The sequence below is a fragment of the Dysidea avara genome, chromosome 7, assembly GCF_963678975.1.
Source record: "Dysidea avara chromosome 7, odDysAvar1.4, whole genome shotgun sequence".
NCBI classification, from domain to species: domain Eukaryota; kingdom Metazoa; phylum Porifera; class Demospongiae; order Dictyoceratida; family Dysideidae; genus Dysidea; species Dysidea avara.
Genome location: NC_089278.1, coordinates 5,748,352 through 5,870,247, shown reverse-complemented (window position 1 = coordinate 5,870,247; position 121,896 = coordinate 5,748,352). Strand labels below are relative to the sequence as shown.

Below are 121,896 nucleotides of genomic sequence, written 5' to 3'. Positions count from 1 at the left end.
CTGTATGAGTGCATGCATGGAACAGATGGCAAAGCATATTAAAACAAATATAGATGTGTCACCAGATGTAATGACAAATTGCACAATATGCAAACACCATTGAATAGCTATACTATGCATGGTTTTAAGCATGAGGCTGGATATGAGAGCCACCAGTTTTGGGTGCTATGACAAGTTTTTAAAGAAATTATTATTTATTGAGACTTTACAGCACAAGTGCTGAAGGTCTGTAGGATTCCTAGTCCTACAGCCTGTTTAAAGAAAGTATGTTTGAAAAGGTGGAGAAAATTTAAATGGCAATTTCTGGCCTTCTTTTAAAATTGTGTTTAACTTTAGTCCAAGGTAGAGTTAATGAATAGAAAGCTATTACCTGTTATTGGTGAGTGGTCGATAATTAATAATACAGAAATGTATATGTGTGGTGGATTACACATGTTGGTGGTCAATAATCCGTGCTGTATGTGATCTCAGTCTAACACGCATAGCTTATGAACACAGTGGGTTACAAACTTCATGTGTAACATCACTTATTGGTTAGCCTAAAGCCAGGCATAGGCAATGGTGAAAATTGGGAGTTACTACAAGGTTCCCATAGAGACTTATTACTCTGAGAACGAAACCTCGTTGATAATTCATTGCTCTACTGGTTTCCCACCACATTAGGTTCAAATTGTGATTGTCAGGGTCATTTTAGCCAAGTTTAGTGTGATAACAAGTGAATCTAGCCTTTTCCTGTGTCAACAAAGCTGTTATTTCACTGACCAAGTAGTTGTTTGTAGAGAGCAGAAAGGGTGGTGATTAAGTTCACACGTGATCGCATCTTCACAAAAGTCCAGTTCACAACCATAAACATTTGATTACAGATCTGTAAGGCTAGTAGTAGTATTCTCCTTCTTCACAGTCACAAAAATACACTGCACTTCGCCTTGCAACAGACAAGTGTGTGTTATCATGGATCTATTCATGTCCACTCTTTCAACAACAGAGTGCCTACAGAAGTGCAACATTATGCCTAGAACAGCCCAATGAACAGTTATGCATTTTGAGAAAATCACAAATACTTACCGTACATTATATGGTCGATAATACATGCTGACGGCTCATGCTACAAGGATGGGTATGGTTGACCACAAAATGTTTTGTGAGTTGATTTTGCTACATTAAATATAGCAGCCAATAATAAGGAGTCCACATAAGGGGTGCATGGAGGTGACAGGATTGGCACCACCTAGGCATCAAAATGAATGGGGACAATGATTGAAGACTGGCGAAATTATAGTGTGCACCCATGATACCTGGCTACTTGGCTCCTTCTTATTTGTTGGGAAATGGCTACTACACTGGTGTGCTATGGTAGCACCTAAAAGTACCTGCTCCAGTAAGTAGCACCTTTACGTGCTACCGTTGTTAACAGTGTAGTACAGCAGGGAATGCTCTGAATTGATGCATATTTATAGTGATGAAAGTTTCATAATCATGGTCAATACCTTGGCAGGTTATAAACCATTTACAAAGTTGTTGTAGTGTGATTAGGATTGCAATTGGTTTTCCGAAATTCAGTTACAGTGATGATATATAGAAGATTGTATTGTTACTTAGCCTGATATATAGTTGATTGAAAGTTTATTTAAGTGTCGATTCAAGTTTAAGGTTATGTTATGAAAAAAGTGTCTCATGGTAAAAGGTTTTCAATCTTGTTGCTATAGTGGCCCAATAAAGGTCCATGGGAAGGTGGAGATAAATAATAACTAAAACTGCTACTAAACTATGAAAACTGGTCAAATACCATCAGTTAATAGCAATCATATTACTTGATCGTTGCGATACACTGATGTAGCTATGTGTTGTAGCGAGTCTTCTGTGTTGAAATGTTTCTGCTAATCCAAGTGATGTACTCAAACTATATAGCAGACTTCTAACTATGCAGTAATGTATTTCACTCTTTGTAAATAAACTTCTGTATGCAAAGAAATTGTGCAGTACTTATATATACTCTCATCATCTATATCAGGTTTGTTCGTAGATGGTCCAGCTAATGGACTTGCCCCACTACCATGGGATATTGTTGTTAATCCTCCTGAGATGTTCAAGGATGATAGTTGTTCTATAATTGTACCTCATACTGCTTCTGTAAAGGTACAGACAGTAATCACAGGCTAATAATTTATGTGACATAATTTTGCAGGTTTGCCACAGTTGCTATGGTGTGTGTGCAGATACATGCACTCAGTGTTATGGACGGGGGAAAGTATGCTGAATTACTCATAAATAGATATGTGAGCCATGTATTCCTTAGAAACCATGTAATTATTATTATTGTGGTAACAATGGTTGTCTGATGTGTGGTGGCACAGGCAGAATAAGGTTTCGTGACTCTAGTGTATATGATGTAATTGTGACCCTAGTCTATACTAGGTGTGGTGAATGTGACGGAAAAGGAGTAATACCATGTGAAACCTGTACTGGTAGGGGTCACCTTAAATGGTACATCAAGCTGGAAATTAAATGGTGAGACAATACCATCATTTTCATTATTTTACTTTGTGTGCACTCCAGGAAAAACAGTATTTCTCACCATGTGATTAAACAAACCACCTTGCATGATCATTTGATAAAGAATGTCTCAGGAAGAATTGCGTTTGAAGCTGAACATTTACAGGTAGCTATGTTATGGCAGGTGTCATCAATCAAATTGCATGTATAATTATAATAGGTTGTTCCTTTAACATCCTTTGATGATGGAGTTAACAATGCCTCCCAGAGGCTACTTCAGCAACATGCAAACCAGTCCACTGAACAGAGAATTCTACAGCAGGTGAGGATGAGCAGTATACCAATTATATATATATGCTATAAATACAGTTTGGAAAAATATGGGATTTTTTCTGCATTTTTCATGTTTTCGTTAAATGTTTCTGACTCCCTGTATTCACAGGCTTTAAGCCTTCCCTAGTGGAATAGCATTCACAGAATAAAAGCGTCTTCAAATTATTGGATTCTTTTATTCTCTCATATTTGACCAGCACTGGTACCTCTCCTACATGCAGGACTCATATTGTGTGTTATATACACTCCTGAAGGGTTATTAATAATGGTGTAGATATTCCAGCACTATACATATAATCCAACTTTGGTATAAGGTAGGAGTCCGTAGTACTGTACTGTACTGTCAAGCATTTTAACATAATTTTTTATTCCCATTTGTGCCGGATTGAGAAAATTGTTTGAAAAAAACTACATAATAAAATTCCATGAACAAGTAAATATATGCAGAGCAAAAATGTTGCACACATTCATAAGGTACAAGAAGAATCAAACTCAGTATATATATATATATAGCAGTATTGCTCATCGTGAGTGCACAACTCATGAGTGACTGGTGTAGTAGATGTTCACACTTGTGTTGTTGTTAACAAGAAAAACAACAACAATACAATATACTTCATGTTCATGGTATAATTATCCCCCAGGCTTGGTAGTGGCAGGTAGTCCACATAAATTAGAGCAAAACCATAATATGCATGAGCCCTCAAAGTTTGTTTTAATTTCTTCATTTCAGTCCTTCTTACACACAAACTGCAAACGTGTTAGCTAAAGATTGTCACGTCTACAAGGAAGATTGAAAAAATTGGTCTGCATGTAGTAAGATATTGTAGAAGAATATAATATATATATACCACACCTGTGGTTGAGATCAAAAGCACCACGCTGTGGTATATAACTGATATACCAAGGCAAACTGTGGTATATAACATGCTTTATGGCTATGCTTACCATATACAGTACATTCCGCAAAATCCTAATCTAAACGGTAAACAAGTGTCTAATAACAAGCGCCTAAATCAACCAAGAATTATTCACCTGAGCACTGTGAGCAAGGAGAAGGATTTTTGATGAACTCTTGTCTTTTTACTAACTCTTGTCTCCTTCACTGAGTTGTGAGTAGATGAGCATGGTACTGCTAAAGAGTCTAAAACGTCAAGGATTTCTACTGATGTTGATCTTCAACAGGTGCTGTTTCACTATAAATTGCTATCTATAATCGTTTCATCTACTGGGGTGTAGAATATAAGTTATATCATGATTACTTGGGATATGACAAAAATATATATGTACTCGCACCCTGCGGGTGCTCATGCATATATTTTTGTCGTATCTCTTGTAACCGTGTTATAACTAAAATATATATACCTTTAATAGTTGCAAAGAATTCACAATAAAAGCCATGGAATACCAACACATTAAGCCAAACATGCATAATTGTGATACTCTATACATATACAGCATTGAGCATTCAGCAAATTGTGTAACAAAATATGATAAAGATTACAGAAAAAATGTAACATATGCTGTCTTGAATGACTTAATGCAAACTGCAAAGCCAGTTGTTAGTTTCAAAACACAAAAGAAGTAATCTATACTAAACTACAGCATGAAAAGTAGTACCTTAATAGGACGAAAGAGGTTGTAAAAAAGGAAGAACTAAGGAAGAACTACACTGATGTTAAGGTCAACCAATTTTAACAGTAACATCCCAATGTTGTCATTAGTAAAACTATTGGCGATTATTTAACAATATTATGGCCATTATCGGCTTGACCGCCACTTTTGATTCTACTTTTTAAACCTTTTTTGAAAGCTGTAGTTTTGTTCACTCCTCTGAAGCTAAGACACATAAAACATAATTATTTTGCTACTGTTGTGTTTTGTTTTTAATACAGCGTCACTTTGTGAAGATGGTGCCAGTGTCTGAAGTGGCCTATACCTACAACAATGACAGTTATACCTTTTGGGTGTATGGTGATGAAAATGAAGTGTATGAAGAGGATTATCCTCTCAGACGTTGTTGTGGACTGTGTACTATTTCATAAGTTTCAAACTAATCTGTATTATTGGCATGCATCATTCTGGGTATATACATAGACTAGACATTGTCAAGTGATTCACTTAAAAAATTTATTACTGTATATAATACATGTGACCACATTTGACAATGTTCCTGTTTTTTTTGTTTTGTTTTTTTTGGCAAGAGGATATGTGTAATTGAAACACCAACTATTATATTCAAGTTTGTGTAGTTCAACATACAATGTAATATTGTCTTAATTAAACTGTCTTTTCATGTGCTTGACTTTAACATGCACGGTACCCTAATATACATTGTATACAGATTCAAGCTACAGTATGCAGTATGTCACAATTTGTTCACAATAAATTTGCTGAGCACTCTACAGTTGCTAAGCTGAGCACCTTGGGCCAAAATTTCTTGGTCTTAATATATACACTGGTGGATTAGTGTATAAATGTTTCATTAGAGAGGTGGCTTGTGCAGGTGGCTACTAAGACAGGTTCCATTGCATGCGTACTTAATATATAAATACATTTTGTTGCAGAGTATCTTTTTCTGTACTATATTTGCCCCTTTGTAGACCATACAACTTCAGGCGTATCACAAAGTGCTGTTCTAGGTCCTCCTTTTTTATATTATAATGCTAAAGCTAGCATCATATATAGGTTCTCCACAGTCCACATGCAGTATGGGATCTATATATGCCAGTATCAATGACCAGAGTTTTTGCTGATGACTGCACATTGATCAATGCATTAGCCTGACCCTGAAATACTGCAACATCAACTGTGTGACCAACAGTAAAAAAACAAAAAAACACTAATGTGATGAAGTGGAGTACCAGCAATAATTGTTGCTAGTGTGAGTTATAGATAAGTTGCAAAACTCTTGGAAGTTACCGTATGCAAGTATGTAACATTTATGTGCCCATAATGTTACACTGTAGTTTATCCCCCTCTAATTATTGTAACTTATCCACTGGTAGCTGCATGGAGTATATATATACTTCATTATTTTAAAAACTTTAGCCTGACTCACTCTAATGTAAATTGTATGGCAGCTGCTGTGAATTTTACCCACAGACAACAATTAACACAACAAATGTTGAGGGATGATACTTCACTGTGGTGTATCACAGTTTCCCAAAGACTAATTTTACTGGGATTGGTAGAGTAATTCCCCTCCCCAGACTAATTTTTCTCATAATTAATGCATGCTTGTTTATTTTTGCACTCGTATCAACACTCCATTGTCATTCCCACACTGTGACAAGCTTAACTGTCACAGTTTAGTGTATGCATGGTAGCATGTGATTGCATGAGTACTCATCTAGCCATATGTAGTTTATCAATTCTCATTCACAAATCATGATGGTTTCAATCCTTTGTGGGGTGCTGTGGAATCCAGGGGCGGATACAGGGGGGGTCAAAGGGGGCTCTTGACTCCCCCTCCAAAAATTTTTAGTATACCGAGATCGAGATACTCTAATAGAGCAGTCACAGTAGTAGAACAGTGTGTAGTGAGCTATTTAAGGATTTTTATGTACTTTATCAGCTATAAATGTGTGTGGTTGGTGAGGTGGGCAGCTATTGTCAGCTGGCTGTGACCTTTTTTTTTTTTTTTTGGTCTCACCTTATCAAACCAGAGACAATGTAGTGCCTCAGTTCATTTTTGACCCCCCCTTTCTATAAGTCTGGATCCACCCCTGGTGGAATCCTCACTCTTTCATGGGTTTGAGAGTAGTATTATATCTTGAGTCATTTCTATCTACAGTCTTAACACTTATTACTATAATATACATAGCACAAAACATAATTTGAAATTTTAATTAAGTGTTGTGTCTTTGAAAATCTACAAAATAACAGCCGCTACTATATATGTTTTGTAAATGTATAGAAGATGAAAAAGTTTTCTGATGACTACAGGATAGCACAAAGTCCACAGCAACACTTCAGGGGATAATCCTCTTCATACACTCTGTTCTCATCACCATACACCCAGAATTTGTAGTTATTATTGTTGTAAGAATAAGCAATTTCAGATACTGGTACCATCCTCACAAAGTGACGCTATATAACAGTGCAATAAAAAGATGCAATTGCATGGCCACAGTGACACATGTGTGTACTTCATACTGTACAGGATGGTTTAGATTTACCTGTTGAAGAATTCTCTGATCACTAAATTGGTTAATATGCTGTTGAACTAGCCGCTGGGAAGCACTGTTCACTCCATCATCAAAGAAGGCTACAAGAGGGGCGACCTGTATACATACAACAATAATGATTAAGCTTGCATGTCAAACTGTTTCAGCGCTTTTATTGTAATGATTCTTGTTAGCTTAACCAATAAACTATATAGGAGTCAAATTAACATGTCAGATATTCGATGACATTTCTTGTTTCAGCACTTTGTAGTATAATGTAGTACAGGACATTCTATGACATATGTACACAGTATTGATGAAAAGTGTGGATTGTGTGTTGCCAGAGGGTACTCAGAGTTGGCTTTGTACTACCACATGGAATGGTTGGCAAGATATTATTGATTGTGAGATAACTAAGTCTTTGTAATCAATAAATTCTGTGCCATGGTCTATAAATTGGTAATACACAAGGCAAGTTTGATTGCACTCTGATTTGCTGTTGTGTTTGTTCTCTTGTAGTAATTACCATCATGGACGGTATAAAGCAATATACCACTGGTAATTCCAAATACTTATCAAGGAGCTGAGGGATGGGAATGGCTGGATGCAGCAGTTAAGACATAGACTCAGTCGGACTAAAAGGCATTTTAAAGTTTGGCAGAGGCATCACAAGCAGACTATGAGAGGGCCAAGGCCCAATTAGCAAAAGAACTTTTGAGCTACCGAAAAATGGGAAAATTTTGCATGGGAACTGCAACATCTCACCAAAAGATTTTCCCCAGGGTTGGATGCAAAGAGACTGGAACAGATGGCCCTAATCCACTACCTACCTCAAACAGCACTGTCCTGGAAGAAGCTGTGTATGTACCATACTGGAAGTGAAGCTAACTACTATATAGGGAGCATTATCAGTCCCAATTGTTAACAAATTCATTGTTGGAGGAATTGGCTCAAGTGCATGGTGGGGCTTTGGGATGCATGTCAAAATTGTCAAAGCAGACTTTGATGTGAGCAATTGATCAGCTAACCCAAAGAGTGTGTCTGCATGGTACTGAGCAAGTAATAGATGTTGTCAGCAGACTAGCAACGTCTCAGAGGAAAGATTTTGTAACAAGCAGTCGTCACTTCCACTTTGTATTGGAAAAGCAGTTTACAACTATATGGAAGTATTTAGTGGCTACACTCCGGATCCCTATCTAGAGTACCTGCAAAAATATGACTTTTACATTCAACATTAGAAGGGGAGCTGAAGCACTGCTCCAACACCCAGCCCACCAATTTCTTGAGGATTACATAAGAAATTCCACAGGCCACGGTTCAGGTCCTATACTATTGTGAAGTAACTCTCTGAATCTACTCACCAGATACCATATAGAGGGAAACTTTGGCAGGGGAAAACTTTGGTGAATTTGGCGATTTGCTACAAATTTGCCAAAGTTTAACCCGCCAATTACTCGTAGCGCCTGAGATTAGCATCTAATTTATAGCTACAGATTGAGCTTGAATTCGCCAAAGTTTATTTCGCCAAATGCGATTTAGCTTGCTATTCACCAAAGTTTACCTCCGCCAAAGTTTCCCTCTATATGGTATAGCACACTCACCATTGTTATAAGCAGAGTGCATGTTGTGCATTTTGATCGGCCTAAAAAGAGTTACATTAGTGAAGTTGCACAACTATGAACCATGCTGCACAATTAAGCCCACCAATGACCAACCCTGACTTACTATACTCCTTCAACATCATCACAATGTATGGAGCCCGCAGCTTTAAAGCTTTAAGATGATGGAGACAGTGAATGAAGTAGAATGACAAGCTAAGTGTCAGTGACTTCTACCATATCCACCTTGATCACTCTTCTCAAGTCAATAGCGTTGTTTTAGTACAGATTTTCATTTTAGTGTTAATGAATGGCATGGACCTGACGTTATCAGAGCTTGCTGAGCATACTTGGCATTGCTGGAGTGATCTCAACTAGCTAACTCATAAATTCCAATTACACTTGTCATCACAATTCGTCATTGACTAAAATAGTTTTTAGACAATATTCTGCCTGTTACATATGGAGAACAGCACACAAAGCATGTCTGCATTTAATCTACTGTAACAGGTGTGGGACCTGATTTTTTCATTGTTATGTAACAAAGTTGACCTGACTTTAGCAGCAGCACCTGATTTTACGTTATTATGCATGTAAAACATTAATTAATGTAGTCACCTGATGTTGTAATATAGCCACCTGATGTTGTAATATAGCCACCTGATGATGTAATATAGCCACCTGATGATGTAATATAGCCACCTGATGATGTAATATAGCCACCTGATGATGTAATGCTCTAACATAAAAATTTTAAATCATTGGAGTCTTTAATTTAATCATTGAGTCTTGAAGTAGTTCTGTCGCGATAAGCTCTGCAGGCAAGTTGTGAGGCTTACTGGGCAGGTGAAAACCTTTACAGTTAAATGTTTTGTCCCATTTCTTTTAACTTCTGGCACAGAAATGTTGATTCACAAGTAGTGCAGTGATGGTTATAAGGAGCTATTGACTCATTAATAATATTCACAAAATTAATTTTGTTAACCGCTATTTTGAGTAATACTAAAAGTTCACAATATATATACTGAGGAGAGTATCCTACTCTAATATACCCTTGTAGAAGGGCGTATCGTGAAGTTATGACATAACACCTCTGAGTTTGCCTATTTTTTCTTTGTATAATTAAGATGCCATCAGTTGAACATGAATGTGTGCCTAACAACATCACTAGCAACCAAATTAACTCTAGTTCTACTAAAGTGTTTCTCACCGAACTACAATCATTCCTTCATGGGTTAAGACCACTTTGTAGGCGTTTCTTGCTAGGCCATTCGTGAATATGGCTATCTTGAGCGTTGCGAGTATGAAATGGTAATAATGATTCTTGCACTTTTACGGCTGCTTGTACATCACAAACCACAACGTCTTGTTGTTACATCATAACTTCACGATACGCCCTTCTACAGGGGTATATGAGAGTAGGATACTCTCCTTAGTATATATATTATGAACTCTTGGTAACACTTGTTCAAAGGCAACAGTTAATAGTTATTATGACAGTAACATGGGGCTGGTTTCTGGCCGAGTTCTTTTTGATGGAAAAGTGCGAACCTTCACAATCCTTACTGTTATGTACTACTACACTAATGATACACATATATACCTGTCGATTTTCTGCATGAAACACAATCTTTCCTGAGACACCTTTTATTAGATGACCAGGCAAGGCAGTTCTTTCTATTATATGATCAGAAACATTGTTTGTCCTGTCATGTACTTGTGATAACAACACACAGAAAACGTTCCTTATCTTACCATGTGACCACCAACAAGATGTAACACTTAAGAGCACCTTTACCAGCACATGTTGGACATGAAACTGTTCCAGTCCCATTACATGTGAGGCATCTACACAGTAGCATATGTAACAATAAAGTTTTAATTCAAAGGTCACACAAAACCTCTTTCTTCCAGAGCCATTGCATTGATGACATTTTTCCCTGTGGCTTCCTCCATCTCGGTATACCGTACGGTAACCATTAGTACAACTACCACACAATACCTAAGAAAGAAAGAAGCACATGATTTGGTGTACGCACAGAACATATACCATACATCTCCTTTTCCATTGCATTTCCCACACCTCTTAGTGCGGCTGCCCAAACAACTGTGACAAGTCTGACAACAAGTACGTAGCACATTACAATATCCACACTAGCTGGTTGAGCAAGTGTTACCTTCACTGAAGCAGTATGGGGGACTTCCCTATAGTACTTATTATCCTTAAACATCTCAGGAGGACTGACAACTATGTCCCATGGTAGCGGAGCAGGCCCATTTTCTGGACCATCAATTGGCAAACCTGTTCAATTTACAATCAACAATGTACCATCAATATTAATAGTACCAGTCCATCATATATCAACTAACCATTATATGGTTCACTTGACCAGCCTGCCTTTCTTTGTTCTGTGAAGGTTTCCAGTTGATACTATAAACATTTTTTTTGACAAGGTTTACACTTACAGGATCACAAAATCTTACATGTATGGCTGCTGATGGTGAGATGTTGGTGAAGACAAGATCCCTAACAGCTCTGGAGCCATAGCAACAATTGCTAGAAACATACTGGGCTAATGCTTGTCTAGCTTGTTCCTCTGATACAGCAGGAACCCTGTGAGTTTAAAACAATGTAAGGAGGGTATAAGAGCTACAAGACATGTTGTAGTGAAGGAACAATGTAGCATGTTGCACTTTGCAGCGTTTAAGCACTCTAGTAAAAGAAATCTAATCCAAAACAGCTAAGCTGTAAAAAAACAGTGCGGCCCTCAAAAAGGCTATGGTGAAAAAAGATGTGAAATCCAAGGTGGCAGCCAAGAAATGGCTGTGATGGTAGGTTAATAGTAAAAATTTTAATAACGACAATTAAGGTGAATTTTTGTGCCACTTGGTCTTGGCAAAAAAATTCACCTAAATTGCCGTTATTAAAATTTTTACCATTAACCTACCACCACAGCCATTTCTTGGCCGCCACCTTGGATTTCACATCTTTTTTCACCATAGCCTTTTTGAGGGCCGCACTGTTTTTTTTACAGCTTGGCTGTTTTGGATTAGATTTCATTTCTTTTTGTATTTGTATACCCCAAAGCCGGCCTATGGCCAGCTTTGGGACTTTTTTAACCTGTCTTTTTTTCTTTACTACAGGAAGAAGAAAAGGTGAAGCAGATGTACTTTAAATATTTCTGATTTTATCAGTAAATGTACAAATTATATATATAATACATATATTTATCATAGAACTCTCCATGGTGGTTTCTTTGTAACTGAACACTCTACAAGGTGACTTCTTCTTGCTGCTCTCTCTACAGGGTGAATGTTTGTAGCTGAATAATCTACAAGGTAACTTCTTCTAGCTGATCTATCTACAGGGTGATTTGTTTGTAGCTGAACTCTCTACAAGGAAACTTCTTCTAGCTGATCTTTCTACAGGGTGATTTGTTTGTAGCTGAACTCTCTACAGGTGATTTGTTTGCAGCTGAACTCTCTACATGATGGTTTCTTTGTAGCTGAACTCTCTACAAGGTAACTGATGTCTCTACAAGGTCACTAGTTTGTAGCTGAACTCTCTACGTGGTGGTTTCTTTGTAACTGAACTCTCTACAAGGTGACTTCTTCTAGCTGATCTCTCTACAGGGAGATTTGTTTGTAGCTGAACTCTCTACATGATGCTTTCTTTGTAGCTGAACTCTCTACAAGGTGACTTCTTCTAGCTGATCTTTCTATAGGGAGATTTGTTTGTAGCTGAACTCTCTACATGATGGTTTCTTTGTAACTGAATTCTCTACAAGGTAATTTCTTTTAGCTGATCTCTCTACAGGGAGATTTGTTTGTAGCTGAACTCTCTACAGGTGATTTGTTTGCAGCTGAACTCTCTACATGATGGTTTCTTTGTAGCTGAACTCTCTACAAGGTAACTTCTTCTAGCTGATCTTTCTACAGGGTGATTTGTTTGTAGCTGAACTCTATACAAGGAAACTTCTTCTAGCTGATCTCTCTACAGGGAGATTTGTTTGTAGCTGAACTCTCTACATGATGCTTTCTTTGTAGCTGAACTCTCTACAAGGTGACTTCTTCTAGCTGATCTTTCTACAGGGAGATTTGTTTGTAGCTGAACTCTCTACATGATGGTTTCTTTGTAACTGACCTCTCTACAAGGTAATTTCTTTTAGCTGATCTCTCTACAGGGAGATTTGTTTGTAGCTGAACTCTCTACATGATGGTTTCTTTGTAGCTGAACTCTCTACAAGGTAACTTCTTCTAGCTGATCTATCTACAGGGTGATTTGTTTGTAGCTGAACTCTATACAAGGAAACTTCTTCTAGCTGATCTCTCTACAGGGAGATTTGGTTGTAGCTGAACTCTCTTCAGATGATTTCTTTGTAGCTGAACTCTCTACATGATGGTTCTTTGTAGCTTAACTCTCTACAAGGTGACTTCTTCTAGCTGATCTTTCTACAGGGTGATTTGTTTGTAGCTGAACTCTCTACAGGTGATTTGTTTGCAGCTGAACTCTCTACATGATGGTTTCTTTGTAGCTGAACTCTCTACAAGGTAACTGATGTCTCTACAAGGTCACTAGTTTGTAGCTGAACTCTCTACGTGGTGGTTTCTTTGTAACTGAACTCTCTACAAGGTGACTTCTTCTAGCTGATCTTTCTACAGGGTGATTTGTTTGTAGCTGAACTCTCTACAGGTGATTTGTTTGCAGCTGAACTCTCTACATGATGGTTTCTTTGTAGCTGAACTCTCTACAAGGTAACTGATGTCTCTACAAGGTCACTAGTTTGTAGCTGAACTCTCTACGTGGTGGTTTCTTTGTAACTGAACTCTCTACAAGGTGACTTCTTCTAGCTGATCTTTCTAGAGGGTGATTTGTTTGTAGCTGAACTCTCTACAAGGAAACTTCTTCTAGCTGATCTCTCTAGAGGGAGATTTGTTTGTAGCTGAACTCTCTACAGGTGATTTCTTTGCAGATGAACTCTCTACATGATGCTTTCTTTGTAGCTGAACTCTCTACAAGGTGACTTCTTCTAGCTGATCTTTCTACAGGGAGATTTGTTTGTAGCTGAACTCTCTACATGATGGTTTCTTTGTAACTGAACTCTCTACAAGGTAATTTCTTTTAGCTGATCTCTCTACAGGGAGATTTGTTTGTAGCTGAACTCTCTACAGGTGATTTGTTTGCAGCTGAACTCTCTACATGATGGTTTCTTTGTAGCTGAACTCTCTACAAGGTAACTTCTTCTAGCTGATCTTTCTACAGGGTGATTTGTTTGTAGCTGAACTCTATACAAGGAAACTTCTTCTAGCTGATCTCTCTACAGGGAGATTTGTTTGTAGCTGAACTCTCTACAGGTGATTTCTTTGCAGCTGAACTCTCTACATGATGGTTCTTTGTAGCTTAACTCTCTACAAGGTGACTTCTTCTAGCTGATCTTTCTACAGGGTGATTTGTTTGTAGCTGAACTCTCTACAGGTGATTTGTTTGCAGCTGAACTGTCTACATGATGGTTTTTTTGTAGCTTAACTCTCTACAAGGTAACTGATGTCTCTACAAGGTCACTAGTTTGTAGCTGAACTCTCTACGTGGTGGTTTCTTTGTAACTGAACTCTCTACAAGGTGACTTCTTCTAGCTGATCTTTCTACAGGTGATTTGCTTGCAGCTGAACTCTCTACATCATGGTTTCTTTGTAGCTGAACTCTCTACAAGGTAACTTCTTCTAGCTGATCTTTCTACAGGATGATTTGTTTGTAGCTGAACTCTCTACAAGGAAACTTCTTCAAGCTGATCTCCCTACAGGGAGATTTGTTTGCAGCTGAACTCTCTACATGATGGTTTCTTTGTAGCTGAACTCTCTACAAGGTAACTTCTTCTAGCTGATCTTTCTACAGGATGATTTGTTTGTAGCTGAACTCTCTACAAGGAAACTTCTTCTAGCTGATCTGTCTACAGGGAGATTTGTTTGCAGTTGAACTCTCTACATGATGGTTTCTTTGTAGCTGAACTCTCTACAAGGTAACTTCTTCTAGCTGATCTTTCTACAGGATGATTTGTTTGTAGCTGAACTCTCTACAAGGAAACTTCTTCTAGCTGATCTGTCTACAGGGAGATTTGTTTGCAGCTGAACTCTCTACATGATGGTTTCTTTGTAACTGAACTCTCTACAAGGTGACTCCTTCTAGCTGATCTTTCTACAGGGTGATTTGTTTGTAGATGAACTCTCTACAAGATAATTTCTTCTAGCTGATCTCTCTACTGGGAGATTTGTTTGTAATTGAACTCTCTACAGGTGATTTTTTTGCAGCTGATTTCTCTACATGAGCTGATCTCTTTACAGGGTGAATTGTTTGTAGCTGATCACTCTACAGGGTGAATTGTTTGTAGCTGATCTCTATACAGGTTACCTGTTTCTAGCTGATCTCTTGAATTCTCTTCAGGGTGACTGCTCTATTAGGATGACTGCTCTATTAGAGTATCTCGATCTCGCACTTGCTGCACCAAGTTGGATTTCGTGTTATAACTCCGTGGCTTTAAGTCTGATTCTTCTACACCATTGAAGAGCTTTTCTAAGATGATTACTCCATCTATACAGCGATTTTCAAAGCATTACCCCTAGCGGTTTATCTGGTAGGCGTGGCAAGTAATCGTTTTTTATTAGCTAATCTCGATTGTGTAATTGTTACACACTGTTGGTTTTTTCATTGTATCTTCCTGGTTTTTAGCTCGATTTCTTTCAAACCACAAAAGGTTTGAGGTTCAATAGTTAACCTATTCACCCACCGATTTTCAGCTTCTTCCCATACGCGGTTTACCCTGTAGGCGTGACAACATATTGGTGTTATTTTTCGTGAATAATCGATCATAACTCTTTTCCTGTTTATCGTATCCTAGCCAAAGTTGGTACAGAGATGCGCCTTTATACCCCGCTTCAGTGCGCAAAATTTCAAGGCAATCGGATATGGCGTTCGCGTTTTATAGCAGTTTTTGTAAGTGTGCGAAAAGAGGAAGAAAAATAAGAAGAAAAAAAAACGAAGAAACTAAGCCAATTTTTGAAGTCGCATATCTCGGGAACACTTGAAGCGATTTTGCTCAAATTTGGAATGTGGAGTGCTGAAGGTGGAGGGAGTGTCCACAGCAAAAATCGTCTTGTTTCATCAAGGCAACACAGAGCTATGGAGGTGCGAAAATTGCATTTTCTTCCTTCCTGTCAATATACTCACGGGTGTTGTGCGCCGGCTTCTTGGGCCGCACGACACACTACCGTGTGTCTTGATATTGGCTACCGTAAGACTACCATTGGTAAATTCTACACACATGACATTAGAGTAGAACCACTCTTGGACACTCATTCTTAGTATGTGAAGTTCCTACAGACATCTTCCAAAACAAGTATTTTTACCTTTGAAAAACCCACAATCCTCTGCCAAGCAAAGTGTCCGTTAACTTTAAAAACTTGGGATTCCATCTCAGTGAAAATGCAGTACTTACAGTACTGCTCAAATGCAACATCATCTTGCGAGTGCAAGCAATTAAATAACTTGCTAATTAAAGGGTGTGGCACCCATTTTGCTTGCAAGTATTTATCCCGTTTCATTTGGGATGAATATTTATGAGTGAAAGGGGTGCCACGACCTTTAATTAGCAAGCTTTTTAATCACTCACATTCTAGCAAGATGACATCGCATTTAAGCGGTACTGCAATACCATCTATGTAATGTTATGTTGGTAGTGTTTCCTAACAGGTTTAGAATGAGGATCACTACAGCTCAAAACTATTTGTGGGATTTTAAAATTGCTTCTTGGGATATTTGCTTAATCTTTGAACAAAACAAAATATCCAGAGCTTTTGAAAATAATTTACTGGACATCAAATTTAGGAGAGTAACTACCTAGTTGCAAGACAGATAGTATACTTTCTGTATGTATCTATCATTTTACCAAGTGGCAGAATTCATGTGAATGGCTGGTGGTGGTGAAATCTTGTACATATTGCACTGAAATATTAAAAGAGTTGAAATCTGAAATCTTATAATTTTTTGCAACATCATGTGATCCCAAATATCAAATTTTGTTTGCTTTGAAAATTTGTTGAATATTCGAAATTTTGTACAGAGTTGCGGACCTGTCACAGAAAAATTGGTCTGGGTAAAACTAATCTGCTGGACCAACTGTGTGATCGCTCAGCTGAAAGCGACTAGGTCAGTACACCCAAAATCGATCCCAGTGACCAGACCAATGTTGATTATGCCGGGTCAATTTTGGGATACTAAAAAAGATCCGGCTGGATCAAATTGTTTGTTACTGACAGACCCCTTTATAGTGGTGGGGTTGGCAACATGTCACATAAGACTGTACCACAGTACAAAATGTGTGAAGCCTTACACTGGCTGAGCGTCACCTTCTTGATGTGAGGAAGGCGTGGTGACTTGCCATACCGGAGGTGGAGGAAGTGCAGCTATATAAATGAGCATTCTGCATTCACCGTCAACCGACACATTACACAGTCCTTACCATTCATTTTATCGTACCCAGCCACAACGTCCATGTTGACTAACGGAGGTGCAGAGGGTTGCTGGTCGATGGGTTCCTCCATAGATGGTTCCTCATTTGGTAGGTTTGTGGCAAACTCCTGATTCATCCCGGATACTCGATATCGTACCTCGCTAGTTAAGATTCACGTATTGTTAATCCGCTAAAGTGACGCTTCTCGACCAGGTTAACGTTGTAGATACGACATGTTTGACACGCCTACTTAGTCTCGCGTGCCAGACGGTTTGTGTGGGGGCGGCAAATTTACCGCCCCCACACAAACCGTCTGGCTCGCGAGACTAACGCCTACTATACTTAATTTTCCCACGATTAGGTTATATTTCAAACCCACTATCGAAATTGTGTGCTGTTATATAATTTAATTTCAAGTCAATCGCTCATGCGCATGCGCAATACACATGTGTGGGGAGTGTGTGATTAATGGGTGATTCTGAGTGTCTACTGCACTTAGCCTATATTACTTATGTACAAAATTAGCCGTCTACAGCTACTTACTATGTAGCAATGTAAAAATAATAAATCACAACTAGCTAACCAGTGGCAGCTATAGATTGACAACTTTATGAAATATGCAGTGGAAATTAGTGTGCTAGGCCACTATTAGCCAAGAATTTCAAAAGTTTTTATCCTCTGTTACTACCAAATCTTTCATTCAACAGCCTCTTGATGATCGGATACAGCTAATTTATTTATTTATTTATTTATTTATTAATGCTTTATAGTACACACATACAAGCATGAGCTTAGGTACACACACAGATACAAGAATTGACAATATACATGGTGTACTAAAGGTCTGTAGACTTGTGCCTACAGCCAAAAGTAGTAAATAATAAAAGAACACATGATAAAACAGTGTGTAGTTAATTGAGAAATGATCAGTAACACACCGACTACAGGGACAGTGGTAGTGCAGTGTATGGGGATTGAGGGGGTCAAAGTTATGAATGAAATGATTCCAGAAGTGGGACTTGACTCTGTTCCTGATAGTGTCAATAGACAGATTAATGTCAATTAATGGAAGTGCATTCCATAAGCGACAGATCCTTACAAAGTAAAAGTGTCGTTGCTTGTTGGTGGAGGAGGGATTGTGATGTAATTTGAAGCCTCCTGATCTGGCACTGATAGAGAAGGAAATGAAATGGTGAATATTGAAACTACTGGTTGGACTTTTCAATAGATTTGATATGTCTGAAAGTTCAAAGGTGTACATTAATGGGAGAAGCTCTAGTTTGAGAAGTCTAGTTTTATAGTCGGAAATGTAATCGTTCAAAATATACTTTGTGGCTTGTCTCTGAAGATATTCTAGGTTACTGATGTCTTTCACTAAATATGGACGCCAGATAGGGGAGCAGTACATGAGCTGAGACCTGATTAGAGATACGTATAGATTAACTTTAGTCAGTGGTGGTATAGATGAACTGAAGGTTCTTCGTACAAGACCCAATGTCTTATAAGCTTTACTTAAAATAATGTCATGATGAGTTTTCCATTCAAGATTATCACTTAATGTAACTCCGAGATCTTCATGTTATTGTTTAGTAATGATTATGTTACCACTAATAGTATATGATGTAGGAGACTTCCGGTTAAAAGATAAATGGCAGCTTTTAGATGAGTTAAAATGTAAATTAGAGGATGTACTCCAGCTAAAAAGGTTGTCAATGTCACGTTGTAACAGTTGTTCGCCAGGAAGTGTCTTAATGTGCCTGAAACATTTGGTGTCATCTGCAAAGAGTAAAGCCTCACTGTCAGTAATAGAATTAGGTAGATCATTCATAAACATGATAAAGAGAAGTGGACCGAGAATACTGCCCTGGGGTACCCCAGATTCAACAGATAAAAGATCAGAATAACAGTTATTAATAGAAACAAACTGAAATCTGGTACTAAGGTAGGCTTGAAGCCAAAGCCACAAGCTGCCTGAAATTTTAAAGTTATGAAGTTTGGACAATAGATAAGAATGGGAAACCGAATCAAAAGCTCTACTGATATCTAAGTAGATGGCATCAAATTGGTCACGAGAAGAAAATGCATTGTGTAGAAATAGAAGTAGCTGTTGAGTAGTAGACCGATTGCGCATAAATCCAAACTGAGCAGGGTTGATGTAGGCCGAAATGTGATCAACCATTTTGTTGTAGATGATACGTTCTAGAACTTTAGATGTATTACTGAGTAGAGAAATTGGACGATAATTTTTCACTGAGGTGGGATCACCTGATTTAAAAATTGGAACAATCTTATGGACTTTCCAGTCTCTAGGCAAGTATGAAAACTGAAGAGTTAAATTAAATAAATAGCAGGGAGTTTGATAAAGGGCTGTGGCACACCTTTGTAAAACAATTGGTGGTATTCCATCAGGTCCCATGGCTTTGGTGGTATCTAAATTAAGAAGAACGTTAAGTACTTCACTATCAGATATATTGAACTCAGATAACATAGTATGATGATCAATGTCATCAGGGGGTACAGGATGGCTTGATGCTTTGGTGAATACTGAATAAAAATACTTGTTGAAAAGGGAGGCTTTAGCTAAGTCAGAGTTGGCAGAGATGGAGTCATAATAAACAGAGCATGGAAAACAAATGGAATTTGTTAAACTTCGAATGTACTTATAGATTTTAGAGTTGCTGTAGGAAAAGTTAGAGATCAAAGTAGATTCATAGTCAGCCTTAGCATTGCTTATTTCAGCTTGGAGTAGTGTTTCGTTATTTTCAAGTTTGAGTTTATTCTGTTCTAATACATGCATACTTGGCCTGGAACTGACTGCAGCTTGGACTGCAGTGAGTGGTCATTTAATAATTTTCTATTTTTGTAGTTTATGTTTTTTCTCTATCTTGCTGTGCCCACACAGATCTTCTTATGGAGTCAGGTTGTGGTTGCATGAGACCGAGGTCTCATCTCAAATATTGTAATGTAATAATGCTCATGTTTCCTCAGTCATGTCATAATGATGCATGCATGGTTCTAGCTAGCTGAGCTATGGGGTTGACGAGTCTTTGCACAATGCCAGGCAAAGGTAGTGCATGCCTCACTATCAAAATGTGTTAATAATGATTCCATAGATATGTTTATATAGACTCAAGTAGTCTATTATTGTATTGCTGTATTTACTGTGTACAGAAACTCAAAAATAGTATATGAACAGATAATTATACATAAATCAGTTAAGGGAAGAGGTGTATGCAAGGATAAGTCATCTTTAAAATTAATTAATATCGACTAGAGAATTGGGTAGAGAATTCCACAATTTGATGGTAGAAGGGAGGAAAGAAATTAAATATGTATCAGTTCTGGCCAACGGAATAGTGAAGTGCTGACTGTGTCCACGGGTAAATGATGTAAGGAGTGTTAGGGTAATTGTGATGTCAATAAAGCCATGTAATATTTTGTAGAACATTACCAGTTTTAAGAAACTTCTCTGGTGTTCAAGTAAAGTGTTCCAGCATGGTAGTCACACTACTGTGATAAGAAAAATTGTTTGTGGCACTGCATTGAACCTTTTCTATTTGATGTATTTGGTACAGAAGGTGTAGGGACCACACTGTAATAGCGTATTCTAATATAGGTTGCACTAAGAATGTGTAACAGTTGGATTTCACTGATGTAGACATCGTAAGAGATTATGTTGTAAAAAGGCTTTCGCTTTGATGGCTTTGCTACAAATATCATTGATGTGTTCCTATTGTAAGTCCATGCAAGCACAGCTTATTGTCAAAGGTTTTTCAAAAAAGCATGAGGGCAGGCAGTCATTTTTCGTTTTCATTCTCAGATGTGCTATGCTTCAGAATGTGCTATGCCAGTTAGCTGTACTTTTCAGTGCTCATTGTCATTCACCGGCATACATTAAGAATGCTATATAGCTAGCTAATTGTCTTACCAAGAGTTCATGAATTATTGGTCTTACAATGCATGCAGTCTGACTCAGTTGTGCCCGACTGGTTTATTAGAGCATTTGATTGCTGTACATGTATTATGCACCTATCATCGAGTCAATATTAATACCAACTACCCCCTCCCAGGGCTGGAATTAGTGGGAGATTTTGGCCTGATTTAATTCAAGATATCATGTGATAAAATAGTGAATAATGAAACAGTAAATTGGAGCAATGTTTTAATGCAACTGGAGCCAGATCCATGCAGTACAGTATACCATCAGTTTCACCAATATAGCTAAATCTTGTGCCAAAACACGCAAGCAGTGGTAAGTTGGCATGATGTACTGATACATGGTCAAATTTCCACAAACAGCTAGGTGCGGATCATGCACACACCCCAATTATGTAATGAAGTGCTGAGACAGCAAAGGACCCAAACTGCATGGTAGTTTAGCCAGGTGAAATAATACAAGGAAAGTCTTCCCTGGAAAAAAAAAAGACTCACGAGTCAACTACTAACAAACTAGTACTAGCTAGCTAGCTACAGTTAGCTTGTAGGGACCAAGGGCCGGCAGACAGACACACTGAAAGGTTGGAATATTTAGTTTGTGTGTGTGTGAGAATAAAAAAGGTCTACACTAGTACTACCTAGCAAAAAAAACCAGTGTTAAAACCAAGAGTGCATAATATTAAGAGGTGAAGAACTGATTTTTATTAATTTGTGAAAATTCACAGGGGAGAGTAAAAGGCTAAAGGGCCTATACCCCCAAATAAATAATAACATATACACCACAAACTACAAACATTTTACATATTAAACACATAACAGAAACACACAAGAAGTTGTATACATGCAAAATGATTAAGTACAACAGGATGAAAAACCTTACTGGACTTCATTCTGAGTTAACACCTGACATGATCTGAGTTTTAGTACAACGAATACAGGCATGTAAAGGCTTGACCTGATCAGCACCAATCAACAGTTCTCTATCACCAGTAGAGGCATTAATTTGATTAAGCAGAACTTAATTAACTCAGAGTGTTTGTACAGGTATAACAATGAGACTCCGCTATTTTACTCTATAGTATGTTCACATTGAGCTGAATCCTGAAAAACAGCTAAAAATTAAAAGTGGATTTTTCTCAACAGAGTTAGCATTTCAGCCAACCAGATGATTATTGGTAACAGCAAAAGTGTCAACAACAGACATGTACGGTTTGGCAAGTTCGGGAAAGGGCTGTAATGGACACTGTACTTATATGGCTTCCCCATAGGAAATGTATTGTGAAGCCGTAAAATTGTTTTAGCGGGTCAAGCAGTACTACAAATGAGCCAAATTTCAAGATCGTGTGTAATTGCATCCATGAGTTATTAAATGTTTTTGAGGATTCAGCTCAACGTGAACATACTATAGCCCATAATCGAAAGTTATAAGTGGGCGTGCGTAGGTGTGGTGGTTTCAGTCAGTAGAGACTAGAGAGTTACAATGTACGGGACGAATCAACAATTACCTGATATACCTAATGAGGACCTCCACGAGAATGCCAACCAGCAAGAACCAGTACCGACTGCACCTCCTATATCGAACATGGATGCGGTGGCTGGCTACGATAACATGCAGTTTACTAATTGTAAATGATGCAGTGTGTAATGATGGCTAAATGTATTTTTTTGTAGTTGCCCTGCCTCCCCCGCCAGCGTATCAGGACATCATAGGTGCACCTCCCCAGCAGGGCGACATGCAACCAGTGTAAGTAGTGTGGGGCTGTTGAATGCATATCTGAATGTTTGTGTGTGGGTGCGTGCGTGCGTGCGTGCGTGTGTGTGTGGTAGTCAGTTTTCACACTATCAGTTGGTACCTGGCAGCTGAGATCAATTATTTTGATTGGCAAGAATTTTCCTTGATCACTTGATGTCATCTATAAAATATCTTGATTGCCGATCATAAAAGCCTGTAAATTGTTTGATTGTCACTTTTCTTAATTCGCTGGGAAAAGCCCCATTGATTCCTTGACTGGACCTGGTCACAAGTGTTTCAACACAGTATAAAAATTAGGGCTGGATTTTTCTATGCCCAAAATGATAGTACAATACTGTTCACAATATCACCTATTTCATACTTATATCAGGGTATTTGCTTTTAGTGCATTTATGCAACTTGATTCAGTTTTCCTAAAAGTTGTTTTTAAAAGTGTTTATGTTTAGCTACATATTTTACATGTTAATCACTGTCCATCTGAATGCTTGTCCATTCAGATATGCATTCACTTTACATGTTAATCAATACTTTACATGTTATGAGTAATGTTTCAAATGATAGGTGATACCAATAGCTATACTATCTCAATAGTCTGACACCTTCATACTATCCCCCAGCCTGTAATATGTCCGTGTATTGTAAAATCTTACATGATCACTATTTTAGTAAGGTGTGTGTACAATAACTTTCTCTGCTTGTAGAAAAGTAGTCTCAGGCATACAAGACAATGTGTGCTATATTATTAGAAGTGATCCACTTGTCTTGTCACATTCATGCCTGCAGGGTTCCTGCTGTATCAGAGGAACAAGCTAGACAAGCATTAGCCCAGTATGTTTCTAGCAAGTGCTGCTATGGCTCCAGAGCTGTAAGGGATCTTGTCTTCACCAACATCTCACCGTCAACAGCTATACATGTAAGCCAGTAGTACTAGCCAATACCTGTCCATCATATGTAGGACATATTGTAGTACCAACTGGAGACCTTTACTGAGGGCAGACAAGCATCTTGGACATATGAACCATACAATGGTTTGTGTGTGTGTCATGCGTGTGTATGTGTGTCGTCTGTTAACGATGACACAGTAAGATTCACTCATTAGAACATAACAGATGAACTGAATATTTGTGTCAAAATTGGGCTGGGTAGACAAGTGATGTTCTTTCACTCTTCCTAGTATGGAAATATCTGGCCAATATACTCTGAGGTTATCACATTATACATGTGGTCAACCCAGCTGTAGAAAATATTGGTGAAATGAGAGTCAACAAGGTGTGGCTGTATGGAGAATTGATTCAGGTGTTTTGTTCTTAAAAATTGATTTTGTATTGCATGTTAGTAAAATGCAGTCAAGTAGAAAAGATGTAAAATGCAGTCATGTAGAAAAGATAAATGTTTTAGGATTGCCTATTGATGGTCCACAAAATGGGCCTGCACCACAGCCATGGGACATAGCCGTCAATCCTCCTGCAATGTTCAAGAACAGTAGTAGCCGTTTAGAGGTACCCCACACTGCTTCAGTAAAGGTAACACTGTATTGTAGTAATCACGACCTGTACAATATATTGTTTGTCAGACTTGTCACAGTTGTTTGGGAAGTTGTACTAAAAGGTGTTGGAAGTGTCATGGAAGAGGAAACGTATGGATGATGTATACATTATTAATAGTACTACAACTAACCATTACTCTTATATAGCTGCTGTGCGGCAGTTGTGTTAATGGCCACTGTAATGTGTATCGTGATGGACGTAATCACAGGGAGCGCTGTCATGCATGTTTTGGCTCTGGCAGAAAGAGGTTTGTGATTTACAAAAGACAGTTAATTCTATGCGTGTTTCTGTGTAGGTGCTACAAATGTAACGGGACTGGGTTATGTCCGTGTGAGACTTGTGCTGCTAGAGGTACTCTAAAGTGTTACATCTTGTTAGTAGTGACATGGTAAGAGTAGAGACTCTAGCTGTGCCATTTTTGTACCACAAGTACACAGGACAAACAATGTTTCTGATCATATAATGGAAAGAACTGCCTTGCCTGATCATTTGATAAAAGGCGTCTCAGGCAAGACTGTGTTCCAGGCAGAACATCAACAGGTGGGTACCATTGTTATTGTGTTGTATGTATACCACCCATGTATTGACCCTACAGGTTGCTCCTTTGGTAACGTTCTTTGAAGGTGAAATTAACACTGCCTCCCAGCGGCTGGTTCAACAACATGCTACCCAGTTTACTGGCCAAAGAATTCTTCGGCAGGTAAAAAGTATTGTGTAGTCAGGCTCACTATACTAAAACTACAACAGGATCAAAAGTACTAAATGTTGTGTTTACAATATTTCTTTTTGCACAGCGTCATGTTGTGAGGATGGTGCCAGTTTCCGAGGTGGCCTACACTTACAACAACAATAGCCATACCTTCTGGGTGTATGGTGATGAGAATAGAGTGTATGAAGAGGATTATCCCCTCAAGTGTTGCTGTGGATGTACTATCCTTTAGACAACAGTGAATTTTGCAATACTTATAAACTTGCGTTTGTTTTTAACTTTATCTTTAAACATTACAATAGAGGAGAGAGTTTTTGCAATTTTAAAACATGAATGTCCTCGCTACTGAAATCAGGGTCCAGTTTATCATTGGGAATTTCTTCGACACTGAAATATTTCTTGCTTAACTATAAATTGAAAAAAAGAAAAAAAAAACGTGAACAAATCTAGCACCTACTTCAAAGAATTTCTTTTCTATTTCAGGTTTGTTCCCAGTAGTTCTCTCCTCATACGACAACAGCAGTACAGTGTGATCATCTGAAAGAACTCTCATTGTGCTTATTAAATTGCTCAATGCCTATTCAGTAGGATTGGTATACAAGTGGGACTTACATATACATGCACACACATGCATACCTCTTCATAATATATTACATCAGCTAAGAGAATGATGTCTGGAGGTGGTAGAAAGTCTGACACATCTTCTCCCCTGGATAATTTAACTGGTAATGCTTTCACTCGGTGTTCACCTCACTTGCCAGGGCAATGGCTTTGCTGAAGCTCTGCCTTGTATAACAGCACCATTCTCCATTATGTTCATGTCCATTAAGGAGACTAAGTCTGGTAGATCAGTCACAATAACACTAGCACTGGAGTAAAAGTTCCCAATTTGCACATGATTTAATAAGAACTTTCACTCACCCAAGTGTTGCAGCCACAAGGCCTACTACTCCTGTACCAGCTCCTAGTTCAATTACTCTTCTACCAGACCAGAATGAGGCGGGAAAGTAATCCACTTGACTCAAGAAGGCAGACAACGCTAATGCTGCATCCCAAACTACACAGCCAACATCTCCCACGTACATTTGCTTGATACGAAGACATTTCTCATTATTGCAGCAGTACACCTCTCTGATGAAATAATCACCACTCGAACTATCTCTTTTAGACTTAGATGCCATCAAAATCATAACCCACAATCGAACCAGTCGCTGGAAAAATTAGATTATGTAGAGCGCCAAAGGGCAGGTGGTCGAAGTTCACGTGAGAAATATTATCTTGTCGGTTGTTGAAAGTAATGTCAGGTTTTGGACGAGGCGGCAGAGGAGCCGAATTGTTGAAGGTATTTTTCGCTATGTAGTGTAGTTGTTAGAGCGAACGTGTGTGCAATATGGATTCCACTTTTGTGACACGTGGGGAAGAACTTTGACGCAAAGTTTGCCTCGTATGACTTTATTAAACAAGATGGAAAAAAATTATTCCTTCTTTCAATAACTGTAGGCTCTACAAAATCCACCAAGGAAGCCAGGTGAAGCAGCGAAGAAACAAGAAGAAGTGAGTCAGCGAACTGTTAATGAACTGAACATCTTTAAAACCCTTTTGACTAATAATAGTCTTGACGAGAGTGTTCCTTGATTTAAGTCTGTATTTTGTAGGCACCCACAAATGGCCATGCTCCACAGCCAACTACAGTACCAGGTCAAAAGCCAGCTGCACAACCAGGTATAGTGTTTGTAGTACTTGTTTGTATGCTATTGGATAATGTGGGTGGAGTGTATGACTTGTTTTATTTTGTATTGCTATACTTGTGGGCTAAGTGTTTGTATTTGATTGTTGGCAGCATTTGGCGCTAATATTTAATATTGGCAGTTTTGGTATTGTTAATAGTAATCATATTTGGTGATATCATTTGTAATGGGTCAGGAAATGACGTTAATTGTCCTCTACGTCATGAATAAGATAGGAAACTGAATCACCTTTTCCATAAAAGGTTGTGATCATTATTGTTTTATCCTGTGTAGGGATGGGTCGTGCAGCATTGTTCATGCAGGCTAGTCACCAGGTCAGGCCACCACAACCAGCACAACAGCAGTCATCACCTCCTACAACAAGAACAGTGAGTATGATTTTGCATGACTTACACCACAGCTGCTTGCATACATTTACCACCTGCCTGGGGTTAGATGTCTGCTTATGGCAGACCTGTTGGTAAAGTGATGTATTTACACTAGTCCATGTGGTGGCTTCATGATTTGATATGCTAGGAATATTGTCTTCAGTAATATTTTATAGTGCTACTTCAACTTGTTTGTTGTTTTGTTTGGTAGGATGCACCTCCAGTTGCTGAGGTGCAGAAGTTAACCATTGAAGAGCCCAAATATGATGTCACTAAGACTATGGGCACGTCAGGCACCCCGTACGTTGTTAGATGTATTGTGACTATATGTGTGTATAAATGTGTTGCTCTTATAGTGTACCATTGAGAACTAACTACATAGCTCTTCAAACTAAAACTGAAGGGGTCTACCAGTATGCCGTGACATTTGAGTAAGTTAGCAGTGTGTCAGAATGGATTGTGTTACGTTGTTTGTGTAGGCCTAATGTGGACTCCAAGAACATGAGATTTAAAATGGTCACGGAACATAAAAATATCATAGGGGACAGTAGAGCCTTTGATGGTTCAATTCTTTATTTACCTATAAAAATTACAGATAAGGTTAGTGATGTATTGTACTCACAGTCTCACACACATGCATGCATGCAAACACACACACCCATGTGTACATAGACTTGTACCTACAGTGATATTTATGTTGTGTTTGTATTCATACAGAGAGTCACTTGTACCAGTGTTAGACCAACCGATGGTGCTTCCATTAATATTCACATCACTCTAGTGAAAGTGCTAAAACATCATGAGTGCATCCACCTGTTTAATGTAATCCTAAAAAGAATCATGAAAATACTTGAAATGAACCAGATTGGTCGTAACTACTATGATCCCCATCACCCTGTTCCAGTACCACAGCACAAGTAAGCAGTGACCGGCTCATCCAGGAAATTAGTTGTGAGCTGTTGATGTCTCATTCCAGGCTAGAGATATGGCCAGGATATGTTAATACTATTCAACATTATGATGGAGGCTTGATGCTCATGTTGGATGTGTCTCACAGAGTGCTACGTACTGACACAGTGTTGGATTTCTTGTTAGTGCCACCACCATTACTAATGGTGTCCTATATACCTCTTCTCTCCATCTAGTTATGAACTTTACTCTAAGAACAGGAACAAGTTTCAAGAGGAAGCCACCAGGCAGCTAGTTGGGACTATTGTGCTAACAAGGTCTGTTAAAGACCATTATGGTATCAGAGTGAACTGTTCTGTTGTAGGTACAACAATCGGACATACAGGGTTGATGATATTGCATGGGACAAGAACCCACAATCATCTTTTGTCAGCAGTAATGGTACTTCAGTCTCATTTGTAGACTATTACAGGTTAGTTGATACAATTCCACCAGCTACTGCTATTTGCTGGTTGTGTAGGCAAGCATACCAGTTGAATGTTGAGGATTCAGAGCAACCTCTGTTGATACACAGACCTAAGAAGAAGACTGGTGGAGACCAGAGACAGGTAGTTTACAGTTTTGTAGAGTGAATTGGGTGGGCTTTATAAAGAATGGGATAATTGATGGTGGTAGTATAGGAATGGGTGCAGCCACCTATGGTACCTCCTTTTGTGATGTTCCATTAACATTCTACTGATCAACAGTAGTCTTTCAGATCTGCATACTTTAAAATTAATGTTCCCTTGGTGGTACTACGATAGTACAGGTATATACAATATCAAACAAATTGTACTTCCAAGTTGAATGATCCATTGGTAGTTATATTGATGCTGTGTCCACAGGCTCAAGAACAAGACCAGGTGATCTGTTTGATTCCCGAGTTGTGTTGTATGACAGGACTAACTGATGTGGCGAGAGCTGACTTCAGAGTGATGAAGGTGTGTGGTTGTACTGGTGTCTTGAGGGTACATTTTGTGATGATGTTTATTGTGTAGGACATTGCTAGTCATACTCGTCTGTCTCCCATGGAAAGGGAAGCATGTTTCAAAAAGTTTGTAGAGAATGTTAACTCTACCCCAAAGGTGTGGACAGTGTAGTGTTTGTAGTGTTTCTTTGTGTGTGTTATATTTTGTGCTATATATTATGAATGATGTGTACTATACATGTGGTGATCATTTCAGGCACGTGAAGAGCTTAGTAATTGGGGGTTAAAGCTAGACATGAATGTGATGGAGGCAACAGGAAGATGTCTCAATCAGGAGAAAATCTTCTTTAGAGACACATCAGTTATGTCTGGTGGACGTGCTGACTGGGGACGAGACAGTGTCACTAATGTTTTAATATCAACAGTAAGTGTTGATACGATGACAGGTGTTAACAATTGATACCTTGTTTACTTAAACAACAGATATCTCTCCAATCTTGGCTGTTAGTTTTTACAAAGCGTGACCAGTCAAAGGCCTTAGACTTCCTTCATTCTCTAAAACGTATTACAAACTCTATGGGGATCAGGGTAAGCTAGTAGTTTTTAAATTATTTTTGTTTTGGTTATGGATGTAACAATCTCATGCTAGATGGTTGTGTTATTTTAGGTTTCTGATCCTAATGTAGTAGAGCTACCTGATGATCGAATTGATACGTACCTGCGTGCAATACGTGCAGAGATCAACCCTCAACTACAGGCAAGTAGCTGTAATGAACATAACGTATCATTTTGTAATTGTGCTATCTTATAAAACACTGATCAATAAATTGTCATTACTGCAATAGATTGTGGTGGCGATATTTCCAACATCTCGGGATGACCGCTATGCGGCATTCAAGAAGCTTTGCTGCATCGAGAAGCCCATCCCATCACAAGCTATTAATGCAAAAACAATATCCAACCAGCAGAGACTGAAGTCAGTGACACAGAAGATAGCCTTACAGGTTAGCTGGATGTCTTACATACAATCTACTAGTGTGATTGTTTGGTGCAGATGAACTGCAAGCTTGGTGGTGAGTTGTGGGCAGTTGAAATACCAATGAAGAATCTTATGGTGATTGGTATTGATGTGTATCATGATGCATCAAGAGGAAAGAAATCTATCGCTGGATTTGTTGCAAGCATTAGCCCGTAAGTGTGCCAGGATCTCTCAGTAACACTAAACTATTGTTTTGTTTGTGTAGTCATTTAACTAGGTGGTACTCCAGAGTTGTTCTGCAGTCAAGGGGTGAGGAGTTGGTACGAGGTTTGAAGTTGTGTCTACAAGCTGCCCTCAAGAAATTTCATGAGGTTAGCGGAGGTGAAAGAAGAGTTGTGTTACTATAAGGACTTCATTCTCAGGTGAATGGGTCACTGCCTGAGAAGATTATTGTGTTTCGTGATGGAGTTGGGGATGGTGACATGAAGTTAGTATCAGAGTTTGAAGTTCCGCAGTTCTTTGAAGGTTTCTCCATGTTTGGTAAGGAGCAGTTAGCTATTTCTTAACCTACCATATGTGCTAGCTTTGAATTGTGTGTCTACTATCTTTGTGTTTTGTTGTATTATATGTGCCTCTATGTGCAGGACCGGACTACAAGCCAAAGTTTTCTGTTGTGGTAGTTCAGAAGAGAGTGAATGCTCGTATCATGGGTATCCAGGTAATGTGTCTAATGTGTACTCACTAGGGATGGGCAGTTGATTATTTCATTTTTATATAGTAATTGTCCAATTAACACCATCCATTTATACTTAAACAGCTGGCTTGTTGATGTAAACTGTAGGCACAAAATGATTGTGTTGATAAAGGGATGGGCAATTGAATATTTGGTATTGTAGGTTAGTGGGAATAGCAACCATAGAATAGTGTGGCCTAGTATGGCAAAGCCTCTACTGTAAGCGTATTAAATTTTGTGGGTAAAATTTTTGTGGTTTGCCAAAAAGACAGGTTTGCAAGTGTATTGAATTTTGTGGGTATAATTTTCATGGTTTAATCTCGACAAACCAGTTTATTTTCTTGAGGAGCCGCGGTGAGCAAAATTCCTGCTTTAATGTCATGTTTAAGGTTTACAGCTTTGGCTACTCCATTTACGCTGGCGTACTTATCTGGCCCAGGGACTAAGCAAACCATTTTGTGGGTTGGGGTTGACTCACCACAAAAGAACCTTACCTGCTGCAATCAGATGAAACGGGTCTTAGATGCTTGAACAAGGCCACCAATATCTATTCACGTGGTGAACAGGTGCACATGTTGTCGTCAGGTCGTATGTAGTGCATTACATAGAATTAGTATATTATGTGCATTAATAGTATAAGGAAAGTGTATTGGTGGTAACAGCTGATAGGTCTGCTTGAGCTGAGACGTGAGTTTCTAAATGGATTAATTTTCGTGGATCAGCTGCAAACCATGAAATTCATTTAAAAAAAATTATGCTTACGGTATGTTGTGAAATACAGCAGAAATCTGCCACAGTCCTTTTAATGAAAACTGGTCATGAAGAATCTGTCAAGTATGGTTTTAACTGGATTGCTCATAACGTTTAATTATTGATGCGGGTTTGTTACATCTGTAGTGTACAATTGAAATTGAATTTGTTTTTGTATATTAGAATAGAAAACTTGAGAACCCATCACCAGGAACCATCCTAGACAATGCCATCACAAAGAGAGGATGGTGAGTTGTGATCACATCAGGAATACATCATGTCATTATGGTGGTACTAGGTATGACTTCTATTTAGTTAGTCAACATGTCACTCAAGGAACAGTCTCCCCAACTCACTACATGGTCGTACATGATGGTACAACGTTGAAACCAGATCACATGCAGAGGTGACCACCCATCCATTTTCACTGTATATATCACTATTTTCTTCCTTTAGGTTGACTTACAAACTAACTCATCTTTATTACAACTGGCCAGGGACTGTCCGTGTCCCTGCTCCTTGCCAGTATGCACACAAGTTGGCCTTTCTGGTTGGTCAGAGTCTTCACACTGATCCAAGCATACAGCTATCAGACAGGCTCTACTACTTATAGAACTAGTTCAGCAGGTTAAACTTGTTCAACAACTCACTTAAGTTAGCAGCATTTACAGGTATCACTTATACCTTACCCTTCAGTTTTTTTTCTTTTTTTTTTGTAATACCACTAAGCAATCTATGAGTGAATGATTGATTTAGACTCAGCTATAGTTATATTATGATTTTTAAACGTGTTTTATTTGGTACAGCAACTATACAGGATTTCATTTTACATGTATTGATATGTTGAAAAAATTATGAACATAATTATTATGAAAATCAATCACTGAAATTGCTTATACTATCAGTAGTAACAGACAGTTTTGTAAAGTCATCCGTCATCATCTCCAACGTCCAGTGCAGGTTTAAGGGATTCGCTCTATTTTTGCTACAAAGAATCCTGATGTGTGGTTGATTTCAGGACTTGCTCTCAAGCACAGCTCGGCTACAGATAGGTATAGACTATGAAGTTAAATGGTAACAACTAGGTAATCTTGACTTGAAACAGCCTGTGCAATTTTCTGCCATTTTGTACATGGGTGTGGCTATATCACAGGTGCTTTACAGCATTCATTATTTACTCTTGTTTACAGAGTGGTACAAAACAGATTTTAGAGAACTGTAGGGGCTCTCGTGTGAAAATTGCTAGTCAATTATCTTGTGCTGGTATTTTAAAATAGTTTGTGCCAAAATTAGTTTTCCAACATCATAAGAGTCCATTATTTACTGTTGATAATACCCTGTAATTTGTGTGTGTGTGTGTGTGTGTGTGTGTGTGTGTGTGTGTGTGTGTGTGTGTGTGTGTGTGTGTGTGTGTGTGTGTGTGTGTGTGTGTGTGTGTGTGTGTGTGTGTGTGTGTGTGTGTGTGTGTGTGTGTGTGTGTGTGTGTGTGTGTGTGTGTGTGTGTGTGTGTGTGTGTGTGTGTGTGTGTGTGTGTGTGTGTGTGTGTGTGTGTGTGTGTGTGTGTGTGTGTGTGTGTGTGTGTGTGTGTGTGTGTGTGTGTGTGTGTGTGTGTGTGTGTGTGTGTGTGTGTGTGTGTGTGTGTGTGTGTGTGTGTGTGTGTGTGTGTGTGTGTGTGTGTGTGTGTGTGTGTGTGTGTGTGTGTGTGTGTGTGTGTGTGTGTGTGTGTGTGTGTGTGTGTGTGTGTGTGTGTGTGTGTGTGTGTGTGTGTGTGTGTGTGTGTGTGTGTGTGTGTGTGTGTGTGTGTGTGTGTGTGTGTGTGTGTGTGTGTGTGTGTGTGTGTGTGTGTGTGTGTGTGTGTGTGTGTGTGTGTGTGTGTGTGTGTGTGTGTGTGTGTGTGTGTGTGTGTGTGTGTGTGTGTGTGTGTGTGTGTGTGTGTGTGTGTGTGTGTGTGTGTGTGTGTGTGTGTGTGTGTGTGTGTGTGTGTGTGTGTGTGTGTGTGTGTGTGTGTGTGTGTGTGTGTGTGTGTGTGTGTGTGTGTGTGTGTGTGTGTGTGTGTGTGTGTGTGTGTGTGTGTGTGTGTGTGTGTGTGTGTGTGTGTGTGTGTGTGTGTGTGTGTGTGTGTGTGTGTGTGTGTGTGTGTGTGTGTGTGTGTGTGTGTGTGTGTGTGTGTGTGTGTGTGTGTGTGTGTGTGTGTGTGTGTGTGTGTGTGTGTGTGTGTGTGTGTGTGTGTGTGTGTGTGTGTGTGTGTGTGTGTGTGTGTGTGTGTGTGTGTGTGTGTGTGTGTGTGTGTGTGTGTGTGTGTGTGTGTGTGTGTGTGTGTGTGTGTGTGTGTGTGTGTGTGTGTGTGTGTGTGTGTGTGTGTGTGTGTGTGTGTGTGTGTGTGTGTGTGTGTGTGTGTGTGTGTGTGTGTGTGTGTGTGTGTGTGTGTGTGTGTGTGTGTGTGTGTGTGTGTGTGTGTGTGTGTGTGTGTGTGTGTGTGTGTGTGTGTGTGTGTGTGTGTGTGTGTGTGTGTGTGTGTGTGTGTGTGTGTGTGTGTGTGTGTGTGTGTGTGTGTGTGTGTGTGTGTGTGTGTGTGTGTGTGTGTGTGTGTGTGTGTGTGTGTGTGTGTGTGTGTGTGTGTGTGTGTGTGTGTGTGTGTGTGTGTGTGTGTGTGTGTGTGTGTGTGTGTGTGTGTGTATGAAGTTACCTTCTTTAAAAATGGGTAGTCCTCGTTGCTTCCATTGTGGCATAAAACCAACTAGTTTGAAGTCTTTATTCTTCTTCAGTGCAGCTTGAATTACTAGCTCATTTTCCTTCAAATATAAATACACATGAACTCCAAAGCATGCATCACTATAATAGAGCATTCAGCTACGTTTATAACTTACTCCATTATAGTACATTACAAGTTATTCTATAGGTAATTCAGCTACAAACAGTTAATCTGATAGACAATTCAACTACAGGCAAGAGAGTTCACCTAGAAACAAGTCACCCTATAGAGAGCTACATGAAAAGGTATTAGGTCATCAAGTTATGGTTAAGAGCCAATATTATTTCATCCAGCAAGTAGAGCATGAATGAATATCTAGACATTCTCTTAATAGTTCCTTGTAGTTGACATGACAAACTTATTCACTAACAATACACACAAAAATGTCAATCACACAATCCATTATGCAACCACAGCACAAAGTTTGGGATCGCAATTATAATATTCAAGCTCGGTGTGATTCTATATTCTACACAACATTTCTCACTTCAGGATATATAGAGCAGGTGGAATACACCACTCTCCTGACATTGGGAAACTTCAGGGCATGACAGAGAATCTTGTACTGAAATGCTGATAGTGATCTGAGCCTTTTCTGCCGGGAATCCTGTGTAGTAAAGTGAAATCCACAACCAAATGATAACAAGCCTGTACACTAGGACAGACCTGGGTAGTGTGTGTGGTGAGGTGATCATCACGATTTGTGATGCCAGAGCCAGAACAAGATGGATCCAATAAAATGTACTCCACAGTCTTGTAGTCCATTGGGTTGATCTAAATGTGTCCTAAAATGTGGTCCATACAACAAACCCCTTGAATACCTTCAAGAAATCTGCCAGCTGTACTTTGACACATGTTGCCCCTGATTTGTGGACCATGTTCTTCAGTGCCTCAAGACGTTTAGCATCATGATCAAATGCAAATATCTGACTAAGGAAGACATGACTATTGGATGCGTCACACGCACACCCACCATGTCATACCCTTTGTCTCTCGTGATGGCCGAGAGGTGCGTGGTCTTGTTACCAGGTGCAGCACAAGCATCGATCACAATACTCCCTGGTGGAGGGTCCAGCACATAAGCAGGAATACAACTAGCCTGTAGAAAAGTAATATTCAAAATCACTGAGGAAAGGAAGGTACTAAAGGATTTTTTCTGTAAAGTTATAAAGGGCCTCAGTAATTCTTCTTTGCTATATTGTGACAGACCTCATTACTAACTTATGATTGAGGGGCATAACCAAGATTTTTTCAAAGAAATTTTCCTGGGTCACAAACAAGGGTATAGCTAGCTAGAAAATTTTAAAAGGCGAGGCAGACCTGATTATAAGAGTTAAAGATAGATGACTGCTCTATTAGAGTATTTTGATCTTTCGCCAATACTGCCTTGGTTGCTTCAATGGTAGCTATGCCATTGACAAACAGTTTGATCCATGAAGTTAATCTAGTAGCCCTAATTTGGATCATTTACAACTGTAGCTGTGCCTTCAGGCCTCATACTATGCATTTTAAAATCCCGTAATACTAGTTATTGGTCATGTGAGATTTAGGTACAGGTGTTAGTGAGATTATAGATACAAATGCATATACAAATTTCTGACTCAAAATCTGGCTACTAAAACTGTAGCCTGGTTCTGATTTATTTTTTAAATTTCTACATTAATTTTCTAAAGTTGTTCTATGGATTCCTATGACTGTTCTATTAGAGTAGTTTGGACTGTACACTTGACTGCTCTATTAGAATGAATCTTATCTAAACATGTTCTTCCTTATACATGTATACTCTAAGTTCTTACTTTAGGTATTCAATGCATGTTTTATACACTACACTGCTTGTGTGCTATGCTCATGTGGGGCTTCTGCCCACGTCCCTGATAATAATTGCAGTAAGAATAATCTAGCTACTTACTTTGTCTTGGAGAAATATGGTTCCTTTAGTGTACAAATCTGTCTTAGTGACATCAGTGCCAGGTGGAAATACTAATACATTTGGGAGGTCAAAGTCACTGTGAAATGTCATTGAAAGTGTTCCATCACATTTCCGTCTTCTCATCACTTTGTCACTGGGCTCTCTGTATGTATAGCCCAAATGAGTGAACCTCTCGATGGCCTCTTTGTCATTCATCTTCAGACTATTGATTCTTACATATCTGGGCAGTGTACTGGCTAGGATAAAATAAAGACAGTAATGATAAATAGACGAACACAAATGACTGCTGCATCATTACAAACTAGTGTATGTTCTATTAGAGTAATGTGAATATTAGTATATAACTGGGCATGTACCTCAACTGACAATTAAAACACTCTAATAAAGCAGTCGGTGTGCATTTTTACAAGGGGATGTCATGTGTAGGCATGTGCTGTTAAAGATTTGTGATCGTGTTTAACTGGCTAAATTTTACTGTAATCTGTGACTTGGGAGTATTTTCCAGTGTGTGGACCCATGAGTTATCGATGAATTATATAGTTTTAAATTTAGTCTTGACTATACATTTATAGGCGCAGGGGCTTATCGTTTTCAGTATAAGTGCCCATGCCTAAAAATTTTTTTAGGCACGGGCGCTTATACTAAAAACGAGTGCCTAAAAATATAATTATGGTCTGTGCCACATGAGACTATTTTCAACTGTAGATTTCAAATTTTTAACCTTGACTTGTGAATTAGAGTGGTTGCAGATCTATATACCTACAGTGTGTCATCACTTTATTGGTAAATACTCTAATAGAACACTCAGCACAAGAAATACCTGGTGTGATGGTTGCTACTGGAGCTGAAATCTCTCTTGAAGAAATCTCTAAAAATGTTTCCTTTAAATTTGTCTTGTGTTTATGAATCATTCTCTTAAGAGGGCCACCACAGCAAATCCCTTTGCCAAGTAAAAAGTCGTACAACAGGACCAATGCCAAACTCGGTGTAAGCTGGATAAATGCGAGTTACATACGCTCAAAAGCAGTAACTCACTTTGGGCTCCATGGAAGATAGTTTGCTATCATCTAAAACTTCCTGGAGGAGGCTTCGGTCTGAAATTATGAAGCAATCGTTATTATGCGCATGCTTGCATTGAATGCCTGAGTCTATGTTGTTGTGCTTACTTTTCAACGTCTCACATACTAAGGCGTATATCTTTTTCTTCTGGGCACAAGTACTGTTAAACACTAGACTCTTAATGGAGCCTCGTTTAGCATCAGACCTTCTGATCACACTGGCTGCAAACTTGTAAGTGTTACTTGACATGTTCTAGCATTCCAAATGACAATCTCCGTGCTAGCTTACGTACACTTAAAGCTAGTGCAGCTTGTAAAATTAAATCCCACAATTGGAACCAATACATTTCCTAAACGTGTAATATAAGACAATAGAGTAGAAGACAATTTTAAATTATTTTTTACAATTAAAATTATAAACACATTTTTTTCAGTCAATATCATCTTCCTCCAGGTCCCATTTGCTGCTGAAACTGCTTCATTAAACTTTGTAGTCCTCCCATACCACCTGCAAATAACATCAACACATCTTATAACATCATACACACATGTATGCCTCGCACACACAAAACAATATAATATAACACACAGGGTAAACTTACCCATTTGCTGGAGCACTCTGGGATCCATCACTTTAGCCACTTGTTGGTTGAGTTTAGCCATTTGTGCAGGATTGACATTCTTACCCATATCACCTCCTACAGAACAACCAAAATATTACTCATACAATCTAACACTGCAGGACTTAGGTAGGCATTTCAGGGGCGGACCCAAGAGCTGGCAAGGGGAGGGGCACAAACAGACTAGTAGTTGGGGACAGTAGATTCTCTTGTATATTTGAAGCAGCAAATAATCACCTCATAGTATTGTATCACTGCTTGTTTTTGCTTTTTTGGGCTTTGTGAAGTCTTACAGCTGTTTTAAAGGCAGCAACACGATAATTATGTTTAGAGACACTTAGTATGCGTGAAGGTGCTGGGTGACAGTTTGACAGCTGCTTAGACTATTTGTTTAGGTAAGTTTGCAATAAATGGTAGTAAAGTGTATATTTTATTTTATAAATTGATTACGGTTTAGTATTTCAATCAAAAGAAGCATATCTCCTCCACAAAGGGAGGAGGGGCATTTGCTCCAAATGCCCCATTCTGGATCCGCCATCACATTCATATAATTATTACCCTCTACCTTTAAAGAGGCCTTTTATTCCACCCATCTTCTTCACCATTTGTGCAAACTTCTGGTACTGGGTCAATAGCTCTTGTACTTCTCTAACAGATGTGCCTGAACCCCTAGCTACCCTCGCTGTTCTTGATGGTTGCTTAGTGAACAATTTAGCACCATTGGGATTATCCAGCTCTGTGTGAAATAAAACACAATGATACATGACAGCTGATATATTGGAAATCGCACAGGTTATATGGCAAAAAAAAAAAAATTTGAGCAAACTATACTGTAGTAGTAATGGAGACTGCAGTAAAATACAATACACAGAACATAACATCTTTAAACAGGCTGCAGGACCAGGTGTCCTACAGACCTTCAGCACTTGTGCTGCAAAGCCTTAATAAATAAATAAATAAATAAAATCACTGGGCACTCATTTTGACTAGGATCCTCAACCTCCTTAGAATATTTTGCCAAAACTAAATATGGTAGTTACAGCTAAGCAATCGTTAGTTAAGTACTAACAATATCTCATTAATCCAACTGACCCTGATCACTCATACTGTCCATTATTGTCATGAGCTTCTTAAGTCGTGACATGGACTCTCTCTCATTGCCTTTTGACAAGAAGTCAGATCCAAAACCAGGAATCATACCCTGTATAGTGTAACCAGTGGCAAATAATATATTATGAACTCTTGGTAAAAGATATGTGTATGTAGTGTGTGTGTGTGTATGTGACTCACAATTATCTGATTAAAAGGTCCCATCTTCATGATGTTCTGGAACTGTTCATACATATCCCTCAAAGTGAATTGTCCTATACATGCAACATAAATACACTATATACACAAGCACGTTAAATGATAGTGGTATGTATGTATGTATGTATGCGTGCTGTGTGCATGCTTGTTTGCGTGTGTGTGTGTGAGTGTGTGTGCAGCATGCGTACAGTAGTATATCCCAGGATAAAGCCACACATGGTTGTAGCAGTGTTGGATCAAGCAATGTGAGTGTTCCAGTTGTCTGTTCTCATTGTCAATGAACATTTTGAAGGCCCCAGGATATGGCAAGGTACAGCTTTAGAACCAGAAGGCTATGAAGATTCATTAACTCAGTCTGCCATGAGGCAGATGGACATCATCTTATGGTGGTCTGCTATCCAGGTGTGTGTGTGTGTGTGTGTGTGTGTGTGTGTGCATGTGCGTGTGTGTGTAATGCTTGTATTTCACATGTCTCACTTTATTTGTACCATGTAATATGGGTGCACAACATGACGGCTTAGCAAACAACACATTACCATGCTTCAGCTTATCAATCAGTCCCTCATTTTCATCTAACTTCAGTTCAGTTACTTTGTCCATCAATCCTTCAATGTCTCCCATTCCCAGTAATTTGCTGACAAATGGTTTAGTCTTGAACTGCTCCAGGTCATCAATGTGTTCACCAGTACCAATGAAGATGATTGGACTACATGTAGCTGCCACTCTATAGAGAATTGTAATTGAAATATTTTCAGCGTGGATGTTGTTATACTCAGAGGTAGTTTATAATTTGTTTACAAATTGTTAGTTGGTATATTTAATTATGCAATCAATTTATCAAGTGCTTTATTGATTAGCAAGGAGTTCACAATAAACGATGATTATAACACACAAATACCTGCAAAGAAGGCCTGTTGTAAAGTAGTTGTAGCTACATGTTAGTATATTGTGTTGCTACTACATAATAGATCACTTACGCACTAAGGGCTCCTCCTCCTTTAGCATGACCATCCAGTTTGGTCACTATCACTGAAGCAATGTCAACTTTTGATTTAAAGGCTTGTGCCTGTGACAAGGAAATAACATGTCTGTAATTCACTATTGTTTTGTTTGTGTATGATACTACATTGACATCATGTACTTATTGTTGCTGATTAATATTAGGAGTCACCTCTTTAAGCACATGATAAGGGTACACAGAGGAGGTCGTTTTTCCTAGCACACAGAATGGAGGGGGCTTACAAATCATAACTAATACTCACTAATGGTGGGTGCTATATACAGTAACTGACCTGTGATTCACATGCTTGACCAATTGATGCATCCATTACATAAATAATGTTATCAGGATCCTGAAAGGAAATGAACAGGGCATTTTCCAAAATTCATTATATAAACAAGGCACACGCACATACGCATGCATGCACACTTTGCTACACACATACACACACAAATAACTTACAACTGCATTAGACACTTGAAGCATTTCCTCAAACAATGACTCCTCTTGTTTATGACGACCACTACAACACCAGTCACCTACCACACTGAACTACAAAACATCAATACTATACCTTGTGTCAACTATTATTATTTCAAAGTTATCAGACTTGAATTTCTGCACACCATCCTGAGCAATGACTACTGGATCCATCTCAGTGTAACTGTGACAGCAAATCAGATAGGTACAAAAATCTAATTACACTAGTGAATGTAAACACACACCCTTTCGTTTACCTTCCATAAAATGGTATTCTTGCCTTAGTGGCATTTTGTTTCAGCTGATCAAAAGCCCCTATAAACCACACATAACATTGGTACAATGTTACACAGAACACAGTTAAGGCAAGAAACATAACATCAAGAGTTCATAATATATATACTAAGGAGAGTATCCTACTCTCATATACCCCTGTAGAAAGGCGTATTGTGAAGTTATGACGTAACGACAAGATGTTGTGGTTTGTGACGTACGGGAAGCCGTAAAAGTGCAAGAATAGTTAGCACCGTTTCACACTTGCGACGTTCAGGATAGCTGTATTCGCGAATGGCCTAGTAAGAAACGCCTACGAAGCGGTCTTTAACCCATGAAGGAACGATTGTAGTTGGGTGAGAAACGCTTAGAGCTGGAGTTAATTTGGTTGCTAGCGACGTTGGTAGGCACGCGTTCAATCGATACCATGTTCAACTAATGACATCATTAATTATACAAAGAAAAACGGGCGAACTCAGAAGTGTTACGTCATAACTTCACGATACGCCTTTCTACAGGGGTATATGAGAGTAGGATACTCTCCTTAGTATATATATATTATGAACTCTTGATAACATGGATACTGTAAATGAAACTTACCTGCTCTAAAAGTGTCTGCACACACCAAAGAGGTCTTCCAACCTTTCTTCTGATAGTAATAGGCCAACTACAGTACAACAGAATACAGGCGTATTTCCTTATTAACAAAGCTCATGAACAAGGTGTGTGTTCTATTAGAGTGTTTCCACTCACCTTAGTACATGTAGTAGTTTTTCCACTTCCTTGGAGGCCAACAAACATGATGACATTTGGTTTGCCCTTGCTGGGCTGCCAGGCTGGCACACCAGGATCTAACAACTGTTGTGGAAAGAAAATAACACTACTAGTAGGCACTGCATGTGATCTAAGCACATACCTTACACAACTCGTTGAAAACAGTTGATTGGATGATCCTACGTTTGTTGAGGCCAGTGGCCATTTCATCAAAGTCAATACATTTTCTATATGCACAAAGAAATGTAGTGAAGAGAACCTGACGTATATAATGGGGCATACATACTTGATGTTTTCTCTCAGTCTTTTTACAAGTTTGATGTTCACATCAGCTTCTAACAGTGCTTTGCATATCTCCTTCAGTAGCTCTTGTAGTACCTGTGACAATATATGTATAGCTAGCAGCAGTAACAACTACAGTGAAAGCATGAATGCCACTCATCTCCTAGCCAGTAAATGTTGTTCCTCAACCAGAACTTACTGCCTAAACACCACAAAAATACAGCGGAACGTCTCCATAACACACACCAAGAATATACCAGTAAAACGCAAGTGTGAGTTGACATATTCAAAATCTTTCACAACAAGCAATATTAGTGTCTATAGTGCAGTTATGTGTATGGCACGTTATACTCTTCCCAGTAAGATTAACAATGTGTAACTACACTTCCTGACCAGGTAAACAATAGTGCGAGTGTGGAAACGGACAACACGTTACACCCTCAATTATATCACCTCTTCATTTATTACTACTGCGTTACTGAGAGACCGTAGCGCTGAATTTATCTTCCTTCCCAAATCTGCCAAAACCATTTTCTATTGCCGATTCTATTTAAACCACAGTCGCATATTCCCATTTACTGCGCATTGCTTGTATACCCATATAAGTGTTCAGGGGATTAACGGACTGCACCTAACATACACCAGACAAAGTTACAATCATTGTAATGGCTGACATTTGATAAGATGCATAATGCTTGTGCAATTCACAAGTGTTTGATGAACGTCACAAGCTAAACTTCTTGGCACCTTCTGGGCTCTTCAGTTGCTCGGGAACAGGGGGTATCCACCTGTCTGCGTGGTAAACACTCTCTCCAACTTTCCACCCTGGAACATCCTTCATTATTTGTGCTTCCTCTTCTTCAAACAATTTCATTCCACGAAGAATTCTGTGAATTAACAAAACCAAGTAACAAAGCTAGCACAGTACAATGTTAGATAGTATAATATCTATGGCACAATAAAGGTTTGAAAATAATTACCCCTGGCCTGATAATAAAATGGCCCACAAAAATTCTGCACCAAATTTATATTAGTAAATGATACTTTCTTATTCTAATATTTTACCTTCTGTCTAGTTCTGCTTGCATCAATGGTAATAGGTCTAATCTTGCTTGGAATCTCTCTCTTTCCCATTGTCTACAAATTGACAATAATGTAATTACAGTTAAAAAGATTATTTTCATAATAGTGTAGTCTACTATTTGTCTCCTGCATCAAAGTTGGGTACAGCTGTTTTGTCCTCTACAAAGTCTTTGTCCATTGTATATATCCTAGACACACATTATATTGACTCCTCATATCCAGACAGTTGTGCTATGGTGAAATGTGGGAAAGTGTGATGCTGGGGTTGGCAGAATTCACATGTGTAAAAGCAAAACATCCATAGTACAGTGCCTTTCTTACACATACACAGCAGTTATAGGGAGGTGGAGGCATTCTGGACTCCCATGGAGACAACATAGTACAGCTATCTGAGCACTGGATGAGTCATTTTTTTTTTTTTTTTTTTTGATAGATGTGAAAACTTGACGCCCTATACAAGGCAAGGGGGTGTCATGTCGGCTCACGCTGTAGGTAGATCTGCGACCGCGGTCAAAGTCTTGACCGGGGAAAATTTCACCTTGACCCTTAACTTGCAGCATTTATCGTCTTTGACCTGTGACTTGAGCATTTCTTGTCGAACTTTTGACCTACACTTATTTCTCTATTTTCCTATACGCACCTGCGCTTGTAACCTAGTATAATATTTTCTTAGTGCGTGCTACCAGCAGCTGGGAGAGAAAAATAATTATAATTACGGTGAAATGCCTGTTGGAGCTTTAAAACATCTTCTTAGAGATCCTTAGTTACGTATAATCCCGTAAACTTGATAATAAAAATCACGGAAAAAAAAATTCTAACTAGCTTAACTACCAAACTAAGTACTTTAACTACAAAACTAGCTACCTTAACTACAAACTTGATAATAGCTATGTATAGTTTTCGATTGTGGGTTTCGAACCTTCCGTATCGTCTTGACCCTTGACCCACTGTAAGAGCTATTTAGTGGCCTTGACCGTTGACTTAGAGTTTGACCGCGGTCGCAGATCTACCTACAGCAAGAGCCTGAGTGACACCCCCTTGCAAGGGAGTTTTGACACCAAATATGCTACTATATTAAATAGATAGGCAAAATTTGTGTCGTGATACTAAAATTATAAAGTTTAAACATATGACAGCTTCATTTTTATAGCATCAGCCTAAAGATGCTGTTCTTTTAGCCTTGCCCTGTGACTTTTCAACACAAAATAGCACACCACATGCAAATAAAAATGCTAAACTACAGCAAAAGTAATACAAGCAATAAATTAAGTAATACAGTGCAGCTGACAGTCGGTTTGTGTATACTTATAAACGCAAATTTACAATTCTCGAACCTTTGTCTTCTAATATGTCGGATTAGGACCACAAATCCTCCTGTTATTATTCCAGTGGCTGCTACAAACAGTGTCATACCAGAGTAACCACGCTTGGGTAAATTTCGTTGCCAACTTATCCCAGGATAACCTCCTTTGGGGGGTAAGTCTTGTCTGTATCTCAGCTGCGCCATCTCCCAAATAAATAAATAAATAAAACAAGGCGCGTTTAGTTGACCTGGGTGGAGCCACACATTTTTGACCGTAAGTTCACCGGATTTGACAGGAAGGGTCGTATACGGACAGCTAGCTGCCATGGTTTGATAGCAGTCACTCAGGAGGACGTTTACACTTCGAATTTGGTTCGGTTGTGAGTTTAGTTATGAATTTGACTGAGTTAAACTAGCTACAGAGAAGACCACTGTTGTATAAATAAGTCAGTATACTATAAAACTACACTATTCGTTTGGGACCGCACCATCGAATGGCGTCTAATGGGAAGCGAAGAGACACTGACCAAAGTAAACGACACCCCAGAACTGGTAGGAATCCCGTTAGTAGTAATGTGAGAAGCTCAAACCCGTCGTCTTCATCGGGTGTTCTCATGGTTGGCCCGAATTTCAGGGTCGGAAAGAAGATAGGCTGTGGAAATTTCGGCGAATTAAGACTAGGTGAGTAGTCGGAGACGTGTGGATGGTAATTAAATGTGTTTACAACATATATTTGCGACTGGTCATTAATTGGAATAATGTAACATTAACCTTTTATTTTCGCTTATAGGGAAAAACTTGTACAACAACGACCACGTCGCTATTAAACTGGTGAGCTATTGTTTTATGGGATACTATTAGTGTATAGGTAGTGATGTATATTGTAATGATTATGTTCCAAATTAGAATAGTAATAAACTGTGATTGTATTTCTATTCTGATGTCACAAGTGTATGCTGTTACACTAAAAAGGAAATGAAATAGCATTTAGGATATTATAAAGTTGCTACTAAATATTGTAACTAGGAGAGTTGTGGAAGTTCTCACTTTTGTTACAAAATTAATTGCATTACACAATTGTTCCCTTGTCAAATTTTATTGAATTGCATTGGTGTAAGCGATGGACACCTTTTAGTGAACAAACATGTTTTAAGAGTACCTGCTGGTTATGAGAAACTGTTTAGCAGTAGGTGATGAAGTATGTGTTTTTTTCCTGAGCCATCTATTGTGCATCTCCACAGCTTTTCTCACTGATCTAGTCTGTTGTCTGGTTTCTGTTTACATGTGTTTGCATTTTAGTGTGAGATGCTAGTCTGGTTGCATCCTGCTTCATCTGCGATAATATCTACTTATAGTACAAATTTTCTTATGGCATAACGATGAGAAATTTGAGTATTGTAGTAGGGCTTGCCACAGTTTACTGATTTAAAGCCACAGCTTGAGTAAAAGCTGTTGTGTTGAAATGATAGTCACATGACGCAAACACATTCATCAGTGCGAAGCTACAATATGTAGACATAGTATAATGCATCATTACTTGTTATAGCATGTTATGATGAAGTCATAAGCCCAAAGTAGTGGTTTGTTAGCTTCGCTTATCAACTCTAGCACTATGAAACATCGAAGTGGCATTGCCTATGAGTCAATGATCTGAATATCTAGTGAACTCTACTATTTTCTAATTTGACATTGCAGACATGTGAATTGCCAAATAAATTATAGGTGGCACTCGTGCTCCTTTGGCCTTTTAATATAGCCACTGCCTTCAGATAGTAATCACTAGCTGTAGGCTTAATTTTCTCATTGAAAGGTATATGGGTGCTAGCATACCTTTAGTATGCAACTGACCAATTCACCAAGTAGACACTATAATGTATGCATACTCTATAAAGCTAATGAATGAACATACCTTGCATCAATGCTCACAACCTTCTTTAATGAATCATGCACACCACTGGGTTTTAATGCATATCAACAAAATAGATACTGCAAATACTCAAGTAATTATTGAGGATTTTAGTACCTGGATAGGTACTTGAGTGCTTGTTAAGATCACATGACCCAGCTCACATGGAGTATTTGTCAACACCATGAAGGCTGTGGAGTTTGATTAGTGTGATTTAATGTGTATTGTTTGTTGGGAACACTAACATCAGTACTTCAATGCAGTCTGTGTATCATTGCTGTTTCTTGAAAAATTGTAAACTGCTTAAGGTCCACCATAAAACATGTTGCATGGGTACGACTACAATTAGCTAGTTTTCATGAGTACTTGATCGTTAACTCTAGAGAGTACTTAAATACTAAAAATCCTTGATTGTTTTCAGCCCTAGTAATTCGTAAGAGCTGTCCCAAAGTGATCAGATGGATTAAGTTGCACATAATTAACATGTTGTACAGTCCAAAATATCTGGTGTGACAGATATTCATATAATAACCAGCAGTACCTGAGTGACTGATGTATTGTTGTGCCTATGTACCCATACATTCGATTTAAGCATCATATATACATCCTTGCTGAAAAACTGTCCATATCTGTGATCAGTCCTGCTAACTTACCAACTACCAAATGATATTGCAGTTTTGATATAGTCTACCTTACACATACATGCATCTATGCATAAAAAAAAAAAATAAAGCAATGTACATAGGCAGTTTTTGGCACTGCACAGCAAATGAAACATGTTAGAAATTTCTATTAATAAACTTGTTAGTGCTAGCTGGATGGTGATGAGTGTGCAGCAACTCTGTGCTATGGTTCGGGAGTTAGCGGGGCATTTTAGACAGATGTATAGCTTTATATAGTAGATAATGTATAATACCATGATATGTATGTGTGTACATACATGCGTGTGAAGAGAGGGCAAAGGCCTAGGTCTTGGCTCCACACTTTACCTCAGAGAGAAAAAAGATCTGAAACTTCTTGGCCCCAAAATTTTTCACTAAATAGAAATTATTATTAATCACTTAGTTTGTAAGCTACTCACTGTGATATTGTACTCGTGCATGCTGCTATTATTTGATAGAAACAGGATCAGGCTCTTAGCCTGAAATCCTGTTCCTATCACCACTGAATGCCTTTCAACTTATTGTTAGGGAAAATCAAATCAGTAGTTTGTACTATTACAGATATCAGTTAGCAAATAATTAACAGATATCAGTTAGCAAATAATTAACAGATATTTTCTTGTGTTTGTATATATGTAAATGTACGAGGATATGATGGATATTGTTACTTTATGTTTAGGAACCATTCAAGTCCAGAGCACCACAGCTACATTTAGAATATCGATTTTACAAGGCACTGGGCCATGAACGTAAGCACTGCACAATGCTAAAGTGTCTGCTAGTCTGTAATGATTGTATATCTTTGTCTGTATATTTGTGCTCAGGGGTGTTTTGTCTTTTTTTAAAGGCTAGGGCTAGAGAGTAGAATTGCAGTGTTTTTAACAGCCTCCAGCTTTCATACACTAATTGACATGTACAGCTGCTTGTTAACAAATTCATTTGAGATGTGGACAAACTATTGTTAACTATAATTAGAATTTCCTTAATAGGGTGATTTCTTTCAGAGCTGATTTTTCCATCATGTGTACATAGTGTCTGTATCTTCTTGTGTTTTAGCTGGTGTTCCACAAGTTTACTACTTTGGTCCTTGCGGAAAGTACAATGCTATGGTGCTAGAACTACTGGGGCCAAGCTTAGAAGATCTTTTTGACTTGTGTGATAGGAGATTTAGTCTCAAAACTGTACTAATGGTGGCAATACAATTGGTGAGTATTGTATAAAACTGTTTGACGTTTGTTAAATGAAAGTGTTTTATTGTTTGTGTAGTCCAAAATACTATGCTAACATTTACTGTAAATGCCAGTAATGGTAGCCTGTATTATTACTAACAGTTTTCTATAAATTTAAAAGTAGGTAGAAGCTAATATATTCTTATGATTAAATTATTGGGCCAGTTTGAAAACTCCATGCTAAAGATTGGTCACAGTTAAAAGGTGACATCCAGTAGTGTTTACTATATATGGCAAGTAATGGGGTGAAGCAAAAATAGCTACTCAAAGTTGTCTGTTTGTTACGGGTCATTTAACATAGACAGTTTGGTGTATTCTTTAATCTAAACACTATTCACTGTGACAACTGTTTTTTTGTTTGCTTCTGTAGCTTCATCGGATAGAGTATGTCCATTCAAAGCACTTAATCTACAGAGATGTAAAACCAGAAAATTTTCTTCTCGGAAGAATAAGTAGCAAAAATCAGAACAGTATACATATTATAGACTTTGGATTGGCAAAGGAGTACATAGATCCTGATACACAGAAACACATACCTTATCGGGAACATAAAAGTCTTACAGGAACAGCAAGATATATGAGTATCAACACACATTTGGGAAAAGGTGATTAAACACGTCTGTATTTTATGGTAGAGCTAGTGGCACCAGTTCTCATTACATACAGTGTAATGATGATGTTGTATTCACCAGAGAACAGCTGTGTATTTGTGTGCTAATTACACTGAAATTTTGTGTCAAGGGAAACTATGTATTGTGCTATGTGTGTAACTCTCAAAGATGTGGAAGTAGTGTGTGTTGCATTTGCATACGTTTGTGCATGTGTACGTTTGTTGCATTTGTGCATGCATGTGTGTGTGTATGTATATCCAATTGGTTAGAACACTGGCCTGGTAATCAAAAGGTTCGTGGTTTGATTCCAGGTTATTCTAGTTGAAGGACCAAGTGGTACTTTGGGTGCCCACACCTTCACTTGCGAGACACTAGCCCTGCCCCAGGATTATTGCCTATACTGATTCATAGCACCTTGAGTAGTGCACAGGTGGGTAGGTGTGATCATGCTATCATGGTAGCCAAAGCAAAGAGACTTTTTTTGCTTTATATGTCTTAACCCTTTGAATCCAGTAAGCCTATATTTAGGCTTTGACGCATGGCTCTATATAAACTAAAATAATTTCACAAGTATTAATGATAGAAAGATCCCATAGCCACTACATTACTCACCATGAGCTCCATGATAAAATGGCTCCAAGCATCGATGAATGAAGTTGGGTAAAACGCCTTTCATCACACCACATAGAAAACAGCCTTCTTCATCAAATGTCCGCCATGGCTGTACACTGCTTCATTAAACAAGGTATATATTCACCATACTTTGTGCTATGGTCTTGCATTAAGTGCCATTAAAATCCTCATGCGCTAAAGAATCTAGTGGTATACAATAGATCACGTGATATGTAATGGATGCTCGTATCAGAGAAAACACCGTCAAGTGGTGAAGACGACATTGCTTCGTACCAAAAATACTCTTTATTGTTGTATAAAACTGTTTACATGTTATTATAGTGCAGGAAATTAAGTTTCATTTCATGTACAAGAATATTCCAGTAACAGAAACCTGACACTCTGCCTATAAATACCGTAGAATCGGGTTGTTAAGTGCATGCGTCTATTAAGCACATTATTTGTTAAGCGCATACACATTCTTGTGATTAACCATGGCTAATAAGCGCACATGGTCACATGCAAGGCTCACAAACCCACACAGAGGAAGAAATGCTGGAATTATTGGAAAATGAATGTCTCCTCGATCTCCCTTGAGGTCTCCCTTCACTGTGTATACAGCAAATCAGATTGCAGTAGTCTTGTTCATTACACAGGATTTCACCCAGAAAAAATAGAGTCAAATATCCTTACACACTGGTGTGGTGACTGACATGAACTACTAACTCCTCTATTACAAAATAGCGATTCTGTGTTAAAACACCATAATTATTTATTAGGTGTATGCACCTAACAGATGGTATGACTTTTACAAAAGTTTTCACCAAAAATTATAACCACATGTGCTTAACAACCCGATTCTACGGTATGCACTAATTCATTATTTCATGTTCAAAATTAATTCTGGATTAAGATATTGACTAGTAAAGCAAATGCCCAACTTTTATTGTTTCACATAGAAGGTGTAGTCTCTTGACTTTGTTTGATGTTTATCAATAAGGCTTGGTACATGGTTATTAGGCCTGCCCTGGGGGGTGAGGATTTTTTTCACTGGTGTACAGGTATTCCATTGTTCTTTTAGCTGCGCTGCTATGAGGCTGAGGCTTTTTGTGTGTGGATGTGTGCATGTGTGTAGTCTGTAGTGCGTGTATAATGTATGAGTGTGTGCATGCGCATGCGTGCATGCATCAGTTCACTGTAGTACATAATATTATATGCTTTTGTGTAATGTGGTGTAGTGCTAATTACAAGATGCCTGTTATCCAAAGTTAGAATTGGAATAGCTTGTACCATACAAGCTATTCAAAGTAGAAACTTCCCTATTGCATTTTACATCTTGTGCGGAATAAATTCTTACCAATAATCATATTACATAGCAGTAGTCATCTTAATGAACTGTCAATTCACAAGTGATGCACAATTAAAGTGACAATTGGATGGGATTGATCACTATTGAGAGCTGCTCTCTAATGCACTCTGGACTCCATTGGTCTATTTCTGTGTACCAGTATATCATGCTATACAAAATGCTCATAGTGTTATCAAGAGTTAATAATATAGAGAGGAATAACTTATTATTAACTCTTGGTGTTATGGTATGATGCTATCACTACATCACTTACCACCACAAGTTTGGTGTGGCTTCTTTATAATGTTGCTGACAGGATGCTTGTTATGCACATCCATATTTGGTCATTTATATAAATAGTAACTTTAGTGGCTAGAATGATATTATTGTTTTGTGTTTGAATTATATCATGACACATTTGGTGTGTTGTGCAGAGCAAAGTCGAAGAGATGACTTGGAAGCATTAGGGCACATGTTCATGTACTTCTTGAGAGGCAGTCTACCGTGGCAAGGCCTAAAGGTAATTAGCTATCTTTTTATATTGGTTGTGTCATTCTATTTTGAGTGGTTTAGGGTACATGTGAGTGTATAGCTACTTCATTGTGATGGTTGGCATTTAAAGTTACAAGGGTCAAACATTAGCATTACAAGTTGCTGAGCATTTGTTGTTATAATCAACATATTGTAAAACCCCTACAGTACATACTTACCAGTTACTGTTTGTTAGTTACAAGAGTTGAAATAATTAGTGATGTATTTTTTTGTCATTTCCTGTTTGTGGAGAGAGGTTCATCACCAGTTGGCTCAGTAATTGATAAATATTCACCACATTTTATAGCAACAGTACACTTACAAAGCTAATTACCATCCACATGTATGTGTGCAGTGCGCACACACAACACACTACATATCAGGGATTTAATACTTCATATGAAACACTAATGTGCATAACCAATCACTCTGCCAATGAAAATCATCATGACTACTGCAGCCTGATCCAATAAATAGCTTGTACAAACACACACACACACACACATACACAACCACAGCATGCATTTTGTGCAAATTTGCAGGTGGTATTAAATTCCCTTTAACTTGTTCCCAGGTGTGTGATCTGTATACTGGTGACTGTACCTTGTACATAAGATATTGAGATTGGGAGAATGAGCTGTAGCGCTGTAGCCTTGATTAATACCTGACCCTTTAGTTGTCACATGAGATCACGTGATCATTCAAGACTGGGTCATGGTAAGTGTGCATCCCAACATTCATAAGGCTCTGGATGGTATATTTGGTGGTATGTCAACTTACCCTTACCAGATGCTCTAACAGTCCCTCCAAAGCTGATTTATAAAGATACTACAGTGCGACCCATGTCACACTAACTAGCCATAGTTCAGGGACTATGAGTTAGTGGAAAGAAATAGGGAGGAACCTTTGGGGGGGATAAAGTTCTCCAAGCACTGCACACAAGGTGTTTCTTAGCTGCCACAGCTATGCTGCTAATGCAAAGAATGATTTAGAACAGGTTTGGCAGGCAGGCGGGCAAACCTGTTGATGGTTGTTTACCTTGCATGTCCTGCATAGTGTGCAACATAACCCTATTCATAGTTGTTTATGACACCTTCTAGTGCATATTTGGTATCATAGGGCAACATTGCCATGGACATCTTCAAGTTAACCTTGACCCTTCAAGTGTGTGTTGTGTGTGTGTGTGTGTGTGTGTGTGTGTGTGTGTGTGTGTGTGTGTGTGTGTGTGTGTGTGTGTGTGTGTGTGTGTGTGTGTGTGTGTGTGTGTGTGTGTGTGTGTGTGTGTGTGTGTGTGTGTGTGTGTGTGTGTGTGTGTGTGTGTGTGTGTGTGTGTGTGTGTGTGTGTGTGTGTGTGTGTGTGTGTGTGTGTGTGTGTGTGTGTGTGTGTGTGTGTGTGTGTGTGTGTGTGTGTGTGTGTGTGTGTGTGTGTGTGTGTGTGTGTGTGTGTGTGTGTGTGTGTGTGTGTGTGTGTGTGTGTGTGTGTGTACAGGGAATTTAATACGACCTGCAAGTTTGCACAAAACACGCACAAAACACGCACAATACACAGTACTACTACATGTATCACATAATGCCAAGGTGTGCAAGTATTCTGTATGGAATATAAACTTATAAAGCATGGTTAATTAACAGTGCCTATGAAAATGAAGAACTGTTCACATTACAAAAACTAGCCAAATTAGAAATCTTAGCTGGTTGTTCTTCCAAATTGGTGATTATCTGGTGGCTGATGGTTTAGTCCAAGAGATAAAAATTGAAGAGAGGGTACTTCAAAATCTAGTCTTCATTGTAAAAATAAATCACTTATGGCAGAGGGCTTGAACTTGCTCATGGTTGTGTTAGATCAGTTTTAGCCAACATGTTATTTTCAGTTACCATACATACACATGTACACATGGTTGGTGTTTAACATGTTTTGTGTGACATTTTATTTCACAGGCTGATACTTTAAAAGAACGGTATCAAAAAATTGGTGATACTAAGAGATCAACACCTATTGAAGTTCTCTGTGAGAACTATCCAGGTAAGATGCACCTTATGCATATCTGGGTACGTGCATGCAGAATGGTGCATGTTTAATTGAACAGCTCATGTGATCTTTACTAATATTACCCTATTGAAGTCATTCTGTGCTGATGATCATAGTTATTGGTCTACTGATCTTGTCTAATTGTGTCTGTATAATTATTTGTTTATCGTTATTAGTATTTCTGTTTCCTTTGGTAGTAGATAATAGAAGCCACATACTTCCCACCTACATTTGGATTTGTTGACGTGATACAGTAGTTGTGATACAGTACAGAGAACAGTATGTCCCAGCTGATTATTCTATTTGTTGGTGACTTAATTTGTGAATTCTACCAGAATTCAAATTACTAATTAAAAATTGAACTCACTGCCAATTGTAAACTCTGGAAATCATGTTGCAGTGATCTTGTACCTGGCCAAGGACTGAAGCAATGTTTTTGTTATAGTTATAATTTGGATTATATTGTACCTTGCTTTTGAGGATCAAAGTGCAAAAGTGTGCTTTGCTTTCTATAAAGAAACAATTAACAGTTTTATAACAGTTATATGGGCACAATGTGGAGTCTATGAAATTTATATACCCGAAGGCCCGAGTCTAGTGCACAAGCGAAGCAAGGGCACAACTAAGGGCCTGAGGGTTTATAAATTCCATAGACTCCACATTGTGTCCATGTAACTGCTGTTTTACATTATACTCACCACTTCCATGGCTGTTTCTGCTGTAGCATTGGTAAAAGTGGCTGAATCTTTTGTGATAATACTAGCATCATGGCAATCATGCGTGCTCACATGACACAATTTAGCATCCCCTTACAACATTGCATGTTTGGAATGCGTACTCATTGGATAAACCTAGATTTTGAGCTTATGCCTGAAGGAGTGGGAGTATACGAGATTTATTGTCCACCCAAAGCAGCCTAAATAGAGTCTAAGTGTAAGATACAGAACTAGGAAAACAATACAGATGTGAAAAGTATATAAATTTTATAAAAGAAAACAGAGTATCTTAAAACTATCCACTAGCTGCTTGTGAGTACTTGAGGCTACCATCCCAGTGAAGTTGACTAATATAATCAAGGGCGTCAGAGTATACTGTAAAGTGAGACCAGAGCTTCACTATGGTCTTACCTGTCTTTCACCCAGAACAGCTTTTGTGTCAATGCTGTCTGTGTTAAGGGCCTCTAAAACTAAGTAGTGATTAACACAGCTTGGCTTTGTTTCTCTTTTTATAAACATTCTTTATACTTAATTGTGAACTCAAATGGCAAGATTTATAGTTAAGTGGTATTATAGGGGTACTTTGTGCTGCCACGTCTTATCCCTCCCTTTACAGTACTGAGCTACTAGAGCCCAATTTTGTCCCCAGATAGCATCTCAAAGTGTAAAATTCTGGGGCAACATGCCCCAGGGACTAACAGCGTTCTGTGCATCCTAAAAACTGAGGTGTTGTCTTAAACTCTGTTTTGCAAACTATGCGTTGAATCTACACCATAATGTATCATATATCAGATATAGAAATTTTATCACTACTATGACGATAAATTACACATCACTAATTGTTTTAATTAGGAGTTACCTGATACACGAAGGTCACTGAAATAATGCCACTGTTTGTTAGCTATCTATACATGATCAACCTGATTCCTTAATTACTTTACATGTTGGAGTTATCTATACAAGCTCTTCTTCATATTGAAACAGTGGTTTATTCAGAGTGTATTTACAACCCCCGTGGTCTGTAAAATGGCTGTAGTGAATCAGTACAATAGTTAATGTTAAGGGGAAAGATGCTTTAAGCAACTGAGATAATTAGGTGCTGTAGTACTAATTAGTACCATAGTGTAGCACAACTTGTACAGTGTACAAGCAACAGTACTGTCATCAATCTTGATTCTTGTCCCCTGCTCAGTTTCTGTTTCAGTTTCAAGCAGATGTCAACGGTTTGGGTTGTTGGTTTTGTTAATGGGGCTGTTTTGGAGTGAAATACAAATTTACCATAATAATTGTAAGTTACAAAATGGGGTTACTTGAACAAATACTCTAGCTCAGTCAGGTGAAGTTAGTTTAGGGAATATGTGAATTTTGCAATCATCATGTTGATTTGAAATATTAGTACATATGCACAAGCAGTAAAATAGGTTTAGCCCAACTGACTGTTGTATTAGAGTATTATGATGATTTGCAGCAATTAAGTTTCATGTATCACATGATGTTAATTTAATTAAATCTGTGCAAAATTGGGTCAGTTGGGTTCATTTTTCAAATAGCTTTACACAGATGTTTTGTAATACTGAACAAAAAAAAGATTTGAGTTTGGTATATGTAACCTACCTGCTACGAAGTATTCTTCCCATCATGCTAAAACTGTTGCTCTTCTGGTCAGCCATTTAAAGGATCACATGTATATCAGCCGAATTGCCAGTTTGCGACAAACAAGATAGCATCAGAAAATTTTAATAGGACAAAGTACAGCTGAGTTATGGCATTTTATTCATTGTTATGTGAGCAAGAAAGACAAAGAGATAGTTTTTTTATAGTTTCAAGGTGCAACATGAAGTTATAGGCTCATCAAATGTGATGAAGGTGGGACCATTTAAGCTGAAATTTACACCAACTGTTTGTAGTCAAGTGTTTGTTTGTAGTGTTTGCAGTAGTATGGGAGTTTGTTTAAGAGGCATACATAAAATCCGGTTTACTGGATAATGCTTTTCAGGGTTTGCATTTTTTAAAACAGCTGCAGGTTTAAGGGTTAAGATTTGTCACAGCTTAGAATTTAACCCAGTGAATAATACCAAGGTTTTGTTTATACCATTTGAGCTATTACGCAGGTGAACGTGGAAGTCCAACAAGTCAGTTAGCATGGATTTGTTTTAATGTTAGATATTCCAATATACTGTATATTTTATAATCTTTTAAAATTATAGCTTCAAAGGAAACATGAACCTACACAGATTCTGTTTCATATTCAGATCAGAACAAAATGATGTCAATCTACAGCTAATGTTTTTGTATTGCGTCCTTATGTGTCGGTTTGTAATTACATTTGGTGTGCTTCATTGCATTGAGTAATGGTCATGTATAGTAACAACCCTTAGTAACTGTACTGGCCCTTGTGGTCTTCGATAAGTGACTGTTTCAGTTAGCAACTGTATGTGCATTATAATTGAAATCTTGTGCTCAAAGAATTTCTTGCCATATATGTAATGCATATTATTATATCTGTTGTTGTAGATGAAATGGCAATGTATCTAAGATACGTGAGAACGTTGGATTTCTTTGCCACTCCTGATTACTCATATTTGAGGAAGCTATTTCAAGACCTTTTTGATAGAAAAGGATATTTTGATGATGGAGTCTTCGACTGGACAGGAAAAGAAATGGTATTTGTATAGATATAGCAACGACACCTTATTATATATTGTAGGAACTAAGTTACATGGCTTGCAATAATAAGACTATTGTATTGTATGTGAATTAGTTGCTATGCACTGCCACACAGCAGTAAAATTTAGTGGCACTATTGGGAAGCCCTAATGGGACTTTCAGTTGCTGACTGTAATGGAAACATTTATGGGATGTAGCTTGTGTCCATCAGTAAGTGGGACCCATTTAATATGATTAAATGGATGTACTTTTGTTGAACACAAGTGATTATTCTATCACAGAGTACTCCGTTGGGTAGCATCATACCTGAAGCAGTTGGTCCTATGTCACAAAATGCTAAACGGGAGACGAGAACTCCATCACATCCCAAGGTCAGCACCCTTTAGTAAGGCCTTTGTAACACTATTGTTCTTGTCCCCAACAGAGTCAACCTACCACAGAGAATGTCAATGCTACCGGCCGTACCGGTCATTTACACACCAGTAATCCTCCCCAACCTCATCATTCTGACCAACACCAGTCTGTACCCGGACCTGGTAATGGCAGCTTAGAGGGTACTCGTAATAAAACTGGAGACCATGGTAAAACATCTTCAAAGGAAAAGATGGAAGTAGTCGAAGTAACAAAGTAAGCAATTGTTTTTTTCCTAAATACATGTAAGTACCACTGTTTCATTCAGATGTTGCTGTTTTTTCAATTCAACTCGGAGAAAGAGTCAACCACCGACAACATAGTTCTAATATTATATATATATCTCAAGAATTACTATCAATTATAAAATATGTGGTGTGTACTGTCTGGCAATTATCACACTTTTGCTGGCAGTGGTCTCTAGTTCACTAAACTTACATCACAAATATATTTAATTCTTTTTCCACTAAATTGTACACACATCTTTTATTATGGTTGTTATATTGTATGTATAAGTAACAGTATGTGTTTGAATTGTAAAGAAATAAATAGTTTATAGTTTCTATTTAAGACTATACTGCACGATAGGGATTTATTGTTGGTGAAGGTTTTAATTCATGTGTTTCAAGCATCATATAATATACAAGGTTGTTACAATATATCCCACCACCACAATAAAGTACTTGTACATATTATCCCAGCACTTCCGGTCAATAGTATAATCCGCCTGAAAAAAATGACAACGGACTAAAGTTACACATTTCATAACGTTTGCTGCTCTTACCAAATCATTTCTTGTCCAGTAGATGAATCTCTCAGCCATGAGTAATACCGTCCATGTAGCACATCATGTGTGTATAACTTTTCCATCAATTCATCTGCCCTAATAGTATCTGTGTACATGTCATCTCTAATACAATCCCACTACTTTACTTCTTATGTGAAGACACAGCTACTATCAATTTGTGTGCTGAAATTCTTTGTACATCCATTGAGACATGTTCATCCATCTGCTTTGTTAACTGTAGGATGGTATAATTATCATGTAGTGTAATGGTGAGACTGACCGTGTCTATGTTTAATGGTGACCTGTCCTTTGTGGTGGCCACAATCCACTGTGGCCTTGAGGCAACTGGATCATCTCCACCAAAATCCTGTAGAGTAGTATACACTGCAGTACGTACATGTGTGTTTGCAGGTACTGTAGCATATGCATGTGTGTGTTGCGTGTATCTGTAATGTGTGTGCATGTGCAAACAACATGAAACTAACTATGTAATGGACAGGACCTCTGATGACATTGACTTTGTTCACAAAATGCTCAAGGAGCTTTAGGTAGTTAGAAAAATGCACGGGTCTTGCTTCACTTGACCTAAAGATGTGTACAGCACATGCAACTAAAGCAGCTGTTGCTATTACACACCTCACTCCATTCATAGCAACCAAGTGTGCCATTCTGAGAAACACTGAAGAATGAATGAAAAAATTGTGTATGTCTGCACACTGTATAAACAAAGCAATGGCTGCTGACCTACCGTAGCCAACGCAGTAAGCATCAAAAGATGCTTCATGGAAGTATTTACTCCCACTACTCTTGTACTTCATGCAGTCATCAGCATGGAGGACGTTAGGCATAAAAAGGACCACAGATTTTCCTTTTCGGCTGTCAAAAATAGCTCATTGTATACAAGTGTGTAATACTCTAATAGAGCAGTCAGTAATTTCAAAGGTATCCAAATACACATCACCGAAGTGCATACCTTGTAAATGCCTCATATAGTTCTGGTAGAGCATTAAAGTCTAACAAATTGTAACTCTCAAGTGGCTAACAAAAGACTGCATTACACCATGTACAAATAATAATATACTGACGTACTCTTTTCAGCTGAAAACTCAACTGCTTAGTATCAATTATAGTGGGAAACATTTGATGTATATTACACTTGAACTCTTCATAAGTTGCTATGCAGAAAACAATTCTCAAACACTACACCATTAATCTGTCATTCACCGGGTAAGTGTTGATGAAAATTTTTATAAATTAGACAGAGATCCACAAGCATATTGTGCCCTAAAAGAGGCTAAAGAACTGGATTAAAAGTAAAGGTTAAATTAAGAGTTAAGCAAACCTTTTTGCTTTTGACAAGATCACGAAACACAAGGGTGAATCCAAGGTCATCTACACTATGACCGTACATTTTCTCCTATAAGTCACTGGTCCTTACATGTGTAAAAATATAAAACTGTACCTGGTCGTTATTGAGGTATGGTATTCCATCATAAATAAACTAAGAAAAAAAAACACCTACTCTTGAGTATCACGTGTAAAAAAGTGCAAGCTATACCTTGTTAAAATCAAAATTGTGCTTCTTTAAAAATTCAGTGTTCGATGCCTAGAGGCATACAGCAACATTGATGTATGCCCATCTCTGTAGTGTTAATACCTGCATACTAAATCTCCTATCCAGTGATCCACATACAGAAGGAAAGAGGTAAAAATTGTAACTGTGGGCAGTGTAGCTGTTTGTCATCTGATCCTTGACAAAGGCAGATAATCCTATCAGAACCAAATAATAGGTGACTTAAAAAATCAAAACATTTAAACTACACCTATTTGGCAGATCAAAAAATTGTCAGCCAAACTTTTTAGCTTTTGAAATCTCCTTTCAGTTGTGTCAAATAAGCTAGTGATAACAGTATACAGTGTACAATAGCTTGGAAACTTCTGTACTTAAATGTGTTGTTGTCATCTATTGCAAGTCCTGTGAATTCTGTGTCCACACCTAAATGTAATAGTACCAGCAAATTCTAAAAAGTGCACACTCTACATTAAACTTACACACGAAGCAGCTGGCCTGTATGAGTTGCCTGATGGTTGGTAGTAATGTTCGAAAGTTGTGAATCGTGACTTCAACCATTTTGGGTTTATAGTCTTTGCGTAGTACACACAGAATCCAACGAAGGAGTTGGAATAAGCCCTGCGCGAAAACAGGGGTTTTCCCGCTGTTGCACGTGTTCGTCGGTACCTACTGTAAGAGTTCAAAACCTTGGTGGCAATGGCATCTGATGAAGGAACTAGGTCTCATTTAGAGCCGTAAGTATTTGAGCGAAACACTCTGATGTTGTAATTCTTTACAATGTATAGTCAACATATTCCTCTCAGCGATTTCCCAGAGTACGTGACAGAAATGTTAAAGGGACGTAAACTAAGGGAACAGTACGAAGTGTGTGTTGTGCGGTGTATGTGTAGACCACATGTGAACTAATCCCAGGTACCTGGTATTAGTATATCTATATGGCAACACCCCTGTCCCTGAAAACCATGCAGGTTCCGGTAATAATTAATACCCTGTGCATAGACTTCATAACAAGACAGAGCTACTCAACAGCACCTGGACCAAATTATCAGATCCAGGTCTCCACTACAAACTTGTCTCATTAGGCCTAAAATTTAATTGGTCAGTAAGTGGCCCTGGCCAAGTACATGGTTAGCTCTATGGGGGTCAACAGGCAATTCCACTGTGTGTGTGTGTGTTTTAAGACATGTTAGTGATATAATTACAATGTATTCATTTTCTATTTATGCTTGGTATTTCTATGATTGACAGTTGACACTATATCTTACAAGTTTTTTTTAGTCATTTACATTACTCTTTTGTGTATCTGTTTGTAGCATTTATGGCGAGTTGGGGTGGACCAGCCCATGATCGCTTCTACCTCAGAGGAGAATTGGCACAAGAACCGCTACATCAATGTGTTTGCTTGTATGCTGTTAATGATATAATAACTGTATTACAGTCTCTAACTACAGATGACCACTGTAGAGTAAAGTTGTCCCAAATTTCTGGTGTAGGTGGATCAGATTATATCAATGCCAACTATCTGCCTGTGAGGATACATGAGTTAGTAGACATGTCAATTACAACACCACCACACTACAGGGGTACAAGTCAAAACAGGAGTATATAGCAACTCAGGGACCACTTGATCGTACTGTTGATGACTTCTGGAGGATGATATGGGAACAGAATGTACACACTATTGTCATGGTGATACAGTTTATGGAACATGGAAGGGTAAAGTGGATTTGATGTCATTATAGTGATTTGTAATTGAAAGTGCTGACCTGTGCATACTAGGAAACAAGATTTTTCATGTTGTTGTGTAGGGTGTTAGCTTTTAGTTTGCAGGTGGTCCCAAGGCATGAAATACTTGGTGTACATATAATGGCCATTGGGTTGATGGCAATTGCATGCCTTGCCCTTCCCAGGACTTAAAAGGCAAATGGTTTATTATTTATTGAATGGTTGCTATGGGAAGTAGTCAGCACTTTCAGTAGTAAATATTTGCAGTTCCTTCAGTAATGATTAATGAATCAACCACAGATATGGAAATAATTTCTCTTTCAGGAGCTCTAATGATTGATGATTTCACAGACCTGAAGTTAGATCAGTGAGATGAACAAATGTAACACTGGTATTTATCTCTTACTACACATAAAAGTAGCTCCAATTACAAAACAACCAATAAAACAAATTGGAGTCCAATATCTGGTGGCGCATGCACCTTTCATCTTGCTTTAGGATTTTGCTGCCACCACAGCATGTCCTACAAGGCAAATGAACACTGGGAGGGTTAACCAACATTTACGGGATGGGCCAGAGTTACATTTGCTCATCTCACTCATATAATCTCGATTTAACTTCAAGCCCTCATTCAATCATCAATTATATTTTGTGAGATTCGCTGCATGTAACACCGGTAGAGTTCAAAGCATACAAGCAAACATTACTGCAGTGAAGAGCATGCATACACAAATAGGCAGTGGCCATATATCACTATCATCCCACTAAGGCTCTTTAGACCTTTAGTTAATAAATTATGACCTCCTTAAAGATAACTATCCACTTCCCTTTGTGGCCCCAGCCAACTGGCTAGTGTAAATTTGTTATTGTGGCACCAAGGCCAACTTCAAACAGTGACAAAGGCCAGTTAGAATATTACTATGGTACAAAGACCAGATGACCAGATTACTATACAACCCCACATCATCACCAAGGGTGTATATGAATCTGATACATGTAGACTTGCATTGCTCACCCTCCATCACTCTTGGTCAGAGGAGTGCCTGTGCATAACTGTTATCATGAGTGGGTCAATAATAAAACCTCCAAAAAGTTGAATTGGTGCTCCAATCTGCTGTGCGGAGGATTTCCTCTATCAAAACTCCCTTCTCTGAAGCTGCTGTGCTTGAAACACCCTGCACTGAGTATGCTTTGAACACCGCAGTATCCACTCCTGCACACTTTAGAATCTCCTTCAACCAGTGGGACAATTGTTGCGACGTGACTGGACCATGAGGTTGAATATAAGATAAAAACAGCGATTGTGGATCACCCCGTCCTTTCTTTTTATATTGGGAGGTAGCTGCCTCATATCGCCTTAAGCACTTGACTACACACAGACGCCCATCATCTGGAACTCCAAACATAACCTGCCTTGTTGGAGCACCCACCACTCTCTTCTTGCCTAAAGTAGGCAGCTGGAAAACAACTTCTTCAGGCTGATATGTCCTGTATCGTAGATCCAGAGCTTGCAATTCTGAAACTCTGCTGGCATCCACTAGGGCCATTAATAGTGTAAGTTTGAAGTTTCTGGCTCAATGTTTCAGAGATAAACTGTCATTCTCCCCATTGATTGCTAATACTTAATGATCATATCCACATCCTAAGTGGTTGCATATTGTGGTTAAGGCGGTCGTTTATTATGGATTCCCTTAAGAAGCCTAGAAATCAAGGGATGCTTCCCTATGGAGATCCCCTCAATATGATCATGTGTCATGGAAATGGCTGATCTAATAGTGTTAATTGAATAGTGTTTCTGTCCTTCCTTATAAAGGAAATCTAAAAATGGCTGGATGGGGCACGAAATTGGATCAATTTTCCATTGAGTACACCGGCTATTCCACCCTTTCCATGAACTTTGGTATGCAACGTTTGTGCCACTGCTCCATCCTGTTGCCAACAGCTGGGAATTTTCTACTGAAATCCCTGCTGCTAGCTGTCTACACCTGATAGCTTCTAGACGGCTAGTTGCAGCTGGCCTGCCATCACTAAGAGATGTGGGTTGCCGAACGGGTCTCTCAACAGCTCTGGAATCTCCAGAAAGACTATGGGAAAGTCAATCAACAGCTCCAATAGAGCTGGGTGCCATGGCTGGGACCTACATGTTGGGGCTACCAGCACTAGTGACACCTTCTCCTCCCTGACCTTCTTGAGGCATCTGCTGATTAGACAGAATGGAGGGGAGCATAGGTTGTCCCCTTGTCCCGTGGTAGCTGTAGGGCATCTGTTCCCATTGCACCCGGATCTGGTCTCCAGCTCACATAATTCTTCAGCTGAGCATTCAGCTGTGAGGCAGAGAGATCTATTGTACACTCCCCGGAATGTTGCTATTATCTACTGGAATGCTGTCCAGTGTAGCTGCTGATAACTGAATTAACTGGGGCTTCTCATTGGCTGTGCAGTTGTCCACCCCTGGCAGGTACTCCGCTGACAGGAAGAGGTTCTTCTCCAGACACCATTGCTAGAGCTGAATAGCCAACCTGCTCATTGTTGGGGAATGCGTTCCCCCCATGAGATTGACATAAAACACTGCCATCCTGTTGTCCATGTGTAGGTGAACATGGAGTTTCTCTTGGTCTTTTGTAAAGGCCTTCACAGCAAAGGTGGCTGCCAACAGCTAGATAATTGATGTGGTTGTCCCATTCCTTCTGTGACCACAGACTCCCAGTTTGTACATCCCTGCAGACTGCTCTCCAGCCCTGCAAGAATGCATCTGTCTCCAGGATCTGATCCGGGTCCTTGGTAAGAAAACTTCCCATTCATCAGGTTCATCCTGGATGACCACCACTCTAGCTCCAGCAGAGCTTCTTCGGTCATGACACTGACTTCTGGAGGGCCTGATTCTTCAGACGCTTCAGTTCTTGATACCACAGTGGGGCCTGGTAAATGGCTGGTAAGGTGGCTGTCATCTTCCCTGATATCATGGCTAGCTTCCGGATGGAGACTGTGCCTCTCTGCTGTACTGCCAAACACATAGCCATCAACTGTGTCACCTTTTCGTCTGTCAGTCTGATTTTTATCCCATCAGGAAGCCCAAATATTGGATCAACTGTGTTGGTACCAGCTGGGATTTCTCCTGATTGACTATGAATCCCAATAGTTTTAGCAGTGATATTATCTGCTGCAGCTGTGTCTCCAATACTTCTCTTGGCTGTGCCATCACCAGCAGGTCATCCAAGTACGAACCCCATGGTGATGAAGTCTTGCTAACACTTGTTTCAACAATTTGTGAAGACTCTGGGTGCACTGCACAGGCCTAATGGCAGGCACTGGAATTTGTACAGCACACCCATTCATGATAACCAGAGAAATTTCCGGTGTTCCTCCCAGAGTGAGACCGACAGATACGCGTATTTCAGGTCTATGGAGGCCATCCAGTCTCCTTCTTGTAGAAGGTCCTTTATCATCACAAGGCTCTCCATCTTGAAGTGGGCTGTTGACTTAAATTGATTTAGAGGCCTCAAATTCACCACTGGTCTGAAGGAGCCATCCTTGGGGACCAGAAAGATTCTGTTGACAAATTACTTGGGGGCAGGGGCTGACCCTCTTTATTGCTCCCTTGTCTTGCAGCTTTTACACCTCCTCCTCCTCCACTAGGCTCTGATTGGCCTGCATCATCACAGTAACCAGTTGGAATTTCTGAGTGGGAGGTAAGACCAATTCCAGTCTGTAGCCACTGACCACTTGCAGTACCCAGTTGTTGGCAGTTATAACCCGCCAGTTCTGGATGCAGTGTGGCAGGTGGGAGGCAGGATAATTGTATAATAGGGTAAAAGTATTCTAAATCTACATAAGTCTGCATATGAATTAGCTGTACTGCTTCTTGCACTTGCCCCTTGAGCCCTTCTGGCGGTATTGCTGGTTTGCGTACTGCTGATTAGTGTACGCAAACCAGCAATACGGCGTTGACGCTCCTGTGGTGGTGGTCTTGACCCTGTCAAGTACGGCAGCACTGGGGGTTCCTGCTGTGCCGTACTTCGCAGGGACGTCCCGGTCCAAAAAACATCTCAGGTCATTGGGTTGTTGTTCTGTGCGTTGACGCTTCTGTGGTGCTGGTCTTGACCCTGTCACCTTAGTTAGTGTCTTCTCTTCCATTTGTTTGGAGGCTCGTTCCAGAAACCACCACCGTTGTAATAGACTGACTGTAGCAGAATTCACACATGACCAGGCTACTCTCCAGTGTGATGGAGTGAGAGGCATAGAACCCTCTGGATCAGCAGGATGATTTCCTGAGGTTTTACTTCTACATTTCTGGCCCTCAAACCTGACTATAGACAGGTAAGGGGTCCTGCTATATCTAGTAGATGGCCTTGCAGCATGAACAAGGATCTCTCTGCTCCATAGCGTGGGTCTTTACCTACCTTCTTAATTTGTTTCTTCATATCCTTATCCAGTTTTGGCACTTGCAGTGCCTGGCAGGTAGGCTTGGAAAAGTCGTTCATTATCTTATCACGTGACGATGGTATAATGGTCTGATTATAGTTCTTTTGTAAAAAGGTGTTGATGTCTTCACCTGCATCCCATGTGTCATCATCAGAAACATCTGGGTCAAATTGTGGAAATTCCAAACTGAACAACATCTTCATCCTTGTTGTCCTCCTTTTCCTGGTCCCTCAAGATCAAGGAACCAGGTTGGCCCAGCGAACTTGTGGAACCATGGAGGGGTAGCCTTCCTGTTGGGGGAGTCACAGCCGGGAGGGGGGGGGGGGGGGGGGGGGCTGAGCAGCCCCAAAACAGCAGAAAAGGAGCGAAGAATGGGAACTGCATCAACATTGTTGGCCACGCTCCATTTTGTGCAGCAAAAGAAAAAAAGCAGGATGGAAGGCGCATGCGCCACCGGATATTTGACTCCATTTTGTTTTATTGATTGTGTTTTTGTAATTGGAGCTACTATTTGCTGTATTTTATGTGCAGTAAGAGATAAATACCAGTGTTACATGCAGTGAATCTCACAAAATATAATTTGTTGATATGTTGCATTAACCTAGGTTGATTGCTCCGTTAGAGTATATTTGTTTACTTTTAAGGTAATAGCTCCGTAGTCCATATGTGAATACTGATATGACAGGGCCTGAAAGTAATTTTCTAGTGTAATACAGTGTATGCCCTATGTTCAAGAGTTCATAATATTTATATGGGAATATTATGAACTCTTGGTTTCACTTCGTACTACAGTTCATTCATCCAAATCAGCTGGTGCTGACTAGTTTATTTCATTGTTCCTTGCAAAAGTGTAACAACTGAAGAAGCTGAGTGTGATCAGTTGTGTCTGTTGTGAAAGTATTAGTTGTAGTAAACGGTTGAGGGGATTTTACTATAGTTGATTTTAGTGGCAAAATGGAATTTTAATGATAACCTCCCTTTAGGTAAAATGTAGTCAGTACTGGAAGGAGGCAAAGCCAGCACAGTATGGTGGTGTATCCGTCAGGTTACAGTCTGCAGAGAAGGGCATCTACTGGACATACAGAGAATTTGTCATCACCAAGGTCAGTACAAATTCTCCAGACATGTTATCACAGTTATCCACAGGATAAAACAGATCGAGTTATAAAACACTACCAACTCACATCACAATGGCCAGACTATGATGTGCCTGATAGTACTGGACCTGTTTTAGAGTTTGTGAAATTTGTCCGCTCCAAGGAGGGTCCTTTTAAAGAAGAGAATGGACCAATACTGGTACATTGTGGGTAAGTTGAAAAAAAGAACTTTTAAGACCCCTCAGGCGAATTTTGTCGCAATTTTTTTCAGTCAAGTCATTTATTTACTCATGAACTGGTTGTTTTATTGCTTTGTCTAGTGGTGGTGTGGGTCGTACTGGAACATTCATTGCTCTGGACATCTTATTACAACACATAAAGGATCACGATTGGGTGGATGTGTTTGGTTTAGTGTGTGAAATGAGGAGACACAGGAACCGTATGGTGGAGACTGAGGTATTAAATACAACAATGACGGTGTAACTTCACTGCTTGTTGATGTAGAGCCAGTACATCTTCACCCATCAGGCACTTGTTGATGTGATCACTACTGTTAAATCATGACCAAGTTACTGGATATAAATCAAGAGCTCTTGCAATTGCCGAAATGAGATAATTTATTATTTATTTAAATAACAATTAACAATTTTTTAATCATCTGTGATTTCAACGCCCCTCTCCTAATAATAAGCTTCTGCGCGTAACCAGGTTATCCGACAAGAAAAATTGCACTATCATCTCGGTCGTGAGTTAGTAGATTGATTTTCTCATCGTGATTGCTATCATGTCATCTGGTGTACAGCCTACATTCAGTCGTTCTCCGTTAGAATCGTACGTAAGTGTCCTGATTAGTAGGACACTTGTAATTGTCGATGTTGTTTAAATAGTCAACAGATTCCTCTCAGCAAGTTTCCCGCTTACGTGAATGACATGATGAAGGGACGTAAGCTATTACAACAATATGAGGTGCGTGTAAGGGCTTGGGTTGGGGAGTGCTAGCTAGATATTCACCGTACATGTTGTTAACCTATCAGCGTCAAGCCCCACCCTGGGGGGGTTTTCTATAGTTATATCAACTGGGGATTTGATATCCTACCCCTGGAGCTGTTGATGCATGGTGGCAGTTTGTTGGACTGAAAATAATATGTTATTTCACTTGTAAATCAAATCCCCTGACAAGCTTCTTTGACTCACAAATGGGTGTTAAAATTTGTCCGTGTTGCCTCCCCTAGCCAGGAGTGGGGAGGATGTTGATGCATTGACATGCCACATAGATAGATCATATGTTTAACTACCTGTGTTGTAGATGTACTTATTAGATCACAATAATGTGTACATCACTTTGGATGCATTGTATTTCTGAAAATTCTCTATGTTATGCCTGATTCTTGTACAAGAGATATCACATAAAGTACAATAAGTTCTTTGTCCTTGCAAAATGGCATGCCTAACAGCCTAAAGATCTACCTGCATACCACAGCTTGTATGGGAGATAGGAGTTGATGAAACTGTCACTGCATCCACTGCAAAAGAGAACTATCACAAGAACCGTTATATTGATCTGTTTGCTTGTAAGCTGCTAATGTATAGTGCAACCATTGTAGCCTCTTCTACTACAACTATAGATGATCATGGTAGAGTGAAGTTGTCCCCAGTAGCTGGTGTAGCTGGATCAGATTATATCAATGCCAACTATCTGCCCGTGAGGTACATTAGTTAGTAGACATGTCATGTACAATGCCACCACACTACAGGGGTACAAGTCAAAACAGGAGTATATAGCAACTCAGGGACCACTTGATCGTACTGTTGATGACTTCTGGAGGATGATATGGGAACAGAATGTACACACCATTGTCATGGTGATTAACTTAGAACATGGTGGATGGGTGAGTCAGCAGTCTGAGTACTATTTATTAGTTAAAAACTTTACAGTGCTGTTACAGTGATGGTCCACTGGTATCCTGTACCAGTAGCCAGAAGTTACACTTATTAAAATAATTACTTAATTAGCTATACCCTACTAAGTACAAGTGAGAATTGCGAGTTGTAGCATTAGAATACATTGGAACATCTTTAATAGACTGTTTTGAGCTATCGTACTGTATATAGGCATTGGTAGAGGTCTGTGTATATGTATAGTTTGATTAGTTTCTTTTTCGTTCAGAGGGTTCTTTAAGAGAGGGGTTTCACTATTGTATTGTGCTGAACTTTGTGTCATCTCTTCTATGTATTCAGTATATACCCGTTCAATATTGGGATGATAAAACTCCAGTACAGTATGGTGGTGTGTCTATCACTGTGCGGTCTGCAGAAAAAGACATGTACTGGACATACAGAGAGTTTGTCATCACAAAGGTCAGTACAAATTCTCCAGACATGTTAATACAGTTATCCACAGGATAAAACAGATCGAGTTATAAAACACTACCAACTCACATCACAATGGCCAGACTATGATGTACCTGATAGTACTGGACCTGTTTTAGAGTTTGTGAAATTTGTCCGCTCCAAGGAGGGTCCTTTTAAAGAAGAGAACGGACCAACACTGGTACATTGTGGGTAAGTTAGCTTATCCAGCAGTGATATAGTGTGTGAGTCTACTTGTGTGTAGTGGTGGTGTGGGTCGTACTGGGTCATTCATTGCTCTGGACATCCTATTACAGCACATAAAGGATCACGATTGGGTGGATGTGTTTGGTTTAGTGTGTGAAATGAGGAGACATAGAATGAGAATGGTGGAGACAGAGGTATTACTATATGTAACTTGTTGTGTATATCAAATAATTATATATTATTCTAGGAGCAGTACTTCTTTGTCCACAAATTGCTTGTGGATGTGATTACAGCAAAGACTTAACATTACCAATGTTGTCATAGTTAACATATTTATATTTATTTTAATATTAATTTATTGACCTCATTGAAAGCATCAGTATACCTTTATATCAAGTACTTGCAGTGGTATCCACTCCACGGCAGCTGCATCGATCTCGTACTTCAGTTGCTATAGTTACTAGTCGATTTAATGCTCACCTGAGGGGAGGATAAACTCGAGAACATAACTCTGGTGTAAGTTGTTTATGTGACCGTTATCTACGTGAAGTACAATAAATAGTATTGTGATTATGTTGGGCAGCAGTTTATACTGATCACTCATTTCGATCCACGTACTTCGAGTTTATTTTTCAACTATGCTATCGTACTTCAGCGCAGGGAAATTAGTGAAACGATGGTGGCAGCGAAAATATTTATAACTGTTTTCATGTGTAATGGAATAGGAGCTACCAGCCTCCCCTTAATGGTTACTATGGGAGCTAGCTATCGTAAACTTACCGTGCAGGAAAGGTGATAATATTTAACATTTTGCACTTGTCATTTAGTAAGCGATAAACTTATAATCACAAGTGTTGTAAATGTGTTGATAGGTTCACAAGCACAAACAATTCTAATAAGGGGAAAGTTGCTTTAAAAACTGCAAAAGTATCTCAAAACTGTGGTGAATGCATGGATTTTGTATATGGGATGAGGTGGGGATTTGAATTTCTGGAAAGTCAAATCCCCACCTTATGGCCACTCCAAATAAATTCTGTTTCCCGTCCACCGCCCGCATCTGGTTACTGCCAGCTCTAAATATTCCATTATTCCGTATTCTTCCATTATTTTCCGGTTATTTTTGCATACTGATAGGCTCAGTAAAAGCTATCTTGAAACAGTGTCAGCAGTGCTATCAAGTCAGCACAAACTTGTTATTTTTGCAACTTACAAAGAAAGGAACAAGCTTATAAGCATGCTTTTATGCAGCCTTTTTGGCTGTGCCAGGCAAATAATGGCTTGAAAAGCTAGCCAATCTTATAATGAAATAATGGAAATGGACCACCTGCCTGCATGCAAATATGCCTGAGTCCAGGACGGGAAACAGAGAATTTATTTGGAGTGGCCTATTAACCCAGACCCTATATTATCGGGGCTGGTGCTTATTGATTAGAGATTATAAGCACCCTCTAATAGATAAGTGCCACCCCCGAGGAAATATGGTTTGGGTACACGTGACAAGACTGCCACCTTATGTCCCTACTAATCTCTCAGTAAAATCAAGAAATCTTCCTCATTGCTGTATATTCTTGCATGGGACACAAAAAGCAAACATTTATCGAGAAAGTCAAATCCTCACTACCTAGCTACAGTATCTTTCACCTCAGCATATATAGTAGTGCAGCTGGCAAAACATTAGGGACTCTTTATTTTACATAGTATGCACTTGTTTGTTTTTGCTGCAGCCGGAAAATATGTCCAGTGTGTCTGACCATTCTCTGTCAGACAGCAGTATATTGTCCACATCATTGCCAGCCATTAATCTAAGCAACTTCACTACAATTGAAAATGGTAACTCGGCACTGAATCTGTCTCAGTTGGCCACAACAAGTAAAGTGGTTAGTACAACAACTGTACTAGTTTACATGTACATTACTTGCTCTATGCAAGTATTGGTAGTTAGTTATCTTTATTGTTTAGCCATATCCCCCGAGTGGTACTAGGCCTTCCACTGCACCGAGGTCTCGGAGGGAAGGTCAGTTGATCAGTAGTAAATGTGGGTTGCTGGTTATATGGCCAACTCCTTAGATATGACTACATCACGGACATTACCGCTGACTCACTACGATAAGATGGAGTGGGAAATGAGAGAATATTTGCTTCAAAAGGTATGTGTACATGTGCATGCACACACACATACTACACACACGCATCTACACAGTGAAATACATCATGCTAGGATCAGCAACTACTGAAGATGAACAATGAAATTAACCGGATGGCTTACTATGAATCTGAATGCAAAAGAAAAGATGAGCTGATCAGTGCATTGAGGGAAGAACTTGGATTATACCAAAGAAGCTCAAGAGAAAAGGATTACAAGTTAGTTATTGTGTTACTGGAGGGAACTTGGTCCTGTGTACAATTGTGTGTATATGTATGTGCCTCTGTGTGTTTGTGTGTGTATGTTGTGTTGTGTGTGTGTGTGTTTGTATGTGTGCATAACATGGTGGGAGTTATAAACCACTTTATTAATATATATAGGTATGTTGAACTGGAAGAAATGTTGTCTCTTAAAGATAAAGAGATCGTTGAGAAAAGTCGCCAGTTGGAAGAGCTCACCATGCAGGTATTATCCTAATAGAACGTTCACTGCACATACACACTGGACCCCAATCTGCAGCTAAAACAAATTGAATCTAATGTGAAAATGTCATCAACGCACGGAGATTTTCTTCACAAAGAACTTACTCAAAAAGATACTGTCATTTCCAGTTTAAGAAACGAGCTTAAGTCCATGAGGCAGAACAATAAAGCAATTGTAGACCAACTGAATGCTGAAAATACTGAGAAACAGTGTACGATTGCTTCTCTTCAAGATAGGGTGAGCTTCTGTGTATGTGAGTTTATATAAGTGTAGTTAGTCCACACGAGAGCACATGTACACGTGTGTGTATGTGTGTGTGTTTGTTCAATACTACTGTGTGCTATTTGTGCTGTGCACTTTGCTAAGTACAAACAAGAGTGTATAATAACCAAGAGTATACAAGAGTATACAATGGTTACTTTATATACTCTTGGTATAAGTTTGGTGATTATTGATGTTGGCCTTTATTTTCCGTAGTTGAAGAACTTGAGGAATTCTCATCAGTCCTTACAAAAAGTAGGTATTGTATAATATATAGTAGAGCTTGATTTAAGATTTACAATGTGTTTGCAAGTGAACATCTGTGCTTTGTGTGTATGCAGTTTGTGAGTGTGTTTGTAGTATGTGTGTGGCACGTGTAGTCGATTGTCATCTCACTCATTCCAGCGTCATGAGACTGTGCAAAGAGAAAAAAACAATTGCTCAGCTAGTGAACAGGAACTAAGGAAGCAACTTTCAAAGCTAAGAAATCAACAACACAGCAGCAAAGAGGTACAACATAACACTAACGTGATGATACCAAGAACTCATAACTTATCACACAATGGGCCCTAGCGTCCCACCAGATGAAGTCAATGCATGTTGTAGATTAAAATCCATTATTCTGTTGATGACATTTGATAGAATCTGCCAACATATGTATTGTATACCAGTCCCCACTGTAATGATGCAGATTATGTTGTCCGTACAACACAGCTGAGGGACCAGTTACAAATGATACAAGAACAACATGTTGCTGCACAAGAGAGGGAATCAAAACTGCTCGGTGAACTGAAAAGCAGCCAAAAGCAGGTAGTTATTTCAGTTTGCAGTATGTAATTGAAGTGTGTACATGTCAAGACATACTACATTTTTATTGCAGGGACTTGACCTTTGTGTACAAATCACAAACATCACTGGAAAGTGGTGCCCACGTAGCAAAGGGTCCAGCATTCCTAATGGAAGTGAAGCTCTATTGGGAGTCTCCCAACTTTTGGCAGCGCATGATAAAGTCACTGCTGAGCTGGAAGAAGTCAGAGCTGAACTGCAAGAAGTAAGTACAACAGCGCGCACACGTGTGTGTGTGAGTAGCTATATCGATAAATATGATGGTGATTTATATTGCACCGCCACATTAGTGTCTATCTGTGTTTGTAGCATCAAGCAGTCAGCGATAGTGTACAAAATTTCCTTAACTCTCTGGACTCAGTAATTCCCAAAGTTAGCAGCTAATACAGTACTGAAAATGGTACACTTAGTAATTATATGAATACTACTGCAGGAGGTGAGCCCTGGTGAGCTACAAAACAGCATGGATTCCACTCTGCAACAGTTACACCAAATCTCTGCCTGTGATGATGTGGCTGAGTTAAAGGTACAGCTCACTGTATTGATGGCAATACCAAGACTACTGGAACTATAGTGCTTAATTTCAGGGGTTCACAACTAGCTATACAGCACTAATGGCATTTTTAGACACACTATATCATCCTAAGTGTCATTATTAGTGTGTGCATAGTCTACTGTAAATAAGACCAATTAAAAAATATGTGTAGGTGTCTTGGTGGCTATGATGTCCATCTGGGGAAAAACCCTACCAGATGGTAAAAATTAATTGTACTACTGTGAGCAAACAATGTACAGTTCACCATGTGCAATTTCACAGACACTCACTCACACACAAACAGACGCACACATAACATGCACATAATCACACGTGACTACTACACATTTCACATTCATTATCACTTCAAGTGTACACATATACACTACCTCATCACCAAGATCACCAGTTATTACACGTTAGGTTCACTTGTGTACTTATCTACAATCAATTAAAGTCTACACATCCAGTCTGAGGACAGAACTGCTGGAGCTACAGAATTCCCTTCAACTAGCCAGTCAAGAGGCTGGCATTGATACTGGTAGGTGCTTTGTAGTATCTCAAAGGAGGTTGATGTTTTACCTTGCCAGAGTTACAGTCTAAAAGTCAGGCAGTAGTCTTATTAGACAAATGGAAATCTGTACAACAAGAATTAAAAGATATGCAAAACAGGTACAAATAGCAAACACACTGTATACATAAGGTTCAGGCTAATGGTGGGTACTATGTTGTTGGTTGGCAGTGTGGGACTTGAATACTGGCCTAGAGAAAATGACTTTCCTTACACACATGTAGGTTTGAGAGAGCAGTTAAGTTGTAACATTTATACTTGATAACTTGCCAACCATGCAGCACTTGGCTGCTTTGTGTTAAGTACAGTGTTTGAACTTGTTAATGACACAAGTTTGATGTGGATACAGTGTAGTTGAGGAGTGATCTACAAAATTTACGAAAATGAATAGTTAAAAATGCTTAGTTACAAAATTCTCCTTTTAACTTCCCCATACTTGCCCACCTGCAGCTATACAATAAAACATGTGTCAAGCATGTGACTTTCTTTGTAGGATTACATCGTTACAATCAGAACACTCCTCTGCTATTAATGGTGTTATGTCAGCCATGAAGATGGAAAATGAACAAAAACTCACCACAACTGTGGAAGCTGTTAAACAAGATGAAAAAGAACAATTTCAGAAGGAACTGAATGAGTTAAAGCAGCACATGGAAGTGGACAAGACACAAGCTTTAGAGAGGGAACAACAAAAGACTTCCAGTGTTGAAGAGCAACTAAAGATACTGAGAGAAGTTAATTATTTCTAACATCATCATTGCATTGATACACAAACATCTATAGCAACATAACAGGAAGGAATTAGAGTGCCAATCCCAACTGGAAACTATTGTACAATTAAAGGACAAGGTGTCAGAGTTGGAAAATAAATTGGTGTGTTTAAGTGTGTTATCCATAGATGATTATGTGGTTGGTTTTGTGTTCCTGTAGTCTTCCTTGACAAGTGAGTGTACAGAACAGATTGTGAACAAGGATGCACTACTAGCTACTGCTAAGGAAGAACATGCAAAGCTAATACAGGTCATGCAGTTAGAAGTGAATGAATACAAGGTATGTCACAGTTTGTGTGCGTGTGCGTGTGGACTTATTTGTCACTGTAGTGACTGTACTGTAAATGTAATTTTTTCCATGTAGGAGCAGTCCAGGCAACACGCCATAACAATAGTAGCACTTGAGCAGAAGTTGTTGAGCCTTGTTGCAAGGAGTACTCCTACTCTCACCAGTACCAATACACATGTTGAGTATGAGTCACATATGACACAAACAGGTACACTACTGCTAGTTTGACTGTTGGTATGATCCTACTGTAGACTATGTTCAAGATGAAGAAGGCAGTAAACAAAAGGATCTGGTTGCTGTATTAAGGTATTTCTCAACTGTGTGTGTGCGTGCGTGCGTGTGTGCGTGCGTGCAGTCTTGTACATTGGTGTTATGACTGAGATATACACAATACCAGGCGCCAACTGGACTTCTGTCAACAAGAGATCACTACTCTTAATAGCAGCAATGGAGATCTTGAGAGACAGCTGAAGTCATCTTTTGACCAAACTGAAATGATAAAAGGTGACCAGAACTGCACCTGTACATGTAGTAACAGTTGCTGGTGTTAAATCCTCAAACAATAACTCTTGTAGTACCAGTACAAGATGGTTACCAATAAATTTTAGTCAGCTTGTAACAGGGGAAGAGTCAAGCTGTTGACTTTCCTGTGTCAGTTGTCCACAATTTGTTCACTACAAGTCAACAACCTTTTGTATATTCAAAATGGCTCAGTGTGTCAACAGTGTTTATGCCTCTAGCAGAGTAATGTACATGTGTCAGTGACATAGCAAAATCAGCATAATTGTTGTGTTCCACTATCATGTTTTATAATGGCTGTGTTCTATAAGTTGAACATGCCAGTATTTGTTTGATATATTTATAGATAAACTGCAGAACGAGAACAGTCAACAAGTTGGTGACCTACAAATCAAACTCGGCGAACAGGAGGATAAACTTCTGGCACAGAAAAATGAGATAAAGCGACTTCGGGAACAATTGGAGGAGAAAGAGGCACATATCACTGAACTAGTTGCCACTATTGAGACCAAAGAGTCTTTGCTGGCTGAGGCATTGAACACAACGACAGCTCAGGAAAACCATGACAATGACATGCAGGTGTTACATAGTCATCGTGATGACACTACTGAAACTAACACTGAAGTAGACACAAAGGCAACTTCAGTGAGTACTTCAAACCATATATGGTACACTGGAATCTACACAATATGTGCCAGACACAGAGTGCCCTTGTGTCCTACCTGAATTTTCTATTGGCCACTACTGGTTTATATGCTAATCCCAAAGGGCTACTTTTGGGACTGAATGTCCATTGTGTGTGCCTTTTTACTATAAAAACAGTTTAACTAGAATATGCTTCAATTTTAGCACACCAGTGATAGCTACTGTGGACATCAAATGTTGTGTTTTTACAGATTAATTTTAGCCGTATCGGTACACAATGCCTCGGTGAAGAACACCAAAGGGTTATCAAACAACAAAAAGAAGCTCTAGCTCAACTACGAGCAAAGTTAAAACAGCTGGAAGAGACAAAGCCACCAGGTTTGTCTGTGTAAAATTCAGCCATCTATTTGAGGTGGTGATATTCCACTCTAGTTCCCCAACATGAAGCAGCACTTAGGGAAATTGTTGAGCTAAGACGAAAACTGAACGAGTTTCAAGCTAATTCACTCAACCAAAACCATCTCCATACATTGTCTGCCTTAGATATGAAAGCAAAGGTTGGTAGCTAACCTTGTATAAATGTAGTAGTGGCACACATACAATTACAGTGTGGTAAGATCATTATCTATTTAGATTGTATCTGACTATTTAGGTCAACACTGTTTAGTGTTTGGTTAAATTATTTTACAGGTGGAGAGGGCAAAACAGAAGACAGTTTCAACACTGGCCCAAGTGTCTGCTGAACAAAGTGCCCTCAAAGACAGCACTCTTGCTTTGGATTTGAGTGAAAAATCAGTCAGTAATTAATATTTTCTTACAAAAACTGTGTATGTCTGTGTGATAAGGTGAAGTGAGCATTTTTTTTTGTTAAATGATAGTATTTTAATCTACTGAACTCAACCTGTAAGAGCCTCTCAATTGATGTGACCAAAGACAGTCTATCACTCATGCAAGTACCTCAAAACCTAAGACAGAAAGTGTTAACAGAAAGACGCAAGGTATGTGGCTATACAGCTATTTATGTTGTGTGTGGTAATGGACTGGTGTTCAGGTTGCTGAAGTTGTCAGTAGACAAATTAAGGAGCTAACTCAACATGTTAATGAAAAGGATCACTTGTTAGCTACCTACCAGTGTGACCTTCAAACTATCAAGTAGGATAATGGGCATACCACATGTCAGTATTGTTAGTGTGTCATCCTCAGAAAAACTAGTGAAGATACTAACTCCAAGTTGGCTGCCTTAGAGTCATTAATGGTGTGTAGTGTGTGTTTGTATGTGTGTGGGTGTGGTGTGTGCGTACATGCATGCGTGTACATATGCATCTGTGTGTGTATTTAAATATTCACTGAATATGTTGTTTGTGCCATGACACAACACAAAGTGTGTTTGATTATAGTACACAGTTAAAGTGAGAGAAGTGTCCCAACATTATCAAGTCAGGGTTCAACCCAGAATATAAACCTAGAGGGGGCGAAGTAAGTTGCTTCGGATTCTAGGGGGGTCTGGGGGCATGCTCCCCCAGGAAAATTTTGAAAATTTAGGTATAAATATACTCAATTTTGGTGAAATGTTACTGTGATGCCATTGAATATTGACCATTGGATTATACAACTTTAGGATCAATTAAACCTTTCCATTTCTCAAGGCTTTAAGTATAAACCTAAGGGGGGCAATAGCTAACCCAGGGGGGGGGGGGCTCCCCCCCCCCCCCCCAGATTAACCCCTGCAAGTTGTACAAAAATAACTACAACATTATATTTTTGGTGTTGTAGTATGTTATCGATAACATAGAAGTGTCAATAACGATGTTATCCTGTATGTGTTTTACACAGTCCGATGCACAATCCCACATTGAACAAAACTCAGTACTAAGGAATGACATGTCCTTACTTCAAGAAGAACTCGACCAACAGCAAAGATTAATACAGGCACTTCTAAGGAGAAAGGTTTGTAGTTCTGCACACTGTTATAGTGAATATAGTCTTATGAAATACTTTTTTTAGAATGTCACAAGAGAAAGAATTCCCGTTAAGTTGGACACATAACACATACAGCTAGCTAATCTAGTGTTTGTATGTTTAATAACAATGATTGTACCATTACATTTGCACACTACGTAATCATTTATTAATAGCTAAATTTTAACTGTGTATAACCAATATTATCTATGGTATAACCTTCAACTTTCACAGTATTGATAAATAAATAACACGTGATCGAAGTTCCATGACGTCACACGTAAAAGGCACTTCTGCGCATGACAATTTTGAGTTCTGCAAGATCGAGTGAGTGAAACGTCCCTTCGCGTTTTCTATGCTATCTACGCTGTTATGGAGAAAGAAAATGAAATACTGTCAGGCTTTGTGTATGTAAGGAAGGAACGCGTAAAGTGGCTACACAAGAAGCGTTACATTGTGGCTCACAGCAAGGGAGGCAGTAATCCCATTGAAGGGAATCAAGCTCGTCTCATCATATATAAATACAAATCTCAGTCTGACAACTTGGAGGTACTGCGGCAAATCAATTTTGGTGTGGTCCTTGGAATATACGGTGGACCTTCAGGAATAACGCTAAGGCTTCGTGATAAAGACTTCAAATTTCGGTCCAAGCGTTCCAGCGTAAATAAGCAATGGATGGAGGTGTGCTGGCTTCTCAACGCAATTCCTAATCACGCGATACCGAAGCCCCCTGATGCAGACAGAAGTCAACTGCGACCAGAGTTGGCTGAGCTTTCCAAACAGTACAGCGAGCTGTACAACGCTCACGATGCTTGGGCCGTACAGATCCTACAGAGCACAATTGCTGTTAGTCTCAAGGTGACTGGACTGCGTATCATTACCATAAGCAAGGAAGGAACCCTGAACATCATCTTTCCGTCAAACGATGGCACTCAAACGAAGTTCTCAAGTGATGAAATCCGGAGGTGTGGGTTATGGAAAAGCATGGTGTTTGTGGAGATTGGCAGTTTGAGTACAGGTGGAGCAAAGGGTATAATTTGGATGGATTGTTTTAAAGATCGTGTCAAGGAGATACGTGACAAGATCCATAATTTTCTGTTTTACGGACCAGAAGCTAGCCTGCCAGCTATGTACTGTCCCAACTTCTTAGCTGACATGCCATTCTCACCTTGGTGTTTGTGTGACCAACCTACACCTTACCGGAGCAGGTCTACATCAGTGTGCTCACAGAGCAGTGGAAATTCAGATATGCCCGTTCCATTGCCAGCTCCTAGACCTTTTGTTGACTTGTCAACTCATCCAGTAATCAAGAAGTCAGCAGGCACTAGTACTAGTAGTCCAAGAGGACATGCAGCTCAACGAGTGGAGAGACGTTCCTTATCATTGAAGGAAGAATATGACGATGACTATGAAATAGCCAGGAGGCGGAAGAGAAAGTCAATTCTTTTAGCAGAGGGATATTCCACTCCAGTATCACATACGTCTACTGCCAGGAGAGCTCCAGATGCAATTGCCAGAACTCCGAGCAAAGTCTGTTCCAATGGAGATGACAGGAGTATTTTACCAGACTATTTGAAACTGCACTCTTAACTGTGTTGGCTTTACTGTAGGTATATACTAGGCCAGGCAGGCCTGTTTTTCAGTAATCATAAAACTTTTCTATTTTGTTTGTATGGTGTACAATTTACCGTCTTAAAATCAAAAGTTAACCCAGACCTATTTGATATCATGTCTAGACAAGTAATGGGATATCATGGTGTAATATAGCTACACTATGCGCATTCCGTGTATGCCAAGGGACTGAGGTGGGGGCCTGTTGCTAACACCCACAGGTGTTGAAGTTGTAGCTGAGTTTGTACACCTATAATGATCAAAGACTACATCCCTTACCATTGTTATACTATCCCAAATACAGGGAGTTAACTATCTTAACATCAAAAGCTTCTAGTTGCTTTCCTTAGAGTGTGTGTATGTCACAAAATATTAGCACGAATAAACAAGCATAGCATAGATGGGTAAATTAAACACGTGGGATGGGGTAAAAGTAAAGGTCACTTACTATGATAGAACACAAATAAAACTAACATAAACTGTCTGCACACAAATAAACAGTATTTGCTGTCTATTATATTAACATTGTTAAGGTTCTCCACAAAACGACCATATTCCCATTGTTTCGATCATGAAAGCTTCAAAATTACACAATTCATGACAATGTGATGTCACGCAAACAGTTACATTAAGTATAAGAGTAATATACATGTTGATGTCAGGGGCTGTAAAGAGGCTGACATCCAAATGAATTCGAAAATGCAGCACTGACCTGCAGGGCTAAATTTAATGAATCACCGTCTGACCATCATAAATGAAGTTCTCACAATTTTGTCTAGTTTTTGAAAAACTTTGTACATTGTGTATTCCTGATAAACTAACAACTAAACTATGTGTTTGTTGGTGTTTGAATGTATTGAATGATAGGGTGATAGTGTGTCACAATCCTCTGGGTATACAAATGTTGCTCTAGACTATGTACATGTCTAACACAAGTTGATTGTGGCACTCCACCAGCTTCTGGTATTAGGCAAATTGCCTAACACCAGAAGCTGGTGGAGTAGTTTGGGACCTTCCTACTGGATTGTTAACTTGTGTATGTACAAACAGAAGGAAAAAAGCCAACAGGTCTCCTGAACCAACCTGTTCACTACATGTAATTTTGAAAATATACCCTAATAGAACATACAGCAAAATCACTCAATTCATACATGGTTATATCTCTGCAGTTAATATTGTTTTTCTTCCTCTAAGCATCTCAGGAAACTCCTTCTGTGTTCACCTTCCAGTATACCTAACTGGTAAAGGAGATAATTATAACATCGTGGGATAGCCCACCTGATCGTCACGTGATCATGGAAGTACTATACTCATTACAGACCAAGGAATTTATATTAAGCAGATCTAAGTTGTAACACCATCACATCGTATATATTATTACACTGGTCACTAGCTCTCCGCAGAATCTCTTGAATTTCCCGGGGGTGTTGAGATCCCTGGGGCGCGCACCACATCTTCATTGACGTAAGGGGAATCGTTACAAAAATCCCCCTGTTGTTCACGACCGTCGTTGGTGATGATCGGCGATTCTTTGTCGAAATATTAATAACGAGGACCAAATTAGAGCGGTAAAGTGTGTTTAGACTGTGCTCGTGGTGTCCTTGCATAATTTCTAATGTGTATCGTATCTTGAGAGGGCTTTTTTTAAAGGAGGGCTTTGAATTGGCTGAGCATTGTGTAGCTGCTTCTATTGCTAAGGTGGAATTGCTTTTACCTATAGTCAAAACATCATAGTTTCTGTGCGTCCATTTTGGCGTATGCGTATTAGGATTGTGGGAGCCATGGATGGTAGTGGAGATATAATAATGACCATTACAAAATAGACATCTTCACTCAGTCTTGCACAGTATCAGTTTCATTATCCAGTTTAAAATGCAGTATTGAAACATTTTCGTTAAGCCCTAAGGGAGGACTGAATACATTAGAATTAGAAGTTTTACATTTTGATACTTACTGTAATTGCTGGTACTTCACCTTTATGTGTCAACATATGCACAGGTTATTTATTAAGTTGATTGTCTAATTAGTAAATAACTACAGTTGCACTTTTTATAATTAATTTCACCATTGTTTCTTAGCTGCAAGCTGTGGCGATGTCCAAAAGGATTTACCCTGATGTACCATGGCAAGGATTACTGACTGATGAAAGACAACATGGTATGCTATGGTGATACTAAACACATGATTCCAACAGATAACTTATTATTGTTTTATTTTGTATGAACTCTAGATGATTTTCCGAGACCCCTAGTGTAATAACACTTACGCAGGTCAAAATAGATCATCTATTGACTGTAGCACAATAATTATAGCATTGCTGCCATTGCACAAGCTTGTTTTGGCTGTTTCGTCACTTTGTTGCTTTCCGTCACTTTGTTGCTTTCAGTCGCTTCATTGTTGAATTTGTTATACATAACTTACTCAGAATAGTTGTAGTTAATAACCTACCTGGGTAAATAAGAAGCTGGTATAGGGGTGTGTAAGACATATTGGTGTTACTTGTACACTAATCCTTTTTGCCAATCACAAAAATATATATATATTTTATCATATTAAAGAAAATTCTACTTGTTCGTTATGCATGTTATTTTGTGTTCTATAGATGACTCAGTGTTGTCTCAGAAACATCTTGATGAAGCTGCACTGGTCTGTAGTAGAATTAGCAAACATTCTGGTTAGTGTATTGAGTAGGTATACCATATACCTGGAAATGTTCGCAGTACGTAATTTTCATGGTCAGTAAAGCGCTACTGTGAAATTTTATCACGTGAAAATTTATGTGTGTCCTACAAATCACCTTACTAATACACTAATAAATCAGTGTGTCTCCTGGTGTGTGTGATAGTGTTGTAGGCATATGTGAACTCCACATATGCTTACAAACCATATCACACTTTCCTGATTTTAAAGTGGGCATGGCTCACGAACGAAGCTGGCCTACTGCAAGACTACCGGTATGCCTCGCACAGAGATTGCCGCTACTGTGCTACTTGGTTCAGATGTACTGTACGATGATTGGAGTAAATATCAATGCAGACCCTTTGTGGCTATGTGGTTGAGAACAAAAATTTCGAATCGAGCAACAGCAATCTGTGAAATTTAAAATGCAAAAACATAAAAATCATGACTATGGACAAAATCGTGAAATATACATACCGCGAAAATTTCCGGGTATACGGTAGATACTAAGTCTTTATAAAAAAAACATTCTGAATAGTTGTTTTCATTGTAGTTATTGACTGCAGATCCTAAAAGGGCAATCAGCATTCTCTTAAGCAATGAATTTAGCAATCCACTTGATAAATAAACTACAACTTGCCTTACTAAATATCAAGTTCAACTAGGCTATTATTTGAATTCCCATTTGTCAAACAGTACGGTAGTACTGGTTAAGTAGGGATCGTCCCAAAAGTGACAAGCGCTGCCTAATATGCCACCTTTAATAAAAATCATCCTAGAGACATCCTCTGCGATGAAAATCACCTTTATGAATAAATCTTAGTCTATCTAACAGAGCATGAAAAGCATCACTGAAACTCGAATTATCGTCTGCCCACCCGCCTGCCTGCCTGACCACAGTTGCACAGCTGGAGGCCAAATAAAGCAGCACATATCCACCATTTTACATCACAGTCACCAGTGAAATATGTTATTTGGGATTCCAACGAGTAGGGGTGTGCCCTCTGTGCCTTTTATCTTCCATCAAGCTGGTTGTCAGTCTTCTTCATGCAATGAAACCATATCGAGGCATTAATTTTCCGTATCAACACTTTCCTTGAGTAGCATATTTTTAGATGCCACAAAACCATTTAAAGTGCTTATGCTACACTGTAAGAAGTACTGGACACCTGTAACTTCACGTTGGGTTCGAGACCACACCCATTAACGATCTTGTTTGATTTATAACAATTGAGCACAGAGAAAACACCTCTTAACAATCTATTACTTGACCATGATGACCACGCCCTCTTATTATTTGTCTAGCTGTATTTATACAACGCAGTGAAAATTCAAAATTGTGACCAGCCTCTTGGTAGGGCTCGAACAGTCACATGTATATAGCTATATGCTATTAAAATGAAGTAGGGATCTAAGCAATAAAAAGTAGTGAAACAAGAGATGATTGATGATATTATAGCAAATATAACTCAGTGGGATAAATCCTAATGTGACATTGAACAAAATAACTGTTATAACATGCCAATGTAGGAATTTTCCCACTGAACTATGTTGTAATACCATCATTCTTCACTACTTTTTATAAATACACTAACTCTTGATTACAAGTGAGCATATGAAATTGTGCGAGGGTGTGTTGTATGTGTTATATAATTTTAATGGAGGGGTTATTCATATGACAGCTGTTTGGTTATGTTTTCTTTGCTATTTGTACTGCAGTCATCCATCATAACTTATATCAAATAGTGCTGTGCAATAATCGTGAATAATCGATTATCATGAAAAGTTATTATCGTAAAAACTATCATTATTGCATTATCGTGATACTAGTAAATTTCTGGATACTACTGTAAACTGCATGTGGCCAACCTGAAGTTGCAATATTTTTGTCATGATAGTGGTTTCCAATATAGCTATAAAGCAACCATAATGAGTGGTACAAGAATAAATTTATAGAGACATTTACAGTATCTAATTGGTATTTACATGTGTGGTCAAGTATCGTGATAATAGTGATAATGAGGTGCATTATCGCAATAGTAAAAAATTCATTATCGCACACACCTATTATCAAACACACTAGTTGTATTAGGGTAAACTGGTGGTGAACTCTAGGGTTGAAGGGCACGGAGCACCTGTCCCAGCAAAGTTGTGCTAACCCTAGCTTGCCTCGATCTCACCAAAAACTTACCTTCATACAGACAGTGAAAGACATGATCATGTTTAACAAGCAGTTAGAGTTAAGGTTGGGTTTTTGGGTGTATGTAACTAGTTCTTGGTTTATGTTTGTAAGGCAGAAACAGGATTCCTTTTCATTTAGGATCCTTTTAATCATTGTCATACGAATAACAGTGGCCTTTTCTATATGGTACAAATAGTTTCATTTTCCTTGTTGTACTAGGTTGATTTTGAGTACAATTATTTCTCTTTTTTGTAGGTTATGCCAGGCTTGCAAAATACTATAATATTTTCTATCAAAGCTTCATGCCAAATTGTAAACTGAGTGTTGAAGTACTGAGAAGACACTACCATATCTCCAGTGAAGTGATTTCATTCATTTGTAGTGGCAGAACTATACGGATTTGTAATCAAAGAGTTTTGACATTTTTATTAACTGAATTTGAGAAAGACTACAACATTTCAAAGTTTTTATCCATTGTGGAACAGTTAATACAGTTACCTGACCTTCGTAGGATGATTGATCGACTGAGAGATGGTTTGGCTATGTTAATCATTGCTTGCATGCTTATTAATGCTTACTAAATGTGTCTAGAATTTCTACCTGAAGATATTCAGGCTACAGTTGCTGTTGATGAAGATAATGAAGGTACTATTAGTTAGTTATGTTTATAATTGATGTTACGTATAGAAGAGTTTCAAGATGAGAAGATACAGTTTGAGGGCAGTGATCTTCCTTCATATTCTGCTGTTGGTAAGTAAATTAAGATTACTATCGAATGCCAGATTGTTTCTTTTTTTAACACATTCAACATGCGGTGGGTAGGAATAGCTGGGCTGTGCAGTTGAATAATTTCACCGAAAACCTGTTATTTTCTCAAGATTCTATTTTGCCACAAAATCCCAAGGATATTTACAGTACACGAAGGATTTAGTTTCATAAGCCTGACATTGTCAAGTATAAAGTATAGCTCACTAACAGAGTAACATTTTTACTATCTAGTATACTCATATGTACAGTAAAAATATGTGTACTGCATAAATTTTTGCATGTTTTCAATCACTTTGGTATGCAGTGGTGAAAGGAGGCTCAAATCAATAGAAACTAGGCACCGTCAGATTCAGCTGTTCATGGAGAGTATAAAAATCTTCGTTTTGTGTCGAATACAGTAAAGGGCATGTGAGTAATGGGTGCTAATTTATGATGCATTAAGTTTCCTATCATAATTTCTTTGTCGGATTGGACTTCTTTGTGCACATAGAGGAATATAGGGAAGGCGCTATACCTTGCCAGTTCATAATGAACTGATTGAGCCAATTCATGGCTTGATTCAGTCGTGAATTGTGTAATAATATAGCTCCTGACAAATTGATTTTTTTTTGCTGCTCCTACTGTCTAGTACTAAAAGCGGAAACATTAGCAGGCCACTCCTTTGTTGTTACACGTTACAGAGTAACAGCAAAATGGAATTCAAGGGACAAACAATGGATTGTTGCTCAGCCAGTCACATGCTAACTTATCAGAAGTGTAGTTACAAACATTTCCAAACATTTTCTCACACATGACATCATTTTTCAGATGAAGATGCTACAGTGATGGAGGTAACAGAAGTTCAGGCTGAGCTAGTGAAAGTTACAATTAGGAGGATTAGGATTCCAATAATTTCAGACGTTTTCACTTTGTCAGATTCAGACACGGCACCACAGCTACATAGATGTAATGCTCAATTACCTTATTATGCTGTAAATACTTCTCTTAATCCAGCTGAAGACTTGTACACGCCACCTATGACATCTTCATCAGTCGCATTAAATGCTGCAACTTGTGATACAGTGCCAAACTTGAAGGATGACACCAATCACACAGTCAATACTCCCTCTTACCAATCTGTGCTGCTGTCACCTCAGCTCTCTGGAGCAGAAGAAGCTGATGTATTCAGTGAAGAAGTGAAATCTAAGCCTCACACACTCTCTCATGATCATAATACCTCTTTTGAGAGATCTTTCTCTTCTGAAGCTTCAACTCCTGCCAAGTCACCACCACAATTTTCATCATCTCCATTTTCACCCAGTAGAGATCACTCATCACTCACATCGTATGGTGAAAGTCTTTATCCTGCCAGTCCACTGAGTGACAAGCCACTATTGCAAGCTACTACTACAACAGGTCAGTAAATCATTTTGTAAAACTGTTTACTGTGAAGAGGCACTGTGTACATTCAGTGCATGTGTATCAGTAATCCAAATACAAGTTATGCACTTAACGCTGAGAATTACTGCTCTATTAGAGTATTTCATTGTACTATTAGAGTATCTATACTTTATATTTCAAAACATTATGTTAATTATCTAAATACCAAATAAACCTTGAAAACTATATAGTTTATGTGATTGTGATTGTGCATTGTAGCAGCAGCATCAGTTGGTAGCAAAGTGTCAGCCAAACCCAGTGCTTCTGCAGCTTCAGTTGTGGGTTCTGCAGTAGACCCAGTTACATTACTGGAAGAGAAAGGTAATTTTTTGTTACATTGCATGTTAGTGTTTAACATGTGTGTTTATGTGACTATCTCAGCAAAACCCACATAGCTTGTACCAAGAGTTTATAATATACAATATATGCATTCTTCATGGCCTTACCGGTATCCTTCTTTGTGTCCCATTCATCTTTGCGGACAGCAAAAAGTGTTGATTTGGTGATAGCATGTGATGGCTTCCCTTCATATCAGAAATCGTCCGTATTTTTCATAGTAGCTGTTTTGGTTGCAGAGGTGCTTTTCGTACAGTTCTTGATTCGTACTGCTGTTTAACGGGTTGAACACAGCCGACAACAAAGTGTAATGAATACTTCACTTTTCAGATGATAATTGATATAACTGGGGTGCGCGGCACCATTTCTTTCGGTATGTATGGATTGCAGAGGTGTTTTTTTTAACAGTTCTAGATCCGAAATGCTGTGTAACGGGTTGAACATAGCTGACAATGAAGCGTAATGGATACTTCACTCTTCAGATGATAATTGATATAGCTGGGACGCACGGCGCCATTTCAGATGCGGTATGCGTGGGTTCACCAGTAATATTTACAAAAAAAGTTAACAAACTCAGGAGTATTTGGAATTTTCAACTAGAGTAGGGACCATAGCACATCAATAAAAGGTACTAAAACAAGCTGGAGTAGTGCACAATATTAAATCACAGTAAACAACAAGAAGTGTTATATTCCTACTGTGCTAAGATGCCATAATGGAAATGCACAGTAGGGATATAACACTTCTTATTGTTTTACTGTGATTTAATATCGTGCACTACTCCAGCTTGTTTCAGTACTTTTTATCGATGTGCTATTCTAGTTGAAAATTCCAAATTTTTCTGTGTACTTGTTGTAATACCATCATTCATATATACCACACCTGTGGTTGAGATCAAAAACACTGCTCTGTGGTATATAACTGATATACCACACTTTGTGGCTACGCTTACCATATATGGTACATTCCACGAAATCCTTATCTAAATGGTAAACAAGTCTTGAATAACAAGTGCCTAAATCAACCAAGGATTATTCACCTTAGCACTGTAAGCAAGAAGAAGGATTTTCGATAAACTCTTGTCTCCTTCACTAACTCTTGTCTCCTTCACTAACTCTTGTCTCCTTCACTAACTCTTGTCTCCTTCACTAACTCTTGTCTCCTTCACTAACTCTTGTCTCCTTCACTAACTCTTGTCTCCTTCACTAACTCTTGTCTGCTTCACTAACTCTTGTCTCCTTCACTGAGTTGTGAGTAGATGGGTGTGGCACTGCTAAAGATTCTAAAATGTCTAGGATTTCTACTGATTTTGATCTTCAACAGGTGCTGTTTCACTATAAATTGCTATCTATAATCGTTTCATCTACTGGGGTGTAGAATATAACAGTTATAATACGATTACTCAGGATGTGACAAAAATATATGCACTTCACGCCCTGTGGGCACTCGTGTGTTTATTTTTGTCATATCTCTTGTAACTGTGTTATAACTATAAATATATATATATACCTTGTTTCAACTTCATTTAAAAAAATTTAAATACCCTGTTTTTTTTTGTTAATTTACAGATGTGACTGTTCTATTAGAATATTGAACAGGCTATGTATTAGAGTGACTGCTTTATTAGGGTATCTCAAGAGTAAGCCTCAGATGACTGACTATCCACACAATATAGTGTGGTGTTTCCATGCCTTCTTTTCATCGTGCTACCATTAAGAAGTGTAGTCGATACAGCTAGATCATTAAAGGGTATGTCACGGTGCTGCCAAATTGTGAAGGGGCATGGTAAATCCTAATGTGTAGCTATGAGTACCGTAGATAGTAGAGAAACATTATTTATGCGAGTAAAGCAACCTGAGCGCTTTAAATAATTTTGTGGCATCTAAATATGGAAATTGTCAATACAGAAAATTAACAATTTGGTATGATTTTGTTGCATGAAGATGACAACCAGCATGATTGAAAGTAAAAGGAAAGGCAAGGCACAGAGGACAGACACTCATCGGAATCCAAAAGGCACATGCCACTGGTGAGTTCTAGATTCTTTGGCACAGGTGCTTCCTGAATAGCCTTCACTTTTCCTGCGTCAGGTGGAGACCAGACTCATTATTTAAATTACCAAGATACAGAGCAGGAGACTTATTTAACCTATAGCCTGCAACTTTTTGTCAAGATGGTCTGGGTACCAATGGCATAGCTATCATTTAAGACAACCAAGACAGTTGCCTTAGAAAACTATAATATTTATTTGAATGAAGAGAGTAACTCTAATAGAGCAGTCACCTACGTTCAACTCTAATAGAGTAATCAGGTTTGCTTCGCATTCTAAAATTTTTGGCTACACCCTTACCTCCATAGTGCTTCCTTGTAATTGAGATACCTTTACAGTAAGGTACACTTGAAAATTGTAGGTGCAGCTGACACACCAAAAGGCAGTCTATATTGTACTTAAACAGACCCTGATGGGTAATCATTGTGACATACTGCTTGGAGAGCTCATCTGATGGCAACTGTGATGGCAATTGTAGGTAAGCTTGGGAAATGTCTGACTTAAGAGAAGTATTTGCCTCCTGCTAAGGCTGAAAATAAATCCTTCACTCTAGGTAGTGGGTATGATTGCTTGATAGGGCAACTTTGCTAATACTGAAGGTTATCTTGGGTTCTATAGGTGACCTTATTAATGGTTGCCCACGAATATGACCTTATGCTTCATTACTGGCACTATGGGTGCAGCAGCCCAGTCTGAGTGACTAGCTAACTGTAGAAATAATTCCAGTGGTTTCTAGGGATTCAAGCTCAGCCTCAACTTTGCCTTTTAAAGCAAAAAGAATGCTTCTGGCTGACAAACTTGGGTGGGACACTTATAATTTGACTTTGACTTCCTTTAAAATACCAAGCTCTTCCTTAAATAGTAAGGTATTTACCTAATCTGATTTACTTGGTGCCACTAAGGTGTGAATGTCTGCTAATTGGTTAATATTAAGTTTGCTTAACCAACAAGCACACCCATTGCTCACCATACTTCACCTCAACAGTGGTACTCCCCAACATCTCCACAGCTTCACCAGTGTAGGTTTTAACTTTACCCAAGGGTAGCATGCCCTTTCTGTGTAATGAGATCTTATGAAGCCTTATTAATCAATGTCAGTGATGCTCCAGTATCTAATTCCATTCTGACAGGAACATTGTTAAGTTCAAGCTGTACCAACCGGTATTGGATCATGAGTTTCACTCTGCAGGGTGAGTAATCCACAAGAGGAGTCCTCAGTACTGGGATTTCCTCCAAATAGTGGTGAGTTTTCTTTCCACTGTGGTGAGAATTGGCTTCTGGTGTGGACTTGCAATGTGTCCAGTCTTGTGGCATTGGTGGCATTGTATAGTACGGAACTTGCGCTGAGATGCTAAATGGGATTTTGTCTGGGTCCCATCAGGTAGCTTGGACCTTGTGAAATTTAAGATTGGCTCTATTTGCTGGGTGGTACTATAGTACTAATATCTTTGCTGCTTTTTGCTGCAGCTTCCAGAGTTAGTGCAAGTTTGTGGGCCTTCTTGTACGTGAAATCATTTTTTGCAGGAGTCAGCATCGAATTCCTTGTGATTTACACCATGAACTAAGTGATCTTGTAACATGGCACATAAGGACCCTCCAAAATCGTAGTGATCAATTAGCATACGTAGTGCAGCTATGTACACAGCAGTGATCTCTGCGTTTGCCTGGACATGATTATAAAACTTGAATTGCTGCACTATAGGTGAGAGTTTTGGGTTAAAGTAAGTCAAAAATGACTGTTCTATTAGAGTAGTGATTGTTCTATTAGGATAGTTGAATAATACTGATTTTTACCAATGTTCTTTATGCTATTTTAAGGTTATTTATACACAGTTTCAGAGATATGGACTTTTCAGACTTATGGACCACCCCTGGTCCCAAGGGGTTCAGATAACTAAAGTTCCACTGTAAGTCAGTCAGGCAGTAGAAACTTCCTCTAAACAATTTTTTTTGTAGAAACTGATTGGAAGCATTTTAGGTCATACTGAAGGCATTTTTAAGGCTTGGTTATATATACCCTACTGCCAAAATGCCATGAAGGTATTGTGAGGCTGGTTTCTGGCTAATATATACATTTTGTGAGAAAGTACAAACCTCCATAATTTGTACTACAGTTACTACTGATGATCCCTACTCTAGTGTAAAGCTTCTAACTTTTCCTTATAGTTGTTATTTAATTAGTATTATTAGTATTATTAATTACCGGTAAAGGCACTGCCTGTATACCGGGTCAACACAAAATTTGTACAATCATAAGATGGCTACACAAAAATCTGTACCAACTATTTTAATGATTTGCTGTATAAATGGATCTTTATGTTGTTAATACTTCAACTTCTCCGAAGCTAAATCTTCACCAGAGCATTCCTTTGACTATGCAGACAATGGAGTTGCAGTTTTATTAATAAAGAATTTGAAAAAATGCACTATTATGTCAGGTTTTGCAGATAAATGAGTGCATTGATAAGTTTTTTCTTATTTTCTTCTTTTTTTTGGGCTTTACATTGTGACTGGATCTGCAAAACCCCACATGTTGACGTACTCCTTTTTTTTATTATTACATTACCTTTATTAGAGGAATGGTCAACCAAATTTTTAGTCCTAAAAGCCAAGAGGTTTGAAAGTATAGCACTCCGAAGTATAAAGATCAGTTTGTACAGTGATAGTAGTGAAAATAGTTTACAGGCACTTAATTAAATGGTCTTAACTTATGAATCCAGTGTTGTACAGAGGTGTAACTTACATTTTTGCATTCCCCAAAATGAGGTAAACCGACACTCATATCTTGCATCGCTGACACTAAACAAACAGTTTTGAAGTTCACTTGCTGATGATACCAAGGGTTTTGTTGTTGGCACCTTTCTTCATTACAAAACAGGCACAGTTCACCCATGGACCTTCAAGTTCATGCATTCACACTTTCCAACATGTGTCAAATGTATGGCAACTCATCCATAATCATAGATTCACTATACATGTGGCTCAACAGTAATATGTAGTACATGGCTGCTGAAGGAGTTTTGGGTGTCTAAATACTCATCATTTACAATCTCAGAACATTTAAAATTCTGGGTTGCAGCATGCCCTCAGACCCCCTTAGCTTTGCACGTTCATTGTTATACAATGTCAGATCATGTCAGATTAACTTTGACTTTGATCTGACATAATGTCAGATCAATGATAGCTAGTTATAATTTGCTCTGTGTTATTGTCTCCTTCTTTATCCTGGTGGTCAGACTGCCCGAATCTTGGTCAACATGTATGTTTTGTTAGAGTATAATCTTGTGTGGTCATTCCTTAAATGCCTTTGTAATAATGGTATTATAATAAATACAGAGTCTCTTCTATATAACTTATGCATGTGCAGTATTATGATCAATACAGGTTTTGAGCCACTCAAATCCAGATATAGTTTGCTCTATCAAAGCTTCCCTGAGAACTACATGCATACAGTTAGCAAGTTGGAGCAGCATTTAACGGACACAGACATCACCAGCATTCTCGGCTGTACAAATACCATACTAGCCAACAAGAAGATATTAGATTCTCTAATTGTACACATGAAGTGCAGGGAGGATCTTCTTGACCTCTGTGATCACTTGGAGAAAATCAGTGAATCACCCAACATGACTAATGTTGTTAATGAATTACGCAATGGTGTGTGTGTGTGTGTGTGTGTGTGTGTGTGTGTGTGTGTGTGTGTGTGTGTGTGTGTGTGTGTGTGTGTGTGTGTGTGTGTGTGTGTGTGTGTGTGTGTGTGTGTGTGTGTGTGTGTGTGTGTGTGTGTGTGTGTGTGTGTGTGTGTGTGTGTGTGTGTGTGTGTGTGTGTGTGTGTGTGTGTGTGTGTGTGTGTGTGTGTGATGCAACACTATATCGATATATTGCATATCGATCAAATGATGAGGCCATAATACGTATCGATACGAAATTAGATTTTTTATGTATCACGATATATCGATGTATTGAGGTGTATGGATATAAGAAATGTACTACATTTTGATGGCTGACATTCTTGTGGATCAAATTATTATATATTATAGATGCTGTTTTTTACACTTCAATGATTATTTAGCATTTGGAAGAGAAAAGGGGTATCGTTATTTCAAAAAAGTAACAAATATACTCCACTTTGTATCATGTGATATATCGCTGTATCGTGATACAATGGAGACCAATATATCAATACGCCCAATTATCTCTAGTATATGTAAGTGCACACGTGCATGTATATGAGATCCATTCTGAAATCTTAACTGCTGCAATACTCGTTGAGATATGTAGATTTTATTGTATTGTGGTACTCAAGATTCACTACTACAAGTGGCTCTTGAAAGATGTTGTCTCAGTGAGATATGCATAATGGTGCATAGTTTATTGTCATAGAATGCATAATTGCTACAATGCATAGCTAGCTGTTATGCTGCAGCTACAATGGAACAGGTGCAATCAGGCAAGGAAGCTCTGGTAGCAGCAGTCTTCACAAATGTCTAAGTTTATGCATTCAATATTAAATGTAAACAGTTTGGCTAGTACAGGGTGTATGTGTCAGATGTATCACTATTGTGTATTATGAAAGAATGTATCTTGTAGATGTTATAAATAATATTCAAAAAGAACCTCAGCCTAAGAGCCACAGTAAGGCGGATGATGAACCTGGTAAGATATAGAAAGCACTAGTCAGTTGTTTAGCATAGTTTGTTTTACATGTGTGCATGACAATTACTTCCCTTGGAGCTGTATAGATGTGGGAATAGTGTAATTGTGGTCATAGTTGATGTTGCACTGGCTTGATGTGTGCAATACCTTTGTGTCTATGTATTATGGCGTATAGAGGGAAACTTTGGTGGGGGGAAACTTGGAGATTTGCTATAAATTCGCCAAAGTTTTAACTCACCAATTACTCATAGCACCTCATCTTTATAGCTAAACACTGAGCTTGAATTCACAAACTTTATTTCACCAAATGCAATTTAGCTTGCTATTCGCCAATGTTTACTTCCACAAAAGTTTCCCTCTATACGGTATTTGATTAAAAGTGCTCAAAGCTATACAGTCTAGCTTCACAATGTAGGTGTGTAATGTCGATGGATAGAAATGTATTAAAGAGAGTTAGCATTAAAGTGGAGTATAGTTAGCTCAGAGAATGCTATAATTTCCAAAAGAGTAAATTCTGTAGTCATTGCTGCCTGGGGTTCACAAGAATTAAGTTATAACAAAGTGCTGCTCTGGGTTATGTTCTAGTTATATCACAGTATGAGTATGATATCGTAGTTATTACAGGAGTCCGAGGCGAAGCCGAGGACAAGTGTTAATAACTATGATATCATATGAATAAACGTGATATAACTGGCTTGTACCATGACTCACCACACTGGCAGACTGGACTCACGGGTTGTGCTGAAAATAGCTTCTTAAACCCATTCTCTCTTGTATTACTGCTGCTACTCCTCTTTCTTACAAGTCACAAGTCGTGCATGCACTAATTTATTAGAATAAAGTTACGAAAACACGTGTATCCATGTGTACTAGTCTACCCGGTACTAGTAGTGCGCTGTAGCAATAGAAGCTAGTTAAAGCTATGGTTGAAGCATAGATTCATTCCTTTACTCCTGCAGTACTTAGCACGAAGCCAACTATATTTGCTTACCTGGTACTGTGTCATTGACACCTCACTTTGACTCGTGTTCAAACTACCAGCTAAGCATGGCCTAACTAACAACCAGTGGTGTATCTTAGTTATACCATGGCGGCACACTTTGATCTGCCCACGTACCATGGTACAAGTACTCATTAATTGTTTGTGAAATGTAAAACATATGTTGCTGTTTTCCTTTAGATCCTATTGTTTTTTCTAAATTGAGTGCTGTGGATCCTAACTCTAAAGGTAGTAAAAATGCATATATAATGGTATTTGTATGATGTATACGTACATGTGAATATGCTAAAGAGGCAGAAGTGGTAGTGGTAATAAAAATATTGCTCTGCTTCTCTGTATGCTCTTATGCTGTAGGCACAGCTTTAGTCATTGTATCTGGTTGGATAACCAGACCATATTTTAAAGTGGGCATTTTCACTTGCTCCTAAAAAAGTGTCTAGTAACATCTGCATCACAGTTGTGGTGATAATTTGTCAACACTTAAGATGTCTCAGATTAAAATGACTGACTGCATAGGTTGAGATGGAGGCTGTTTACTAATGGAATAGAATTTGATGTGTTTGTACTTGTACTGTTGCTCCTTACCAGCATTAAGTTACAACCAGAAGGATCATGTTTACTTTAAACAGCTGCCTCACTTCACCTGATATCTTCACCATCACTGTTTATAAATGCTGCTGCAACCGATCCTGATACATTATTGCTAGCATCAATATAAATATTACCATACTAAACAGTGGCCAGTAGATTATCATTTTACTTGACTGTACTGCTTTTCTGCTGCAGCAGTTTATCATGTTAAAAGTTGTCTGGAAGATGTTTAAGGCAGAGTAGTTTATACTACATTTCAAATGAAAGCATAGTGGATCTTGGGTTATCCGAGCATCTCAAACATCAAAAACTAACTGTTCAATTAGCGAGTATTTTGCCAATGTTATACATCTATTAGAGTAATTGAATCAATGGGCTTCAGTTATCACTTATCTGAACACCTCTAGCTAACTCTAGGGACAGGATAACTGAGGATCCACTGAAATAACAGGGCCCAACAGCAGTAACTTAGGGACTCAGTATATAGCAAGCTTGTTATAGGCAGGTGAACATTGAAGCTAAATAGCCTCAAATGATTTGATTTATTTATATAGCTGGGATTCAGCCAAAGCCATTCTTTCATCCCCCCAGAGTATCCACATACACAGTTACTTATTGAGACACACATACCAGTACACCACTTAATATTAAACCAATTTTAAACACACCGTAATTACACACCATACAATAATGATTTTATAAATTGTTACGGTATGAGGATTGGAAGGGAGTTCCACCAGGTAGTAACTTTTTGATGGAAGACGCGTTTATGTAAAGATAATCTCTGTCAGCCTCACTCCTCAAACTGCATTATATTACTTATTGTGAAGAGACAAATTACTTAGTTCTGATAAATTAATGATTGGCTTTCGCCTGCATTGTTGAAAGTTGCTTAAAAATTGTTGTTGTTGTTTGTTTGTTTCTTAGAGAGGTGTTTGTAATAGTTTTCAAAAAGAGTTAAGATGTTAACTTAGTTTTTTTGGTCAATAGTTAGGATGGTGACAGGGTTATACTGAAATTTGTTTGTTAAACTGAAATTTGTTTAGTGTACTAGACACATATGTTGTACGTATGTATGTACTTATGTTGAATATTTGATCTTTGGTACCAGGCCTTTAGCTCTGTATTTTTTCTAGTTATGCAAATCATGAAGAAATACTACAACACACTTTGTCATAGTCTTTCACCTGATCGTTTTAAAAACTTCAGTATACTATGTGGACCACAATCTCCTGGTAATTCTATTATTCGCAGTCAACTGGAACAGTGTCAATCTGCACTTGAAGCAAATCAAATACTGATGGATGTGCTAATAATGAGCCTTGACTGCGAGGAACGTCTACTAGACGTCTGTGATGTGTTAGATCGTATGATTGAAGATGGTGAATTAAAACACAATCTTGAAATGTTCAGGAATGGTAAGGCATTCAGGCCATGATTTAAAATGTATTTGTGTATTGTTATTACAGAGATCCTTGCAGTTTTGAGCAACAAACCAGAGGGTTCCACAGACTGGAGGATTAAAACAACAACAGCTGTTACTTACCTAAAAGTGCTTTCACCAGGAGGGGTACAACATTTTGTTGTTCCAGGATCAGTGATTCCAGATTCTAGTCAGCAGTACACTACTGCTGGTAGTGGAAACACTGCTAAGACAATCATGTCTGCTTCTCATTCTCCCTTTCATCAGTATGGCTATAATGTTACTGACACTGAATCAGGTACCGTGAGCATGTACTGCAGTTTCTGGCTGATAAGCATGCATGACTCTCAAGTGTCTGTTACTTGTCAGCTAGGCACTTACTCATGCATGAACACAGAATGACTAATTTGACTATATTAGGAGTTTTATGTACTTATGTAATCGTTGAAAATATTCGCCTCCAGGATAGCTAGTCCATGAGCAAACTTGCTCCAGCGATTTCATGGACTGTATTTAACTCCTGTGAATGCAAACTTTCTTTTTGTGGTGTCTAGTTTGGGTAGATTGCTAAGCAATGCACATAGAAGCAAGGTTCCTATTAGGCCACTCCAAATAAATTTTCTGTTTCCCGTCCTGGGCTCGGGCTTATTTGCATGCGGGCGGGTGGTCCATTTCCATTATTTCATTATTAAGGTTGGCAGCTTTTCAAGCCATTGTTTGCCTGGCGCAACCATAAAAAGCTGCATAAAGGCATGCTTAAGCTTGTTCCTTCCTTTTTAAATTGCAAAAATAACACAAACATGAAATGTGTGCCAACTTGATAGCACTGCTAACACGTGAGCTGACACCCTTTCGAGATGGCTTTTACTGAGCCTGTCAGTATGCAAGAATATCCGGAAAATAATAGAAGAATACGGAATAATGGAAGTTTTAGAGCTGACAGTAATCAGATGCGGGCGGTGGACGGGAAACAGAGAATTTATTTGGAGTGGCCTTAGATGTAGCACACCTGTTCAATTTCTTTCACAAATTTAATTAGGTCAGATGTTCACATTTTTTAGGACCCCAAGCTTTTAATAATGTGCAAATGTTTACAAATAGGTAACTACAATAAATATTTTTATTAGTATTAGAATCAACAATGTGTAATTGATATGCCATGTTTGCAAATTTTCATATCGATGTACTCCTACATATGTAGTGTTTACTAACACCCTGTTCAGACTCTACTCCCCCCGGGTTAGCTGGAACATAAACTCTGGTTGGCTCTCATTCATACAACAGGAGTCCATGCTAAATATACAATAATGAGCTAGAACAAGTGCACAATAAATAATAGGCCCTTTGTTAAAATTGTAACGATCAAGCATAGAAACAAGCTGAAATAAGCTATAGCTGCCATGTTTAAGCAAGTGGGTGCTCCTTTTGCCAATAATATATACATGTCACCAGAGTGTCACAGGAATGTCTGGAAACATGGTGACATTGTAGATTGACATTGTTTCTTTAGTGCACAGAAAATCCTGGACCACTTGCCTGAGTTTCCTGAATGTGTCCCATCTTTAGCCAACCGGGCCAGCCCATCTTGTGTCAGGCTATGCCTGGCTCAACACAGCTGTTACAACTAAAATTCAGTCATAGCTTCCAATCATAACATTCATGGGACTTCACCTGATAATTTAATTTCATTTATGTAGAGCCTTTGGTTACTGTAAAATTGAAGCCCTTCAATTTAGGAAAGCCAACCTGTACACTATAAAATTTCATTAACTGTACCACATTGCATAATTAAATGGTGACTGTGCCAAGGCTAGATTTTATGTAGAGGAGGTTGGACGCGTTCACGTAAGCTGTACTTTAATTGCATTCTTTGATTTGGTATTTCACGTGATTGTCAATAGTTGCAATACAAAACTGAAAAATGGTAGGGATCGCTGGGGGTTGTTAGATATTCAGATTGTCCTTTGTGTAAGCTTCAAGGCAATGTACTTTGTTTTGTAATCAGTGCTTGAATTCCGGGTGAAATTAATAAGTTGCAGTTTGGTGTACACTACTTCACCAGCCTTTACATACGTATTCTATTAACGAACATGAAATGACTCAGTGAGTTATTCTGAGATCACGAAGTATTAACCTCCTCTACAAAAGGGATTTTGTGTAATTTGTTCTAGTGGCACTTAAAGCGTGTCCAACCTCCTCTGGATTGTATGCTTAGTGAAACAGCTTGTTGGGTGCTTATAAACTGCAAGTTTTGTTAGTGTGTGGCACCTGAATGATGTCACTAATGATTTGTGGTTTCTTTGGCATTACTCACTGCAGTATATTATTACTTCACGTCAGTTTTCTACAGTATACTACTATAGATAAGCTAGGTGTTGTGACTTAGAACAGTTCTGTAGTAATGGGTGCCGGGACATATCATAAAGTGTTCTTTATTGTGTTTTCTTAGCAATACTGAAAGGATCAATTATCTGCGTGAAACTTTAAAAATTATGTAACTGTTTTTGTGCACTGCACTTTGATTGCTAAAGTAAGCCTTTCTTAATGGTGTTCTGTCCCTGCTCATGTGTGTGTTGGCTGTTTTTCACTAATCATCTTGGCAAAAACGTTATTACTTTCCCAGCAATTTGACATGTAGTAATGCTTTGAAGCCCTCCACAAACCATGCTATAACTCTTGAGTGATTAACACCAGCAGCTTCAAATCTCTCAACCTAATAAACTAGTCTATAGAAAAGAAAATTGCATGCTTATTAGCAAAGTTGAGTTATCACCAAAAGTATATGTGTTATTATAACTATTTCTGGTTGACCGTAAGTCTTGTACATGTAGGTCAGAACATTCTACATCCTCCACCCATCCCTCAACATTATGTCAGTCGTCTAATATTGGAAAAGGAGTTATCTGATGCAGTGCTTGACAGTGGTCAGGCTGAGTCTGCCGTGGCAGTCGCTATTGTTGGTGATGGTGGGTTTGGCAAGTCCACCTTAGCAAAAGCGTTTTGTCATAATACAACCACCAAGCAATATTTCCCAGACGGATTTCTTGTCATCGAGTTGGGTCCAAATGTCCCTGATCCACGTTCAAACTTGAAACGTCTATACCGACATTTATCTTGTGGAGCAAGGATTGATGGTGATGTGAACTCCATTGCTCAATACATTCATACACTGATAATTGAGAATTACCCAAACATCTTGGTGATTATCGATGATGTTTGTAATGTGCATGATGTGCAGCCGTACATTATGGCATTCAGGAATTGCAAGATAATTGTCACTACAAAATTGGGAGATGTCTGCCAACAACTGTCTTCAAGTAAAGTTGTGAAAGTTGGACAAATGGGGACACTAGAAGCAACCAAAATGTTATTAACTGCAACAGAAGGACAGCTTTCTGAAGATGATCAAATGATTATTAGAGAATTAGCAGGTGACCTACATTTCTGGCCATTACTTCTTTACATTACAAGAGGACAATTACAAATGAACTTTAAGAAAGTTAGCAATCAAGCAGTTGGAAATCTGCAAAATGATCTTTATGGTAAAGGTTTAGAACACATCAGTCATGCTCTTGATGAAAACGATTCACACAGCAGAAAAACAGCCTTAACTGCTTGTGTTGAAGCAAGTTTAGACTTACTTACTCCAGAAGAAAATGATTCTTTGCTAAGTTTAGTTCACCATGTTGGCGGAGGTGGCATTATTCCAACACATCATGTCCCTACTATATGCAATATTGATGAGGTCAACTGTATTCAGCTGCTAGATAAACTAACCTCCATGGGTCTTATCACGTTGACTCACACAAGGGGCAGTGTCAAGGATGCCATCAAGATACACAACATTATTGCTCAGTATTTGCTTGACAGTCAGGTTTACAATCCACCAGAGCACTTGAGTAACTCACAAGAAGCAGAAGCATTTATGAATCCAGCCGAGGAGGGTCAAACATTTGGTATTTTGTTCTTATCACGTGGAAGTGCTCACAACATGGCTGATAAAATAGCAAGTACACCAGAGTGGTGTTTAAAAAGTACACTACAAAGCTGCAAACGTCAGCTGGACAGTTATATGAGAAATAACGAGGAACATATGGCTGCATGGTCATCACAGATAGTGACTCTTTTGCAGTGTGTTTGTTCACTTGTTTACAGCTTTCCTGCTAAATTTCCAGATTTTAAAAGCTTTGAGAGTGAAGTTGATAAACTATTAGCAGAATGTCAAGGTGTAATGATGGAGTGTTCACAGGACCTAATTCAGTTAAATCAACAAGTAGATGCTCTAGTAAAACAAGGGGATCACAATACTGCAGGGAAAGTACTTGATGAATATTTTACTAACTTTTCTCTTAGACGAGTTGCTCTGAGTACAAAAAAGTTAATTGAAAGAGTTGCCTCACGGTGTGATCAGGAGCCTAAGCATACTTTAACAGAATCTAGTGATTTTTTGTATTGTTTTATGCCAGAGTATGACTTCTTTCTCAAATTACAAGTGCCATCAATCAAATTGATACTTGACTTACATAGAAGAATTGTTGCTGCCCTTGCAGCAGGCCCACCTGCAATTGATGAGGTCGCTGATGAAATTTGGACATCAAATTTAAGAGATCAGTCTAGTCTCTTGAATGCCAATTACATGATTAAACTCCAAGAGGTTGCTCCATATCAAGTGTCGAAATGGCAGTCAAAATAAGTATTTTTGAATACTCTTGTAAGATGTAGTTAGTTACTTTGTATTTTTATCTACATGGCTATATCTTTTTTTTATATCATATCAATTATGTACCACTTGGATTGTAAGCTGGTAGTGATCTTTATAATTAGCTAGTTGCAATATGTATTAATGTACTGTGAGGTATAGTTAGCAATGAATATTTTAAGTAAAAGCAGCTGCAAGCTTGAGTTGACCTCTGTATATATAAGGGTGCATGTCTTCATAGTTTCTTATTATGTATTTTGTATAGACTGCAGCAAGGAAGTTGAGATATAAATCATATAATAAATTTATAATTTCAGTAAGTCCATGCTAATACACTGGAACTTGTGTAATAAGTACCAACCACAACTTGTCCTAATGGTGTGCTGTTAGCTCAGGGCCAGAGCCCATGATCTGGCCTATATACTTTTCAGCTACTGAATATGTAGAAAGAACTATATAGGCATTCTTGTAGAGCAGTCATCACAATATACTCTACTCTAATAGAACAGTCATTGTGATACTCAACTATAGACCTTCAGTACACTGCTCTAATTACAATGCTTGGTCTAACCTTTATTGATTGTCTTCGAAAGTTCTAGTGAGTCATCTGCATGGAATTGTATTGGGCTAATTCAGCTCCAAATGCTATTTGAAAACAAAAATTTCCCTAGGGGAGAATGCCCCCCTCCCCCCCAAACCACCTTAGCTTGGCATACTGCATGTGCTGAGATAAGAACATCTCATAAAAGCAGATAATGTATGACCTCCATTGTAGTCGATGGATGGCCTGACCAAGACAGCACCAAATATCTGGGCTCCGGCACTGTAGCTGGTTTATGTGCTGAAGGGCTAGGTCCTCAATTTTCATCCTCAATTCTCCATGTTAGCAGTTTCCATTGTTCATGTCTTCACATTACAGTTTATGCTCTCTGACTGAGTTTGGTGTACCAGTACTGTCACATTATTGTTGTGGACTTCAAGTATTGTAGTTCACATCTAAACTTTAGCTGTATCGATACACAGTGCCTCAGCAAAGTATGCCAAAGGGTCATCAAATAGCAAAAAGAAACATGCACTCAGATATGAAAGCAAAGGTTGGTAACCTTGTGTAGGGAAACACAGAAGACCACTTCAACACTGCCCCAATTGTCTGCAGAACAAAGTGGCCTCAAATACAGCACTCTTGAGTGAAAATTCAGTGTATATGATTGAATGTGATCAAGACACACGGTAGTGTGTCGTGCGGCCCAAGAAGCCGGCGCGCAACACCCGTGAGTATATTGACAGGAAGAAAGAAAACGCAATTTTCGCACCTCCGTAGCTCTGTGCTGCCTTGATGAAACTGTGGACACTCCCTCCAACTTCAGTACTCCACATTCCAAATTTGAGCGAAATCGCTTCAGGCGTTCCCGAGATATGCGACTTCAAAACTTGGCTTAGTTTCTTCATTTTTCTTCTTATTTTTCTTCCTCTTTTCACACACTTACAAAAACTGCTATAAAACGCGAACGCCTTATCCGATTGCCTTGAAATTTGGCACACAGAAGGGGGGTATAAAGGCGCATCTCTGTACCAACTTTGGCAGGAATACCATAAACAGGCAAGGAGTTATGAGCGATTATTCATGAAAAATAACACTAATATGTTGTCACGCCTACAGGTTAAACCGTGTATGGGAAGAAGCTGAAAATCGGTGGGTGAATAGATTAACTATTGAACCTCAAACCTTTTGTGGTTTGAAAGAAATCGAGCTAAAAACCAGGAAGATACAACGAAAAAACCAACAGTGTGTAACAATTACACAACCGAGATTAGCTAATAAAAAACGACTACTTGCCACGCCTACCAGATAAACCGCTTGGGGTAATGCTTTGAAATTCGCTGTACAGATGGAGTAATCATCTTAGAAAGGCTCTTCAATGGTGTAGAAGAATCAGACTTAGAGCCACGGAGTTATAACACGAAATCCAACTTGGTGTAGCAAGTGCGAGATCGAGATACTCTAATAGAGCAGTCATCCTAATAGAGCAGTCACCCTGAACAGAATTCAAGAGATCAGTTAGAAACAAGTAACCTGTATAGAGATCAGCTACAAACAAATCACCCTGTAGAGAGTTCAGCTACAAACAATTCACCCTGTAGAGAGATCAGCTAGAAGAAGTTACCTTGTAGGGAGTTCAACTACAGAAAGAGATAGTTCAGCTAGAAGAAATCACCTTGTAGAGTTCAGCTACAAAGAAACCACCATGTAGAAAGTTCAGCTACAAACAAATCGCCCTGTAGAGAAATCAGCTAGAAGAAGTTACCTTGTAGAGAGTTCAGCTACAGAGAAACCATCATGTAGAGAATTCAGCCACAAACAAATCACCTGTAGAGAGTTCAGCTACAAACAAATCTCCCTGTAGAGAGATCAGCTAGAAGAAGTTTCCTTGTAGAGAGTTCAGCTACAAACAAATCACCCTGTAGAAAGATCAGCTAGAAGAAATCACCTTGTAGAGAGTTCAGCTACAACGAAACAATCATGTGAGAGTTCAGCTACAAACAAATTGCCCTGTAGAGAGATCAGCTACCTTGTAGAGAGTTCAGCTACAAAGAAACCATCATGTAGAGAGTTCAGCTACAAACAAATCACCTTGTAGAAAGATCAGCTATAGAAGAAATCACCTTGTAGAGAGTTCAGCTACAGAGAAACCATCATGTAAAGAGTTCAGCTACAAACAAATCGTCCTGTAGAGAGATCAGCTAGAAGAAGTTACCTTTTAGAGAGTTCAGCTACAAAGAAACCATCATGTAGAGAGTTCAGCTGCAAACAAATCACCTGTAGAGAGTTCAGCTACAAACAAATCTCCCTGTAGAGAGATCAGCTAGAAGAAGTCACCTTGTAGGGAGTTCAGTTATAAAGAAACCACCATGTAGAGAGTTCAGCTACAAACTAGTGACCTTGTAGAGACATCAGCTGGAAGAAGTTACCTTGTAGAGAGTTCAGCTACAAACAATTCACCCTGTTCAGAGATCAGTTAGAAGAAGTTTTCTTATAGAGAGTTCAGTTACAAACAAATCACCCTGTAGAAAAATCAGCTAGAAGAAGTCACCTTGTAGATAGTTCAGTTACAAAGAAACCACCATGTAGAGAATTCAGCTACAAACTAGTGACCCTGTAGATACATCAGCTAGAAGAAGTTACCTTGTAGAGAGTTCAGCTACAAAGAAACCATTCTGTAAAGAGCTCAGCTGCAAACAAATCACCTATACAGAATTCAGCTACAAACAAATCACCCTGTAGAGAGATCAGCTAGAAGAAGTTACCTTGTAAATAGTTCAGCTACAAACAAATCATCCTGTAGAGAGATCAGCTAGCAGAAGTTACCTTGTAGATAGTTCAGCTAAAAAAATTCACCCTGTACAGAGCTCAGTTAGAAGAGGTTTCCTTGTAGAGAGTTCAGCTACAAACAAATCACCCTGTAGAGAGATCAGTTAGAAGAAGTTACCTTGTAGATTGTTCAGCTACAAACAATTCACCCTGTAGAGAGATCAGTTAGAAGAAGTTATACCTTGTAGATCGTTCAGCTACAAACAATTCACTCTGTAGAGAGACCAGCTATAGTACGTTCACGTTGAGCTGAATCCTCAAAAACATTTAATAACTCATGGATGCAATTACACACGATCCTGAAATTTGGCTCATTTGTAGTACTGCTTGATCCGCTAAAAATATTTCAAAATCTTGTTGTTCAAATATTTGACATAATATTTATGGCCAATCAAAATTTTCACAATACATTTCCTATGGGGAAGCCATATAAGTACAGTGTCCATTAGAGCCCTTTCCCGAACTTGTAATGGAGCCAAACCGTATGTGTCTGTTGTTGACACCTTTACTGTTACCAATAATCATCTGGTTGGCAGAAATGTTAACTCGGTTGAGAAAAAATCCACTTTTAATTTTTAGCTGTTTTTCAGGGTTCAGCTCAACGTGAACATACTATAGAAGAAGTTACCTTGTAGATCGTTCAGCTACAAACAATTCACCCTGTAGAGAGAAAAGCTAGAAGAAGTCACCTTGTAGAGTGTTCAGTTACAAAGAAACCACCAGAGTTCTGTAATAAATATATGTGTAACGTATTATATATATATATATAATTTGTACATTTACTAATAAAGTCAGAAATAGTTAAAGTGCATCTGCTTCATCTTTTCTTCTTCCTGTGGTAAAGAAAAAAAGATATGTTTAAAAAGTCCCAAAGCTGGCCGTAGGCCGGCTTTGGGGTATACAAATACAAAAAGAAGTGAAATCTAATCCAAAACAGCCAAGCTGTAAAAAAAGAGTGCGGCCCTCAAAAAGGCTATGGTGAAAAAAGATGTGAAATCCAAGGTGGCGGCCAAGAAATGGCTATGATGGTAGGTTAATGGTAAAAATTTTAATAACGACAATTCAGGTGAATTTTGTGCCAATTGACCAAGCGGCACCAAAATTCACCTGAATTGTCGTTATTAAAATTTTTACCATTAACCTACCATCATAGCCATTTCTTGGCCGCCACCTTGGATTTCACATCTTTTTTCACCATAGCCTTTTTGAGGGCCGCACTCTTTTTTTACAGCTTAGCTGTTTTGGATTAGATAATAATTTCTACAGATTGTTTTACAAAACAAAAAAAAAAATGCAAATTGTGTAATGATATAGTAGCTACAAAGGTGAAGTAAACATTTTTCTCTTTTAATCTACTGAGCTCAACCTGTAAGAGCCTCACAATTGAAGACAGTCAGTGTCTATCACTCATGCAAGTACCTCCGAGTGAAAACCTAAGACAGAAAGTGTTAACACACAAGGTAAGTAGCTGTGTATGTTGTGTGTGGTGATGAGCTGGTGTTCAGGTTGCTGAAGCTATCACTAAACAGATTAAGGAAGCTACCTAAAGGATCACTTGTTAGCTACCTACCAGTGTAACCTTAAAAAAAATCAAGTAGGACAAAATGTATATCACATGTTAGTGTGTCGTCCTCAGAAAAACTAGTGAAGATACTAACTCCAAGTTGGCTGCCTTACATAGAGTCCTTAATGGTATTATGTGTGCATGCATATGCACCTGTACTGTTTATTGATATATTAACTGAATATATTCTGTGTTCCATACTTATACACTACTCTATAATCACGTTACACATGCCATGGTTGTGTACAGCACAACATACATACAACAGTGTATTTTTGGGATTGTTGTATGTTGCATATATGGTTTCAACAACAATGTTACTCTTACACAGTCTGAGGAAGACATGTTCTTACTTCAAGAACTTGATCAACATCAGAAAACTAATTCAGGCACTTCTAAGGAGAAGTTGATAGTTCTGCATAAATAAATGCAGGGACTTCAACATCAAATTATTCATGGAGAATATATATCTCCTTGTAGCTGTGTGTTTGTGTGTGTGCATGCCATAACTTTTGCATGACATAACAGAGATAGGTAAATTAAAAAACAGTGAAATGGGGTTAAAGGTTATAGGGTCATTTCATTGGTATAGTGTTGTAAACTGTTCTCAGTGTGCACTGCACACAAAGGCACAACTATAACAGTAAAAACTGTCTGCATGCACACAGATATTTATGGGCCTATTTACATTTTAAGGGTAAAAATTGACCATTTTCTTGTTTCCTTCATGACAGTTTAATTTATTTGTGAACTGCTTCAAAATCACACAGTTCATGACAATATCATTTATGGTCCTCAAACTCTCAATTATCCAGACAGCATGAATGACTGTTCTATTAGAGTATTTAGATAACTACTGTATGTTCTATTAGAATAGTTCCATAAACAGAGCTCATGAATGGGATTCACTTATCTGAACAAGTTCACTTCTCTGAACACATTGTGATTGAACTGTGTTTGGATAATTGAGCTGGTACCACTGCACTATGAGCAACATAAACGTGACAACACTTGATGTAAGGGTACTGACATCCAGGTATAGAACTAAAGTGATGATGGATCCATGTTGCAGTTATATATTTTTGCAGACATAATTTGACCATAAAAAGTTCTCATGATCACAAGTTTTTATAAAAATTCTTGCGAGCATTTCCAGATTTATGGTACTCAGTGGCTTGATCAGCTGCCGAGATATCATCATCTGAAATCGTTGGAGTGATACTCTGGATGATATCTTGACCATTTTTCATTTCATCTGTCTCCTAAAAATTCAAATGTCTATGTGTATGTTGTGTGATAGCTAAATCAATATTAAAAAAATATGTTTTGCTAATGTATTAAATGAAAGGGTGAGAGTGTTTCATGGTGATTTTTGTCGAGTGCATTAGGCTGTGTACATGCCTAACACAAGTTGGTCAACTTCTTTCCTAACCAGTCACCATCAGACTCACCAGTAATTGGAGTAATTTGAAACCTTTCTAACCTGGATTATTTTCAGGCACATTGTTTTTTTTGCTGTGCATACAGGAGAAAAACGATCAAACCAACAGGTATTGGACCTATAGTATTGGGCCCAGACTGCTTTTGTATTTGGGTGGGGGAAGAGTTATACCAGATCCTTTTTATTCCCCCACCCAAATACAAAATGACAGTCTGGGCACAAGACTGTTATAGACTATGAGCACAACACACATACTCTAATAGAACACACAGCAAGATCATTAGATCAATCGCCCTTAAGGTTTCTTTCCCTAAGCATCAGCACCTCAGGAATCTCTCCACCTGATTATCATGTGATCAGTACTCTGCTTTTTGAGAAAAACCATCATTGGGATGTTTAAAATACACAATTACAATACCTCAGACACATGTGACTATACATGCAAAATGCACAGCACAAACATGGCTGCAAAATCAACCAGAACATGACATACAAATGAACACATCAAGACACACGGTAGTGTGTCGTGCGGCCCAAGAAGCCGGCGCGCCACACCGTGAGTATATTAACAGGAAGAAAGTAAACTCGATTTTCAAACCTTTGTAGCTCCGTGATCCCTTATCCGATTGAAACCAAATTTGCTACAGAAGTGCCGGCGAGGTAGGGGAGTCCACATTCCAAATTTGAAGAAAAGTGCTCCAGCCATTTATACCGAGATACGAGCGACCAAAGTCAGGGTTTTTTTTTTCTTCGTTTTTTTCTTCTTCTATACTTCTTCTTTTCGCACACTTCGCAAAATCCGCCATAAAACACGAATGCACGCTCTAATCGGGCTGAAATTTGGCACAAGTAAAGGACTCATTACGGCGAATCTCAGTACCAAGTTTGGTAGGAATCCGATGAACATTCACGGAGTTATGACCGATTATGTGCGTAAAATAAGGTTGAAGGTCTGTCACGCCCACAGGGTAAACCCCTTGAAGGAATGAGCTGAAAACTGCTATGTAGATGGAGTAACTATTGTAGGAGTGCCTTTTTGTGGTTTGAAAGGAATCCAGTTAAAGGCCATCGAGATATGACACAAAACCCAACCTGTGTCACAATTACGCGATCGATTTTTATGAATAAAAAATTATAAGTTTTCACGCCTACCAGGCAAACCGCTTAGAGCAATGAGCTGAAAATCGGTGTATAGCTGGAATAATTATCATAGAAAGTCCTTACAGTAGTACAGAAGAATCAGATTACAAACCAATGAGTTATGATTCCAAAGCCCAACTACGTGTAGCAAATGCGAGATCGAGATACTCTAATAGAACAGTCACCCTAATAGAGCATTCAGCTACGTTTATAACTTACTCCATTATAGAATTATATTACATTGCAAGTTATTCTGTAGGGAGTTCAGCTACAAACAGTTAATCTTATAGACAATTCAGCTACAAGTACAAGTAAGTCACCGTGTAGAGAGTTCAGCTACAAATATGTCACTGTAGAAATTCAGAACATTATAAGTCACACTGAAGAGAGTTCAGCTATAAACAAGTCACCCTGTAGAGATCAGCTACAACAAGTCACTCTGTAGAGAATTTAGCTACAAACAAGTCACTGTGTAGAGAGTTCAGCTACAAAAAACGAGACAAAAAAGCTACCCAGTATAGAGAGTTCATCTAGATCAGCTACAAACAAGTTACTTTATACAATGTTCAGCTACAAGTAAGTCACTCTGTAGAAAGTTCAGCTACAAAAAAGTCACTCTGTAGTACAAACAAGTCACTGTGTAGCTGGAGAGTTCAGCAACAAGTCAAAAAAACCACTCTGTAAAGAGTTCAGCTATACAAACAAGTTATAACTCTATAGAGAAAGTTATAACTCTATAGAGAGATCAGCTAGAAACAAGTCATCCAGTAGAGAGATCAACTAGAAGACATCAACTTATAGAGAGTTCAGTTACAAAGAAACCACCATGTAGAGAGTTCAGCGCTAACAAATCACTCTGTAGAGAGTTCAGCTAGAAACAATTCACCCTGTAGAGAGATCAGCTAGAAGAAGTTACCTTGTAGGGAGTTCAGCTACAAAGAAACCATCATATAAAGAGTTCAGCTGCAAACAAATCACCCTGTAGAGAGTTCAACTACAAACAGATCACCCTGTAGAGAGATCAGCTAAAAGAAGTCACCTTGTAGAGAATTCAGCTGCAAAGAAACCACTTTGTAGAGAGTTCAGCGCAAACAAATCATCTGTAGAGAGTTCAGCCAGAAACAAGTTCACCCTGTAGAGAGATCAGCTAGAAACAAGTCACCCTGTAGAGAGATCAGCTACAAAGAAACCGTCCTGTAGAGAGTTCAATTACAAACAGATAACTTATAGAGAGTTCAACTAGAAACAAGTCACCATGTAGAGAGATCAGCTAGAAACAAATCATCCAGAGATCAGCTAGAAACAAGTCACCCTGTAGAGAGATCAGCTACAAAGAAACCATCTTGTAGAGAAATCAAGTTACACTATAGAGAGATCAGCTAAAAACAAATCATATTGTAGATCACCCTGTAGAGAGTTCAGCCACCCTGTAGAGAGTTCAGCTAGAACAAGTCACCTAGTAGAGAGTTCAGCTACAAAGAAACCACCATGTGGAGAGTTGCAGCTGCAAACAAATCACCCAGTAAAGAGATCAGCTAGAAACAAGTCACCCTGTAGAGATCAGCTACAAAGAAACCATCCTGCAGAGAGTTCAGCTACAATCAAGTTACACTATAGAGAGATCAGCTAGAAACAAATCATATTGTGGAGAGTTCGGTTGCAAATAAATCACCCTGTAGAGAGTTCAGCTAGAACAAGTCACCTTGCAGAGAGTTCAGCTACAAAGAAACCACCATGTGGAGAGTTCAGCTGCAAACAAATCACCCTGCAGAGAGTTCAACTAGAAACAAATCATCCTGTGGAGAGTTCAGCTAGAAACAAATCACCCTGAAAAGAGTTCAGCTAGAAACAATGAGAGTTTCAGCTACAGTTCAATTCTGTCTTATTAACTACAGTATGTGATAATCATCATTCAATGTTAAATATACAAATATTTAATCAGACAAAAGCTAATTACTTCCTTTGTTCCACAATTCCTGCAGTAAAGAAGAAAACAAGTTAAAGGAAGCACCAAAGCCAGTTTATGGCCAGCTTTGTGGCTTGCAATACAAGGCTTCATTGTTTAATAGATATTTCTGCTCAGTTTTCACCAAGGAAAATACCTCTAATCTTGACTCACTAACTCCTGAATCCTCACATCCTACTATCATCGACTCAATCTCTATAACACCTGAAGAAGTTCATGCTGAACTGTGCCACTTGAGTGTTAACAAAGCCTGTGGCCCTGATAATATTACATTTCTACTAAAAAATGCTGCAGATTATATTTCCATTCCTCTTTGTCACTTATTCAACAAATCACTATCAACAGGTACTCTTCCCTTTAACTGGGTTTCAGGAAATATTGTTCCGATACACAAGCGTAATGACAAGCATAATCCTAGTAACTACAGACCAATCAGTCTCACTTCTGTTGTAATCAAAGTTTTTGAGCGTATTTTGCACAGACACTTAGTTTCTGCTTTGGAGCGTCACCAACTGCTTAGTCCTTCTCAATCTGGCTTCAGAAATAAAAGATCTACTGTAACTCTTCTGACTGAGGCTGTTGATGATTGGTCTCAATGTTTAGAACAACGAAGCACTGTACATTGTCTACTGCTTGACTTTGCGAAGGCTTTTGATTCTGTACCACATGAACGCCTTCTGCTTAAGTTAAGCTCTCTAGGAATTCATGGTAAAGTACTGTCATGGCTTAGATTTTTTCTAACTAAAAGAAAACAAAGAGTGGTAATCAATGGTACTTTTTCAGATTGGGCCATTGTTACTTCTGGGGTTCCACAGGGAACTGTCTTGGGTCCACTTTTGTTTTTGATTTACGTAAATGATTTGGCTTCTGTTGTAAAACACTCCACTGTTAAAATGTTTGCTGATGATGTTTTACTTTATGCTCCAGCTAACACTCTCAAGGAATGTTCTTCCCTACAAAATGACCTCACTGCCATTTCTTCTTGGGCTAGTCGCTGGCAATTAAAGTTAAATCCCACCAAATGTGAAGCTTTGATGATTACTAACAAACGCAAACCAATTCCATTTACATACTCCATTAACCATCAACCTATTTCATGGAGTAATCCTGTGAAGTATCTTGGTGTGCAGGTAGATTCCAAGTTAAACTGGTCTAAGCATTGCAAGTATGTTGTCAGTAAGGGCACCAAGTCTTTGAACTATTTACATAGATCAATGTTTGGTTGCAGCCGTGCAGCTAAGTGTGCCGCATACAAAGCTATCATCCGGCCAACGCTAGAGTATGCTGCAGTCGTATGGAATCCCCATAATTTGGGAGATATCCAACTACTAGAGTCCCTACAAAAGCGGGCAGCTCGATGGATCTGTGGGAGTCGCTGGAGTCCATCTACCAGCTCTTGGACCATTTCTTCGAATGATTGTTGCTCCCAACTTCACCTTCCTTCTCTCCAGTCAAGACGAAGTTTCCTTTCGGTCAGTTTCCTCAATGACATATATCACCAGCAAACATCTATTACATTTAATACTCACTGTTCATTTAATTCCATAGCATCTACCAGAAGTCACCATCTTTCACTAGTCCCTCCACAGTCCACCATTAATTCTAGGAGATATTCTTTTTTTGTCAACACAACTTTCTTCTGGAACACTGTGCCATTACATATCCTTGAAGACAGTAATCGAAAGTCTTTCCGGCATCACCTTTATAATTACTTATGTGTCAAGTAACTTCTTAATCACTGTTTTGTGTTTTGTTGTGTACTGTTTAGTTTGTAGTGTACTATAGGTATATGTATATGTATGTTTGTTTTTTTGTAGGTGGACACCTTGTACAGGCTTTGCCTTTTGTGTATGCCTTCCTTTTTGGTAAATTGATAATAATAATAATAATAATAAGAAGAAGTGACATCTAAACCAAAACAGCCAAGCTGTAAAAAAATATAGTGCGGCCCTCAAAAAGGCCAAGGTGAAAAAAGATGTGAAATCCAAGGTGGCGGCCAAGAAATGGCTGTGATGGTGGGTTAATGGCAAAAATTTTAACAGGTGAATTTGGTGCCTAATCCTAGTGGAGGAGGCAACGTAAATTCACCTGGATTGTCGTAATTAAAACTTTTGCCTACCATCACAGCCATTTCTTGGCCACCACCTTGGATTTCACATCTTTTTTCACCTTGGCCTTTTTGAGGGCTGCACTCTTTTTTAACAGCTTGGCTGTTTTGGTTTAGATATTAAACTACACTAGCTCCTCGCAGGATTTCTAGATTTCAGGGAGTAATCCCTTGGTTGAAAATCACGAGATATAAACTGGGTGCGCGCCATATATAGTTATTGACGTAAGCGAGACGTAGAGGGACTATTTAGGGGAATCGTAAAAAAAATCCCCTGTTGTTCAACATCCGTTGGTGATGATCCTCGTGTTGATCGGCAATTACCTGTCGAATTTGAGGACCGGTTCAGAGTGAAAATAAATCGGTAAGGTGTTTAGACTGTGTTCGTGGTGTGCTTTACATATTTATCGTGTTGTTTTTGCGAACAATTTTTTTTTTTTTTGCTTTTTGGGCTGGACAATGTAGCTTGCTTTAGAGCCTGCACTAAGAAGTGGAATGGCTTTACGCATAGTCAGAACATCATAGACTGACTATGTATTTAGTTAAGGCATAGGACACCATGTTGGCCACATTCGTTGTGGTAGATTACGGGAGAAGGAAATTGTGGAGGCTGTGGTAGAGCGATGGTGTAATATTATGGACCATTTATTGCAAATTAATCTTGCCCAGTCACAGTTTCTTTTTCCGGCTGGAACGAGGGGTCAGCAACAGAGCAAAAAATTAATGGTGTCCAAGATTTCATTGGGATCTCAGGATTTCGCTGGGATTTCAGGATTTCACGAGATCTCAATATCTTATAGATTTAAAAAGCTCATACAGATTCCAAATTGGATTCCGATAGGATATTGCTAAGATTTTATAGGATTTCTCAGAGAATTTCAATCAGATTTCAATTCCCTCTGCTGCGACTGTGATTTCCGTAATTTTACAAAAAACGTTATATTATTTTACAGAAATACTCGGAAAAAAGTTTGTTAGTTGGGATTTTGGATCTCGGATTTCAAGCAAGATTTCAGCCTGTTGCGGACCCCTCGGGCTGGAATCTGGTGGATATTGGTACAGACTTGCAGTATCATAGCTAGGTATATACTGAGAGGATCTATTGGCAGTATTGAAACATTTTGCAACAAAGGGCTGAATACATTTGAGTACATTACACATTTTGATACTTTTTGGAGCATTCTAATTGTTGGTACTTCATGTATAGGTTATTTGTACTTGTTTATTGTCTAACCAATCCGCTGCACTTTTGTAATTTATTACATTGTTGTTTCATTTAGCTGTGGCAATGTCCAAAAAGGTTTACTCAGATGTACCATGGCAAGGATTACTGACTGATGAAAGACAACATGGTATGCATATGCTGCACATTAGCACATGTTGGCAGCAGAGCTTTGTGATAAGTGTGAATGAAACCCTACGTGATTTTTAAAGCAGATGTCATATTGATTATTCAAACTCCATGTTGGTATAGTGTTTTGTGCATGCTTGGACTGCATGCATATTGCTGGCGGTTCAAGTCACTGCCTAGTTTGAGATATTTTCTATATTCAACAGAGTTTTGGTGTCCCTAGTGAAGATAGCACTTACAGAAATTCACGAAGCCAGCACTTATTGGCTATACCATAAGAACTATAACATTGTATAGCTGATTTTGGCTGTTTCATCACTTTGTTGTTTAAGTTCTGAAGATAAATGCTCACTGTACACTATACCTAGTCACTCAGTGTGTGCTGATATATTTGTGACCGGATTTTGGAAAATCACCCATATGGGTGCATTTGACACCTAAAATATTTAATGATCAAATCACAAACTTTATAGTGCAAATCTACTTGTTGATAGTTTTAAGCCATTCTCAATACCTTAAATTTCAAGAAAATTTTTGAAATATTTTCAAAACTATGTCCTGCGCTTACTAGCAACCCACTAAACGTAAAATTCTAATTATTTTATGTGCGTCCATATGGGTGATTTTCCAAAATTCAGTCACATTTAGTGTGAACAATAGCTGACCACATGAGCATTGTGATTAAGATGGATGTACGAATGTGTAACAGAAGTCTGAATTGTATATTTATAGTTACATTTCTAGATATATATTAGACCATGACATGCACCACAAAAGACATTCTGGTTATTTAAGCCTATCATGATACTTTTACTGTCATTGAAGGATACATATTCATATATACATACAATTGTCTGTTATACCCTTACATCTCCCTGTTTGTACGTACGCAAGTGCACAATATAGTCGTAAAGTAGCATCATCTGTTTGTTACACACATTGATTTTCTTCTACAGATGACCCAGTGTTGTCTCAGAAATGTCTTGAGGAAACTGCACTGGTCTGTAGCAGAATTAGTAATCATTCTGGTTAGTGTATAGATCAATGTGGTACATGTCTACAAATGCATCTTTAAAAATGAAATTTGTGAACAATTCTTAGTAGATGATTTCATTAGTGTTGAGCAATATAAAATATTTGTATATCGCCTATCACGATTATTGCATACATTTTTTATCACAATACGATAAATTATCATGATATATAAATCAGCATGAAGTCATGGTAATAAATTACAAATGTAACACTTATACACATATAAAAGTACCAATATAGCACCACCTAACCTCTGGAAGTCTCTATTAAAGAAAATAAGTACAATACTGTCTTAAACATCATTTTCTAATAAGCTCTGTGTAAAAGTACCACAGCATTATGTGTCACGATAATATCACGATATAAAATAGTCCATTTTTTAATTACGATATAGAAATTTATCACGATACATGATATTATCAATATATTGCACATCACTAGATTTCATTATGGTTGTATGCTACAGATTTTAATAGAGAAATTGGCATCCTTACATACGTACTACGTTGTTACAAAAGCAAGGGTTTAGTATCAACCCCAGCTAGTGTCTGTTCACAACCAAACTGTAATTCACTATTACTTGTAGAGCTGAGGACTTTGACCAGGTTGAGGTGAACATATGAACTTGAATGTGGGTTTGACAACCTGGTTTATCATATAGTATGATAGTACTAGGGATCATGAAGGTTTGTGCTATTCTGGCCAAAATCATCACCCTAAAACCAGCCTCACAATACCTTCATGGTGCTTTGGCAGTATAAGCAAGCTCAAAAGTGTTTATAGAGCAGCCAAAAGTGCTTCTGATAAGTTGCTATGAAATTTATTTTTTTATATTTAGCAGAATTTTCTACTGACTGACTAACCAACCTGCCTGCCTGTACGATGCTTTCAGACAAGTGTAAATCGACAACCACTAAGGCTATGGGTCTAATTTTTCACTGTTAGATGTTACTTCAGCCTGACTGGTGCCTTTTGGCATACCACAGCAACATGTACAATGCATTCTTCATGGACTTACCTGTGTCCTCCTTTGTGTCCCATTCATCTTTGCTGACAGCAAAAGGTATCAATTCACGGTAGCGCACACGATGGCTTCCCTACATAATGGGAATCGTCCAAGTTTCCGTTGTGTCTGGATTGATTGCTCATTTCTGTATTGGGCTGAACATGAAGCACAATGGCACTTCACTTTCAGTAATAATTGATAGTTGGAGATGCAAAATTATTTTAATGGAATGCCTGACATCATTCTTCCTTTTGATAGAGTATGCACAGATTCATTAGTCATAACTATTTTATAAAAAAGTAAACAAACAAGTAGAAGGAAACATTAGTCTGATTAGGGATCATAGCCATAAACAAATTGGAGGTCACCTACACCTGCAGATATACTAGTGGACATTTAATACCTACTTCAGTCTTTACCCAATTAGGGATTAAATGTCCACTAGTATATTTGCAGGTGTAGGTGACTTCCCTTGTTTCACTACCTTTTATGGCTATAATCCCTAATCAGACTGAAAATACCTTCTATTTGTCAAAATGAAAGGTGTAAGAGTGTACTTGGATCCAGTATATTTTCTGAATAGTTCACCATCATGTTTCCTAATTGTAGGTTTTACTTTGAGTACATTATATTTTGTAGGCTATGCTAGGCTGACAAGATACTATAATATTCTTTATCAAAGCTTCATGCCAAATTGTAAACTGAGTGTTGAAGTACTGAGAAGACACTACCATATCTCCAGTGAAGTGATTTCATTCATTTGTAGTGGCAGAACTGTACGGATTTGCAACCAAAGAGTTTTGACATTTTTGTTAACTGAATTTGAGAAAGACCATGACATTTCAAAGTTTTTTTCCATCGTGAAGCAATTGATACAGTTACCTGACCTTCGTATGATGATTGATCGACTGAGAGATGGTAAGTTTGGGTACATTGACTAGTACTTACATACTTATTAATGTGTATAGAATTTCCAGCTGAAACTGATAAAGATATTCAGGCTACAGTTATTGTTGATGAAAATACTGAAGGTACTACATGTTCTATGTACTACTAGTATTAATTGATGTTGTGCAGTTGTAGATGAGGATCAAGATATGAAGATACAATTTGAGGCCAGTGATCTACCTTCATATTCTGCTGTTGGTAAGCTGGCTATAAAACACCGTAGCATAGTCAAATCACCTCAAATGTATGCATTCAACTTATTTCAAGTGTTTGGAATAACCTGTAGAGCACTAGAGGTCTGTTGGTTACAATGCAAGAGTTTCATAATTATTTATATGGGGGAGTGTATCTAACTGCCAGTATGGCCACTGCTGCAAGATCACTTTTGCACCTCTAGCCTGATTCAACTGATGACTAAGAACTGTTGATAGGTGATGATTGGCATTGATAAGGTCAAGCCTTTCTTCTAAGAGAAGCCTGAGGTGTTACTTGCAGCAGTGTGTTTGCTGAATGTACTCCAGTTAGACACTCTCCCCCATACAAATATTATGAACTCTTGCCTTTACTCATACATTACAACCAGTATAGTAGTAAAGCCATTGAAATCTAAAGAAGACTGTCACAAAGAAGTTATTTCTTTAAGTGAAAGGATGCCATTTCTTACCTTTCTAGCAGTGCTTCAACAAGTTCATACCATATCAGTGTAGGTTAGAGAGACACCTAGCATGAGGATCTTTGTGGATTTTAAAAACCGAGGCAAACCAAGGTTTTTAAAGCATGAAGATCCAAGGGCGTGGTCTCCAACCGACTTAAGAAAATGAGAGTATTTTATATGAACATGTAGGTGGAGTTATTGTGAGATTGAATTAGATGTTGCTTTAAAATTGTCACGCAGTCTTACTATGAGTGTGGAAAACTGAACATGTTTTGTCAAATAGCTGAAGAGAAATTGAGGCTCGTACCTATCGCTGTTTCCTGAAGATGGACGCTAGTCAAGATAATTTGTATCAACAAGGGAACTGACCAGTTGCATGCTATAGCATTACAGCAGTGTGAAGATCAGGTGCATTAATGTAATAGTTGGCTTGAGTATCATGATAATGAGTTGTCACAAGTTGTATTTATGGTGCAACAGCAGTATAAAGACCAGTCTCAATTTTGCATACGGACCACACCCACATACAAATAGTACAAAATAATCATTCTACAAAGAAGCTTACTGATCTAGGTCTTTAGTAAAGGCCATCTACAAATTAATTGAAGACAAAACATGCTTATAACACTCTAGAAAACAGATGGGCACTAAACAGAATTTCCATGATGTTACTGGTAGCTCACTGCAGACTATTTGTGTGTAATATGCATACCAAATCAATGATTGAAAGTGAGATTTGCAATGCCTGAGGTCTTTTCTGCTAGCAGGTTTGTAAGAACCTGTTTTTGGTGGATTTTAAAGACCCTCATTATCTTCCAAAGATCAAAGCATTTTATGCATACCATTTTCTAAGTATAGTCAAGCACAAATGTGCCTTCAGAGCAACTTGAAATTCTTCTGGTTGTTTGCTACAGAATTTAAAAGAAATGGAATTTTCAAGTGACTGACTATAAGATCACCATGTTGACACCTTCAGACAAATGTACCTCAATAACAGCTAATGCTACTTTTTTTTCCAGCATAAGCATGTTTGGTACAATGCATATAAGGACTTACCCATTTCTTTGTACTAAGGAGTCGATTCACTGGTAGTACTTCAATGATTTTGTGTGTTTTAAAGATAAATCAGGAGTTGTTTGTAATATTTCCACCATGCCTTTAACAAAAGTACGTGTATTGAGGATGCATGTTTGTTGTGAATTAGACAAGTTTCATTAAACATAGGTAATTGGGCCATATAGGATAAAATTTTCACCCTTGTTTCAGTACTATTTATTGCAATGGTCTACTAGCTTTTAAAATACCTGTATTAGAAGTTTACAAGTAGAAGGAATTTTCAGGATCATAACCATAAAAGGTAGTGAAACAAGGAAGGTCACATTTACACCTGCAGATATACTAGTGGACATTTAATATCTACTTCAGTCTATACCCATGACTAAATTAGAGATTAAATTTCCACTAGTATATCTGCAGGTGGAGGTGACCTCCCTTGTTTCACTACTTTTTTATAGCTATGATCCCTAATCAGACTGAAAAAATTCCTAATTTTTGTTTGTTTAACATAATTATGACTAATGAACCCACGCATACCACATTAAAAGGAAGAACACCAGACATGCCTAATTTAGCGTCTGAACACATGCCCCAACTACTGTATACCCGGAAATTTTCACAGTACGTAATTTTCATGGTTAGTAAAACTAGCGTGAAATTTTATCACGTGAAAATTTATGTGTGTCCTACAAACTTCAACTTACCTTACTAATAAATTAGTGTGGCTCCTGATGTGTGATAGTGTTGTAGGCATATGTGGTGGACTCCACATATGCTTACAAACAGTGATCACACCTTCCCGATTTTAAAGTGGATGTGGCTCACAAACGAAGCTGGCCTACTGCAAGACTATAGACTACCGATATGCCTCGTACAGAGATTGCCGCTACTGTGCTACTTGGTTCAGACATGCTTTAGCAATCTGTACAATGATTGAAGTAAATATCAATGCAGACCTTCGTAGCTGTGTGGTCGAGAACAAAAATTTTCAAATCAAGCAACAGTAATCCGTGAAATTAAAATGCGAAAACTCTGAGCTAAGAGGCATCCGTGAAATTTAAAACATGAAAATCCTGACTAAGGACATAACCATAAAATATACATACTGTGAAAATTTCCAGGTATACGGTATCTATTATTCCTGAAAAGCGAAGTCCCATCACATTTTGTTTTCAGTTGCATTCGGCCCATTGCACAGCGTTACAAATGAAAAGCGGTATGTGAAGGGTTAATCCAGTCACAACGGAAAACTTGGACGATTCTCATTATGTAGGGAAACCATCACATTGCACTACCACGAATTTACATCTTTTGCTGTCAGCAAAGATAAATGGGACACAAAGAAGGACACGGGTAAGTCCATGAAGTATGCATTGTATGTACTGCAGTATGCCAAGACACCAGTCAGGCTGAAGTGATGTCTGACAGTGGAAAAATCAGGCCCATAGCCTCAGTGGTTATCGGGTTATGCTTGTCTGAAGGAATTAGGCAGGCAGGCAGTTAGTTATTCAGTCAGTAGAAAATTCTGCAAAAGATTTTTAAGATTCTGTAGCAACTTAACGGAAACAATTTTAGCTGCTCCGTAGATACTTTTGGGCTTGCTTATACCACACCAATACTGCCAATGCACAATGAAGGTATTGTGAGGCTGGTTTTGGGTGACATTTGTGGCCAGACCGTCATGATCCCTAATATACAGTACTATCATACTATATGATAATCCTTGTATAGCTATTGAACTATTGAAGCGTTGCATATTTTTCAGATGAAGATGTTACAGTGTTGGAGATAAAAGAATTTCAAGCTGAAATTACAGTTCGAAGGGTTAGGACTTCAATAGTTTCAGACAGCCACACCTTGTCTGATTCACCAACTATTGACACATCACCAGTGCTACACAAAAGTAAAGCTTTCAACTTTTGTTTTATGCATTGTAATTTTTTTTTTGCTCTTAATCCAGCCAAGCACTTGTACACACCACCAGTGACATCTCAATCAGTTTTCACTGTCACTTTAAATGACACAACTCATCATACAATGCCAAACTTGGAGGGAAACACCAGTCACACAGTCAGTACTCCCTCTCACCAACCTGTGTTGCTGTCACCTCAGCTGTCTGGAGCAGAAGAAACTGACGTGTTCAGTGAAGAAGTGAAGTCTAAGCCTCACACACTCTCTCATGATCATAATACCTCTTTTGAGGGATCTTATTCTTCTGAAGCTTCAACTCCTGCCAAGTCACCACCACAATTTTCATCATCTCCATTTTCACCCAGTAGAGATCACTCATCACTCACATCATATAGTGAAAATCTTTATCCTACCGGTCCATTGAGTGACAAGTCACTATTGCAAGCTACTGCTACAACAGGTCAGTAAACCATTGTGGTACCATTTGAAATGAATAGTGTGTGTGCGTGTGCATGCATGCATGTGTGTGTGTGTGTTTGTGTGTGTGTTCAGAGTAAAGCAAACTATACAGTGGGACCTCATCTTGAACACCTTCTGTATGTATACAAAGTTGACTGCTCTATTAGAATATGTACTATTAGAGCACCTCTGAATGTTATGATTTCACACA

General features: G+C 38.6%; 14 protein-coding genes and 1 long non-coding RNA gene across 21 annotated transcripts in view; 8 read left to right on the top strand and 7 right to left on the bottom strand.

Annotated features, from left to right (window-relative positions):
* Positions 1-1,288: 1,288 nt before the first annotated feature.
* LOC136259972 (protein SSUH2 homolog) lies at positions 1,289-5,000 on the top strand. Its single transcript, XM_066053552.1, has 8 exons — positions 1,289-1,343; positions 2,012-2,136; positions 2,186-2,248; positions 2,297-2,364; positions 2,416-2,508; positions 2,557-2,659; positions 2,714-2,815; positions 4,722-5,000. The coding sequence occupies exons 1-8, from the start codon at positions 1,289-1,291 to the stop codon at positions 4,869-4,871; spliced, it is 759 nt and encodes a 252-aa protein (XP_065909624.1). The 3' UTR covers positions 4,872-5,000.
* Positions 5,001-6,606: 1,606 nt separating this feature from the next.
* LOC136260857 (protein SSUH2 homolog) lies at positions 6,607-17,505 on the bottom strand. Its single transcript, XM_066054749.1, has 12 exons — positions 17,431-17,505; positions 17,107-17,343; positions 16,978-17,050; positions 11,078-11,207; positions 10,964-11,024; positions 10,771-10,895; positions 10,649-10,711; positions 10,495-10,595; positions 10,349-10,441; positions 10,197-10,299; positions 7,008-7,112; positions 6,607-6,918 (listed from the first exon to the last, which is right to left on the bottom strand). The coding sequence occupies exons 2-12, from the start codon at positions 17,231-17,233 to the stop codon at positions 6,769-6,771; spliced, it is 1,131 nt and encodes a 376-aa protein (XP_065910821.1). The 5' UTR covers positions 17,234-17,343; positions 17,431-17,505; the 3' UTR covers positions 6,607-6,768.
* Positions 17,506-22,341: 4,836 nt separating this feature from the next.
* LOC136261046 (protein SSUH2 homolog) lies at positions 22,342-25,380 on the top strand. The gene is made up of 11 exons (XM_066055010.1): positions 22,342-22,658; positions 22,705-22,777; positions 23,570-23,699; positions 23,754-23,814; positions 24,185-24,309; positions 24,360-24,422; positions 24,480-24,580; positions 24,629-24,721; positions 24,771-24,873; positions 24,929-25,033; positions 25,128-25,380. Exons 1-11 carry the CDS (start codon positions 22,514-22,516, stop codon positions 25,272-25,274), a joined length of 1,146 nt encoding a protein of 381 aa, XP_065911082.1. The 5' UTR covers positions 22,342-22,513; the 3' UTR covers positions 25,275-25,380.
* On the bottom strand, positions 25,297-26,270 carry LOC136261048 (protein N-lysine methyltransferase METTL21D-like). Its single transcript, XM_066055011.1, has 5 exons — positions 25,964-26,270; positions 25,801-25,911; positions 25,679-25,751; positions 25,500-25,619; positions 25,297-25,449 (listed from the first exon to the last, which is right to left on the bottom strand). The coding sequence occupies exons 1-5, from the start codon at positions 26,230-26,232 to the stop codon at positions 25,336-25,338; spliced, it is 687 nt and encodes a 228-aa protein (XP_065911083.1). The 5' UTR covers positions 26,233-26,270; the 3' UTR covers positions 25,297-25,335.
* Positions 26,266-32,376, top strand: LOC136261041 (piwi-like protein 2). Of its 2 annotated transcripts, none has more exons than XM_066055004.1 (25): positions 26,266-26,384; positions 26,543-26,596; positions 26,698-26,764; positions 27,064-27,158; positions 27,370-27,458; positions 27,515-27,589; positions 27,638-27,758; positions 27,876-28,075; positions 28,135-28,248; positions 28,304-28,384; positions 28,432-28,539; positions 28,588-28,675; positions 28,952-29,047; positions 29,105-29,191; positions 29,291-29,458; positions 29,518-29,622; positions 29,702-29,791; positions 29,880-30,038; positions 30,089-30,225; positions 30,279-30,384; positions 30,436-30,553; positions 30,658-30,731; positions 31,680-31,744; positions 31,795-31,902; positions 31,953-32,376. In XM_066055004.1, exons 1-25 carry the CDS (start codon positions 26,340-26,342, stop codon positions 32,107-32,109), a joined length of 2,607 nt encoding a protein of 868 aa, XP_065911076.1. In that variant the 5' UTR covers positions 26,266-26,339; the 3' UTR covers positions 32,110-32,376. The 2 variants fall into 2 exon arrangements, with proteins under 2 accessions (XP_065911076.1, XP_065911077.1); XM_066055005.1 differs by having other exon boundaries at positions 26,363-26,486.
* On the bottom strand, positions 32,188-37,586 carry LOC136261045 (28S rRNA (cytosine-C(5))-methyltransferase-like). The gene is made up of 10 exons (XM_066055009.1): positions 37,345-37,586; positions 37,214-37,272; positions 36,999-37,170; positions 36,158-36,414; positions 35,232-35,347; positions 35,070-35,178; positions 34,915-35,022; positions 34,736-34,855; positions 34,183-34,288; positions 32,188-32,538 (listed from the first exon to the last, which is right to left on the bottom strand). Exons 1-10 carry the CDS (start codon positions 37,484-37,486, stop codon positions 32,459-32,461), a joined length of 1,269 nt encoding a protein of 422 aa, XP_065911081.1. The 5' UTR covers positions 37,487-37,586; the 3' UTR covers positions 32,188-32,458.
* Positions 37,587-37,611: 25 nt separating this feature from the next.
* On the bottom strand, positions 37,612-42,605 carry LOC136261042 (signal recognition particle subunit SRP54-like). The gene is made up of 16 exons (XM_066055006.1): positions 42,427-42,605; positions 41,978-42,069; positions 41,834-41,918; positions 41,671-41,775; positions 41,518-41,584; positions 40,902-40,959; positions 40,739-40,828; positions 40,627-40,687; positions 40,457-40,516; positions 40,142-40,230; positions 39,701-39,888; positions 39,147-39,220; positions 38,949-39,057; positions 38,422-38,592; positions 37,839-37,934; positions 37,612-37,744 (listed from the first exon to the last, which is right to left on the bottom strand). Exons 1-16 carry the CDS (start codon positions 42,502-42,504, stop codon positions 37,677-37,679), a joined length of 1,491 nt encoding a protein of 496 aa, XP_065911078.1. The 5' UTR covers positions 42,505-42,605; the 3' UTR covers positions 37,612-37,676.
* LOC136261049 (NADH dehydrogenase [ubiquinone] 1 alpha subcomplex subunit 13-like) lies at positions 42,576-44,601 on the bottom strand. Its single transcript, XM_066055012.1, has 3 exons — positions 44,391-44,601; positions 43,039-43,110; positions 42,576-42,860 (listed from the first exon to the last, which is right to left on the bottom strand). The coding sequence occupies exons 1-3, from the start codon at positions 44,561-44,563 to the stop codon at positions 42,698-42,700; spliced, it is 408 nt and encodes a 135-aa protein (XP_065911084.1). The 5' UTR covers positions 44,564-44,601; the 3' UTR covers positions 42,576-42,697.
* A 28-nt stretch (positions 44,602-44,629) lies between these two features.
* On the top strand, positions 44,630-57,646 carry LOC136261043 (casein kinase I-like). Its single transcript, XM_066055007.1, has 11 exons — positions 44,630-45,040; positions 45,150-45,190; positions 47,607-47,676; positions 47,984-48,132; positions 48,527-48,761; positions 51,162-51,247; positions 53,197-53,281; positions 56,518-56,666; positions 56,952-57,041; positions 57,095-57,297; positions 57,350-57,646. The coding sequence occupies exons 1-11, from the start codon at positions 44,854-44,856 to the stop codon at positions 57,402-57,404; spliced, it is 1,350 nt and encodes a 449-aa protein (XP_065911079.1). The 5' UTR covers positions 44,630-44,853; the 3' UTR covers positions 57,405-57,646.
* Positions 57,647-57,672: 26 nt separating this feature from the next.
* Positions 57,673-60,106, bottom strand: LOC136261044 (poly(A)-specific ribonuclease PNLDC1-like). The gene is made up of 17 exons (XM_066055008.1): positions 59,921-60,106; positions 59,813-59,864; positions 59,692-59,765; positions 59,526-59,638; positions 59,427-59,474; positions 59,331-59,369; positions 59,211-59,285; positions 59,093-59,162; positions 58,958-59,043; positions 58,842-58,906; positions 58,617-58,744; positions 58,505-58,547; positions 58,354-58,453; positions 58,149-58,235; positions 58,015-58,103; positions 57,866-57,964; positions 57,673-57,808 (listed from the first exon to the last, which is right to left on the bottom strand). The coding sequence occupies exons 1-17, from the start codon at positions 59,997-59,999 to the stop codon at positions 57,733-57,735; spliced, it is 1,323 nt and encodes a 440-aa protein (XP_065911080.1). The 5' UTR covers positions 60,000-60,106; the 3' UTR covers positions 57,673-57,732.
* Positions 60,065-69,635, top strand: LOC136259971 (receptor-type tyrosine-protein phosphatase alpha-like). The gene is made up of 18 exons (XM_066053551.1): positions 60,065-60,175; positions 60,227-60,305; positions 60,755-60,845; positions 60,893-60,969; positions 61,023-61,157; positions 66,572-66,691; positions 66,735-66,895; positions 67,006-67,141; positions 67,190-67,225; positions 67,443-67,516; positions 67,573-67,651; positions 68,166-68,256; positions 68,311-68,387; positions 68,440-68,574; positions 68,924-69,043; positions 69,087-69,247; positions 69,300-69,435; positions 69,489-69,635. The coding sequence occupies exons 1-18, from the start codon at positions 60,138-60,140 to the stop codon at positions 69,543-69,545; spliced, it is 1,803 nt and encodes a 600-aa protein (XP_065909623.1). The 5' UTR covers positions 60,065-60,137; the 3' UTR covers positions 69,546-69,635.
* LOC136261040 (forkhead-associated domain-containing protein 1-like) lies at positions 69,622-78,493 on the top strand. Of its 2 annotated transcripts, XM_066055002.1 has the most exons (30): positions 69,622-69,757; positions 70,966-71,118; positions 71,201-71,255; positions 71,309-71,388; positions 71,460-71,602; positions 71,765-71,849; positions 71,904-72,104; positions 72,345-72,383; positions 72,534-72,638; positions 72,843-72,938; positions 73,009-73,179; positions 73,284-73,346; positions 73,408-73,500; positions 73,933-74,050; positions 74,100-74,181; positions 74,574-74,814; positions 74,864-74,953; positions 75,011-75,130; positions 75,215-75,347; positions 75,391-75,445; positions 75,537-75,643; positions 76,005-76,303; positions 76,555-76,681; positions 76,736-76,860; positions 76,994-77,098; positions 77,182-77,301; positions 77,355-77,455; positions 77,507-77,558; positions 78,137-78,250; positions 78,308-78,493. In XM_066055002.1, exons 2-30 carry the CDS (start codon positions 70,975-70,977, stop codon positions 78,347-78,349), a joined length of 3,306 nt encoding a protein of 1,101 aa, XP_065911074.1. In that variant the 5' UTR covers positions 69,622-69,757; positions 70,966-70,974; the 3' UTR covers positions 78,350-78,493. The 2 variants fall into 2 exon arrangements, with proteins under 2 accessions (XP_065911074.1, XP_065911075.1); XM_066055003.1 differs by lacking the exon at positions 69,622-69,757 and having other exon boundaries at positions 71,036-71,110.
* A 2,477-nt stretch (positions 78,494-80,970) lies between these two features.
* Positions 80,971-81,460, bottom strand: LOC136260573 (uncharacterized). Of its 2 annotated transcripts, none has more exons than XR_010703616.1 (2): positions 81,152-81,460; positions 80,971-81,111 (listed from the first exon to the last, which is right to left on the bottom strand). It is a non-coding gene; the product is annotated as an uncharacterized lncRNA (long non-coding RNA). The 2 variants fall into 2 exon arrangements; XR_010703615.1 differs by having other exon boundaries at positions 80,971-81,095.
* LOC136260572 (uncharacterized) lies at positions 81,327-101,815 on the top strand. Of its 3 annotated transcripts, XM_066054364.1 has the most exons (15): positions 81,327-81,446; positions 81,952-82,030; positions 82,476-82,547; positions 84,990-85,268; positions 85,326-85,379; positions 85,422-85,484; positions 86,310-86,447; positions 86,496-86,897; positions 87,141-87,242; positions 92,692-92,964; positions 93,898-93,963; positions 95,144-95,191; positions 96,691-96,972; positions 97,024-97,275; positions 99,809-101,815. In XM_066054364.1, the coding sequence occupies exons 2-15, from the start codon at positions 81,967-81,969 to the stop codon at positions 101,668-101,670; spliced, it is 3,957 nt and encodes a 1,318-aa protein (XP_065910436.1). In that variant the 5' UTR covers positions 81,327-81,446; positions 81,952-81,966; the 3' UTR covers positions 101,671-101,815. The 3 variants fall into 3 exon arrangements, with proteins under 3 accessions (XP_065910436.1, XP_065910434.1, XP_065910435.1); XM_066054362.1 differs by having other exon boundaries at positions 86,310-86,897; XM_066054363.1 differs by having other exon boundaries at positions 81,328-81,441; positions 86,310-86,897.
* An 11,691-nt stretch (positions 101,816-113,506) lies between these two features.
* The window catches only part of LOC136260318 (uncharacterized), a 21,728-nt gene continuing 13,338 nt past the window's right edge, over positions 113,507-121,896 (top strand). For both annotated transcript variants that reach the window (XM_066054009.1, XM_066054008.1), the window contains exons 1-8: positions 113,507-113,628; positions 114,545-114,616; positions 115,572-115,643; positions 117,296-117,574; positions 117,625-117,687; positions 117,734-117,802; positions 121,081-121,218; positions 121,276-121,686. In XM_066054009.1, the coding sequence (XP_065910081.1) occupies positions 114,553-114,616; positions 115,572-115,643; positions 117,296-117,574; positions 117,625-117,687; positions 117,734-117,802; positions 121,081-121,218; positions 121,276-121,686 (1,096 nt within the window). In that variant the 5' untranslated portion in view covers positions 113,507-113,628; positions 114,545-114,552. The remainder of the gene's footprint in view (positions 113,629-114,544; positions 114,617-115,571; positions 115,644-117,295; positions 117,575-117,624; positions 117,688-117,733; positions 117,803-121,080; positions 121,219-121,275; positions 121,687-121,896) is intronic.

Excerpts from the sequence above, each read along its gene's own strand:
- LOC136261042 (XM_066055006.1), bottom strand. The coding sequence starts at position 42,504 with ATGGTTTTGGCAGATTTGGGAAGGAAGATAAATTCAGCGCTACGGTCT. Across the intron at positions 41,919-41,977 it reads AGACTGAGAGAAAACATCAA|AAAATGTATTGACTTTGATG; the intron begins GTATGTATGCCC and ends TTGTGCATATAG. Across the intron at positions 37,935-38,421 it reads AATAAAAGGCCTCTTTAAAG|GAGGTGATATGGGTAAGAAT; the intron begins GTAGAGGGTAAT and ends GTTGTTCTGTAG.
- LOC136260572 (XM_066054362.1), top strand. The coding sequence starts at position 81,967 with ATGTCCAAAAGGATTTACCCTGATGTACCATGGCAAGGATTACTGACT. Across the intron at positions 87,243-92,691 it reads TACATTACTGGAAGAGAAAG|GTTTTGAGCCACTCAAATCC; the intron begins GTAATTTTTTGT and ends TGATCAATACAG. Across the intron at positions 95,192-96,690 it reads TGTGGATCCTAACTCTAAAG|TTATGCAAATCATGAAGAAA; the intron begins GTAGTAAAAATG and ends TATTTTTTCTAG.
- LOC136261040 (XM_066055002.1), top strand. The coding sequence starts at position 70,975 with ATGTCCAGTGTGTCTGACCATTCTCTGTCAGACAGCAGTATATTGTCC. Across the intron at positions 71,119-71,200 it reads TGGCCACAACAAGTAAAGTG|CCATATCCCCCGAGTGGTAC; the intron begins GTTAGTACAACA and ends TTTATTGTTTAG. Across the intron at positions 76,682-76,735 it reads GGAAGAGACAAAGCCACCAG|TTCCCCAACATGAAGCAGCA; the intron begins GTTTGTCTGTGT and ends ATTCCACTCTAG.
- LOC136260857 (XM_066054749.1), bottom strand. The coding sequence starts at position 17,233 with ATGAATCAGGAGTTTGCCACAAACCTACCAAATGAGGAACCATCTATG. Across the intron at positions 17,051-17,106 it reads TGGGTACGATAAAATGAATG|CTGCACTTCCTCCACCTCCG; the intron begins GTAAGGACTGTG and ends TCATTTATATAG. Across the intron at positions 6,919-7,007 it reads ATCAGAGAATTCTTCAACAG|CGTCACTTTGTGAGGATGGT; the intron begins GTAAATCTAAAC and ends ACTGTTATATAG.
- LOC136261049 (XM_066055012.1), bottom strand. The coding sequence starts at position 44,563 with ATGGCGCAGCTGAGATACAGACAAGACTTACCCCCCAAAGGAGGTTAT. Across the intron at positions 43,111-44,390 it reads CGACATATTAGAAGACAAAG|ACAATGGGAAAGAGAGAGAT; the intron begins GTTCGAGAATTG and ends GTCAATTTGTAG. Across the intron at positions 42,861-43,038 it reads CAAGCAGAACTAGACAGAAG|AATTCTTCGTGGAATGAAAT; the intron begins GTAAAATATTAG and ends GTTAATTCACAG.
- LOC136261041 (XM_066055004.1), top strand. The coding sequence starts at position 26,340 with ATGTCAGGTTTTGGACGAGGCGGCAGAGGAGCCGAATTGTTGAAG. Across the intron at positions 29,459-29,517 it reads CTAATGTTTTAATATCAACA|ATATCTCTCCAATCTTGGCT; the intron begins GTAAGTGTTGAT and ends CTTAAACAACAG. Across the intron at positions 30,385-30,435 it reads CCCTCAAGAAATTTCATGAG|GTGAATGGGTCACTGCCTGA; the intron begins GTTAGCGGAGGT and ends CTTCATTCTCAG.
- LOC136261044 (XM_066055008.1), bottom strand. The coding sequence starts at position 59,999 with ATGGTTGAAGTCACGATTCACAACTTTCGAACATTACTACCAACCATC. Across the intron at positions 59,639-59,691 it reads TTTTTTGATCTGCCAAATAG|GATTATCTGCCTTTGTCAAG; the intron begins GTGTAGTTTAAA and ends TGGTTCTGATAG. Across the intron at positions 59,163-59,210 it reads ATCTTGTCAAAAGCAAAAAG|CCTCTTTTAGGGCACAATAT; the intron begins GTTTGCTTAACT and ends CCAGTTCTTTAG.
- LOC136261046 (XM_066055010.1), top strand. The coding sequence starts at position 22,514 with ATGTACGGGACGAATCAACAATTACCTGATATACCTAATGAGGACCTC. Across the intron at positions 22,778-23,569 it reads CAGGGCGACATGCAACCAGT|GGTTCCTGCTGTATCAGAGG; the intron begins GTAAGTAGTGTG and ends TCATGCCTGCAG. Across the intron at positions 25,034-25,127 it reads GCCAAAGAATTCTTCGGCAG|CGTCATGTTGTGAGGATGGT; the intron begins GTAAAAAGTATT and ends CTTTTTGCACAG.
- LOC136261048 (XM_066055011.1), bottom strand. The coding sequence starts at position 26,232 with ATGATTTTGATGGCATCTAAGTCTAAAAGAGATAGTTCGAGTGGTGAT. Across the intron at positions 25,912-25,963 it reads CTTGTGGCTGCAACACTTGG|TGCTAGTGTTATTGTGACTG; the intron begins GTGAGTGAAAGT and ends CTTTTACTCCAG. Across the intron at positions 25,450-25,499 it reads TAGAAAAGAAATTCTTTGAA|TTAAGCAAGAAATATTTCAG; the intron begins GTAGGTGCTAGA and ends TTCAATTTATAG.
- LOC136261045 (XM_066055009.1), bottom strand. The coding sequence starts at position 37,486 with ATGTCAAGTAACACTTACAAGTTTGCAGCCAGTGTGATCAGAAGGTCT. Across the intron at positions 36,415-36,998 it reads AGTAGCAACCATCACACCAG|CCAGTACACTGCCCAGATAT; the intron begins GTATTTCTTGTG and ends ATTTTATCCTAG. Across the intron at positions 34,856-34,914 it reads TCACCACACACACTACCCAG|GATTCCCGGCAGAAAAGGCT; the intron begins GTCTGTCCTAGT and ends TTTACTACACAG.
- LOC136259972 (XM_066053552.1), top strand. The coding sequence starts at position 1,289 with ATGATACCTGGCTACTTGGCTCCTTCTTATTTGTTGGGAAATGGCTAC. Across the intron at positions 1,344-2,011 it reads GGGAAATGGCTACTACACTG|GTTTGTTCGTAGATGGTCCA; the intron begins GTGTGCTATGGT and ends CATCTATATCAG. Across the intron at positions 2,365-2,415 it reads GGTGGCACAGGCAGAATAAG|GTGTGGTGAATGTGACGGAA; the intron begins GTTTCGTGACTC and ends AGTCTATACTAG.
- LOC136259971 (XM_066053551.1), top strand. The coding sequence starts at position 60,138 with ATGGCATCTGATGAAGGAACTAGGTCTCATTTAGAGCC. Across the intron at positions 60,846-60,892 it reads CTACATCAATGTGTTTGCTT|ATGACCACTGTAGAGTAAAG; the intron begins GTATGCTGTTAA and ends CTCTAACTACAG. Across the intron at positions 66,896-67,005 it reads CCAATACTGGTACATTGTGG|TGGTGGTGTGGGTCGTACTG; the intron begins GTAAGTTGAAAA and ends TGCTTTGTCTAG.
- LOC136261043 (XM_066055007.1), top strand. The coding sequence starts at position 44,854 with ATGGCGTCTAATGGGAAGCGAAGAGACACTGACCAAAGTAAACGACAC. Across the intron at positions 45,041-45,149 it reads TTTCGGCGAATTAAGACTAG|GGAAAAACTTGTACAACAAC; the intron begins GTGAGTAGTCGG and ends TTTCGCTTATAG. Across the intron at positions 57,298-57,349 it reads GAAGTAGTCGAAGTAACAAA|ATGTTGCTGTTTTTTCAATT; the intron begins GTAAGCAATTGT and ends TGTTTCATTCAG.